Source organism: Parasteatoda tepidariorum, chromosome 4 (assembly GCF_982258835.1).
Source record: "Parasteatoda tepidariorum strain Cologne lab strain chromosome 4, Ptep-v5.0, whole genome shotgun sequence".
In the NCBI taxonomy this organism is placed as follows: domain Eukaryota; kingdom Metazoa; phylum Arthropoda; class Arachnida; order Araneae; family Theridiidae; genus Parasteatoda; species Parasteatoda tepidariorum.
Genome location: NC_141758.1, coordinates 33,304,843 through 33,433,055, shown reverse-complemented (window position 1 = coordinate 33,433,055; position 128,213 = coordinate 33,304,843). Strand labels below are relative to the sequence as shown.

The 128,213-nt window shown below is 29.5% G+C and overlaps 1 protein-coding gene and 2 long non-coding RNA genes across 5 annotated transcripts; 2 read left to right on the top strand and 1 right to left on the bottom strand.

Moving 5' to 3' along the window:
* Positions 1-22,349: 22,349 nt before the first annotated feature.
* LOC107440434 (dorsalin-1) lies at positions 22,350-46,953 on the top strand. The gene is made up of 5 exons (XM_071182116.2): positions 22,350-23,501; positions 30,644-30,811; positions 39,619-40,011; positions 41,727-41,935; positions 43,954-46,953. The coding sequence occupies exons 1-5, from the start codon at positions 23,156-23,158 to the stop codon at positions 44,185-44,187; spliced, it is 1,350 nt and encodes a 449-aa protein (XP_071038217.2). The 5' UTR covers positions 22,350-23,155; the 3' UTR covers positions 44,188-46,953.
* A 5,701-nt stretch (positions 46,954-52,654) lies between these two features.
* LOC147810871 (uncharacterized) lies at positions 52,655-84,885 on the bottom strand. Its single transcript, XR_015433002.1, has 3 exons — positions 84,399-84,885; positions 82,310-82,527; positions 52,655-53,446 (listed from the first exon to the last, which is right to left on the bottom strand). It is a non-coding gene; the product is annotated as an uncharacterized LOC147810871 (long non-coding RNA).
* Positions 84,886-87,358: 2,473 nt separating this feature from the next.
* Positions 87,359-114,029, top strand: LOC107439818 (uncharacterized). Of its 3 annotated transcripts, none has more exons than XR_011636967.2 (4): positions 87,359-87,676; positions 88,801-88,921; positions 91,077-91,874; positions 112,915-114,029. It is a non-coding gene; the product is annotated as an uncharacterized LOC107439818 (long non-coding RNA). The 3 variants fall into 3 exon arrangements; XR_011636966.2 differs by having other exon boundaries at positions 87,359-87,856; XR_011636968.2 differs by having other exon boundaries at positions 87,599-87,724.
* The last annotated feature ends 14,184 nt before the right edge of the window (positions 114,030-128,213 follow it).

Genomic DNA, 128,213 nt, shown 5'->3' with positions numbered 1-128,213 from the left:
GCAATATAGAACACACAAAAATAGTTTTATTTATATACACAGAGATGCCAACTTCCTCCGGACAGCGAATAAATATTTTCAAGTGGTAGTTTATTAATTTATCCGCCATATATATTTATTATTATTAATTTATCCGCCATATTATATTTATAATTTTATCCGCCACTATTCCTAAACAATTCGTAGACTTATATAATTCACCAAGCCTTTAACCTAAACGTTTTAAAAACGAGCGAAGTCTAACTAATATTTGCAAGTTTAGTTTGTAGTTATTTACCGGTGTGGCCATACCGGCAAGCCATGTAAAATTAGCGTGGCATTCAACGTGCTAATGATAAAAATAAAAAAATTTTTAATAAAAACAAATTCGTTTGAGAGGGCTCTCACGATTTGGAAAAAAATAAATGCGGTAGCTAAGGTTCTTCAAGACTACTGGAAATGTTTAAATTAACTTTCATTTGATAATTTTGTAATTAACCCCTAGGTATGTTTTCACAAATTTAAATACTTCTTTGAAATTAAAAATTTACAGGTAGCTTAAAACATTTAAATTTATCTCACTTTTGTCATCACTTTAAGAAAATTTCCTGACAGTGGGAACTTGGGTTTAACCAACACCTCCTAGAAAGAACAGGCCTCAGCACGGGTTACCATAAATATCCCTTAGTAGTCCAAACGTAATGACATATTTTGTATTTTCAACCACTGCGCAGCTTAGTACCCCTAACGTAATGACATTTTTCTTATTTTTCGTCTACTGCGCAGTTAACTTCGTCACTTCGGACTACTAAATTGATCCGTGCTGAGGCCTTTCTACTTCTAGGAGGTGTCGGTTTAACCCCTTGGGGACGGGTGATTCATAAAAGCATTCGTACAAAATTAGAATCAGGATGTAATTAAATAAAAAAAACGGTAGCTTAAATGTAGTCGTTGCTAATTTGACAGACTTACTTTGCTTTCACTTTAATTATTGTTAGCTTAGTCATCTATATAATCAATGTTCGTTCAAAGTATAACTAGATAATTTTATTTTGAACTAAAGTAATGGTGAATTAAATAAATCAAATAATTATAACCCCTCCCACAAATAAACTGCTAAAGAACTACTTTGGCTACCAGTTTTATCTTTTTACCCTGATTGATACGGTTTTTTGCTGGCGCGTATTTGTGACAATCGGCGCGAAAGGGTTAAATATTTATATTTATTTACATCCTGATTTTGATTTTGTACGAATGCTTTTCTGAATCACCCGTCCCCAAAGGATTAAACACCTTCACTGAAACTATAATGAGACTTAACACACAATTTTATTTAAAATAAAGTGTAAAAATGCTCAGTCGCAAACTGTAACAAAATTTTTAAAGCAGAAATGCTAATTGAAGATTCCAAAATCAGACTCCTTGCCCGGTTTTTCAGCAGCGATGCTATTTCATCAGATACATTCAATTAATTCTTCACTAATTTTAATCTTTCATTGATACCTTATAATTTAATATATAAATTAAAATTATAACAGTGGAAGCGATTGGTGCTGCAGTCTTTTCTCTAATTATTTATAACTCTGATTTCTTATTGGTGCTGCGGTTCAGCCAATGGCGTTGCAATTGCAGCAAATAGTTCAAAATTATTTTTTATTTTTTCTATATCATGATTATTTTTCTTTTAATTTTTCTTTCTGTTTTCAGAACTCATAATGAAAATTACTTCACGACTTTACAAATCAAGATGAAAAGGCAAAAAGGCCTTGACCAATAATATGACTATGACAAATCGATTGGTACATCACTAGACGGTTTAGAATTTTTGCGTTTATATCAGTCTGATATGTGTGAATGATAATAAAATTGAGAAGAAAAAAAAGGTTATGAGCAATATATTCACTATTTACAATACGTCTTGGATAGTATACCATCCGTTTAGGAAGAAAAAAAATAAGTAAATAAAAAGAACCGCCAATGGGCTGCGTGTAATATTTTCATTTAGGAATTCTTTGCTGAAGATATCATTAAACTTCGCCGAGTCATAATTTTCTACAAAAATTGCCATTCAAGGCATTATATTGCGCGAGTTTTTAAAGATTTAACTTTTCTCTTCATGTTCGATTCCTAACGTAGTACGGATCTTTAATATTTGATAGCAATATTTTATTCTGTACAATATCGAATTTATTTAACAAATGATGTGGTGCTGTGCACCATGCTGGTGATTCATAAGTGGCTATCGATCTCATGGTTTATACATAATTTCATACCTGCCAACTCGACTTGTCTTGAATTATGAGTTGGGCACCTGGCATCCCATCCATCATGTATTTTTCTATTTTGAATGGGTTCTTTTTGGTCAGCAGTCTATGTGGTAGCTGTTAGCAGGATTCAAGCACTGTGCTTGAGTAAATGAAAGCAATGAAAATTAAAAGAAGCAGCTTGCTTGAAACTTATGTGTGGCTTTGAATGTAGATTGAAGGTCAACGTGGGGACACGTTTGATAGAGTTGTCAATATTGTTATAGTTTAATCTGATGCTATGGATGTATCTGTGATTAATTTATTGAGGTTTTTATTTATTTTGATGATTGTGATATGAGGCGTCGAATGTAAAGTGAGCAGCTATTGGTCTGAATTTTATATCTTTTTTGTAGTTTACAAAGTTGAATATCTGGTTGAAGTTCACTGTATTGCATTTTATGGCCTGGTCAAATAAATCTGCATTTAACTTGTGGATATATTGTGATAAGGTCGGGATCTTGAGGTCATTGTGAATATTTGTATTTCTAATGAACCATCTGGCACGGGAGATTTTTCTGAGTATCTTGTTCTGGCATTAGTTGAGTTTTTTCATGAGATGTTCCGGTATGGTTGTCCAGGCAGGTGAGGCATATGTGAGAATTGGTTTGATCATTAATGAATATAGCAACTTTCTCAGTTTTAATGTAACAAATAATTTTCATTTTTAGCTTCTTTCGGGAATAATAAAATATCTTTAACTACAAATTTTTTTTAGTGAATACAACTTATATATTAAATCTCTTTGTCCTAGTTAATAAACTCGTGTGTTGCCAAAGTTACTTCAAAACGAGGAGCAAGTTCAGCTTCTCCGATCTTTACTACTTACAGACCTGCCAACTTTTAATCCTTTCCATTATCATTTTCCCCAGTGGTATTAAAATGGAATTAAAACTTCAATTTTAAGCAGACAAATACGTTGTATTTCATTTGAATAAAATTAAGTTGACAACCACATATCTGCCAACTTTTAATCCTTTCCATTATCATTTTTCCCAGTGGTATTGAAATGGAATTAAAACTTCAATTTTAAGCAAACAAATACGTTGTATTTGAGAAACCTTAAGTTGACAACCATGAACTTGAACTGGAGTAGTGTACAGAGTGCCTGTCCGCGAAGCGGACAATTAACTCTTTCATCTGTGGTGATGCCCGTGGGCGCCTATAATGTTGTCGATGGAGATGACAACCATGATAGCATATCTGCCAACTTTTAATCCCTTCCATTATCATTTTTCCCAGTGGTATTAAAATGGAATTAAAACTTCAATTTTAAGCAAACAAATACGTTGTATTTGAGAAAACTTAAGTTGACAACCATGATAGTAACGCATATTAATATATGTGCTTAATTTTTGTAAGAATAGTGGTGATAAAAATCATTTAAAAATTCAGTTTATAAAAGAAAAAAAAAGTATATATTTACTACCACTTTAAATATAAAAATAAAATCTTCCGGAAAATCCGGAAGAGTTGGCAAGTACGCAACCATGACTACTAACTAACTAATCAACTTTTTTCAGAGTACCTATCCATGTATGGATATCTGCTCTTTCATCTAAATTGGATAATATGTGGTGGAAGGGAAGGGAGGTGCTGCGTTAACATTAAGTTAAATCTCAGAATGAACAATAATTGATAAAATCAAGTCTGAGTCATACATAATAATAAGTCGCAAGTTGATACATAATATAGGGAACAAATTGAAGATAAAGATAAAGAAAGAATATTTACACTATTTACAAATTTACAAAAGGGGGAAGACTCCCTGTGCACTCTCTCGCCTCCCACCGGTATAACCGGGCTTCATTGGTGCAGAGAACACAGTTTGTCTAGGGCAGTGGGGATAGTCATTGATTATCCGAAATGCTTAGAGAGAACACAGTCGCTTAAGAAAAAAGCGGTTATCGGGCTGAAATTTTTATTGTCATCTATGAAATCAATGTCTAATAACTTATTGAATTTACATGTTGAACAATTTTTGGCACCTTTAAAAAAGGATGCATTGAGTTTAAAAAGGTACTCGTCTATTTTGTCGATTTTGAGGTCATTATAGAGGGTGTTATTTCTGACAAACCAGGGAGCCCCAGTGATTCGTCTTAGGGTTTTGTGTTCGAAGACTCTGAGTCTCTTTCTTTGTGTACGCAACCATGAGAGTAACGCATATCAAAATATAAGCTTAATTTTTGTAAGAATAGTGGTGAACAAAATCATTTAAAAATTAAATTTATAAAAGAAAAAATAGTATATATTTACTACCACTTTAAATATGAAAATAAAATCTCCCGCAAAATCCGGGAGAGTTGGCAGGTATGTACTTAGAAACAAGTCATAGTGATCTTCACTTCACCACCATGCCGTCTACTCCGGAAAGTCATCTTTTCAACTACTTCAGTCTTTTTTAACCTAAAGAAAGTACACCAGGCGCCCACGGGCAGTATCACAGATGAAGGAGTGGAGTGTCCGCTTCGCCGACAGGTACTCCGTAATCACACTCAGTCTAAGTCCGTGAATAAATAGAACATAACATATTTACTTGTAAAATATTTCTTGTACTTTTCTATACATACAATTATTTGTTACTTTTTCACTACCTTTACATGTGCCATTGTTGCATTTTATGTAATCTGTCTTTTGTTTTTGCTTAAGTTCTCGCTACAGGATGAATTAGAAAAAGGCCTTAGGAGCCCAGCTAGACCAGACTGTGAATAAATTAACAGCAATGAATTGTTTATTGCTATGAATAAGACAAGAATCTCCTTAATTTAATGTTTTGAATTGGTAGCATATGTAAATTTGTAATCAAATTCTTACTTAATTTTTTTTCTTGATTTAATAAATTAGATTTACGATGCTTTTGATCACCACTTCATCATAAAGAATTCATATAAATAACTAAAATAAGTATATAATAATATAAGTCTAATATATATAAGTCTTAACAACATTTTTTTTTAGAAATATTGTTCGCAAAATTAAAACGGCTTTTGCTTACACTTATAAATTCAACTGTTACATCGTTGCTACTTCAACAATTCTTAATCAGAAAGCGTAAAAACATGGCAGTTATGTATTTTCAGGAATGCCACAGAAGACTAAAACATAAAAAGTGGTAGAAACTCATTCATTTTTATTTATTTAAAATCTCGATAATTATTCAATTGTTACTACCATAAGGACTTACATTTCAAATTATTTTTATTTAAAGCAAAACTACTCCTTGCATTTTCGGAAGACGGATCTCATTGTTAGATAACCCACCCCTGCTCAATCGTCGCCCGCGTTTTAGTATAAGCCTAATCTTGTTGTATATATACTTCCATTGTTTCTCACTCCTTTGTGCGTATCTTTCGAGTTACCTTGTATATAGCCGTTTTTAATGCCTCTTATTGTTCAACCGGATTTATTTTAATTGCTCATTTCATGTTAAATATACCGTCATTAACCCCTTTGGATGCTTATACACACGACACTTCCGGTGCGGTTTTTTTGGTCTCTAGGATTATACGTCCCTTCATTTTCTATTATTCAGATTCATTTTTATTCCATTTTTATGGTCCTTAATTATTCGACTCATAATACCGACGAATTGGTTAGTGTCGCCATCAGCGGCAGACACCGAGATCCTGCAATCATCGTGAATCCTTGATCTTTTTTCTCGAATAAGGTTGCGTTGTGACAGAGCTCGGATCAACAATGACGATTAGTCGTTCTCCTCGTCGATAAGAGATGCTGATGGGGATCCCACATACTTGAGAGACCTCACTACTGCAGAATTCGAGAATTTCTTTGCAATTGATTTTGAGGAGTCCTACGAGTTGAAAATTCAGAAATGCAAAATTTGAGAGATGATGACGATATCAGTCCTAAATATCTGATCAACGTTGATAAGATTAACGGGACTGTTAGTATTATTTCTGAGATTCTGATAAGCCGTAAAGAGTGTACAAGTTTGGAGAATCCAGACAGCAAGATTGAGGCTAATCATCAGCCTGAATCTGACTCTGAGCATTCAGAAATATCCACTACTAAGAAGAGGTGGAAGAAATAGAAAAAAATCTAATGCCAATACAGAATCAACTGATCCCATCGATTCTCAGCCTACTTCTTCCTCCCAGCCTGAAACGTCTCCTAAAATCGAGGCTACTCCTTCACCGACACTGATGGAGATTCCTACAGATGAGGCCGCTCATGAGCAGGTAACTCCCAAACCTAGAAAAAAACTTGAAAGTAATTTTCACAGGTTTAACTGCTGTCTTCAAGTCTGAAGATCTGGGAGATTCCTTGCGAAAGAGAAACTTCAGCCCTACAAAAATAGTCTAATTCAGGAGAAGAAACAGCAAGTCACAGGAACTACCATCCTACATGAATCTGCCATCGCTGGTAAACTGATAAAAATATGCTAGAAAAAGTTGCTTATTTTTATCTCTTTTAGTAAAGTTTTGAATTTTATTACTTACCACAGTTTGCGTTTTTAGTCACCCGTTGTTCGTATTACCACAGGTCCTGTTTTAGGTATCTATTACCACAGTACTATAGTACTACAATATTTGTATATTAGTAATACCTTTTACTACAATTCATTAAGCATTACCAACTTCAAAAATAGTTTTAGCGATTTTTCCCCTCCCCTTCAAGCAAGCGGCCAATGACATGTAAGCAGTGGCGTATCTAGGGTATGGCAAGTATGGCGAATGCCATGGGCGCATTATTTCGAAAAGGCGCAAAACCAATCAACATCGACGATTATTTTTCATTAAAAATTTCACTAATTTTTTTTTCAAGTTATGGCAGAATTAAAAAAAAAGCATACAACATTTAACCTTTCCTCGTTGGCTCGAAAAGAAGACATCGAGATCTTTTGAGGAACTCTTTTTTGTAACTGGGGGAGTGAAGTATGAAAGGGAACCGCTAATAATAAAAACAAAGTAGGTGACGAGCGTTAAACAATTTTAGTCTCCCACTGTTTTAATTTTTTTTCATAACTTCGTTTGAAAACTCATAGACCACCTTAGTTAGGGATAATAGCAGGGCCAAGGTTTCCAGCTCTTTTGCATAACTCGAAAAGCGCGAGAAATCTCCTTCGGTTGTTATATTATATTCAACATTAAAAAAAATGGGGGAAATAAGAAAAAAAAAACATTCCACATACCAACTCTTTTTAAACGACGTCTGTGTGATAACAATTCATACACGTTTCTGCCTTCATTCACTAGACACTTTCTTTCATTATAGTACTTTCAAGTTAAGCAACAGAGGATTCGCAATAAATAAAAAATTTTAATGTTCATGAATACATTCACGATAAATACTAAAGTAAATCAGTAATAAAAAGTAGCTTTTTCTTTTCTACTATTATATTTACGACGATTTCGGCAAAAGCCAAATTTTAATTATAATATCGTAATTTAGAGAATAATGCAGAGTTTTTAATAATTACAACTCTTACTCTCTTTACTAACTTTTTGATATACTCCAATAAAAATATTTTTAATATCAGAGAATTTCCTAAGCAATTAACATTTAATGTCCATCAAAATCCTTTGACAAAAAGACTTTTAACCCAGGGGTCTGTCCAGACATTTTGTGAAAGATCCGTTTTTCGTGAAATTATGAAAAAATTACTCACATTCTTTCAACCAGGGTCCGCTTTTATGAATTTGTGCAAAAAGGATCCGTTATTGCAAAAAAAAAACTTTTTAAAGGAGTTTTTAAATTGTAAAGACATATAAGATTATGCTCAACACTGTAAAATTATAATTAAAAAAATTAAATTTTAAAAAATAAGCAACAATTGCTGCTTCTGTGCTTCTGAATTAGAGATGCAACATACAAACATTTGGTATTTAGCCTATACTGCTAAACGCAGAATATTAATTTTGGACGAATAATGGAAGAATCGTCTGCCGAAGACAAAACTTAATTCGTTTACATCCATCTTTCTTGTTTTCTGCCTTGGAAAGGGTTTATTCTATTAATTAAATTATAATGAAGATAAACAAATTTGTGAAGGTTCCGATTAAAAGAAAAATCATTTTGTGAAGGGTCCATTTTTAAGTTAAAATATTTTGTGAAGGGTCCGTTTTTATGAAAAGATATTTTGTGAAAGGTCCGTTAACGGACCCAAATTTCTCCTAAACAGACCCCTGTAACCCCATAGTTAATTTTATAACTGTCGTTGAACAGCCGACCCAATTCCGCAGCCTTGTAATTTTGAACCCAATCCAGAAGACAAGGGAACTCCTGTATCGAGTAATGGGAGAAATTTTTCTTCGTGGAGGGCTTTTTGGTGGAGCTAACGCGCATTTGCGTTACATGGAGAGGAAGACCACGAGAACCTCCTGCGGTTAGCCTAACGGCAAGGGGACTCTAACCCATGATCCGTCTACAATTGATAATATTTCACATCAGCACTGTGGTTGGTGCAAGCCGGATGCGGAATTCGTATCAACTGGGATTCGAACCCGGTTTCCCTCATTGGAAGGCGAACGCTCTATCCCCTGAGCCATCGCGGCTCCCATGTTTAAATTAAAAGGAATTAAATTTTTTTCCCCTCTAAAATGTAGCTTCTCATTGCTTCACGATATGTCAAAGCTGTACTATAAAAAATTTAAGCTATCGCTGATAAAATGTAAAGACAAAATGTAAGCTCATTATTCATTACAGTAAAATTACAGGGAATTTAATTTTTTTCTTTTTTTAGCGTATTATGAATTTCATTTTTTCTACTAAAAACGAAGAATGAAGCACAAACTTAATGTAAAATTAATAGAGTAAAACGAAAAGAAAATATTTTTTCCATGTATAAACGATGATAAAATAAACAGTTTAATAATGTTCATTTAAAAGGGTTATTCACATGTAAGAGTTATAAATATTTAAATTCCGAATCTTATAAACAAAGAAGACATTATTTATAAGACTTTATTGAAACTGTAACTCAGAGTCAAACTATAATATTGCACAAATGAAAAAAAAACACTAAAATAGCCACAAAAAATCATGGTTATATATAAAAATAAAATAATTTACTAAATAACATAATTTAGATTACAAAAGTATAGATTATGTACTAGCATTAAGAATGTATATTGTAGAATTGTGTTGAATGTGTATTGTAGTACTATGTATGATGTTATAACTCTTGAGAAATATATTGATATAAGTCACTGCCTTTTTCCTCGGCAATACATAACGTATTTATTTAAAATCGTGTCCTTTTTTATAATAAGAACAGAAAACAAATCCTAAAAATAATATTTATTGATTTCGTTTATTTAAACTAGTTTACTTAGACATTCATTTAATTTTAAAATAATTTACTTGGAAAAAATGCTTTTCTACTTAGGTTATTTGATATTATTTATGTATTTGAAAATGCTATCTGTAAAATTAAATTATAGTAATATAAGCTGAATCTTTAAATTTAAAATACTTATCTATATGAAAAAAATTAGTAGTACAACAGACTAAAAAAATGAAAGGCGAACGAAAGAAACTTTGGAAGTTCTAAAGGAGAGCCATCCATTTCTGGGGAGGAAATGGATGGAACCCCTTCAGGCAGAAAAACCAGATGACCAGAGGGATGACTTGAGAGATGTGAAAACCATGGGGTGTCCCAGTCTAGCTTAGACTAATTATTCTGTAGTGAAATGCTTGTAAATCTTCAATTTTATCAGGGGTTAAAATCTCTTTGAAAAACGTTTTCGGAATCTGCTGAATAGATTTCAAATAGAACCCCTTCTATAAATTAGCGTAAATCCTTCCACAACAGGAGATTTTTGCCACCCATGGTGGGATAAAGTGTGAAATACTGAAAATAGGAGGTTCCTCTGCCTCGCTCAACAAATAATTTAAACCAATGAAGCGATTTAATAATGAATACACCCCACTATTTTGAAAAATAAAGGACAGGCGTTATAAGTAGTTAGGCGCTCATACAAAAAATGCTGCTCGTTTTAGTTAATGTTTCAAAATTTAGGACAAGAAAATCAAATATTTGAAGCCTTTAAATTTTTATAATCTATTTTGATGCAGCTTCTGGGCTTTTATAGTTGATTCATTGATTTAAGAGAACAACGTGTACTACAGGGATTTTCTTTGATTGTAAGTAATCATTTCCTAAATATTTAAACTAATGCATTATACTTTCCCCTATATCTTTCATTTTATTTCAGATTATAATTTTCTTCCTTTAAAAAAAAAAAAAAAAAAAAAGAGATTAAAGAATTTTTTTTAAATTTTATAAGTCTTTTACAATACATATCACTTACATTATATTTATATCACTACATATTATATTACTTGAAAAAAATTGTTATACTGTTTTTAAAACAATACAGTATTTTTCCTTGTAAAATTACCTTTTCTACAATATAACATTTTTCCTTGTTAAATTACCTTTTTTTAAAACGATGTAAAAAATGTATACCTTACAATTTAATTTTTTTAGGATTATAAATAAAATAATAAATATTTACGAAAAGTTATTTTTTAACAAACGACCTTTATAATTCTGGGAAACTTTTTTAAATTCTATAGGAAAGCTCTCGAGTTACTTCTCATATTGCGTCTACCCCCAATACTTAGGGGTACAGAAATCCAAATCAGTAGAAAAAATGGCATGTTTATTCAGAAAAAGTACGTTTTAGTGTCTGATTTCGTAACTTGAAATATTGTCCCTGCATTTATTAATTAGCATATTTTAAGTCACCTCCTTGAACCATTGACATGAGAAGAACGTGAAGATCTGATTATTATATCAAAAGTTATCAGGGTAGTCCGTTTATTTATTTTATTTTTTTGCGCACTGAACGTCTTAAAACTTATAATTCAAATCTGTTTAATTTTTTTTCTGCTTTTTCTCTAATTTGTTCCATTCTGATGCGAAGAGAATTTTTCATAATTTGTTTTTTTTTTTGGTCTACTTCTTAACTTTTTGCCTTTTTTTTCCAATTATTTCTAGATATTCTTAAACTAAGACGACAACTTCCTCTAATTTATTTCTCATTAAAGAATGTATTATTGTCGCTATTTTGTCTAGAGTTCTGTATTTAATTATATTTATATTTTTTCTTATTATCGGTTATTATATAATGTTTGTACAACTTAATTATATTAAGAGCATCGGTTTTTTGTAAATAAAAAACTAACCAAATTATAAAATTTGATTGTAGCTATTTTATTTGTAATTGTCATAACAAATCGCAATTATTTACACTGTGATCTTTAATGAATTTATTATATCACGATGATTTTATTGTTTTGGTATTATCAAAGCATGATTATGTTTAAAAACAATCAATTTCATTCAGTTTAAATTTGGGAAATAATGGGTAATAATCCGGTTATGTTATAGTTCTTCTTTAACCCAGAGACATTTCTTGCGTGTGAGTATTTTTGTTGCCTAATTATATTTGTTGCTTAATTAAACAAATTGTTAGAATTTTTATTGACAGTTGAAGAAGCGCAAGAGAATCTTCCTTAAATATGATAAAGGAGACTTTTTTTATTCCTAACTAATGCTAATTTCGAACACACGTGAATGCATCACAATTAAAAAGAGATAATTTTATTGTCATAGTTAATTTCTATTTATTTATTAATCTATTAAAAAAATGCAATGCAATCTTTTTGGAAAATTTTATAACCGTTGTTGAACAGCCGATCGAATTGTTTGAATTTCGACTGCTAATGTTCAACTTCGCAGCCTTGTAATTTTGAACCCAATTCAGAAGACAAGGGAACTCCTGTATCGAGCATTTTGGAGAAATTTGCCTTTTGCGGAGGAATTTTTTGATTTAACTAATTTGCATTTGCGTTACATGGAGAAGAGGATCACGAAAGCTTCCCGCGCTTAGTCTGACGGCAAGGGTAACCAATGATCCGTCAAGGAGGATATTTTACGTCAGCACTGTGGTAGGTGCAAGCCGGAAATCGTGTCGAGCAATCATTGCAGGGAATCGAACCCGGCTCACCTCGTTGGAAGGCGAATGCTCTATCCCCTGAGCCACCACGGCTCTTTTTGCAATATTGCCAAAAAGGCTTAAATACTTCAAACAATGCTTTTATTTAAGAGATTATGAATATTTTAGGAAGGGCGCAAGTATGAGATTTGCCATAGGCGCTTCTTTCCATAGATACGCCTCTGCATGTAAGTGCTAAGAATGAAATAGAATACTTGAAATAATTTAAACATTACTTTCTAAAACATCAGAAGCATAGGTCCAGCTTTTAATTTAACCCCTATTTAATTTGTTAATTTTGAATCTCTTGACATCTCGTATGAAAAATTTATACCTACATGCTTGTTCGATCTTATTCAATTGTCCGGTTGCAGAGGAAAGTAACGCCTACTTTTTAATGAAAACCTTGTTTTGCACAGGGAACAGTTTACAAATGCAATAAATGTTCCCGCATTAATTGCAGCAGCAACTGGACTATTCCACTATTTTCTGTATTAAAACTTCATTATGTTATTATATTAATGCCGTGAGGGAATTTATACACTTTTGTTTGAGACTAAGCATACAAACCTTTATAATCTTTAAATACCTATAATACATAACTTATAAGAGATGTAAGAGATTTAGTGTTGTAATATTATTCATTTAGTATTGTAAGAGAGTGAGATTAAACAGCACAATTCCTTTTTAAAAAAGCAGAAAATAAAGGGGGTATCTTTGTTAGATTTGGGGAAATAACACTTGATAATGTTTAGAAGTTCTATGATTTCCTCAAAATTCCCAAAAGCAATAAAAGGAGGTGATTTGCGATTTTAAGTGTTGCTGAAAAATTCTTTTTACGTTAACTGCATTATCCTGAGTTGGATTAAAATTGTTCTTCCATACGCAGTTAGGAAATTTAAGAATTTTAGTGCGTACTCAAACTTAATTTCATCTATAATTTGTTTATGATCCTGTAGAAATCCTTCACGCCCCTCAAATATCCATAATCATACTACCGCCACTTCCGCCCCTTCAAAAGTGGTGTTTAGTGTCGACTGGGTATAATGGATACCACGTTGAGAACTTTTGTTTTCACCGGATGTCACATAAAAAATATGAAATTCTTTTTAAATTGCTGCAATTTCTAAAATTTTAACAATCTTCACTGTGTTACTATTATTAGATTTTATAGATGAATTTATTATTTTTGCGCGCCCTTTTTTATCATAAACTGTTTACTATCCCAAATTGCCATGAATCTTAAGTAGGCGTTACTTCTCCTCAATCATCTAAAGGCATCCAATTTGATACCCTACGGAAAGTAACGCCGACTTATACGAACAGCATTAATTCAAAGTAACTGCTCGCATAGTGAAAAGAATCACCTTTTTCTAAAATCTAAGTTTACAAAGTATAAAAAGATAACATTTCAAAAAACTGACAATTTTAATATGATTTCCTGATAGTTTTTGATTAATGCATTAACCCCTTGGAGACGGGTGATTCATAAAAGCATTCGTGCAAAATCAGGATGTAAATAAATGAAAAATATAAGCTTAATTTATCTATTTCATTAGCTCGCATTTTACTTACATAGTTTTTTGATGAAATTGGAATATTAGATATTGAATATATTTTATTGATTAGATATTAATTAATTATATTTCTGGATTATTGATTAAATGTTTAAAAAACGACAAGTTTCAAAAAACCTAACAGGTAAAAAAATAGTCCCCACTCTCCGATCCCCTGTGATCATTCCTTGGAACTCTAGGGTTTTGCGGAACACTTTTTGGCAACCACTATCCAAGTGTACACTTTGTTAAAATGTTGTAACGTATTGTTATTAAAAAAATATGCAGATATTAAATTTATCTATTTTTTTTCCACTAGCAAGTCTTTTAATAAAATCGGAATGTTAGATATTTAATATACTTACATTTTATTGATTAGATATCAATTAAATATATTGCAAGATTATTGATTAAATATTTTAAAAAAATGACAAGTTCTAAAGAACCTAACAGGTAAAGAAAAAAGCTCTAAGAACCCTTGCGACCTTTTCTCGGAACCCTAGAGTTTTGCAGAACACTTTCTCGTAACTACTGTCCCCGAGTGCACTTTGTTAAAATGCTGAGCAACAAATAAATGCTGTTTAGAGATCAATATTAGTTGTTTCACTTCACCAATTCGAACTCTTCCGCTGATATTGTGATATCTAAACAAACAGTCTAGCATGTAAACAAATTACATCTAAACAAACATTTTATACAGTCATGATTGCTGAACTTATTATTGATCAGCACATAACCGGAAATTGGCACTTACTCACTCCCTAAAGTGGAATACACTCTGATAAACAAAAATATGTAATGATTTCTATTTTAAAATATGTTACGTTTTACTAATTATGTTACATTACTTGGAATCTGGGCTATGTTTTACGATGAATTCTACTTGTAGCGGTCAGATAACTATTAAAAATTACTTTGTCATGAAGCATGGATTTCTAGTAGACATTTAAGAGAGCGCTATATCACGGGAGAAACTTTTCAACCCAAATTCTCTCTCACCTACATAACAGGGCTCGAAAAATCACCCGTCCGCCCGTCCTCGGCGGTCAAAAGCTCTCCGCGGACAACGAATTTCACGAATCCGACGTCCTCGCGGACGGCCATTTTCCCGTCTTGACTATTATCATTTAAATTATTTCATAAAAGAAATAAATTATTTCATAAAAGAAATACTAGGTTACTATTAGTAACCTAGTATTTCTTTTTTACTGTATAATGTAATCCTAATATGTATTTGTATTCCTAGTAACTACTAATTCATTGTGCAATTTATATAAATGTTTGTAATAAATAAGAGAAAAATGTATTTTTATTTATTTTGAAGCTACAGGTTAGTTTCAACAGAGGACGGGTACATTGTTGGACAAGCCGTCCTCGGGGACGCCTAAAATTTCTGAGGTTTTTCGAGCCCTGCTACATAAGTAATTTAAAGTATAGGAAAAGTTACTTCAGACAAACCTTAGAATAAGTCGTAAAGTTTCCAATACTCTGAAAAGGAATCTTCAAATTACCAAACTGAAAACAAGGTATGGGGGGATAAATTAAGATTGTGCAATGGGGAAGTTCTCTTCCAATAATTTGGTTGCATTTTAATGTTTTTGAATTTTTTTTTCGGCTCTAGGTTTCTCTGAGCTCACTTTTTCTATGTTTTAAAGTTTAAATTAGTAACGCTATGAAAAATATAAACATGAAGTTAAGATTAACACGTTCAAGCCGGGATGACCCACCGGTGGGTCACGCTAGATTGTCTCATCTTGGCAGCGCACCGGAGAAAAAACTGGTAACAATAAATTTCATTTTATAGTTTTTTTCCGGGAATAATAAAAATCCATAACTACCAATTGTTTTTAACGGAAGCAAATTTTATATTGAATTGCTTCTTCGCCGTGATATATTTCCATCAATCTGGAAAATGGCAAAGGCCCTCACATACCTGCCAACTTTTAATCCCTTCCATTATGATTTTTCCCAGTGGTATTAAAATGGAATAAAAATTTCAATTTTAAGCAAAAAAATACGTTATATTTGAAAGAGCTTAAGCTGCCTACCATGATAGTAACACATATTAATATATATGCTTAATTTTTTTAAGAATAGTGGTGATCAAAATCATTTAAAAATTTAGTTTATAAAAGAAAAAGATAGCATATATTTATTACCACTTTAAATATAAAAATAAAATTTTACGCCAAATGCGTAAAAGTTGGCAGGTATGCCCTCAGAACTGACCAAGTAATTGGCTTTGCATGTACTAACGCTGACAAGGCTGAAGCTTTTGCCACACATATGGCTAAACAATTCTCCCTTAATGATGACTATGATATCGGCACACATAATATTGTCAATACCACTGTCTCGGACTTCCTAGTCTCTAATTCCCAAGTCACCCCTATTGAACCCACCAATAATTATGAAGTACAAAATATTATCAAGAAACTAAAATCAAAGAAGGCACCAGGTGATGACAATATTAAGAATAAAATGGTTAAACTTTTACCAAATACTTACATCTCCACCTTAACAGATATTTACAATGCCTGTCTGCACTTAAATTATTTTCCCACAAACTGGAAGAATGCTTCCATTATTCTGATTCCCAAAGCAAACAAAAACCTAACCTTACCCGAGAGCTTTAGACCAACCAGCCTACTGTGTATTTTTGGTAAAATTCTAGAACGTATACTGTATAACAGAATAAAGCCTTTTCTAGGCTGTCTGCCTAATGAGCAGTACGGTTTCAGAAAAAACTTAGATACCACCAAACAACTCCTTCGAATCATTGACTTCATTGGTAAGGGCCTGCACAACAAACAGACAACTGCATTTCTCATGCTTGACATCAGCAAAGCATTCGATCGAGTTTGGCATGCTGGTATCGTGTACAAACTAATTAATTTAAACTTTCCCTGTGGCATTGTAAAAATAATACATAACTACTTATCAAACCGTACTTTTAATATTAAACTAAATAGTGTTGTTTCATCCAAGAGAAAAATAAATGCGGGTGTTCCCCAAGGGAGCATTCTAGGACCGATACTGTTCATTATTTATACCCACGATTTCCCCATATTTCACAACGACCACAACAGTATCACGGCGTTTTACGCTGACGATACTGGAATCTTGCAGAAATCTCTCAAACCAGATAATGCACTTCAAAAACTACAGAACAAGTTATATGATGTGGAAGACTGGTGCCTAAATTGGAAGTTCAAACTAAATGCTAGTAAATCGCAACTTTTAATAATACAAAAGAATAGAAAGTCCTATAAATACCAACTAGTTCTCTTTAACAGCACTATACCCATAGTTGATAAAGCTATATATTTAGGCTTAACCATTAATAAAAAACTGACCTGGTCTGACCATGTAAATAACATTAAAAATAAAGTATATGCAGCAACCAACAAACTTCAAACACTTTTTCTTAACCGACACCTTAGTTTAAAACTGAAAAAACTCCTGTATACCTCGATGATACGTCCTATTATGACGTACGCCTCAGCTGCCTGGTGTAACGCCTCCGAAAAAGACCTCAAAAAACTTATCGTACTCCAAAACAACATCTTGAGAAAACTCACGGGAGCCACATGGTTTATCCGCAACAATGCCATTCATAGAGATCTTAATATTGACCGCTTTGACCATCATTTCAACAAATTAAATAGAAACTTCTTTATTAAAGCCGCCACCTGCAATACCGCAAATTTTAATGATATTTTCGACTGCATAAATCTCAAAGAGGATGCAAAAATTCAACCCATTGCACACTTCTACACTTCTGATATCATACTAACATTTAACAACACAAACACTCACTGACGGCCGGGTCGCTACTTAACAGAGCCACATTTACTTACACATATACACACATCCTCACAATCCTTTAACTCACCCCCTCTTGTATGTATTTCCAAACTGTAAATATTCATTAGTGTTCATTTTCCCATTGTACTTTAATTTTACCTTTTTCATGTACATTTTTATTACTTATAATATTGTCATTGCCTAATAATGGCAAAGTGCCATTTTTCTTTTCTCAAGAACTCCATTTGCTCCCCAAACTTTAATTTTGTCATGTATGTCTCTAAGTTAACTTCAAGATGAATGGGAAAAGGGCCGTAAGGCCTCAGACGCCCAGTTCCACTACAAGGAACGAACGAACGAACGAACGAACGAACGAACGAACCGTGATATATTTCCTTACAGTGAATTGTTATTGATGAGGATAGATTAACTCCTCCCGAATATTATCTAATATTGAAATAGTTCTTTCACCAGTATTTTCACTTTTCCCGGCTTGAACGTGTTAAATAATTAGGAAATACTAAATTTTCAAAAATAAGTTTAGTGTTTCTACCACTTTTTCCAATTTTAGTACCCTATGACATCCCTACTGGCATGATCACCCTTCTCGGTCCACAACATCATACATAATTCGTTTTATTTTTTAAACTCGGGAGGTCCAAGATTCATGGACGTGATCTCCGATACGGTACTCTCATATTTGTATTGTACGTATTCTCTCGGAGTATGCGCGCCTGGGGAAGCTTTACGTTTAGCGTGCCAGTTCGTTCCGGTTAAATTTTGATGCAATAAGCGACTAAGAATGTAAGAAGTGGTAGAAACTCAAATTTTTTTTTTTAATTTAATCTATTTAATTATTCAGTCGTATCAATCTATTACAATAACCTTCTTGCTTGCTTGTAGGTGGTGTGCTCCCCAATAATAGTGGAATAATACTGTGCTACCCTAATTTAAATGACTTCAGTGTTTTTACTAATGTTTCAAAATAATATATATATATATATATATATATATATATATATATATATATATATATATATATATATATATATATATATATATATATATATATATATGTGTGTGTGTGTGTGTGTGTGTGCTTGTTTGTTTTTCAAAGTATAACTAAATAGTTTTATTTTGAACAAAGTAGTGGTGAATTAAATAAATCAAACAATTATAACTCCGCCCACAAACAAACTGCTAAAGAATTACTTTGATTACCAGTTTTATCTTTTTACCCTGGTTGATACGGTTTTTTGCTGGCACGTATTTGTGACAGTCGGCGCGAAAGGGTTAAGTACTAAGGTGGCCTCGTCGGTATATAGTTGTAGTTTTCCTTTACTTCCTATAATAAACTAAAAACAATGCTAGGGAGGGATGTTAATTTTAATATATATTTTTATTAGTCACATCATTATGTCACCCGTACTCTATCCATATCGCACGGATGACAAAATATGCAAATCTTAATAAGATTAAAATTAGCAAACTTTTTTCGCATATTTGTTCAGTTTACTGTTCAAAGAAAATGAATATTTATGTAATTGCAGTAAGATTGTTGCACAATGTTTTAAATATAAATAATTTGAAATGTAAATCATAGTAGTAGTTACTATGAAATAAATTATACATAAATGAAATGAATTTAGTATGAACAACTTTTAATATATTTTAGTCATCTATGCCTATGGTATCCCTGATATCCAAGCTCGTTATATGAGTTTGAGTTTTATTCATTTTGTTTATCTATGGCATACCTGCCAACTCTTCCGGATTTTCCGGAAGATTTTATTTTCATATTTAAAGTGGTAGTAATTATATACTATTTTTTTCTTTTATAAACTTAATTTTTAAATGATTTTGATCACCACTATTCTTACAAAAATTAAGCACATATACTAATATGCGTTACTATCATGGTTGTCGATTTAAGTATTCTCAAATTCAACGTATTTGTTTGCTTAAAATTGAAGTTTTAATTCCATTTTAATACCACTGGGAAAATGATAATGGAAGAGATTAAAAGTTGGCAGGTATGCTATGGTGTATAAAAATTGTTGTATAAAAATTAAAAATTTTCCTAGATTTTTCCGTCATATATAAGTTTCAGAGAGCGATGATCATTTCTTAACTACTTGCTTATCTATGATTGTGTTCAAATTATTTGTAAATCAGAACTGCTATATAAAAAAAATAAAAAAAAACAATTTCCCTCTCACTTCATATATTTGAGAAAAATTATTTAAAGAATTATAATTGCTGCTTAAAAGAGTAAGATATATAAACAAATATGGATTTACTGAAATAGCAACAAGAACCCAAATTTATTATCGTCAAATAAACTCTTTTTCTTGCTTTAAGTGGGTTCATCTATAAACAAAAACAAATCTACTCAAAACGTTTTGCAACAATTTTAATATTTTATCTGAGAGACCACCGGCGTCTATGCATTATCTTAATTACTTTAACACGGAACCATTTACCGGTCAAAAGATACCAAAGATAGTTGGCACTTTGTTCGCCCCCTCACTAATAATTTAAGGCTGATATGAGAGAGTTCCACTCAGGCACGTGGTATAATGCAGAATTTTATTAGTTTTTAAAAATAAAGATAACTGAGAACAACATATTCAACAGCAGGGGTAAAACCAAATAAATCTTAGAGACATTTATGTTGGCGTTAATTTCTACGTGTTCATTTGATAATGCTGAAAAGTTATAAGTATAAGCCAATTATTACTGTTTTTGTAAAAGATTTTAGATTTATAAATTTGTTAAAGAAATTTTTGCTTTTTATATGTGGTTTAATATAAAACTGATTTTAAATAATATTGACAAAGTCTCCAGCTCTTGAGGAATTTGCAAAACATTCCTTATCGTTGTAATCAAATAAAGCAGAATTTTTTTTTAAAATAGAATTTTCGTAAAACTTTTATTAAAACTTAAGAATGTTACCCCTCATCAATCTAATGTATAGATATTAGATATTTTTGCGTCACTAATTTCAATCAGATTCTCTCTACAAGCAACAGTTTCAATGAAATTAAATAAAATTACCCCAGCCAGGGTTTTATTATTTTTTTAAACTCACTAGAGTGAATCTTTAGTGTCACCACTTCTCAACTACGTAGAGAGTGGTACCACGAAGACGATATGTTAAGGCCATATGCATTTTGAAAATAGCAGACAAATTCTTAGATATGTATACAAACCTAAACTACTATTAAACATAAACTAATATCACTAACACGAGACGTAAAATATCCTAAACGTTAGACGGATCATGAGCTAGAATCATCTTACCGTCGGGTTAAGCGTGGAAGGTTTTCGTGGTTTTCCTCTCCATGAAACGCAAATGGGGCTTTAATAGTATCAAAAAGTCCTCCACTAAGGCTAGTCTGCTTCGATGCTTTATCCAAGAGCTCCCTTTTCTTCTGGGTTGAGTTCAAAATTACAAGACTACTGAGATGACCATTGATAGTTGTAAACTCTGAATTGGGTCGACTGTATAAAATAAAATAAAATATGAATGCTTACTAATCAATACTTTTTATAAACCTGCACAGACAGACAGAAAAAAAAAACTTAACCGAAAATACCGTTTCGATAAAAATCTGTAGCTATCAAAACAAAACTAATTTGAGATATGAAATCCCCTCAGCAGTATTAGGTAAGATCAAGTACTTGTACAAATGCAGCAAAAATATTGTTACCCGATATAATCTGCACATTGCCTACTATGCACTCGTTACAGTATAAATAAACAGAGGAGCAACAAAAATCCTTTCGTAATAATAAATGAGCATAAAGTTATAAAAATATTTGATACTTAAAAATCAAGTTAATACAATAAAAAAATCAATTAATGAGAATTTAAAAAAAAAAAGAAAAGGTGATTACATATATGCTTTTCTTTATTTAAATAGGAGCTTAAAAAGTATTTAAATTAAATTTAAATAAGAGTCGGGATGACTCAGAGGAGATAGGGCGTTCACCTCAAGTGACCCAAGTTCAAATCCCAGTGGTGGTTGGTTGATACAAACTCTTCTCCCAGCTTAAACCATTGTGAATACGTAAAATATCCTCAGTGGTAGACGGATCATTGGTTAGAATTCCCTTGCCACTGGGTGAACCGAGGGTGGTTTTCGTGGTTTTTTCTCTCTATGAAACGAAAATGCGGGTTAGTTCCATCGAAGGCTAGTTTCTAACAATGCTTTATTCAGGAATTCCTTTGTCTTCTGAGCTGGGTCCAAAATTGCTTCAGTATTGATCATTGATAGTCGTAAACTGAGAATTGGCTCGGCTGTTCATTGTAGGTTATAAAGTAAAACAATAATTAAATAAAATTTTATCTATAATTAAGAGATAGCCGCACACGGCTTCTGACCAGTTTAGTCACCAATGTCATACACAATATAATTAAGGTGAATTTAATCGTTCAAGAAGAGTTCAGCTAACTCATGATTTTAATGAAATGTATTTTCAGTTATTCATTTCCGATGTTTAAATAAAATAAAAAAAACGCCTTTAGAATTTCACAAGAACCACATATGGCTTTTGAGCAGTTTATGGGCCACCACATTGTCATACATAATGTATTTAAAGTGATTTTTACCCGTTCATTACCTACCTAGCTATCCTTTCAAAATGACGCAACAAAACAAAAAAAAAACGATACTAAAACATTTCAGCAAACAAAAACAAAGAAGTGAGCGCCTATTTATCTCTTCAACCTCTTTGTTCTTCGTGTAGCATCTGTCCTGTCTTCGGCCGTCTATTAACTTAAACAACACTTACGCAAAAACGTCTCGCGATAAGGACTTGGAAGGGAAAAAATGTAAAAGACACGAGCGTTATGCAGAAGACCCTCTATATATAAAACACCACTGTGCAAAACGGGACCTCACTTAAGTGTCTCTATATTTGACTGAGGTCTTGGCATTCTTTGATGCTACGTCTCACCTTCAAGGTGGCCGTACAACGCTTCCATTGAGTGTCAAGAAATCCACTATACCGTTCAAAATTTGGCGATAAAAATCTTTGCACATGGATTACTAAAATAAAGTAAAATTTATAGATCATTGATTCAACGTGAAAAACTTAACATGCGTAGAATCCATTTCAAAAGCTGAAAGAATATTTGCCGACCAAGAATTTTGATATATAGAAATCAACGAAGTAATTAAAACACATAAAAGATATGAAATCAACTGAAACTCTAAGGATTATTTCTGATTTTGGAGGAAATGTTTAATGAAAGCGTATTGGACTAAAAAGTGACAGCCGTTTAAAGGATCAGTGTGTTGTGAAAGTTACAACCGGAAATTAAACCAAAGAAATTTGCTTTACAATTACAATTAGTTTATCTATTTACATTAATCTATTAAATCAGGTTTTCTTTAAAAAAAAATTTATTTCATTGCTTTGTCGGTTAAAAATTGAAAGTACTCAGAACTTGAAACTAATAAAACCGGCGTAACAATCACTTCAAAATAGATACTGCTGCAAATTGCTTTTTTATTAATTAATACAAGAGGCCTGTAACATGGCCTTTAACCATGTCAGGTCGACTTTTTTTGTGATAAGCATCCTCTTTATTTGCCTGATAGATGGATACGCCATCCAGACTGATATCACCGATTACCAAGACTCTAATAATTCTACAACAGAATATCATGGAATAAGTGATCCTCTTCTGTTTTTGGATAGTTTCGTTGTAGGAGATGTTTCTGCTCTCAAGAAAGCCTTAATTGAGAAAAGAGAGAAAAAAATTGTGAAGAGGAGCATTACTCATTCACATGTACCTCAGTACATGCTAGATGTGTACAATCGTTTGACAAATAAAGGGCTACAGTTGAAATTCGATACAGCAAGGAGTTTCTGGAGTTCTCGTAAGTGCATTTTACTAACATTGCTCGAAATTATTCAGTTAACTATAGCTATAGATCCTTTTTATAAACAATTATTTATTGAAAAGTTTGACTGTTTAACACGTTTAATGCCATGGGGATCACCGGTGACCGGCACTGAGTTTGTTCGTAGCCCCACGGGGGCCACCGGTGAAGTCAAGATTATTAGAAACAAATAATTCGAGTAAATTTTTAGTGCTTTTGATTTTTTTATATTATTATCGTTACTAAAATGGTTTGAAGAAATTAATGTAATAATTAATGGAACACTTTTCTTTCTTTATTTAATACAAATTGGGTACCTAGGCCACGCAGCGGCCCCTACCCCATATTTCATGAAAATCATGCAGTGAATAAAACATTTTGTTTTTGTGACATTGTGGTAACACTTACAAGAATATGAACATAATTTGAAGTATATACTGACTTGAACGGTGATTTACATAAATTGCCGTGAAAATATGTAAACAGCCATGATTTGATAAATATGCATACAATCTTAATTTAATTTTACATTATTTGCGATAGAAATATGAAGACGAGCATTAAAAATTGATGAACGCATATGTACACAAAATCTTGATTCAAAAATTGAAAATAGCCATAATTTGATAAATATACATGAAATACAATCTTAATTTATAATATTACATTATTTGCGATAGAAATATGAAAATGCATTAAAGATTGATGAAAGCATATGTACACAAAAGAACATTTCTGTGGTAACCATAAAAAAATCAAGCCGTTTGCTTGAGAAATAATAAAACAACATACCTGCCAACTCTTCCGGATTTTCCGGAAGATTTTATTTTCATATTTAAAGTGGTAGCAATACTCAGGTTATTCCAATTAACTTTTTGAATTATAATGATAATTATAAATGAGTTTGACCACCACTACATATAAATAATTACAATAAATATATAAAAGCATAATAATTCTTGCGCAACCGAATTTCAACGGGATCAAAATATAAATTTACTTTTGAGTCAGATTGTTTTTCGTTTATTGTTTCACAACCACTCTGAAAATCCATTTTCGGAAAGAGTTAAAGTTGGCAGGTATGAAAAATTCAATATGACAAATTGACGTTTTTATATAACATTAGTAATATTGGTTGGTAATATAGAACACACAAAAATAGTTTTATTTATATACACATTGATGCCAACTTGCTCTGGACAGCGAATAAATATTTTTAAGTGGTAGTTTATTAACTGTGATTCTTGGTTTAATAAATTCAATTTAGTAGATTTATTTTATCCACCACTATTTCTCAACAAATCGTAAGCTTATATAACTCACCACTATATTCAGATATGTCATATTAAACCTTTTAAAAAAACTAGCAAATTCTGTCAAAGTTGGAAATTTAGTTCGTAGTTGTTACCGTTTGGCCAGACGGGCAAGCCATGAAAATTTAGTGTGGCATTCAACTTGTTAACGTTGTCATTCAGGATTTTTAATTCAGTTTCAAATAATTCTGCTGCTTAGTTATTGTTCTAGAATATAAATAGTGTTTTCTTTGCATCAAAACCGAAATAATTGTGTATTTTTATAACATAGGTGTTACAATTCAAAATCATATCCTTATTAGATATCAACTTGTACGGTCGATGAGGAAAATATTTCTTAGCATTGACAATATTTATGGTTAATGTATAACATCAGATTCTTTAGAGTTTCAAGTAAATCTATTTTAGCACCATGACAAACAAACAAGTTAAATATATAATAAAATCTAATAATTGAAAAAAGTATACCTTTAAGTCTTGACAAACTAACTTAATTTTATAAAATGTTTGATATTTCAATAATTATTTTAAAACAGCTTTGTAAATTCTTTTTTCCAGCAACCGTACATATTTCCAATTAAACATATTTTTTAACTATTTATGTTTAGGCACAAAAAGTAATCGATATGTGACAAAAAAATAAAGCCATAAGAAAAAAAGTATTGGGTTATTTTTCTTCTTGTAGTAAAAGTTTTTGTTTATGGGTTGGTGTACTGATCAAGAGATGTCGAATTGGTGTGTATCTGAATTTCGTAGGCGTGGTTGTTTGTTTAATAAAAACTTAGACCATACTTTCTAATCTTTTTCTATAGTTCAACAGTTTCTTCGAAAAATGTGTAAGTTATTATTCCACACTACAATTGAAGCAGTAGTACATATTTGTTTATACAAAGTGAATAATTTTTTTTCTTACGTATCACTCTATTTCTAAATGCATATTTCATATAAACTTTTATTTTGATGACGAAGAAGCAAGAAATTTTATCGGTGCAGGGTTGGAAAATAATTTTTATTGAAATGAAAAGTTTTGCTTTCAATACATTTGAATTCCACATAAAATTGTAAGACAGGGATAGCCTGTTTGGTAGGACGTTGAGCTCGTGATTGTGAGTTCGAAGCCCGCCTGGCAAAGAATCACCGTGTATTAAATGGTGACTGGTGCACGTTAAATCTGTTGCGGTCACAAAAACCAAGTTCGCATAACAAATTAATACATCTGAGAACACTGAATTGGAAAATCGATCGTTCTCTGGTTCAGGTCAAAATTACTATCTGTGGCTGAATGAATGGCTCCTCCCAATCGCAAATCTATGACGAGAAATTAAAAACTAATTATATTTGAAAACGCAAAACTAAATTGAGTTAATGCATGAAAACTTAATTAACAAATAAAATGATTATTATTTATGAAACAGATCTAGAGTAAGGAAGTTAACTGTATGCACAACTTACAATATTTTCAGAACTATTGAATGATATTAATTTGAATCACTGCTATATATATATATATATATATATATATATATATATATATATATATATATATATATATATATATATATATGCCACGGGCGACTAGAAATATAAAAAGCAGCAGAACTCATTATTTTGTTTATTTATTACCTTTTAAATTATTCAATCATAAATACCACTATGACTTTCATTTCAAATTATTCACATTTAATGCAGAATCATTAGTCGTAAATTGACAAAAATTCAATTAGTGGTAAATTGACAAAAAATAAGCCAGGTAATCTTTTACCCAAAATTTGAATTTTACTAGTTACCACTTTTTGTAACTTTAAGTCGCCTTTGGCAACCTTCACCGAGTTGCAATTTTCCGCAGTTAATGTTATATAATTACCGATTATCTTGCCGTTATAAATATGTTTATTTTATTTATGTAGTGGTAAATTTTAAATAAAATTTATAATTCTAAGCAATTTAAAGCTTAGCTCTGGACAGTTCTTTATACCTGCCAACTTTCCCGGATTTTGCAGGAGATTTTATTTTTATATTTAAAGTGGTAGTAAATATATACTTTTTTTACTTTCATAAATTTAATTTTTAAATGATTTTGATCACCACTATTCTTACAAAAATTAAGCTTATATATTAATATGCGTTAGTATCGTGGTTGTCAATTTAATTTTTTTCAAATACAACGTATTTGTTTGCTTAAAATTGAAGTTTTAATTCCAATTTAATACCACTGGGAAAAATGATAATGGAAGGGATTAAAAGTTGGCAGGTCTGGTTCTTACTGAAATTTCATATTTAAAGGTTCTATTTCAGAGATGCCAACTGCTCCGGACAAGCCAAAAAAAAAAAAAAAAAAAGCGGTAAATAACTACTAAGTAAATTTTGCAAATATTTCGACTATTTTTGCTTACTTTATAAAAGGTATTGTATGACTAAGGTACTGTATGCATGACTAAGGCATACCTGCCAACTTTTAATCCCTTCCATTATCATTTTTTCCAGTGGTATTAAAATGGAATTAAAACTTCAATTTTAAGCTAACGAATACGATGTATTTGAGAAAACTTAAGTTAACCATAATAGTAACGCATATTAATATATGTGCTTAATTTTTGTAAGAATAGTGGTGATCAATATCATTTGAAAATTAATATTATAACTGAAAAAATAGTATATAATTACTACCAATTTAAATATTAAAATAAAATCTTCCGGAAAATCCGGAAGAGTTGGCAGGTATGCTAAGGTTTAGTAAAGTGGTAAATTATATAAGCCAACGAATTATTTAGAAATAGTGGTGGATAAAAATCTACTACATTGAATTTATTAAACCAAGAATTGCAATTGATAAACTACCACTTTAAAATATATATTTGCGTTCCGAAGCAAGTTGGCATCTGTGCTATTTGCAAGAATATAGAATTGAAAATTATAATAACAATAATTTTTATTTAAAATATTTAAGAGCAATTTTTTAAAAATTTTTTTATTAGCATTCAAACGGTTAAATCTTAGAACTGATTGACTTACATAAAAGGCAGTTGATATATATGTTATATAATGAAGAAAGAAAGAAAAGAGTGGTACCTAGTAAATTTATGTAATTGCTGCTTATTTGTAGGAAAATTAAACTATGACTACCAACACTTTTTTTAACAAAAGAGATGCCAACTGCTCCGGATTCAACAAAATACATTAATAAACGGTAGAAAACTACAAACTAAAATTTGCAAATTTTCGATTAATTTCTCGAGTTTTTGTTTAGACTCAATACTGCTGAACTGCAAAAAAGTGGCGTATCATACAAGTATTTGGATTATTTAGAAGTAGTCATAAGTAAAAATCCTATAAATCAAACTTACTAAGCCAATAATCATACATTAAATGACTACCACTAGAAACTAACTATCCGCTGTCCGGAGGAAGTTAGCATCTCTGTAACAGTTATAAGCATACCTGCCAACTTTTAATCCCTTCCATTTTCATTTTTCCCAGTAGTATTAAATTTGAAATTAAAGCTTCAATTATAAGCAAACAAATACGTCGTATTTGAGAAAACTTAAGTTCCATACTCGCCAACTCTTCCGGATTTTCCCGAAGATTTTATTTTCATATTTAAAGTGGTAGTAATTATAAACTATTTTTTCTTTTATAATCCAAATTTTTAAATGATATTGTTCACCACTATTCTTACAAAAATTAAACACATATATTAATATGCGTTACTATCATGGTTGTCAACTTAAGTTTTCTCAAATACAACGTATTTGTTTGCTTAAAATTGAAGTTTCAATTCCATTTTAGTACCACTGGGAAAAATGATAATGGAAGGGATTAAAAGTTGGCAGGTATGAAGTTGTGAGGACAAGCTTTCTTGTAATATAATGCAATAATCTAATTTTACATCACTTAACTCTTTCGTGCCGACTGTCGCAAATACGTGCCAGCATAAAACCGTATCAACCAGGGTAAAAAGATAAAACTGGTAATCAAAGTATTTCTTTAGCAGTTTATTTGAGGGCGGAGTTATAATTGTTCGATTTATTTAATTCACCATTACTTTGTTCAAAATAAAACTATTTAGTTATACTTTGAATTAACATTGATTATATATATGATTAAACTAACAATATTTAAAGTAAAAGCAAAGTAAGTCTGTAAAATTAGCAACGACTGCATTTAAGTTACCGTATTTTATTTAATTACATCCTGATTCTGATTTTGTACGAATGCTTTTCTGAATCACCCGTCCCCAAGGGGTTAAAACATATTTATTTACAACACTACATATATTTTGGTGAATACGATTGTTTTTCAAGAAAAATTTCATAACACAATAACTTATTGATTACCTGTCTTTATCTTTTTAAAACAAGTTTTTGAAAATATTGGCCTGAATGGGTTTTATAGTACATTAAGATTATTACCCCTAAAAACATTATCTTAAATTATGAAAATTCCTTAGTTGTTGGAGGGTATGCAAACACATTACGTAAATAAAACACATTTACGTGGAAAAAGTGTTAGCTCATATTTATGCATACCAATTGGATATTTCTTTCTGTTATCTACCACTTTAGCTTTGAACAAGTCCAAATGATACAATATTTCAACCAACCAACTATATTTTCTTTCTTTTGGAAATATGAAATTTGTACGTTGAAGTACAGTTTGAAAATGAAGGGTTAAGTTGTTCGCTTTTAGTAATTGCATATTGTACTTCCACAATTATTTCGTGTTTTTGATGCTGAATATTAATGAGTTAATAATCGAATTTTAATCATTATTTTCACAGCTGTCGCCTTTAACAGGCGATGAAGACCTTTTTTTTCCTCGTGGTAGCAAAAATTGTGTTTTAATGTAGGAATACCAACTAGCTCCACTTTGAGGACAAATTTTATTTTTGGTTATTAAATTTATGATTTAATCAATAAATCGCGGTTTAATAATACTAATTTAAAATTAGATTGATCAGCGAAACTTTAAATAATTTGAATGTTTGTTAAAAATGCCATTTGTTAATACAATAAATCAAAATTCTTAAGTCTCTACCACTTTATAAATTTTTTGCTGAAAGCGAAGCTGCTGGCATCGCTGTAAATGGTGAAATCTTATTTTTAAACTTTCAGAAATGTAAAAAAAATGATAATGTAAAAGAAAAGCATCCGGGATAATGATTTCATTATTTGAATCGGCGAGGGTGCTCGACTAGACTCCTCTCGTGCAGGAAACTTTTCCATTATTTTTATAATTTTATACGTTCCAACAAAAGAGCATAAGAAATTTTCACACTTATCTATGTTTAAACCCTTGAGGACGGGTGATTCAGAAAAGCATTCGTACAAAATCAGAATCAGGATGTAATTAAATAAAAAAACGGTAATTTAAATGTAGTCGTTGCTAACTTGACAAACTTACTTTGCTTTTACTTTAATTACTGTTAGTTTAATCATATATATAATCAATGTTAATTCGAAGTATAACTAAATAGTTTTATTTTGAACAAAGAAATGGTGAATTAAATAAATCAAACAATTATAACTCTGCCCACAAATAAACTGCTAAAGAATTACTTTGATTACCAGTTTTATCTTTTTACCCTGGTTGATACGGTTTTATGCTGGCACGTATTTGTGACAGTCGGCGCGAAAGGGTTAATACATACTGAGTTTGTTCAATACTTTTTTTTATACATATAATAACATTTGCAATAATTTCTTCCCAAAAACATTACTAATAGGCACTCCCAAGGTTAACTATAGGCGTAAGTAGTACAAATGATTAATCATTTTAATTTTTCTTATGTTTATTTTATGCCCATAACCTTTTTCAATTTCTTCTTAGGATTGCCTTTCGATGAGAAGCCATATAAAGAACAATTTCACTACAATTCGCATACACATTCTCATCAATTGGTATTTGATCTTCTTCATTTTCCAGACTCGGAAGCTATTCTCTTCGGCCAGTTGAGGATACAGATATCTTCTCTGCAGAACTTTATAACGAACAGCAGTAAGTACTTTTCCCTCCCTATATACTATATTTTTTAACAAAAACAATTCCCCAACGAAAGGCGACGTTAAATAAAAAAAAATTCTTTTACTTTTCCCATGTACATTTATTTTATAACTGGCGTTGAGCAACCAACCCAATTCTTAGTTTACGACTATCACTGTTCAATTCCGTATCCTTGTAGTTCTAAACCCAATCCAGAGCAGCTCGATCAAGCGTTGGGACAAACTAGCCTTCGTGAAGGACTTATTGATGGGACTAATCCGCATTTGCGTTATATGAAGAGGAAAACCACAAATACCTCTCACGGTTATCCAGACGACAAGGAGATTCTAACCCATAATTCATCTACTCCGAGGATTTTTTACGTCAGCAGAGTGGTCGGTGCGAACCGGGTGCGAAGTTCCTATCGACCAGCCATCGCTGGTATTCAGACCTGGATCACCTCATCGGGAGGTGAATGCTCTATCCTCTGAGCCACCGTGACTTTTCTCACGTGTATCGACCCATAAATAGTTCATATCACACACGCACGACATTCTAATTTTACGTAACATTATTTACAAGTTGATTGCAGAATTAGTGAGGCACAACAATGAGTGACAGAGATTGATTTTGGCTTTGAAGACAAAAGTTAACACAGCATAAAAAATATATAATATTCCATTTGGACAAGATTTGACTAAAAAAACTACCCTACCTTCAAGCTCCCAACGAATCACCTTCTATTTCTCGTGTCGTTGATATTTCCTGGCTGGTGTGTTCAAAAGATTAAAGCAATCTTTTTCTTATGTCCGGAATCATATTTGTATCTTAATTTGAGCACCATATGGTAGCACTGACTGTTTTTCATGTGTTTAGAGATTATTTTCAACTAGAACAACTCATCAAACATGTACGCTAAAAATTAACTTAAAAATTAAAAATGAGTGCATATATTACATATACACTTAGTTTTATGTAATTTTCTTGAATAAAAAAATTGGCACTTTTCTTCAAAATTATGCGAAATAACTACAAACAAAATTTGTAAATATAGATAGATTTTGCTAGTTTATAAAAGGTTTAGCATGACATAACTGAAAAAAGTGGTGAATTATATATACCAATGAATTGTTTAAAAATAGCGGTGGATAAAAATCTACTGAATTGAATTTATTAAACCAAAAATCACAATAATTAAGTAAATTTTGAATAAATTTTCTGCAATTCCATAAAAGAGTGTAAATTTTATATTTCTGTATCATATGTTATACGCTGTCAGCCAGCTGTTTTTCACGGCCTATGTGAAAGGTCAGTGTCAGCAAGCGGTGGCAGACGCAGCCTAAATGTAATTTCAGTGTCAGCCACCGGTGGTTGACGTAGCCTAAATGTAATTTCAGTGTCAGCCACCGGTGGCAGATGCGGCCTAAATGTAATTTCAGTGTCAGCCACCGGTGGTTGACGCGGCCTAAATGGAAAGTACAGTGTCAGCCACCGATGGCTGACGTGGCGCTCAACGTGTTAAACTTACAAAAGTTCCTTCAATTCCTCTGACTCTTCATTAGGGGTCAAAAGAGAGTTAGTAACTTTTTTTTTAGCTTTAAGAAGAGAAACATTGTGAGAAGCCAAACTGAAATATTTATGTATCGGTAATGTTTTTTTAAATTAAATTATAGTGGTATAATACGAAAATTTTTTTTAATTTGCATACACTTATTATTTTTATTCATAAACTTATTTTTGCATGGGTATAAATGATGCCATTTATAAAAACTTCAAGCGTGTACTGAAGGACTAATTGATATGCAACTGTATATAAAATAAACACTACACATTTGCTGTTTCTTAAATTCGTGTATGGATCGTTTTTATTTTATATATATATAATTTATTGATTGATTAATTTATTTGCATTTAGTGGTAGTCAAAATCAAATTACATTAAATTTATAAATCCGAAATTTAAAAACAAATGTCGAAAAAGCATTATCAATTTTAACATAAAAATGAAATACTTGTAAGAACAATCCTGAATTTTTTGACAGCTATTCAGCATAAGATTATTAACACGTTCGCGCCGGGAAAAGTGAAAATATTGGTAGAAGAACTATTTCAATATTAGATAATATTCGGGAGGAGTTAATCTATTCTCAACAATTCACTGTAAGGAAATTTATCACGGTTCGTTCGTTCGTTGTAGTGGAACTGAGCGTCTGAGGCCTTACGGCCCTTTTCCCATTCATCTTGAAGTTAAACTTAGAAACATACATGACAAAATTAAAGTTTGGGGAGTGAATGGAGTTCTTGAGAAAAGAAAAATGGCACTTTGCCATTATTAGGCAATGACAAAATTATAAGTAATAAAAATGTACATGAAAAAGGTAAAATTAAAGTACAATGGAAAAATAAACACAAATGAATATTTACAGTTTGGAAATACATACAAAAGGGGGGCGAGTTAAAGGATTGTGAGGATGTGTGTATATGTGTAAGTATATGTGGCTCTGTTAAGTAGAGACCCGGCCGTCAGTGAGTGTTTGTGTTATTAAATGTTAGTATGATATCAGAAGTGTAGAAGTGTGCAATGGGTCGAATTTTTGCATCCTCTTTGAGATTTATGCAGTCGAAAATATCATTAAAATTTGCGGTATTGCAGGTGGCGGCTTTAATAAAGAAGTTTCTATTTAATTTGTTGAAATGATGGTCAAAGCGGTCAATGTTAAGATCTCAATGAATGGCGTTGTTGCGGATAAACCATCTGGCTCCCGTGAGTTTTCTCAAGATGTTGTTTTGAAGTACGATAAGTTTTTTGAGGTCTTTTTCGGAGGCGTTACACCAAGCAGGTGAGGCGTACGTCATGATAGGACGTATCATCGAGGTATACAGGAGTTTTTTCAGTTTTAAACTAAGGTGTCGGTTATGAAAAAGTGTTTGAAGTTTGTTGGTTGCTGCATATACTTTATTTTTAATGTTATTTACATCAGACCAGGTCAGTTTTTTATTAATGGTTAAGCCTAAATATATAGCTTTATCAACAATGGGTATAGTGTTGTTGAAGAGAACTAGTTGGTATTTATTAGAGTAGGACTTTCTATTCTTTTGTATTATTAAAAATTGCGATTTACTAGCATTTGGTTTGAACTTCCAATTTAGGCACCAGTCTTCAACATCATTTGACTTGTTCTGTAGTTTTTGAAGTGCATTATCTGGTTTGAGAGATTTCTGCAAGATTCCAGTATCGTCAGCGTAAAACGCCGTGTTACTGTTGTGGTCGTCGTGAAATATGGGGAAATCGTGGGTATAAATAATGAACAGTATCGGTCCTAGAATGCTCCCTTGGGGAACACCCGCATTTATTTTTCTCCTGGATGAAACAACACTATTTAGTTTAATATTAAAAGTACGGTTTGATAAGTAGTTATGTATTATTTTTACAATGTCATAGGGAAAGTTTAAATTAATTAGTTTGTGCACGATACCAGCATGCTAAACTCGATCGAATGCTTTGCTGATGTCAAGCATGAGAAATGCAGTTGTCTGTTTGTTGTGCAGGCCCTTACCAATGAAGTCAATGATTCGAAGGAGTTGTTTGGTGGTATCTAAGGTTTTCATAGTCATCATTAAGGGAGAATTGTTTAGCCATATGTGTGGCAAAAGCTTCTGCCTTGCTTAGTACATGCAAAGCCATTATCTGTCTTAATTGGTTTGCTAATTACTTGGTCAGTTCTGAGGGCCTTTGCCATTTTCCAGATTGAATTGTTTTCAGTTGTTGGATTTTTGATCTTTTCATTCCACTGTAATTTTTTATACTTTCTAGTTTCTTTGTGAATGATTTTATTTAGTTCAAGCATTTCAGTTTTATAATTCGGATCGCAGGTTCGTTTGAATTTTTTCCTACACCAATTTCTGGTTTTTACTAGGTTTCTAATTTCCTGAGGCAGTTTAAGAAAATTAATTTTGTATTCTTTTTCTATGGAAGCTTCCTCGTATGCGCCAGAGATGAATTTTTTTATCCTATACATTTGATTGTTGATGTCATTTGGGGTTTTTAAGTCTAGATTGGGGGGGGGGGGCGGTTTGGTGGTTAGAATATTTTGAAAAAGGTCCCAGTTTGTGGTTTTAATCATCTTGGGCGTGTGAATTGCAGATATGCCAACATTTAAGAGAACAGGTCTATGGTCTGAGGTTAATTCATTAATAACCGAGCTGCTCATTGGTATTTTAATATTAGTGATAGCAAAGTCTAGAATGTCTGGAATTTGAGAACTATTATTGGGGTAGAATGTGGGTTCGAGTGGGGCTATGACAGTGAGGTTGTATTTATTTATGAGCTTTTTAAGATTAATGCCATTAACATTGGTACGGTTGCAGCCCCAGATGGAGTGCTTAGAATTAATGTCCCCTAAAATAATTGTATCCTGATTGCTAATAAAAAGGTCTTTCAACTGCGTCTCGGTGATAGTATGCTTGGGTGGGTTGTAGACTTTCGTGATATTGATGCTACTATTGCCATATTGTAAGGTGATAGTAATATATTCTATGCCGCCGCTGGCATCTTTTGTAACCTCGTGATGTGAGAGACTGTTCTTAATAATAATTGCGACTCCGCCACCTCGATATAGTTTATCTACTCTATAGGTGGTGGAAATTTATCACGGCGACGAAGCAATTCAATATAAAAATTGCATCCGTTAAAAACGATTGGTAGTTATGGATTTATATTATTCCTTGCATAAACTGATGAGATCATAATTTGAAGGTCAAAATTCCATACGTTTTTGTATCTTATTTTGGAACTTAAAATATCCTTTGCATCAATTAACAGCATATGGACAATTAGACTCTCGAATTTAGGGCTGAAAACAGTATGAAAAAGAAGAGAGACTGGTAGAAAACCCAAGCACTTTTAGCTGGTTTTTGTAATAATAAAACTTTTATTAATCTTAATCCTTTCACGCTATTTAACGAGTGAGACTCGTTATGCATTTATTACCAATAAATAGAAAGTTCTGACTAAAATATTTTGCTATTAGTCTATTTAGGAAAAAAATAATGCACTGATAACTACCACATCTTATAAATGACAAGCATTTAGTGAAGATGTCAGGTTATATTTAGTAACTATTTAACAAAAGAAAAAATTTTTTTAATCAAAAACTTACTACTAGTTTTTTAATTTGTTAGCTTCATCTCAGTTCGGAATTTAAATAAATCGGATGCAAAGGATTAATTATACAAATATATAAGCTGAGTTAGAGGCATTTTCAGAGTCGCTACAATCAGATATAAGAAGTGAAAAAGTGGTATGTAGTTATAGATTCATTAGAAGGTAAATTAACAATTATTTGCCTTGTTTAATTTTTCACTACCCAATTTAAAAGAAAAATCAGGCAAGCATTCTCCAGAGATGCCACCTTCCTCCGGACAGCAAATATATATTTTAAAGTGATAGTTTATCAATTGTGATTCTTGGTTTAATAAAATCAATTTAGTAGATTTTTATCCACCACTATTTCTAAATAAATCGTAGGCTTATACAATTCAACCTTTTTATATACTTAGGCCATCTAATCATGGTTAAAATTAAAATTGTTTGTACTATTTAAAACCATAAAATGTTTTTAATGCTCAATATCATTTTTTCTAATCATTTACCTAATGCAAATAATGTATAATTCTCTAATCAAGTCAGTATATGATGTGTATTTCGCTAATCATGGTTGTATAAAATGACTAAAATCAAATTGTTTGTAATTATTAACCCCTTGGGGACGGGTGATTCAGAAAAGCATTCGTACAAAATCAGAGTCAAGTTGTGATTAAATAAAAAGCGGTAACTTAAATGTTGTCGCTGCTAATTTGATAGACTTACTTTGCTTTTACTTTCATTATTGTTAGTTTAATCATATATAGAACTAATATTAATTCAAAGTATAGCTAAATAGTTTTATTTTGAACAAAGTAATGGTGAATTAAATAAATCAAACAATTATAACTCCGCCCACAAATAAACTGCTAAAGAACTACTTTGGTTACCAGTTTTATCTTTTTACCCTGATTGATACGGTTTTATGCTGGCACGTATTTGTGACAGTCGGCGCGAAAGGGTTAAATGTTTTTAATTCTTCAAGCAAGTGAGCTTGGTCTTTTTAACTAGCTACTATAATGTTGCAAAATACAAAATGTTTGTAAATCAACTTGTTTATATTTCATGAGCTGACCTACCAACTCTTCCGGATTTTCCGGAAGATTTTATTTTCATATTTAAAGTGGTAGCTATATTCAGGTTATTCCAATTAACTTTTTGAATTATAATGATAATTATAAATGAGTTTTACCACCACTACATATAAATAATAACAATAAATATATAAAAGCATAATAATCCTAGGGCAAGCTAATTTCAACGGGATCAAAATATAAATATATTTTTGAATCAGATTGTATTTCGTTTATTGCTTTACAACAACTCTGAAAATCCATACTCGGAAAGAGTGAAAGTTGGCAGGTATGATGTATGGGATAGGGGTCGCTGAGCAGCCCAGATACCCAATTTTTGTTTAATAAAAGAAAAGAAAGTACTTAGGTCATGCTATAACTTTTAAAAAGCAAGCAAAAATAGTCATATATTTGCAAAATTTACTTTGTAGTTTTTTTCCACTTTTTTATTTATTTTGGCGTGGCCGGAGCAGTTGGCATCTCTGATTCTCAATACTTATGTGGATTGTTTAAAGCAATAATGTGAAAACCATTTATCACAAATTACTAACGAGGAACAACTAAGCTGCAGAGTATATTTTGATGATAAACTCTAATTTCTTGCTTATATTACTTTGTGTTTCATATAATCTTTAAAATAAGATTGCCTATATGCCTAAGATTTTCGTCATTTCCAATGTTCCAATAAGGATTACAAGAAAATTAAAACGTAAGCAAAAATTTAATTCTGTCGCATTGAACATACCCACATTGATGCGACAACTTTAATTCCCCTCGAAATTTCGCATTTTACGTCGACTGAGCACTTCATTTAAATTCAAAGGGGAAAAAAATTAATTCGAAATAATAAAAAAAAATAGTAACTTAACGATTAAGTATTCTCTCCTTCAAACATTTATAATTGATTTATTAAACTTACCACTGAATTTTTATAATGAAGATTAATAAGTATACTTACAGTCGATAATTGATCATGATCATTGAGATAAAAAGTTCTATTACTATACGATTGCTCCTGCATTTTTTGCAGTGGTGAATGGGGAATAATAATTCATAAGTAGGCTTAATATTTGGGGTGTACTCGTTCTTAAGCTTTAAAGTTGTTCGGAGTCAGAAGTGGGCCAATATTGCTTGATTCTGGTTAGGTAGGAGCTGTTAGGTCGCTACGTTAAAAACCTGGAAATATATTCTTGATAATTATTTAGACAAATATTTCTAATTATGTGAACATATTTGAATGAATATTATGACCAATATTTAAATTATAACTTAACCGCTTCCGTGATTATCCCGAGTTAACTCGGGTATGTATATATTGCAAATATCCCGAGAAAATTCGGGCGTTGTTCTCGTTGTCGTCGTGACGTTTTTTCTCGTCCGGAAGCAAAAAGAAAAAAAAAATGCTGTGATTGGAAGTTTGCCAAGTTTTGTTTGGAGGTTTTATTGTTGATTTGTGGGACTGTACTCATTTTTGAGCGATTGTATCGATGGTTGCTGAATTTATGTAGAAAAAAAAAGAGTAAAAAAAAATGGCGTATCTTTTCACTGACGTTTGGTTTTGTTTAAACACAGCTATTTACTAGTTTTGTTTAAACACAACTATTTACTAGTTTTGTTTAAACACAACTATTTACTGAAAAGAATATTATTAAGAACTATTCATCCAAATTAACTTAGGTAAAATTTAAAATGAAGACAAGCATTCAACTATGAATAAAAACAATACAGGAGATGTTCAAAATAGTAATTAGTAAGCTTTTTTGGCAATTTTATATATAAAAAAAATATCCACACTAGTCCCCTTTTTATCTATATTTCTCATAATTTATTTCGACAATCCTGAAAATGTTAGACAAGTCGGAGTTTAGCTACCAAAAGAAGATCAGACTCGTTATTGGATTTTGAGACAATAAGCTACAAACTGTTCTGTAAACACAATCTTTTTAAGTAATGGACGTATTCTTTATGTTTTATTCGTAGAACAATTTAGTGCTATTTTTTGTATATATTTATATTCCGTCAAAAGAAAGAAGAACAAATAAAAAAATAGAATATCCCTTCCTCCCCAAACAAAAGAACAGTTTATTCTTCGTAGCTACAACTCTTGATTAGCCATCAAAATATGTTAAAATGTTTAGAATTTTCGCTAAAAATCCATTGTTCATAAGTCAATATTTTCAACTGAGTTTAAAATTCAGACCAATTTTATCAAGTACATCTAATTGGAAACCATGGATTCTTTAGGATTGCCATATTTATATAAAAATCAAAAATACAGTAGTATTAAAAAAGGAAAGAAACATTTAACTTCCAGCTCTCATTTCGGTCGATGCAAGCTTTGCTTAAAGGAAAATATCAAAAAAAGCAATATCTTTCAATAAAAATAGCATAAAAGTTTCAAGCATAATCTTTTAAATCGTGCCAACAGTTTTGCTATGTAAAATCTTCCAAAACATTTTCTGCTAAAAGAAGGATTGTTTTCATAGCGTTAGTTTAGAAGAGCTCTTGTTATTTTGTCCTGTACCTGAACAAATTTCGATATTGATCTATGAGATTTAAACAATTAATGTTTACAAAAATTGTAATACTCGTTTTTTTTCTTTACAGATATATTCAACATCGAGTTCTACAAATTTTCAGAGATCTCCAGCCGTCTATTAACAACAAAATCGATAAACTTAAAAGAGGAATTACTACTTACAGTAAATGTTACAGAATTTCTCATAGAATCTTTGAAAAACAAGGAGAAGATGCTTCTTGAACTTGTGGTTCCACAAGAAATTTCACCTTTTCTTGATCTTGATGCCTTTTCAACGTATGGGCCACAGTTGCTTGTGTTATCTAAAACACTGACGAAGTCAACAGATGAAGATGATAAAATATTCACCAGAATGAAAAGATCTTTGGAAGAATTCAGAAGAAATTTTAACAATCAAACTGTTTTTCAAAATACTGAAAATGTGAAAGAATTCAATGCATTAGTGCGAAACAAAAGCAAAGGTTAACATCTTTATAAGTTATTCTTTAAGGAAAATATTAGAATGTTATTAACTTAAGAGTTATGTGTAAAACAGCCTGGTAATAAATTTCATTTTCAAAAGCTTATAAAAGTAAAAATTTTGACATTTTTTCATCAGTATCTGCGAATTTACAATATAGAAAAGGTTTATTATTAAGTATGATAACTAAATAACTTGAATTTTTGAATGAAGTAATGTCGAGTAAAGTTCTGAATAAAGTAATGTCGTTCCGGTGCATTAAATATTCGTTAGTCTTAAAAACCAATTTATTTTTTTAGATCTATTTCGATTCATTTTGATCCTGCATTAAAAGGTTGTTGCTAACGAGGGTGAATACATTATTATTGATTAAAAATAAAATCCTTCTCCCTATGTATATATCTATATATATATATATATATATATATATATATATATATATATATATATATATATATATATATATATATATATATATATATATATATATATATACATATAATTATAAACTAGGGATTCGAATGTTCCTAGGAGCATCTATTTAAATACTACTTTTAAGGAAATGGACAGAATTAAAATAACATGTAGTAATATTTATTTATCCAAAAAACAAATCGATAAACTCTTTCAAAATTTGATAAAAAACAAAGGATACCGAACTAAAGTAATAAAATTTTATATAAAATCATGGAATTAATCGTATATTTTTGGGGATATATTTACTAAACATTTTCTTCGTTAATTTATATAATTTTCCCATGTGCAAATCCATTTCGGGCAAATCCGTGGTCAAAATTATTTAATAAAAAATTCCTTTACTAAAAAATTTCCTTTGTTAATTTATATGATTTTTCCATGTTCAAATCCATTTTGAGCCAATTCGTGGCTAAAATTATCTACTAAAAATGATTTCTTTGTTAATTTTTATAATTTTTCCATTTGCAAGTCCATTTCGGGCAAATCCGTGGATGAAATTATTTACTAAAAATTCATTTATTAATTTTTACAATTTTTCCATGTGCAAATTCATTTCGGGCAAATCCGTGGCTAAAATTATTTACTAAAAATTTCTGTATTGATTTTTCCATGTGCAAATCCATTTTGGGCAAATACGTGGCTAAAATTATTTCAAAACAGGCAATTTATGTTTCTCTCTTCCATTTTATATTTTTTCTTAAATAAATATTTATTTTCTAATATTATTTATGGTCAACTTTTTAAATTATCCAGTATAATATTACCTTGCGCACATCCATTTCGGGCCCATCCTTGGTAACTAACAAATCAATGCACAGCATAACAAATTACTTCAGCAATGCTGTAAGAACGGCACTTTGGATTCCTCTAGTTGCACTCAATTTGCGCTTTTGTTTTCATATTTTGTAATCTGGCAATCTCGTTGCGAAAATATTTTTAAGTCATTCTTGGAAAATTTCCCGTCCATGTAAGTTCATCTGATTTCGATACTCGCTTTATAGTTTTTTTGTTTTTGTTTTTGCTTTATACTGTTTTTTCTTTTATTATATTTTCTGTTTTTACGTGTTATTTTTACTTATTGTGTTCTATTTTATTTGTTGTAATTTTTGTAAAAAAAAATTTCATCCTTTTTTTTTTTTTTTTAATCAGTTATTTGTTATTTTTTTCATTATATATATATATATATATATATATATATAACATAAATTAATATAAAATAATTATTGTTGTTCCATAAAGGTTCTTTCGAAGAGCATTATCGAAAAAGGAGGAGTGAAGACGAAGATGAGGAATCTGAAGAGCAAAGCAATTATATAGTTGAAGAACTAGGGAGGATCAGAAAAGGGAAGCTCAAGAGGAAAAAGAATCCTTGCAGAAGGAAACCCCTTCACGTCAACTTTGCAGCAATTAACTATGATCAATGGATTATAGCGCCACCAAGCTACGAGGTTAGTAACAGTCTCTGCTTATTACTTTTTTAACAAGCACGTGTGAGGAAAAAATTGCTCCACGCTGCACTCACACAAAACTTATACAGAAATATTTAAACAAATAATTATTTGACAGCATTATAATTTAACCTATTAACTCTTAACTTAAAAGCCCGAGATAATTGTTTAGTTAAGACTAACCCTTTGACGCAGATGGGACACAGGTGTACTTTTTAAATATATTTTCTCTAACGCTCTAATTACAAATAAAAATATATTTTGGTACTTTTTAATTAAAACAACAGTATAATAGTCACTAAATAACATATTAGATTATCGTAATTACATTTGATTAAAAAAAATCTGTTAGATTATCAAAATTATATTTGTGTTGAAAAAATTCTGTTAGATTATCAAAATTATATTTGTACTGAAAAATCTACGCAAAAAAAGTTTGAATATTGCTTTTTTTATTATTCATATTCAAAAATTTATCGATAATTCATTTCTAAAATTAGAGAAATTTCAATGATGAATAACTGTTTCTCTTAGATCTAAATAACTCCAAATAAGCGCGAATTTTTTAAAAAAAATCATAGATTGCTTTAAAGTGAGCCGTGTTTGAAAGATTTTACCTTAAACGCGGGAAAAAAACATCGGTGTTTCATGATGTACTTCGTAGCCTTAAATTATTAAAAAGCTAAATATAATATTTTTTTTTAAATTTATGTTAAAACTATTAATTTAGGTCAAAATAGACCTAAATTAATACTAAATAATAAAAAAGCATGAAGAAAAAACATTTAAATAAAAACTTTGTGTCAAAAACGAGCAGACTATTTCATAAACTTTTGCAAAATAATAAAGAATATTAAAAACCCTATTTATTTTATACTTTATCATTCCATATCAAGACATCCGTACTCGCCATAAGTGTGAATAAGATACATAACCATTACATGATCTGGTATGTACGGAATCTTCAATCGAAATTATTTGTAACACTAGAAAATACCTAATTTTCCATAAAGGCTTAACACTTTTTTCCATAAAAATACGTCATAGCAAAATGTTGTAATTCTGCAACATTAGTTTTAAATGAGTTAAACTCATATCTCCAACTACTACGGAATTAACGTATTTTTAAAAATTATTTTTCTTAATGGCAGTCTCGATAATGCATAATAATTTGTACTAAATTGAAAGAGTTTTGCCCCCCAGCCCCACATATAAATAATTTAAACTAATACATTAATAATCAGAACAGGATTGATTCCTAAGCTGTGATGAGTGCTTTATATGTTTTGTAATTTTTTTTAATTTTGTTCAACACCCCTTAAAAATATATTTCATTAAAACATCAAATGTTAGAAGTATCGATTGAATTCCGTTATTTCTTTGCAGCTCAACACAACATTATCCAATAAATTTCTTGTTGTTGTTGTTGTCGTCGTAGGCCATTAAGGCAAGGGGTGTGATTGTTCTTGTTTTCCAGTGGCGCCATCTATGGCCAAGAATTCGACATCTGTCACACTCATACGTCATACCCGTTTATAGACCCATTCATGCATCCACAGATCGTGATTTTGATCTGAACCAGAGAACGATCGATCTCCAATTCAGAATCCCCAAAAGGTATAAATTTTAATGGGAACATGGAGGACTTAGTGACTCAACAAATTTAACTTGCACCAGTCACTATTTACTATACGGGGAGTCTTCGGTCAACTGGATTCAAACTACCGTCCTCACGAACGTGAGTCCAGCACCCTGCCAACCAGGCAATCCCGGCCCCAATAAATTTCTTGATATATTAATATTCTTTTGTATCACGTGAATTATTTTAAAATGCTGAATTCATTACTCGTTTCAAGCTGAATATAAAATTAACTAAACAAATATCATGATATATTAATATTCTTTTACATCTATGAATTATTTTAAAAAATACTGTATTCTTTTTTGCAGTGCAAATTTCTTGATTAGTATTTTAGATGATAGATAGATATGTCTCTTTATTATCCTTTTTCTTCCAGGCTTTTGAATGTACAGGAAAATGCTCATTTCCTATGAGTGCGCACTTGGCACCCACGAAACACGCCATCATCCAAACCTTGATGCACAGTCTTGAGCCAAAACAAGTGTCCAGAGCGGCTTGTGTCCCTTCCAAATTAACACCCATTTCGATTCTTTATGTGGATGATGACGGTGTGGTCACCTACAAATATGATTACGAAGATATGGTTGTAGCTGAATGTGGGTGCAGATAATGAATTGAAAGATAAAAAGGGGTTAAGACACTTGATTTTATCAAAAAAATTGTTACTCCTTCGCTAGTTTTTTAAAAAATGTAAACACTTCTGTTTTAAAAGTAGACTAAATCTATTTAATATGATAATTGGATACCTGCAAGTAACGTCATTGTAGGTAAACCGCCTTTTGTTGATTCAGAAACCAATCAGGTTCGATGCACACGTGTAACGTCGCTTATACGTATCCAATTAAATCACATGGTTAGCCATAATCACTTCACTTCTTCTCTATTTGCAATGTTTAATTATTGAAAATGTTTAATTACTCTGGGGAACAATTTTTTTTTCTGTAGTACGAGATTTTTTAACAAATGCTTAGCTTATTGCTAATCTGAAATCTTTTTCCCCCTACGAGCCATAATTTTTAAGCAATTTAACAACAATATAGTCCGAACCAGGATTATTTTTAAATCCACTCTACTGAGGGAAGAAAGCGATAACACATTTCAGTATCAGTTTATGATACGATACGCTAAGATCATATGTTATTTTCAAAGGGGCAGATTTATTTGCATATAATCCTCTTTAAAAACATTCATACATAAAATAAACTAAACCAAAAATATAATTGTGAAAAAAGTCTTTCGGAAGAAAACTAATTTCGGATTTGAAATCCTCCCTACCGAATTAGTTTAAATGAAACTTAATATATGTTATTTAAGCTACTCTAACCTATACAGAGAGTACACTTGCTTTATACATTTAGAATCCTTGCAAAAATGAAGAGTTGTTGCTGTAGTTTATTTACGTCTGCACAAGGGGTTATTGGCGACGGTGACAACCTGCGCTGTGCAAGACGAGCACTTTACGGTTTAACGAGGACCAATACCGCACATCCTCGGTCCCTAAGCAGACTGAACCAAGTGGTCACTGACCGCAGCCAGTGATGCTGACCATAACTAAACGATCAGTCCACTGCGAGACAGCAAAAATGAAGAATAATGAGCAAAAAAATAAACAGATTATCCTATATAACTTTTGCTCTAATGATAAGATTTTCAGGTTCTAGGACTTAATCTTGGATATGACCTCAAATATGCAAATTAATTAGCGCAGACGATATTTTAGGTTACAAAATCAGTCACAAAAACGTACTTTTTCTGAATAAACGGAAATTCTTTTTTGACGTATTGGGATTTCTGACTTTTGAAATATAGGGAGTAGCCGTAATCTGGGAAATATGGTTCCATAGTTTAGTAAGGAGTTTGGACCCCTTTATGGCATTTTTTTTTTTTTTTTGCGTATTTCACTAAAACTCGAGAACTTTATACGCGAATTTAAAGCTTTTTGTACTCAGTTGTAAATTTTTATATATAAAGATTATCCCATACAAAATATAACTTTTAGTAAATTAGTTATTTAATGATAGTAAAAAAATTTGAATTGTAAGGTAAACAATTTTTTATATCATTTTAATGAATGCAATTTTTAATTGGCAAAATTTGAGTGAAATTGGTCGAATAGTTCCTGAGAAATCAAATTTTTTCAAATAATGTTCAGGTGAGGAAAAAACTAAACCGATATCAAAATGCTTTAAAAATACAAAATCTGGGAAAAAGGAAAAAAGTTGCAATAGTTTTAAACGCATTAAGTTCAGTCTAGCAATGAAACAGGTTTTCCCGTTTTTAAACTCCTTCTCCTGAAAAGCGATTCGTCAGAACGTTTTGGTTTCTTTCTGAATTAGATATTAAATTTGCGTTCCCTAATGTGTTCACTTTCTTATAAAAACAAGCACAACCCTCATTTTATTACAGAATATAAAAATTGAAACGAATTGTTTCACATAGCCACCCTTCTGTTTATTGTTTTATATTAAACCCAAACGGTCTGATAAGAACTTGTGACAAAAATAGTTTTAAAAAATTATGACTAACTTCAAGAACTCTTGGTCAAAAAACTTTCTAGCACTTGCAAGGGATAAAAAAAATATTTGTTAATCCAATTAATGCGATACAAGTAATTAATTTCAAATAATTATAACGCAACATCATCCATAAGTCGAATTGCTAAAAAAAATACAAGTGTCTTAACTCCTTAAGGCATTGTTTTTATTTATTAAATTTATTTAGAGAGATTTTGTAGAATACTTTAAAAAAAAAAAAGATTTCCAAATTTTTCAAAATGGCCTCTGCTGATCAACTTTTTTTAGAAAAAATCATATTTGCTCGGAAATCATTATATAATTATACAACGTTTAAACGTATATTTTATTTCCTACAAATAAAGTTTATTCTCTCAATAAAAGATTAAGCAATTTTTCTACCTTACAACATACATTTAAATTAGAAATATTCTCAATCTATAAAATTTAAAGTCTGAGTAGGAAATTACAATTGAGACACTGCAATTGCGTATTGTGTTTGTAATTACAATGGAAGGACTTGGGGCAATAAGTCACACATTGGCTGTTCCTTATATGGTTTTCAAATAGGTACTTTACCGTTTCTAGCATTTCTACTAGCACAATACAGAGAAACATCATACTGCCTACTATGAAATCATGGTGTATTCCACCAAAAACGCTTAACCAAACAATTTTAAAATGTGATTTATCATTATACAGCCCCAAGGCCTCTAAATGTAAAGAGAAATAAATAGTGGCACCAAATTTGAGATAATCTGTAATGTTTATATATGCCATTTGTAAATTCAAAACCCATATGTAATTAATGCTAATATGTAAATGCTATATGTATTTAATAAAAAAGTTTCGTAACAGCAAAAGCTAGAGTGATTTCTATTTGACATTACTCAATAAATTATAAAATGATTGCGACTATTGCATTCAATATTAGTGTAAGAAATGGTATGAAAATTTAAACATTTACTACAAATGTAGTTGTATGTTTTCTAGACTTAGTAGTTTATACTTGAGACTCAATTGTGTATTTTACTAAGAATTCAGAGAACCAATGTTAAGAGATGGGGGATATCATACACTCTTGTCTGCAAAATCATTAATGGCAAATTTATTCAATTTAAATTTAAAAAAGTTGTTTTCTTTTACTTCTTTTATAATGAAAAGTACTTCATTAAAACATGTTGGCAACAAAATTTAATAATTTATAATTAAGAAATTTTTTCCCAACAACACAATGACAATTTGAAATCAAAATAAGTTAAAAAAAATAATAATAATAATTCAAAAAATAATTTGAAGGTAGTTTACTGTGCTGTTAACTTTGGTTGCAACAGCACACCTTTAATAAATCTAAAAAAGTAATTATTATATTTAAATAATCATAGATAAACTTTAAAGATTAAAAAATTTAGGTAATAGGATTTTTAAGCTTCATAAAAAAAATTAAATGGTTCAAAGACAAACAGATGTACCTATTCTTCTCTATGTATAGAGAATTATATAACAATGGACAATTATATAACAAACTTTTTTCATACACTAACAGTTTATAAAATTTTATATAAAAAAGATCCCAGCCAGAATATAAACTCAAGGTTTATACCTAATATTAATTTCTGGAAAAATTAGTTATTATTTTCTTTCCTTTTCCTCTAGACTAGAACAACAAGTCTTACTAACAAAATATTTCAGTTAAAAAAAATAGTACAAATTTTTTTAAAGAATTAAAAATTAACAGTCGAATGCATCAAAATCAATGCAAAAATATGATCATTTTAATATACTCACTGGTCATGTTATGAAATATTAAGATTACATCCAACCATATATAATTTCATAACATATGAATGCACTTACAAATCAGACCCTTAAGAGTTAAAATAATTCACAATAATTTAAAAATCTTAAAAATAATACTGCAAATCATTAACCACATAAAAAACATTAAAAGGAAAGAAAAAAAACTTGCCTCTAGTTTAAAAAGTAAATCAAAATTCTCTAAATAATAATTGTATCTCAAAAAAATTATCCAAACATTACAATGAATAAATTTTTTAAAGTTTCAATAAAAGCTTTTTTCTAACCTAGAATTACCACAGCAAATGACCAACAACAGATTTAATTTCACAGAAATGATCAAAAGACACATGTGTGTTGAAAACTCAAATTTAAGGAAAGAGTTTTGTATAAAAATCTACTATTTTTCTTAATTTTTTTTTCTAAGTAAAAAAAAAAAATCCTAAAATTTCAACTTTTTCAGGATTTCAACAAATGTTTTCATTTAATTTACATTTTGCTGTAGTTATTTAAGCAGATTTTAAATCTCTGAGTTTTCCATTTTTCCAGATTTTCTCAGACTCAAATGATCTGACAACCAATTTTTTATGAATTTTAAAAAAAACACAATAATACAAACACTTACTATTTTTAACATTTTATTTAAACTAAACAGTTTTAACCATAAAAATCTAGTACATACAATTAAACATAAAATGAAATAATATGAATAAAATGAATAATTTATAGCAAGAATTTAAATAAAATAAGACAGTTACTTCTCTATCAATCTCTTGAAAGAAAATGCAATAACTTTTTCGCTATTATTTCAACAATAAAAAATAAATAAATAAGAATGCAAGGCATATAAGTGATTTTGTATATCACAATGAGTACCCATGAAATTCAGCCAAGGAGATGAACAAACCAGTTAAACTATACATATGTTGTCTCTGCAAAACAGAAAAGACTGTACAAACATTAACTAACTCTGCAGTAGGGTGTGCTAATTATATCAGTGGTCAATTCCAATTCTGCTCACACTGACCACAGAGTTGACATAAAATATCCTCACATGTAGATAGATAAGATAGATGATGGGTTTGAATCCTCTTGTCATAAAGCTAACAGGGGGAGGTTTTCGTTGTTTTCCTCTCCATGTAATGCAAATGTTGGTTAGTTCCATTAAAATGTTAACCATGAAGGCTAGTTTATCCCAATGCTTGATCTAAGTGTTCCCTTGTCTTCTGGATTGGGTTCAAAATTACAAGGCTACGAAGTTGAGCATTGAGAGTCGTAAACTCAGAATTGGGTTGATTGTTCAACACTGGTAATAAAATAAAATAAGAAATTATCAGTGGCACTAGAGGGCAAATTTAGAAAATTTTGTTTTTGGCTAATTATAACTTTTCTTACAGCAATCTTTTTTTTATTTTATTTCTATACAATTTAATTTTAAACATATTTTTTTAAATAATTTTTCCATATTTTTTAAAACAATTTAAGGACAGTTGATACCAAAAATGTAAAACGTTATTTACAAAGCATCACATTTATTAAAATAAAGTAATTTAGGGAATATAGTATAAAATATTCATAATAACTCCGTATTTATTTTTAAAAAAATAAAGACGATATTTTAATCACTTTATCATATTTAGTCACCCTGTGGCCACCAGTGCAACCATTTCACAAAATAAAATCAGTCAAGCTTTTTTCTAAGTAAAAGAAAAATTAAGAACAAAATCATTTTTCACAATTAACAGTTTCAAATATATTAATAGTAAAAAATGTCAAAACAATGAAAATTTAAAAAATATGCATGACATTAAAGTAAAAAGATAATAACTTTCACCTATAAAAATTTCAAACAAAAACATTTTTAGCTATTGAAAATGGCACATTGAAAAGTAAGAAGAAAGATTTCGAATGAATGAAATGCATTTACTAGCTATAACATAGTTCACAATCAAAAAACAATAATAAATTACTATAAAAACTGTTCTAATCTTACAAGCTATATTATTAATAACAGAAGGAACATGACAGTATTTTTTGGAGATATTATACAATGGTAGAATGCATTTATTTTATTATGTTTGCAACTAAAATTACGCTAAGTTTTCACAATAACAAAATTCTGATAAACAACTTGCAAGAAGAGTCTTCAAAAGTGTTTCATAAGTAAAAATACACATGATTAACTTAAGTAGATGATTTGAATAAGTAGTTGGAATTTAATTGAAATTTTTAAATCAAAGGATTGATATTGAAATAAGAAGATTTGAAAAGAAATTATAATCACATTAAATGAAGATTTCGAAAATATAAAACTGAATTTATTATTATTTGTAACAAGTACTTTATTTACATCGCATTAAAACTGCTCAACGGGCTGTTAGTAACGGTCAGAGGGAGATCCCTGAGGAATTACAATTTTGATCCTCAATGGAAGGGATAGCTTCCCTACTTTGGTAACCCGTGCCTGGTAGAACTGTATAATGAGATTATACTACTTGATTAAGGTACAACAGCATAATGAGAACAAATAATGCACACCCTGGGTGCCTTTTCAGACTGATCAAAGTGGTCACTTACTGACCACTTCCAGTAATGCTTAACTTCAGTAATCGACTGGCAATAATGTTTTACAATCAATCTACTGTGAGATAAATGCATTATTAAATACTTTAAAAAATGAAGCTAAATTTTAGAAATTTATTTTCAAATCAGTTAGGTTTTAAAAATTTCTTAAATTCCTTCTAGACAACTATTTAATAAATTTCCAAGTAAGAGAAGATAAATAAATTTCTACAAAATAGATTTTATAAAACCAAGTTTCGGGTAGTAATACAGATTTTGTTATAAAACAATAAATAATTTAAAATAAGATACAAAATTTCATAATGTTTTTAAAACAATAAGCATATAAAACAAATCTGAATATGTTTAGTTGAATACGAAAATACTTTTCAAAAAACAAATTTCATTTGTTTGAAAAGGTAACAGGGACAAAATTAACAGTTGCCACCAACCACAGGTCAACTAAATATAATCAATGGTGATTGAAATATTTTCTGACAGTCATCAGCCCATTGCCACGATTTTTTTTTTCACATTTGATTTATAAAATTTTCCTTCATTTTAGAAATGAAGCTATATTTTGATAAATTATTATTTTGATTACTATATTTTAATAAATGCTTTAAAAGAAATGTTTTACCGTATTAAGATTAATAATCTTTTGCAATCATAAAAATTTTTTAAAAAAAGTGGCCATTAGTCAGTAGCAAAATACTCCAATTTCACCCTATAGGGTAACAAATTTCTGTTAAATCTGGTAAAATATAGTTTTTGGCACTCAAAAGTTAAAATTTGCTTACGGTATTTTTTTAAATACAAGTTGAAAGCCTGCTTCAAATGCAGGCTTTTGTGTGCATTTTATGAATAAATTACCCATTGATTTATTACTTGTTAATAAACAACAATGATACAACAAGTTAAAAGTCTCTGAAATTCATACAAATAAGAGATTTTAGATTCTTGAAATACATAGTACTAATTCAAAACAACTAAGGCGTGTTTTAAAAAACATTATTTTTATAGAACAAGAGTTTGATTGGGTTACAATTGTATTACTTTTCTTGTGTTTGCATTTATCTCAAGAATCAGATTATTTTTTTCAGATACAGGTTCACTTAAAACATTTCTGGGGAAAAAAAATTTAAAGGCAAATATAATACTGCTTTATAAGTTGACTGCATTTCAATTTAAACACTAAAATAACTTACGAAATCTTGTTAAAATTTTAACTTTAAGTTCGTGTTGCCATAAACCATTCTTGTAAGAGTAAATAATAAATTAAATGAAATTCATAACACTCAATAATAAAGATTTTTTATTCTAACATAACTTTAAACAACTCAACAACAAAAAAATTCATAACATGAAACATAAAAAATTAACGTCAGGACTGTATGTCCTTGTGTTTTTCTTTTGTATGAATAGGGGTATGTCTAGTTAAATGATGCTTAAGTGAAAAACTTTTGTTGCATATGTTACAACAATACAGTTTTACTTTAGTATGAATAAGAATATGATTATTTAAATGATGTTTGAGAGCAAAAGTCCTATTACATTGGCTACAAGAATAAGGTTTTTCATTTGTGAGAGTAAGATAGTGATGTGTTAAATTTCTTTTTTGAGTAAAACTTTTACTGCATACGATACACGAATAAGGTTTTTCCCCTTTATGAATCATAATGTGTGCATTTCAATTAGTTTTAAGTGAAAAACTTCTCTGACATATACCACAAGTGAAAGGTTTTTCTTTAGTATGGACGAAAGTATTTGAAATTAAATGGTGTTTTTCAGTAAAACTCATGGAGCACATACTACAAGAATAAATCTTTTCTTTACTATGAGCAAGATTGTGGGCTTTTAACTGATGCTTTTGTGTAAATCTTTTATTACAGACACTACAAGAATAAGGTTTATCGGTTGTATGAACAAAACTATGTGATTTTAAGCCATTTTTAAAAGAAAAACGCTTATTACATAGGCTACAGGAATAAGGTTTGAAATTCGTATGAACAACAAAGTGTCGATTTAAAGTACTTTTCAGATAAAAACTTTTGAAACATATATTACAGGAATAAGATTTTTCTTTAGTTAAAATTAAGCTAAGTGAACGATTTGGATTTAGAGACATTTTTACACAAACTGCATCTATTTCTACATATTTAAAAAAATATATAATTTCTGAAAACTAATTTGTTCTTGAATACAATAAATTTTTCTGTATATATTTAATATAATTTTCTTATTGTGCGCTAAAAAATAAAAGCTGTTAAAATTTTTAATAGAAAAACAAAAACTTAATTGCACAGATAAAAATTTCAGATTCAAGTACAATTTTTAAATTCTTAAGCATTAAAACAGAACTTAGTCATTAACTTGTTAGCATTAAAACACTATTCAGTTTTTTTCTTCTATTTCTTACTGAAGACTTCTTCTATTTCTTACTGTGTCGGTGGATTTTAAATATTAAAACCCTGAAAATATAAAGTTGCTGCATCGACAGAAATTTTTTGGCCTTTTTAATAACATTCTTCTGAATAATAATTCCTCACAGAATTGCACATAAAATTGAGTAAAAAACATCACAAATACAATGAACACACATCAACTAAAGGGCCTTGTTTGTTATCGACGTCTTATCCAACATCCCTTGAAGTAAACATGCATTAGTTTATTTATACATTAAATTTCAGATTCTATGCAGAATTGAAACTTCTGAATCAATTGTGCGAGTTATATTTTTGAATGATGCGAAACAATCTGTTTGATGGCAGTGTCATAATTCTTCACATTTTGAATCATTTTTCTTCACACGGTCTTTAAAATAAAATATTACTGATTGTATGAACAAACAAGCCACCTGCTCTTTATAATTTCCTTTATTAATCTAATGAAAAAGGCTGGAGAAGAAATCAGTCGTAGAAAAAAGGACCATTATTATTGATCTACATTCTTGATTTAAACCCAAATAGAAGACAAGAATGGGAAGTCTGGATAATTCTGAAAAGAAAGAAAGAAAATATAAGTAAGTTTGTCTCAAGACATATTAGAATTTTTAATCATTTAGCTTCTGATACTCCAAGGTTGTTTAAAAAAACCCAGATAAGTCTCAAAACAAAATATCTCTTCCTTAAAATAAACGTAAAAGTAATTTATAAAATATAGTTTTTAGACACCAAAAACTAAAGGCTAACTTGATGATTTAAAAACTTCATTTACTTCAACAAATTATGTAAGGGGTCTTCCCCTCTTTTAATTTTAATTAGTTTGACTAATTTTTATCTTTTCATTTTAAATGATCTAATTTTTTGAAACATATGATTTTTATATTGTCAAATAAATCTTTCTACTTCAGTTTCTTAGGATTATTCATTTAATAAAGGTTTACTTGTTTATATATATATATATATATATATATGAAATAACGGTGGATCCACACCGATATTTTTTAGTTAATTAGAAGTCAAAGCAGCATGATTAAGGAGTCCAGTTTCGGCATAATCTTTTATTTTACTAAACAATGGTGAAATAGCAGTTTCACACCTCTCCAGCCGGAGAGGGAGAGTTTCAGTCAGATCTGACTGAGTTTAATTTGTAAGCATGAAATACCAAAAAGCCACGCAATAAACATTGTTCCTGCGTTTCATAGGATGATTAAAAGTTGTGAAGAGGCCAGTCATTTGCCTTCCTTGTGTATTCTTACGCCTCACCAAAATTATTTATTACTCATAGCAAATCGTTTAATCTTTCCTTATATGGAAGTGAAAGATCTTAAAATAACTTCTCTTTTGAAATATAAATCTAATTATTATTCATTGGTATGTTTTCAACCTTGAAGTCCCAAAATAGAATTTCTACACTTATCCTTTACCAAAGATATTTTATGAAAACGAAAGAGTTTTAATGCTTTTATTAATACAAAAGTATTTATAATTTTTGTATTGCATCCCCCCCCCCCAAAAAAAAAGTTTTTTTGGTAAGCCAAAAAAAAAAAAAAAAATTTTGAACACTACGAATTTTTAAAATTTATGTTGGTATGACTGTCCTCTTTCCTACTATAAATAACATTTTTCCAAAATGTGAAAAAAATTATTTACAGCAACAACAATAAAACATAATAATACAACTTATGTGTTTAGTGAACTAAACAGAAAGAAAAAATTAAACATTTTTTATAACTATTCTAATAAACTTTTCAAAAATTTTTCACACAAAAATATACACAATTTTTATGCAAAACGACCTGGACAACAAGCGTCATTTATGGTTAATGGGGTTATTTACTAGATGAAATTCTGTATTCCCCGTTGAAATGGAGGAAAACAGAATTTCATGAAGCACTGTGAAATTGAGAGATCCAGAATGGACACAAACAAAAATAGTTGATAATTTTTTTTTTCACTGTGTTGAGAGAAAAAAAAGTTCCAAGTTTCCTCGCCAAACATCTCCACACGCGATTCGGATCTCTCAAAAATATAGGGATTACTTCTTCCGTTGAAGAAAGCAAAAAAAAATAATTCTTTTGGACACTAATTCATGATTTAATTTTGACATTTGTAGGTTGTGATTTTTCCTAAGCTTTGATTCATGTACTATTTCAAAATTTTGTTTTCTTACATTTTATTTTTATTTTATTTTGTAATCAGTTTCTTGGTCATTCTTTCTTTTTTCTATTTTTTCTTTTCTTTTTGTTACCCTTCACCTTATTTTTTTTTTCAATGTTTAATTTTACTGAAACATCAAACCTTTTATTTTTTCAATGTTTACTTTTACTGAAACATCTTTAACTTTTTCGATGCTTACTTTTACTGAAACATCTTGCCTTTTATTTTTTCGATGTTTACTTTTACTGAAACATCAAACCTTTTATTTTTTCAACAATTTTTAACCTTAACATTTTGAGAAGTTTGCTGTCTAATGTGCAAAGATAAGTTGTCATTGTTTGAATTAGCAGAGGTGATCAATCTCTTACCAAATTAAGTAACAACTGGCCCGACACAATCAATAGACAAAGAAAAACTTTTGCAAGTTTACAACCCTCCTAAAGCATATGGTAAATCAGTATCAAGTATAAAAACTTAACTGAGTTAAAAATTTCGCCTATCGTAATAAGGGAAACTCACAAATTTTGTTAAGTGTTAACTTTCCTTTTGTTTGGGTAACATTTAAGTTTTCACATTTTTTAATAGGAATATTTAGTTTTGACCAAGTCCTAAAAAGTAAGAATTGTACAATTTTTTTTTTTTTTTTTTTTTTTTTGTATTTATTTTTAGTGTATTCAGTTACTAATACATTTCTATTTGTGTTTTATCATTTTCCAATCTATTTGTATTAGCTATACATTTCTTGATTTAATTTTTAATTTCTACTACACCGCAATTGCATTCAAAATAAGAATATTTTAATGACATTTTTATCTTCACCCTAAACACCACAGTAAAACAAAAATATGCATTCAACTAATCAATAAATCATAGAAACTGTAACACATAAAACAATATATATGAAAATAATTTCTCGAAAATGTTTTATGCCAATCAAAACCAATTCACTAAAAATAAACATTTCTCAAGAAAAAAAAAATTTTCAACATTAAATACGACCAGTGTATAAAAAATAATAGTTTCAATTAAAACATCAAGTATGAAAAAAAATTTAAAATCATAATCTAATTAATCAATAAAAATCAAAGAAATAAATGTTTTTTTAAAAAAATATTTAAAGGATGCGCAGCTGGATAAAGTTCTAATTAATCCAAAATATCTCTTGACAACCACAACATCAAATTAAAGTTGATAGAAGAAAAATATTATTATTATTTTTTTTTCGTGAAAATGATTCATAAATTAACACCGAGAGTGAAGGAGAAATTGAAGCTTATTTTTCTTCGAGTTCTGAGAAGGAGGGAGGGAATGTTGAACATCTAAGTAGACCATCGTAAACCATTCCGGGGTATGAGAACATTTCACCGACGATAAAATCCAGAGCAGCACTGGCATAGCTAAACTTTCCGTAGGTCACTTGTAAAGGGATGGGATTTCTTCAGAACGGAATTAGGCGATTTTTTCCCAGTCACTCGGATGGGAACCTTCGGCGATTCTCTTTTTCACCCCCGTTGGGTGATGGGATGAGAAATTGCCATAGCCGGCTTCTAAAGAACTGCGTAGCACTGCCAGGCCTAAGATTCAAATTTATAAACACTAGTTTTCTTTTACAGGTTTTCTCCGCAAAGCAAAAATCCTGCGAGGCTTGAAATAACGGTGGATCCACACCGATATTTTTTAGTTAATTAGAAGTCAAAACAGCATGTTTAAGGAGTCCAGTTTCGGCATAATCTTTTATTTTACTAAACAATGGTGAAATAGCAGTTTCACCCCTCTCCAGCCGGAGAGGGAGAGTTTCAGTCAGATCTGACTGAGTTTAATTTGTAAGCATGAAATACCAAAAAGCCAGGCAGAAAACATTGCTCCTGCGTTTTATAGGAAGATTAAAAGTTGTGAAGAGGCTAGTCATTTGCCTTCCTTGTGTATTCTTACACCTCATCAAAATTATTTATTACTCATAGCAAATCGTTTAATCTTTCCTTATATGGAAGTGAAAGATCTTAAAATAACTTCCCTTTTGAAATATAAATCTAATTATTATTCATTGGTATGTTTTCAACCTTGAAGTCCCAAAATAGAATTTCTAATCTTATCCTTTACCAAAGATATTATATGAAAACGAAAGAGTTTTAATGCTTTTATTAATACAAAAGTATTTATAATTTTTGTATTACATATATATATGTATGCAGGGTTTGCCACTCAAATCAGATTTCAAATTTCCCTGATTTTTCCAGGTTTTCCAGATAAAAACTTTAAAATTTCCAGGTTTCTGTTTCTTTTTCCTTATTAAGTGTAGCATGTGTACAAGAAAAGTGCCTATATTATAAAATATTTCATTCAAAATGTTATTTTTTTAACATATTATCTTGAAAAAAATAATTTATTTTGACAATTTGGGAAAATTTTTTATTTATTTTTTAATGTTTTGGTACAAAATTTTGAATCAAAATTCATATATTGATCAACAAAAGAGTAAAATTAAATGCATATTAATATATAGTTAGTTCTCAAAAAAAACTTTTTCTTTTAAATTAAAAATGTTATAAAATGTTAGAAATAGAAAAAATTAGCATTAATGCAACAATTTGTCGACAAACATTGCTGTTAGCGATTGTAAAAAAAAAAAAAAAAAAAAAAATTTGTGATTGGGTGGTTTGCTGAGAAAAAATAATTCACAGATTTCTTTGAATTGGAATACAAAAGCTTTCAGAAAAAAAAAACAATATAAAATCTATTATTATCAAATTATAACCAACTAATTTTTGGAAAATTTTACAAAGTTAAAAATACAAAAACATTTTGTCAAAAAATTACCACGAAAGCATCGAACAAATTTGAGTCGTATATAGATTCAGCCCAAGGCCAGAATTCAAAAACAGAAGCTAATATCCTAATCCCTTCCTCCACCTCCACCACAATCTTTCCTAAATTGCACAGTCCCATAGCAGTCAAAGTTTTCTACATTCGTTTAGCAACCATGGGAGAATTTTATGTGGCATTCTAGTTTAAGAGAGCTGCAAAGGGGCAAATTTTGATGCAAGCAAAGTATCGCTAAGTTGATGATATTTGTACTGTTGGGAGATACATTACCGTCTAACGAAAGTGGGTATAATGGATGAAATAATTTAAATTAAGAAAGTTAGTAAATAATTTAAATTATTGAAATTCAAAAAATTATCAAAGAAAAAATTTCCAGCTTTTCTTTAAAATTCCATGATTTTTCCAGGTTTTTTCCAGTATAAAAAAATTCCTTGATAATTCTAGGTTTTCAAGGTTTTCCAGGTGGGTGGCCACCCTGATATATATAACATTGTTGCCGAATGGAAGGAATAAAACAGATCTTAGGCTGGGAAGGAGGATACAAAATTTATTTATTACATATTAGGACAGAGCAGTCATGAAAGTGTGTACAAAAAGTTGTGTTTCTTCATTATATGTTAGGGATAATCCTGCAAAGTAAAATCCGTAAAATGTTTTAATTTAGGAAAAGAGGGAAATCTTAGTAATTGTAATTGGTTTATCAAATAGGTCGAGTGGTTCCCACAGAGAGCAAAGGGAAAAATATCCTGCTTTTAACTAAATGCATGCTTGAGCCAAAAATAGATTTAAGAACAGGATGTGGCTTTTAAAAGTGTGAGAAAGTATTTCGTTTTGAATAATAAAATAAAAGAATAAGATATTCAGAAAAGAACTAACATAAAAACATTAATTGAAGGTTTTTATGTTACATAGAGAGAGATATATATATTTACATACACATATATACACTTAAATATATATATAACAAGGATTTCCTGCTTTTTATGTCTTTTCAACTAGGTCTTTTTTGTCCCGAAACAAAAAGTTCATTAAAAAAAAATCCTGGTATTTGCAGCATTCTTTAATACTATTTTCCTGCAATACCAACACTCCAAATAAGTTTAGAAAAGGTAAGCATTCCAGGAAAGGTAGTTTTACATTGATATGTTTTGATATATGATAACCATCGATGACTTGTTAATCAGAGGCAATTTCAATAGCAGAAATTATGAAATCTGTAATGGATATGAAAGCAAGTGACATGGATAAAATATGGAAGCAAGTGATGAGGTTGAAAACTATAAATCTTCAGATCTACCACCATCATTTAATTAAGCAGCAGTTATGATACAGTAGGGAACCGATTATCCGGAACGATTGGGACCATCGCTATTCCGGATAACTGATTTTTCCGGTTTTCTGAATTGCTACAAAAAGCCGTTTTTTTTATTGTTAAACCCAACTAAAAAAAATAATATTTGGAAATAATCTTAAAAAGGAGAAAAAACGAAGTAATACACTAATGATTATTTCCAAAATGATAGTAAGGTAAACATCTTTCCAAAAAGAAAGAAAAATCCTAAAATCTTATGAGGAAAAAAAATTTTTTTTTTTAAAAATGGCGGGAAAATTTATCGAATTTCGTTCCGGTTTTCTGATTTCCGGATAACGGGTTCTGTACTGTACATAGATTGAACATTTTCTTCCGAGAATGTGCTGAAGAAAAAAGAAAGAAATTGATGGCTAGAAATATTGAAAAATTTATAGTGTATCTATTTTAAGAAATACCTGACCTACTTTAAAGCCCAATAACACTTAAAGTGAAAGGGATAGATAATTTTATACAAGCAGTTAATAAGATTACTATTATACAAGTAGTATAATACACTGGTTATCATAAATTAAGGAAAATTCACAAAAATCGCGATAACTCAAGAAATTACACATGGAATTTTATGAAACTTACCCACAATATACAACACATAGTAAGGTATTAAACAACATAAAAAGAAATTATCAGACATTAATAGTAGTATAGAAATTAGCACATGTATAAAATAAACAAATTGGAAGTATCGGTTTGCAATAGAAAAAGTACCTTTAATATGGAATATGATTGCCTCTAGAAGCAATACAGCACAAACAGCGATGTGTGATGCTTTCAATTATGCGGTCTATCAGTTCAATAGGAAGTGAGAGCCATTGCTCTTGTAAAGCAGTTGCAAGCGTGGCAAGGGTCTGAGGGGGCGGATTGATGGCAGATACACGCCTCCCTAGAGCATCCCAAACGTGCTCGATAGGATTCAAGTCCGGGGATCGAGCTGGCCACTCCATGCGAGTAATTGTTTCCTGTTGAAGATAATCATCAACAATGCGAGCTCTGTGTGGTCTTGCATTATCGTCCTGTAACAGGAAGCAATCACCAATTGCCCCGGCATATGGGCGCACATAAGCATCAAGGATGTTGTCTCGATAAACCTGAGCATTCACGGTTCCCCTTGGAAAGACATGGAGGTATGTGCGCCCTCCTAAGGATATGCCTCCCCAAACACAGACACTGCCTCTTCCGTATGCATCTCTTTCACGGATGTTTGATGGATGATAACGGGTCCCAGGTTCTCTCCATATCAAATAACGTCTACTGTCACTTTCTAGACTAAACCTGGACTCATCCGTAAAGAGAACAGGCCTCCATTGATCTGACGTCCAGTGGACATGTTGTCGGGCCCACTGCAAACGGTCTCTCCTATGGCGTGATGTGAGCGGCACGCAAATGGCTGGTCGTCTCGCATACAGACCACCTTTGTGGAGCCTTCTGCGCACAGTTGACGTTGACACCAACCTTCCGGTGGCTGCAGCAAGAGAGGATCTAAGATGTGTCGGAGTAGCGGTTCTATTCCTGCGTGCACTTAATGTCAAATATCGGTCATCGGCACTGGTCGTAACAGTTGGCCGTCCTTGACTGAACCTCCTAGATGCCGAATCTGTGGTTTGAAATTGCCTCCAAAGTCTATGAACCACAGATGGACTCACATTTAGCCATCTGGCCACTTCTGATTGACTCTGCCCTGCCTCTAGTCTCCCGATGGCTCTCCATCGTAGTTCTTCAGGCAAATGATGCCTAGAGGTCATTATTACGAATTGGCTATCTCAGATTTTCAATGTCGCAATCACAGTAAAATTTGTGTGCTTTCTCTCAAACTTGGACTTTTATGCTCCAGGCAGATGACGTAAGCCGAGTGCAGCGCCACTAATTTGCATATTGCAATTTTACTCAGCTACTCTTAGTGGACAACATATGCAAATTTTGCACGGTTTGGCTTACTTTTGAAAGAGTTATCGCTATTTTTGTGATTTTTCCTTAATTTATGATAACCAGTGTAGTTATCGTATTACATAGTTGTTATTATATGCTAAAGAAAACTTATATTCACTCAATTCAATGTGAGTATTTGAGGGATGCATGAATAGAGGAAAATGGTCATCTGTGATAATTACAGTTTAATGACAGAAAAGATGACAGAAGACAGAAATCCTCAATGAATATCTCAAAAAATTCTAAAGAATATAATAACCACTCCCGATATACTTTACGACAACCGCTCCTGATAATACTAACAGTTACCAAAAATGCATACACTAGTGCAAAAGCAAGTTAAATAGTTTAGTTACAATTTTTGTATGAAATGCAAAATAATTACATGCACTTGATCTATCACAATATTAAAAATCAAAACAGTGTAGCACATACTCATGAAATAGATTATTGGTATAAAAAAAAAATTAAGAACTTATGGTTCACCAATGCAAACTCTTTCCTACTAAATCTTGTATGAACTTCTATGATTGAATAACGAAAACAAACAACTGCAATTGCTTCTTAACACATATATTATAACCTGTTCGGTGGAATGTATTTTGCCATTAATGCCGATTTCAAAGTTCGTATTCACGAATGCAACGACTTATAGGGGACGTTGTTATTTGAGAAGAATTTATGCTAGCAGAACAACAGGATCATCAGTTGCACTGGGGATTTCTTCAGTGTAGCCTGGTAGTGTTCCTTCTTTCGTATGCAAGTGAAAACAAAATGGAATATCTTTTTTTTAAAGAAGGAACACCCAAAACACATCGGAAAATATTTGTAATCTGTAATGCTGCTCTGAAACTAGCTAGAATTAGCAGAGTCTCTTAACGGTTTCGTTTTAAATGAAATATTTTCCTCGTACTGGAGAGATCTCCGAAGCCCAGACGTGCCAACCTAGCAAAATTAACATTCAGGAGTTTCCCTAACAAGAATTCAGGAGATTTCAGGAGGGGTAAAAAAAGGTGCATGGTATGCAACATTTGGCACTTCTAAGGAATTTTAGGTAAAAAATTTATTAAATATAAGAATGCAAGAAATTTTACACACTAATAGAGCAATAATTGTTTAAAAATATTAAATGGAAATAAAATAATTAAACACAGATTTAGCAACACAAAACTATATTAGGTAGATACTCTTTAAATAAATACCATTTCCTTAATAAAACATTATTCAAAAACCCTTGACACTGTAATAAAAATGCACAAAAACTTTTAAAAAATAAACAAATTGAATAACTATTTTATTTTAAAAAACCAATTCAATACTAATGTATAAAAATACTAAAGTCTGTACAATAAAGAACCAATTATCCGGGATGCTCGGGACCATCGCTATCCCGGATGTCTTAATTTCCCGGTTTCCTGGACCGACAAAAAAGTGTCGTTAATCGATGTTTTATCAAACCCAAATTACAAGGAAAAAATGTAAACACATTTTAAAGTAAGAGAAAAAAGAAAAACACTCCTAAATCTAAAAAGGAAAAAAATTGTAGAAAAACAAAATTTAAAAGAATAAAAAAATTTGCAAGTTTAGACAAGAAAAACAAGTTTAAAAAATAATTACGATTCCTAAATCAACTAATAAACAAAACCAATGATTAAATAACGCAATATATTTCATGGGGGGGGAGGGCGAAAATAAAAGGAAAACCTATTAATCTAAATAAAAACAACACTTGAAAATTATCGAACCGAAACAATAGTTAAAAAACGGCACTAGCATAAATATTAAAACCTAGAACAAGGCAAGATCAACGGACTTTAAAAAAAAACTAATGAAAAAATTTGGTAATACAAATAATTTTATTGAGTGCAAAATTTATCATGAAAAAAAAAAAAAAAAAACGTAGTGGAATCAGAAAAACGAAACTGCAATCTGCTTCATAAAATAATTGTATGCTTAAATTAATAAACAATTCTCCTTTTTTTTTTTTTATAAAAACGCGATTTTTAATTAAAGCAGGAGTGATTCCACATCAAGAAAAACTTGCGAATGATACCGCACTTCCAAGGAATCAGAATTTATTCAAAAGAAAAACATTTTATTTTTATTAATCGATGTCAAATAGATAAATATATTTTTCTCTTTCATCTTCTGTTCACTGATATGCATGTGCAATGCATTTTCCCCACCCCCTCGTAAATCAAACAGCAAACGAAATCATCATGCCACTCCTTTGAGTTTAACGACCTAAAAGAGAATGAAGATCTAAAATCTTCAACGTCGCGGAAGAAATGACGTTTCTCTGGGTAAACGGGAAAAAAATTCTTCCCTTCCTCACATTTTCCTCTACTCAACTTCAAGGATTAGTCCAGTTTCCGCTTTTTTTTTTTCATATCGTTTTAGTTCAAAATGGCGGGAGAACCGAGCAAATTTTTTTTCCGGATTATCTGGATACCAGATAAATGGTTCTCTACTGTATGCATGAAAAAAAGAGTTGCAGACTTAGCTCTCCGCAATTAAGTTTTGCTAAAGTCATTGGTACATGATTTGTTGAAATTGATCCATACTTCCGTTTCGACTTAAGACATCCTTGAAATTTTATTTTTTTTTTTTTAAATATACGAAGACTAAACGAATAATTGATATCACGTTGCTAGTTTACGAGCTTGTTGCCAACCGTGGAAAAATACGCATTAAAAACTATAAAAACAGCAAGATACAATATAAATTCCAACTATCGAGAGTACGAGTTTCCCCACTCCTGAACGGACGACACTCGATAACGACATGTGACGTCATTGCATTCAACTCTACACGAAAGAAGAGGAAGATTTCACCCGCCCCCAGTGTAAGGGGGCGGGTGAAATAGGAGTGTTAAGAGGTAACGTTGAAGAGGGGGGAAAATAAAGCATGTTCAGCTACGCTTCAGGCAGATGGTAGTTTGATAAGAGGGGATGGAATTCAAGCTGAAAGAAAAACTTACTTTCGCACTCGCGGAAAAATTAGGTAATTTTGAGTTTGCCCGTCGATCGCAGTAAAATTCGGGAGTTTTTCAAATCAATTCCGGAGGGCGGGAGAATAACTCAAAATTCGGGAGACTCCCGCAAAATGCGGGAGAGTTGGCACGTCTGGAAGCCAAAAAAAGAGGTTAAACCGGTTTTATTGAGTAGCGAACTCTGCTTCGTAAATGGTTGAATAAGTCATTATGAGTCTTTCTGCACTTCAAAACAGGTTTTTATATATATATATATATATATATATATATATATATATATATATATATATATATATATATATATATATATATATATATATATATATATATATATATATATACAGAGCAAAGATAAGGCTTGGAAGAGGCAAATATTTACATTTTGACTTTAAATACGGTCAATCTACTTTACCTTACTTACTATGTCCTACTAAGCTAAGTCGTTGTTGTTGTTGTTAATTTACGTCGCACTAGAGCTGCACAATGGGCAATTGGCGACGGTCTGGGAAACATCCCGGAGGATGATCCGAAGACATGCCATCACAATTTTGATCCTCTGCGGAGGGGATGGCACCCCCGCTTCGGTAGCCCGACGACCTGCGCGTGAAGTCAAGCACTTTACGGTAGCACAGTTTAACGAGGACCAATACCGCACACCCTCGGTCCCTACGCAGACTGATCTGTAGCCAGTGATGCTTGACTTCGGTGATCTGCTGGGAACCGTGTCTTAACGATCAGTCCACTGCGGGACCCTACTAAGCTAAGTTTCAAAATGAAAATTGCACTAGTTGTCCATTGGACTAATCAACATTATAATTACCAAACATCAGAATAAAACTTTTTTTTTAAATTCATACTTATAACTTGATAATGGTTAATATTTGAAACTTCAATTGTGAATTATTACTGTAACTTAAGATGATTATTTCGATAATCACGAAATATCGAAAGAAAACTTTTTTTTCTATTTATCTCATAAAGAACACATCACCCAAATTGAAAGTGCTGTCTTAATTAAAACGTGTTATCTGCCAATTTGAATAATTACCCGGATTGTTAGACAAAACAAAATTAAACTATTTTAGTTTTTCTGACAAAGTTTTATATCATGAAGTTATTAGCTATCATACATTTTCATAATTGTCCAAATGTTAACTTTCTAATATTTGGACAAATTTTAGAATGTTAACTTTTTAGCTTTATGACTTAATAGGAAGAGGGAGAATTATCGATGATTCAAGAAGTTAGGGCTTTACTATTGATAAAAACAAATGCATAGATGCAGTACCCTGCATCTATACATTTGTTTTTCTCAATAGTAAAGCCCTTCCGTAATACCCACAGGACCGTAACTACGCCGGGGCACCGCCCCGGGGCCCCGACGGTCAAGGGGGCCCCATATGAAGTGACCACATCATGTTTTTTCAAAATACAGTACTCTAATTATATATATGTAGGAAAGAAATTGTGTTAAGATAGAAGAGTTGCTGAAAATTTTCTTTTTTGTAATTACGTACCTGTTATGACATAAAGGAAAGGGTAAAAAATGGTAAAACACCTTTTCGCGAATTATTTCCGTTTCCCTTTCTCAAAGGAACAAACACGCTTTGCAGAGAAGGGGAAAGGCCACAGCTGCATGTAGTTGATTGTTAACACTTTCTGTATGTTGCACTTCTGGTTTACTTAGTTGTTTCCTCTACTATCTAGCGTCAGACCCAGTGGCGTGTCAACCAGGGGGAGGCAGAGGACCCCTCTAAAATTTAAGTGGTGGGCAAAGATGCGTTTCGCCTCTCCTGAAATTTAGACACTCACAAAAATAAAGTAAAATCGATAATTTAAAATATTTTTTTTTTTCAATTTTGAAGTTATTTTTAAAATAAGAAAACTTTATATTCCTCTAACATTTATGTGCTTTGCGTATTTTAATATATTTAGTTATTCGCCAAGACGAAGTCCATTAAAATAGGTAATTTTAGAGAAGGAAAAAAAAAAAGCTATTCTTTCTCAGCTTTGAAGTTATACATCAGGTAGGAAACTTTATTTTTTTATGGGAGATTAATGTGTTTTTTGACTTTTGTAAAAGTAAAGTGAAAGTGGAAAAAATATTTTATTTCCAATTTTCACTCTATTTTCTTCCGAAATGGTAATGAGGGGGCGAATTTCGCCCCTTTTGAAATTTCAAAGTGCTAAAAAATAATAGAAATTGGCAACTAAAAAAAATTTCCTCTTTGAATCTATTTTCAAAATAGAAAACTTTATTTTCTTCTGAAATGAAAGTGAGGGGGAAGGGGGAAATTTGATTCCCATCTTCTGAAATTTAGACATTAATAGAATAAAATCAAGTAAAGTAGGAAATTTTAGAAGAAAAAAATTGTTTTGTTTCATAACTTCGACGGTATTTTCCAAATAGAAAACTTCCTTTTCCTCTTAAATTATAGTAAGGGGATAGAAAACTTTATTTTCTTCTGATATAAAGTAAGGGGGGCTAAAATGTGTTTTGTATCTTCTGAAATTTAGACATTTTAAAATAATTAAGTCTAGTAAAATTGTTTGTGTTTTTTTTTTTTTTTTTTTAAAAAAAACTTTGAATTTATTTTCCAAAGAGAAAATTTTATTTTCCTCTTAAATTAATGTGAGGGGGCGAAGAATATACTTCGCCCCTTCTGAAATTCAGACATTCGCAGGAATAAAGTCAAGTAAAATTTATATTTAACTCTTATTTTCGACTTTAAAGCTATTTTCCAAATCGAAAACTTTATTTTCCTCTGAAATTTAATTGAGATGGAAGATAATGTGCGCCACACCTTTTGAAAATTTGACATTCGCTACAATAAAGTAAAATAGAATTGAGAATTTTAGAAAAAGAAACTACTTTTTTTCCAATTTACTAGCTATTTTCCAAATTGAAGTAGAAATCCCCTCCCCCCCTCCCCACAAGAAAAATACTTCGGTTTTGTTTCAATTTTTTTCTACACATTACGACTTTTAATTTATTGAAAAAATTTACAACTAAAACACGAAAAGAGAAGAGGAGCACATCATAAAAAAACATAACAAGTGTTTAGAAAACTAAAATAAGTACCACTGTTTTGCATCCTGAAAAATGCATCTTTTACACTGGGACTAATAGATATATTTTGAAGCATCTTTTGACTGTGGGTGGTATGAAGGTGTTAAAACCTTCATACCACCCACATTTATCTGACTCCTCAAAAAATAGCCATCTCCTTTTACACCATGGGAAAATGACCTTTTGCTTCTTTAAATTGCCTTAATCATTTTTATGACCCCGGGCTCTTTTGTGCTTTTATAAAATGTCATATATTACAGTATCATCTATATGTCCCTTAAGTTGTCCTAAACTTGCAATTATCTAGATGTTCTAGGAAAACAAATGTAAGCTTTTAAGGGATCCAAGGGGATGACTCTTGTTGACATTTACTTAGGTCATTTTGTCAAGAGATTTTTTCTGAGAGAAACGTAAAACGTTCCAGTTAAATTCCAGTTTTTAGCTCATTTAATTGCGTCATTTAAATTAACCATTTTTAAATCAGATATAAATGTTCTGTTAGCTTTTATTTTATTCAATTTTTGAAATTAAAATTTAACTTTAATTAAGAGTTATTGAAATTACTTGCAACTTCCTTTTTTTTAAACATAAATCGTGATATCAATAATTCCCATTCTTAATAAAAAAAATTTTTGGAAAACAGGAAAATCAAATGTAAATTTATTGATAAGGAGGTAAGTAAATGTTTGCATTAACTCATTTAAAACATTTAAATTTTATATTTATATACTGTTCGAATTTTTTTATAGGAATGGTAACATAAAAATTGCTTTTTTTATGTTCGTATATAAAATTTAATTTGTATAGTAAATACTTTAATTTATAATTTTACTGTTTATTGTGTGCATGGATTTTCTTCTTATTTTATATATTTCAAATTATTAAGTCCCTTAAATTTTTTAAATTGGAACTTCGAATTTTTAGGGTTTTTAACAACTTTGCTTTCTTTAAAAAGTGAAATGCAATCTTTATTTTATATTCAAAAAATCATATTTAATTTAATAAAAGAACGCATTTAATTTAATATAAAAAAGCTATGAACATCAGCTTAGAAATCCGTGGCAATTAAAATTCATTTCCATGACAAACCATTAAAAAGAATTTTTTTTAATTAGCGAATATGCTTTGACTTTTTTCTCATTTTTCTTTCATAAGAAAAACTATTACTCTTCGTCATAATTTTGTCACATATGATTACATGGCGTCATGAATACATAGGTCAAATATACAAGAACGATTTTCTAGGGACCTGTCCATATTGCAGTAAGGCAACTTTGTTTTTGTTAATCGATGTATATCGAGAAAAAATTTCTGAATATTTTTTCAGTTAGGACTTTTTAAAATGTGGGTACATGTGCCGATAGAAAAAAAAAAAGTCTATAATTTCCTTCAGTTTCCATAACGAGATCAAAAACTTTTAGATTTGAAACTAAAAAATAATTTTCATTTTTATAATGGTTTTGTCTTGAAAAGACCTTCCTAACGATATAGTAACCGGATTCAACACGTTTATAAAATTGGTATTTTATGATTAGCATTATATTTAGAGGAAAAGGAGGCTACTGTGGACATGGGGGACAGGAGTAACAACATGAATAGCTATTTTCCCCCTAGTCATATTTCCTCGGTTAGATGTCGTAAATTGGTAACATTTACGTACAGTGAACCAAAAAAGTACCACCCAGAATAACTTTTGATTTAATGATCGGATCTTCACGTTCTAGGACTCCATCTTAATAATTCGAGGGTGTGACATCAAATATGCAAATTAATTAGTGCACTATATTTTATTTTAAGTTACGCAATCAGACACAAAAACATACTTTCTCTGAAACATAACTTTTGTTCAACAGATTCGATTTTCTAACCCCCGTAATAAGGGAGGATGTAATCTGGGGAATATGGTCCCAATAGTTGGGTCGGGTGAGCTATCCAAAGTTTGGACCCCCAAATGTTAATATTTTTTTTTTTGTATTTCACTACAGATCGAGAGCTTTTTAAGGGAATTGAAAAAATTTTGCACACGATTATAAAATTCTGTTATCTTAAGATAATTCCATGCAAAAAATAACTTTTAGTAAATATTTATTATTTTTTATTTAAGAATAGTCTGATGTTGATCATTTACGTCAAGTGCTGCACAATAGGCTATTGGCGACGGTCTGGGAAACATCCCTTGAGGTTTGATCCTTTGTAGAGGGGATGGCACCCCCGCTTTCGTAGCCCGGTGGCCTGCACTCGAAGTCGAGCACTTTATCGTAAAACAGTCTAACGAGGACCAACCGCACACCCTCGGTCCCTACGCAGACTGACCCAAGTGGTCACCTACCCGCACACTGTCGGCAGCCAGTGATGCTTGACTTCGGTGATCTGATAGGAACCGTGTCTTAACGATCAGTCCCCTTTGGGACAATAATAGTCTGAAAACTTTTGAATCGTAAGGCATATAGTTTTTTTTTTTTTCGTATCATTTTAAAGTACATAATTCCACATGGAAAATACAAATTTGAGCGAAACTGGTTGAATAGTACATTAGTTCCTGAGAAATCGAGTTTTACAAGTACGACTTTTTTAAAATTTAATTTCTCAGGATTAATCGATTTCGCTTGAACTTTGCATTTTGTCATGTTTAAAACTTACGATGTTTTGTAATCCAATTTATATGCGGACAAATAACTTGTTTTCATAAATATATTCACTAACATAATACATAAATAGCTAAAATGACGGTTAGAGATGGAGTACTGAAAGTTTTTGAAAGGGCCCCCGTAAAAAATGATTGGGTGAAGTTACGGCACTGAATACCCATATTCCCTAGCCTTCCGTAATACCATTTAGAAATCCATGTCAATGAATTAAAAAATTTATATGTCGATATTTTGGTGATTCAAGTCGATATATCAGTGAGGTAAAAGAAAATTCGCGATCGCCACGCTCGAATACGCCATAGATAAGACCGGTCTTCTTCCTCCCCCTTCCACCTCCTCTTCTCAGTTGTATAGGAATGTACTACCATATTTTCTCCTTTATTATTATGAAGAAAGGAGATTCAGGAGGATTCTTCTCCTTTATTATTATGAAGAAAGGAGATTCAGGAGGATTCACAAGATGTTTGAAAATGGACTAACGACTAAATATAGCAAACATAAAAGATAAAAACAGCAAACAAAAGCAATCACTTAAAAAGGGATTTTATTTATTTATTTTTTTTTTTGGAAAAAGAGTAATTAACTCATCATCAAAATTTTAGTCATAATTGCTGTTATTTATGCTATAAAATGCAAAATTGTTATCAAATGAAAAACAATTATCTAAACAGTTACTGATTGTCATGTAATTTTTCACACTAAAATAGAAATTTTTGAATGTTAAGGAGTTACTATATATTTCTACTTCACTGTTATTGATATGTTTCAGAGGGCTCTACTTAGATTAGACTATAATATGAACATAATGATTCGGTCCATAGTTAAAGTTTTTTTTCTCCAATATAATTTAAAAAGTAATATTACTGATATATTTACTATAAATCACATAACAGTATTTATTAAAAGAAATGAAATACTAATGTAAATTCTCAGTAGTTTTAATTTGCTAAACCAGGTAGTTTTTCAAGTAATAATTGTCTCTTATGTGAACTGAGGAAAAATATAATTTCCAGCTTTATTTTTTCAATTGGTAATCTTTATTTTCACTAAATGTTAAGTATCAATGTAATCATTTATATAATAATAGATTAGTATGCAATTGTATGTCAACACATTATTTTTTACCTTAAACTGTCTGGAATTCATTATTAAAGGGTTGTGCTTGCGTAAAATTTACTATCGTGGAAATTCAGCTTTTTTGCCTTTTGGCTAATCTCATCCCTGTCATATACTTTGTGTGTATAATATGCGTGAGCATAATTTTTAATGAAACAAGTTTTTCTTTTTTTTTTTGTAGATACATCGATATATACGATTTTAAAATGGCCTATGAGGGCAGGTAAAAAATTTGCCCTGAGTTTCGCCTGACAATTTGCCTGACAAGAGCATGCTGTGTGTCATAATCTTAAACAATGGGGAGAAAGCAATGTTCAGCACATTTGCATATGTTTACCATGTCAATGTGATCATTGGAGACGATCGACACATAAAACTGTGCGAACATGCTGAACATTTTTTACAGCAGAGTGTTCTCCGTTGTTCACGAAGATCTCGAATTTTGTAAAATGTGTTAAATAGTTTCAGCTGTAGGTCATCACCAGGATGAAATGTGGAACCACCACTTCACACTTGAAACAACAAGAACTTTGATAAAATAAGGGAACTCCTCATAACAACAATCAAATAAGACCAAAATCCAGCAGGAAAGTTTATTTCAATGGCGTTTCTTTTACTTGAAGGGTATGGTGCACATAGAATTTCTGCAGAAAGGCATGATAACCAACTCAGTTTCGTATTGCTAAAAGTTGAGCGAGCTCTGTACATATATCAAAAAGAAGTGATAAAAATTGAGTATCAGTGTGATTTTGTTGCACGATAACTCAACACCTCACATGGCTGCCAAACCAGTGGCGTGCCAGCCGGGGGGGCAGAGGGGGCAGTCGCCCCCTCTGAAATTTTAGTGAGGGGGCAAACAATATATTTCGCCCCTCCTGAAATTTAAACATTCGAGAAAATAAAATCAAGTAAAATTCCGAGTAGAAAATAGTCAAAAAGTAAAATTTTAGAAAAAAGTAACTTTTTAGTTGAACTTTGTAGCTATTTTCCAAGTAAAAAACCTAATTTTCCTCTGAAATTAAAGTAAGAGGTTATAATAAATATGAAGGCAAGAAATAAATTTAGGTAAAATTGGTAATTTTAGGAAAAAACAATTTTTTTTTTCAATTTTGAAGCTATTTTTCAAAAGAAAACCTTATTGTCTTCTGAAATTTAATAAAAGGGCCTATATTGTGTTTCGCCCCTTCTGAAATTTAGACATTCACAAAAATAAAGTCAATGTAAATTAGTAAACTTAAAGGAAGAAAAAAACTTTTTTCAACTTTGAAGCGATTTTCTAAGAAGAAAACTTTATTTAATTCTGAAATTTAAATGAAGGGTGAGTAATGTACTTCGCCCCTCTTGAAATTTTGCCATTCGTGATAATAATGTCAAGTTAAATTGATAACTTTAGAAAAAAATAACCATTTCTTTTTCAACTTTAAGGTTATTTTCGAAATCAAAAATTACTTATTTTACTGTGAATTTAAATTGAGGGGGCGAATAACGTGCTTCGCCCCTTCTGAAATTTAGCCATTCTTGAAAACATAGTTAAGTTCAATTGGTAATTTCAGAAAAAAAATGTAAGAAAAAAAACACTATTTTCTTTTGAAATTCAATTGAGGGGGCGAATAGTGTGCTTCGCCCCTTCTAAAATTTAGCCATTCGTGAAAATAAAATTAAGTTGGTAATTTGGAAGAAAAAAAAAGAACTTTAAAAAAAAAAAATATTTTTTTTATCTTAAATTTAATTGAAGAGGCGAATAGTGTACTTAGCCTTTTATAAAATTTAGATATTCGTGAGAATGAAGTCAAGTTCAATTGGTAACTTTAGAAAAAAAGATCCATTTCTTTTTCTACTTTAAAGCTATTTTCGAAATTAAAAACTTTATTTTACTGTGAATTGAAACTGAGGGGGCGAATAATGTGCTTCACCCCTTCTGAAATTTTGTCATTCGTGAAAATAAAGTTAAGTTGGCAATTTTAGAAAGAAAAAAAAGAACCCTTTTTCAACTTTAGTTGTCTTTTTTTTTTTTGTTTTTTTTTAAAGCACTATTTTCTTCTGAAGTTTAATTGAGTGATATTTAGACATTAGACCCCTTTTTATATTTAGACATTCATGAAAATGAAGTCAATTTAAATTGATAACTTTAGGAAAAAAGCACTATTTTTTCCCCTTTAAAGCTATTTTCTAAGTAAAAAACTTTATTCACCTCTGAAATTTAATTGAAGGGTGAAAAATGTGCTTCGCCCCTTCTGAAATTTAGCCATTCGTGAAAATAATGTCAAGTTAAATTGATAACTTTAGAAAAAAATCCCTATTTTTTTTCTACTTTAAAGTTATTTTCGAAATCAAAAACTTTATTTTACTGGGAATGTAAATTAAGGGAGCGAAAAATGTGCTTCGCCCCTTCTGAAATTTAGCCTTTCGTGAAAATAAAGTTAAATTGGTAATTTTAGAAAAAAAAATTTCAACTTTAAAGTTTTTTTTTTAAACATTTTTTTCCTCTGAAATTTAATTAAGGGGGCGAATAGTGTTCTTAGCCACTTCTGAAATTCGGAAATTCGTGAGAATGAAGTCAAGTTAAATTGGTAACTTTTGAAAAAAAGTACTGTTTTTTTTTCTACTTTAAAGCTATTTTTAAAATTAAAACTTTTATTTTCCTCTGAAATTTAATTGAAAGGCGAATAATTTGCTTTGCCCTTATTGAAATTTAAACATTCGTGAAAATAAAATTAAATTAAATTGGTAATTTCAGAAAAAAAAAGTCTAAAAAACTTTCTAAAGACAAAGACTTTTTTTTCACGTATAACTTTCTATATAATTGAAAGAAAATCTCATCCCAACTTCATCTCTTTTGCCCTTCCCTGGCGGAAAGAGTAATAAAATGCAACCTTCACTGATAAAAATTGGTTTCAAAGCCACCCCTGACTTTCAACAATTTCCTTTCCACCCACTTTGGCATATAATTCTGGTGGCCAAACCCCCCACAAAGACAGTTATTTGACTCCACAAAAACAGCCACCTCATGTTACACACTGTGGGTAAAAGTACTTCGCTTCTTAAATTTTCATTTTTATGGCCTTTTGCTCCTTTGTCCTCTTTTTAAAATGTCAGATATCCACAGAAACATATCTTATTTGGATATCTCTTCGTAAATCGTCTCAAACAAGCAATTATATCTAGATTTTCTGAGAAAACAGGTGTTTTAAGCTTTTAAGGGATCTAAACTGGGAAGGACTTGTTGACATTTTCTCTGGTCTGGTCTTTTTGTGATGAGACATTTCTTAGACTTACGTAAATAAACGCTCTCTGTTAAATTTTTTTTTAGCTCTTTTAATTACAAGTTAAGTTATCAATTTCAAAAGAAAGCATATTTTTTTATTTTGTTTAATTGTTTTAAATTATTTGGTTGTTTTTTTGTTGTTGTTATTGCCGTTATTTTTTTACATTAGTTTGATAAATTAAATAACAAGGAAACGTAAAATAGATATCGAAGGAGGTAAGCAAATGTTTTCATTTCATTAAATTATTTAATGCTTTAATAATTATGCATTTATGCACTATTTGAATTGTTTCAGATAGTTGTTCGTATATCAAATACATTTAAATAGTACATTAGTTCATGATTTTACCGTTTGTTGTTGGTGTAGGGATTAGTTTATGTTACGAATTTAATTTTTTTTAATTGTTAAATAATATTTTGAATTCTTTTTACTTTTAAAAACTTTGTTTTTATTCGAAAATGAAATTCAACCTTTAATTTTTTAAGAAAATCCTAGTCAATAAAAAAATAATAAAGTATCTTGAAATAAAAATTATTTTCGTATTTTTGATTATTCTTTCAACTTTTAGGAGGTACATTTTAATATCGGTTCCTTAAGATCATCAATGTCTTTATTTTATTGAAATTAATTTTCTTCTGCTCTTTTGGCACAAAAGTGATATTCATTGCAGATTAATATACTAAAAATAAATAAATAAAAATGACCGAAAAACTATTGATTCTAAAAACAGGAAAATAACACGATTGAGAATGCATCATATCAGCTCTGAAAGCTGTTTTTCTTTTTCCTTTTTCTAATTTTTTAATATTACTATTTTATTTACATCTTATATGATAACTATTATTATATTATGTATATCATATGATTACGTAGAGCAGAACTCTAACACCAAATCTGTTATACATTTACTCTCTCTCTCATGTGAAATAAACCAATTAAAAAAAAAACATTATACACCAACAATAATTTGTATAAATAAGGATAATTCGTTTAAATAATGATAATTTTTATTTTAATACAAACAAATTAACTACCATTTTTATTTTTAGCAATAAAAATGTTAAAAAATTATTCTTTAAAAAAGGTTCATCAAAAATTTTCATAATATTTTATTATTCTCAGTAATAAAAACTTTAATTAAACAAAAAACTTATTTTTAAGAATGGGGCAATATTGGAGGGTAAAACACATTCCGTAATATTGGAGGGGAAAAAATTATCCGCGTAATTTTTGTAGTCTTTTTTTTTTTTAATCATAATTTCATAGGATGCTAAAATTGTGTTAATTAACTTTGTGAAAGCTTTTTTCATGAATATTTCCTCTGAATTTAAAGTATTAATTTTCAAAAATTTTAATGCTGAAATTATAAATGCTGTTGATGGAGATTAAAAAATTAATGCGATCAATACTATTGTAATTCATCATTTCTTAAAAATGTGAATATTTCTCTTTATCAATTGAATATTTTTATTTTCCGTTTTAAACATGACAATTACGACTTAAATCCAGATAAATTAAACTGGAACAATATGAGAAAAATACTACACATAAAACTACTTAAATTTCATTTATTTTTCCGCATTTTGTTTTATATTATATGTTATATATGTATTATGTGTTACATATGTTATATATATGTTATTGTGTTAATAAATATTGTGTTAACATATATATGTTATTGTGTTAAAAATAAAATAAACAAAAATATATTTTTGCTTATTTTATTTTTCTCTTTAAAAATCCGAAGCAAATAAAATTCATTGTCAAGACAAGCCATTAAAAAGAATTTTTTATTTAGGAAAAAAGCTGTATAACCTTTTTCTTTGGTATTATATTTGCTTTGGTATTATATTTGCTTTGGAATTTCAAATAAATAAATAGTTCCCTGTCATGATTGTTTACTCATATATGACGTCGCGAATATATATATTTACATGCCTTTCTGATCAGAAGTTTCAATTGGCAAATTATTCAAAAAAGAATCTTCTTTAAAATATAGCCATATTTTTAGGTCCCTGTACACACTGGAGTAACGTAACTTTATTTTTAGCTCGATGTTAATTATATAACTGCTGAATATTTTTTTTATAGTGGCTTTTTAAAAGAAGAGCATATGTGATACATAAAACCGTAAAATTCCATTCAATTTCTATAAAACGTGTTGAAAATTTTTAATTTGAAATCAGTAAGTAATTTCATTTTTTATAACTATATATGAAACAGATTCAAGAAGTTTTATGAAATTGACACTTCATGACTTGCATTATAATTAGCTTGTTGACTAGGGATACTTTATTTAAGACTTTTTATGATTACTTTATTTATTTAATTTTAAGTTATGAGCTTCCATTTCCCATAAGTGATATATGCGCCAGTTTTATAAACTTAATTTATACAACAATACAGATATTTACTAAAATTGTCTGAAAAATTAAGTTTAAAAATAATAATAAAGTAATAACTTAGTTAATTAAATTAGCTCCAACTGTTATTATTCTTTTTTTAATTTTACAATATCATTTAATCTAATGCGTCATATGGTAACCGTATTATATATAGACAGAGCTATACTTTCTTCCAAGTTTACATTTTATATTAAATTAATTTTTTGATTTTATAAAACCATCGAAATACAATTTTCAGTGTCTGACCTGTTAATTCCATCATACCTGTCTTTCTGTATACCGGATAATAATAATAATCTGAATCAAATTATTTTGGTTTTATTTGATGGCCTGTAGCCTTAATAGCTTTGTTTAAAAAAAATTTCTTTGATAGACAATATCAATGAAACTTTGGCGTTAAGATTGTTGTTGTTATAAGATTGTTGTTTCATCAATTAACATAAATAACGCACGTCGCATGTCATTTTTATCATCAGTTGTCAAATTCATTTTATCCAATTTTAAAAGTTCTGTAACTAATTTGTTTTTCGTTTAGTTTGCGTAACATAATGAAACTATAACCCATAGTTCAATTAAAAATTAACTTCAGAAATTTTTTTAGAATTTTGAAATTTATGTACAAAAAAAAGTTATTTCTTATAAAATAATTTCAGAAAGCTAAAAATATGCAAAAATGAATATAGAAGTATGCACCAAAGAAAAAAATGGGATAATTTATTTTAAGATTTCGTCTGAAAGAGAAAAAAGAAGTCCCTGGGCAAAGTAGAAATCGAGAGCCATCACCGATTTTATAGTTAATACATTCAATGTCAATTTCTCTTCTACTAATCTCCTAAAACGAAAATCTTTGCTTAAGTTCCAATTGTTCATGCGATTTCCTGACAATTTTGAGGAATCTCAACTGAAATTATTAATTGTAGCATTTAGAAGAAGCAAACACATATTCATCGTCGACATTGACACCCAAATCTTAAAAAAAAGTTTAAAACATTGCTCAATTTTAGAAAGAATTATCAAAATAATTGAATATCCATTTAGTAGTAAATTGTATTTAGTTTTTTTTGCATCACATTATTTTTACTAGAAAAGCGATAAAAAAAGATAAAAGAAAGCTATTGTCTTTTCATATTCTAATTGGTCAGTTAAATGTGAAAATTTACTGAACATGTACAGAAACGGCTAAACCGTGCAAACACAAATTATTATTTTGTTCAAATTTAAAAGTTATTTCGTTACTTGAGTGGTGAGGTTTAGCACTTTCTTGTAATATCTCGCATGCTCACGCACTTTTAATTTTTGATTCTGTGTAGTGCAGGTAATAATTATTTATGTACGTGAACTAAAAAGAGGCTAAAGTTTTCTATTTTGTAGGAAAATCAAACAATGTATTGAGCGTAAATAAATAAATAAACAAAGCGAGCACTCTTAGATCAAACAATCGCATTTTCATAGGACTCAATTCGGATAGTTCGGGAACCTGACTTTAAATATGCGAAATAATTAGTGTAAGGGTAGACGATTTTAAGAGTCAAGAAATTTCCCCCACGAAAACGTACTTGCTTTGAATAAACTTTTTCAATCAACGTATGCAGATTCTTGACCCTTAAAATAATGGGATAGCTGTAATCTGGAAGGAAAAAAAACAGTTCGACAATTTAGTCAGAGCAGTTAGAGCCTTCTTATGTTTGCGATTTGAATATTTTTGTTATACACAGGGCTGACGATTCTAAGGTTGTTCAGCGATGATCAGTAATCTTTTAATTTATTCCTTTTTTTTTGTGCGTCAGACATAGTTTAATGCATTTTTTGCAGGTATACCTGGCTCAGTAATTACGATTTTTGTCTGACATTATTTACTTTCTATATTTAGTCATGTATTATTGAAATGCTTTTTCCGAACATTTTAATTTTCAAACTTCGTAGTTTACTTTGATTATTTGTCAGTTATTTTTAAAAATAATTTTTTTTCGGATTTTTATTTTCTCTATAATAATTTCTATTCCTCTGTCCTTGTTATTTTTCAAACATTTTTAAGCTAAATGGGAATTTTTGTGATTAATTTTGTGACCAGTAACTCTTTATTCTCATTAATAAAATAATAAGTCTTTATAAAAACTATGCTATAATACAAAAATTTTTTAATAAGTACAGCAAATTTTTCAGATTTAGTCTTTGTTTAGTTGTAATAGTTTTTTTAAATTTCATTTTTATCGGATTTTTGCTTTTACGCTTATGTTAATGATATTTTTGTTAATTGTTTTCTCTATATTTTGTTAGAACATTTTAAATTCTTTAAATATATTTCATTCAATTTATACTTGAAAATTTCTAAATATTTTAAAAGTATATAACATAATTTCCCAATATCATTTGGTTTTTCGAAAGATTCTTTTAAATTTCCATTAGTTTTTTTCGTTCTACAATTTTGTTTCGAATAGCTATAATTCAAAAAATAATATTGCATTGTTAAGTTAAAAAAGCACGTAGCCTCTAATATACAATAAAATTTTTGGTTATAATTTAATAATGTGTTTAGATTATACTTCTGTAAATAAGAAACATATTTAAATATGGCGAGCTGGAAATTAATTCTTTCATTTGTTTTTTTTTTCATCCCTAGTCCTTTATCATGAAAACTTAATATGATAAAGTTAATTCTACTTCATTAAATTACTGCATATTTATATGTTTAAAATTGTATTTTTTTTCTTTGTATACATTTTAAGCTTTACCTTGGAATTAACCAGAAAAATCAGAAGACTTGTTAAAATTCAAAGTCATTTTAAAATAAGATTTAATTTTAGAAATCAATCTCTTTTACTCCTTCATTTATTTTAATGTTTTTATACCTTGTGCTTATCATTAAAATTATGATAAAGTTAGTTTTCCATTTTTTTGTAAACTGAAAATTTATATTCAGGATTAAATTCAAATCTATGCTAGAATTAAAATTTAAATAACAAGTTATTTTTAATTCAATATGTTTTTGAGGAGCGAAAAACCATTCTATGTCATTATGATTAAAATGTATCGACAAAATGTATTGCTCAGCATTAACAAGTTTAAAGGAGTAAAATTACAAAATTCATTAATTAAATTTTTTACATTTTAATACACATTTTTTCTTTTTAATTAGTTTCGGATTGATAAATCATTTTTTGTTAACTAAATTGGTGTGGATGTAATAGTTAAATCATCGTCGTCATGAACAACGGAAATAGTTTAGATAATTACAATTAGACAAATTACAATATTAAAATAATACAACTAACTTTAAAATATTAAATCAAGCAAAGCTTATGACTTTGCATTGGCTCGCCCCCCCAGTCAAAAAAAAGTTGGCACGCCACTGTGCCAAACATATGAACTGAGACAGCGATTTAAATGAAAAGTATGGCAACAACCTCCATATAGTTCAGACTTATTAAAATGTGATTTTCATGTTTAAAGTAGTTGAAGGACGACAATTCAGATGTAATGTTGCTAACGTTCCACAGATATTTCCTAAACTATTCCTAATTTATCCTAAAAATCTAACAAAGACTAAGGAATGTATAGGAAACTTATGAAATGATGTATAAACATAAAATAATTTTTTTAAATTCATATGTGTTAAGTTGGAAGAAGGAAAACGAAACTTAGTGTTTTAGTTCTGCGCTTTACAAGATTCTGGCTGTTAAAACAATCGGCTTTGCTAACTAAAAAACTGTGTGTTTAGATTGGAATTCTTAAAATGGTTTTATTTCAAATAAGAATTTCAATAAGAATTCAAATAAGAATACTATTTGATTCTTTGTATCTTAAAAATTAACTTTTGCTTTGTTTCTAAAATATTCAATGCAGTTTTGCAAAGAATAAATTATACATCCCACAAATACCTGTTGTGAAATATTCATTTTAATTAGTGAATTTTTATATTCGATTTCAATAAAAGTTATAAGAGAATGAGCACTTTTGGCAGCCACTATATTAAAAAAATCATCTGAAAGGATTTTACTCCCAACAAGCAGGCTTCATGATTTTTTTGATTCTTTTAAAAAAAATCAGATTTTTTTGATTTTCATTCTAATACTTTGTAAGAACTATAATTTATGCTTAAAAATACTTTATAAATGTTTAATCAAAATTAAATTAATATTAAAACAATATTTTAGAAGCTTTAACTTACTAATATAATTTTTCATTATAATACATAGCTTCAAATGCATAGTAACCATTTTGAAACCATTGCATAATTGAAATTTGAAGACTAGATGAAATAGAGAATTTAATGAAAGGGGTCTGTCTAGGTTTTTCTGAGAGGTACTTATTTTGTGAAAATTTAGACACAATTTGTGAAAATTAAAAATAATATTAAAAAATCAACACAAAAATATGGATTTATTCGTTTATTACGAAACACAAAAATAAAATTTAAATTCCTAAAGTTGAATTTGTGAAGGTACCCTAAGCAGTAGTAAATTTGGCTTGGACAGACTTTTTAACTATTAAATTAAAGTTTCAATTAGCAAACCATAATTTTAATTTAAAATTGTGTATTTTTTTCTCATGATTTCTAATAATGACAAAATAAATGTAACAGATTGTGTTTATAAATGTAGTCATTCATCAAAAAATAAATAAATATTTAATCTATATATTTTTATATTAAAATATTCATTTTTAATCCTATATCAAAACTGATCAGCTAAAAAATATTTTAAAAAAATCTATGTACTCATTGGAATTTTTTTTCACAAAAATTCTTTATAGAAAATCTGATAATGTCAAAGATACTGTAAACATATTATGAGAAAAAATACCAGTTAATAAGTCTACTGCCTCAAATAGACTTTGAAAGGGTGAAATGACACTATATCAGGAAAAAAATATCTGAGCTCATTAGCCTTTTTTTTTCTATCTTTGGTATATTAGGGTAATTTCTTTTTAATGTAACCTCAAGCTTTAGGAATATACATTTTCCACCAATAAAATATAATGTAAATTTTAATTCCATGCTGTTTCACTCAAAAGGTAGAATTGTAATTAAGATTATTTGCATTTTTTTCCCTTCAAAATTCATGTCTATTAATTACCCTCTACAGCTATGCAAGTCTATATTAAGACAGCATTAAATCAAAAGATTTTAAAAATGTAATTTCAAATGTGTTGGAATTTAACACACACCAAGAAAGAAAGTAATTTCGTTAACTAAAATTAACTAACACAGCAATTTATTTAAAATAAATTTTAAAACTAAGAAAAGAAAATAATAAAAGTATCAATAATTTAAAACACTGTGTTTTAACTTATAAAATCAATACATATATTTAAAAAAATCAGTTGATTTAAATCAATGATTTTTTAAAAAAAAATCAGTTGATTTAAATCATGATTTAAATCGTGATTTAAATCAACGAACCCTGACAACAAGTAAATGTAAAATTATATTTTTAGATTATTATTTATTAGATTATTATATTATATTTAGATTTTATAGTGAAAAGTTTGAACAAAAGAATTTATTAATTAAAATAAAGTGTAAAACTATATTTGGGTCAAAATTCTCTAAATGTAAAGTAAGGAGTGAAAAAAAAAATGTGGGAAGATAATTTTTGTTTAATTTCAGAATATTTAGACAATGGTTATTAAGATATATATTTACCAGAAATCTTTCAGATCCCTGCCCATTATCAATCAACAGGAATTTATTTCCGCCTGTCGTTCTTTGCCACTCTTCTGGGAGATTAATATCATCCACAGAATGTGGCAAAGCAGGCATCGTTGAATGACGGGATCTATACATTTTTTTTTGAAAGTGAGGAAAATCTGGGAATTGCGGCAGCAGCCTCCAGGGACAACGCATGCTTACCCACAGCTTCACTATGAAAATTAAAGTAAAAAATAACAATCAATTATTAAGTATAAAAAATATTATGCTCTTATAATATAGCAGCTGCAAGCATGCTTACAAATGAGAAAAATATTTATTTTACTAAGATAAATAATATTTTTTGCCCTATAAGAATTGTTCCTTTCCCAAAGAAAAACATCTCCTTTTAGTAAGGGAAATTGAAACTATTCTTATTTATATGGGAATATACAATATATTAATGACTATGTTTGTACTCTGTTTATATATTTTTTTAAATATAAATCTACTCGCTTACTTCAATTATAATTAAATTTGCCTAATTGATAAATTGAAGAAAAAAGAAATTCAATATTGATGTTAAAGCATTCACATTCATTATATTCAACAAGATGTGTGGAACAGGGCCTCATTTAACCTCTGAGGATAGAGGAAGTTCTGTCTCGTTTCCTCATTTTGCGTTTGGGAAGTTTTCTTAAATTCTATGCACATTAATATTAAACTTACTAATACAACAAATATTAATTCCAAAAGTGGCTCTAAAGCATTAAAATTTTACCCCTCCCCTATCATGACATATTCAATATAGTAAATGGTAAAAAAAAATTATTGAAAAAGCAATTTAATTGTTACTAATGTCTGGCATTATTAACATGCAAATAAATTAAATATTTGAATTTTAAAGAGTGGAATCAGAAATTTCTTAAAAGTCATCTTTAAACTGTTTAATTGTATTATATCCATTACTTTCATTACTATATGGTTGAGACATCAGATTTAACATCTTACAATATGCAGTTCATAGAATTTATTAAATTTATGTATTAATAAATTCCTATAGATTTACTATATATCTATTCATGATTTAACAGGATATCTTTCTGTCAATAGACCATCAGTAAGCTGGTAAGTTTATCTATCAAAGTGAGTTTATAAAATCAAATTAATTCGAACATTCTTAAGTAAGTCTATTTATTTAAAAGCGTTTTTGTCCACAATAATCTAATAAAATTTGATTCAGTATTATCATTTGTCTTTAGTGCTCCCACAAAAAAGAAAAAAAAAATCTTGTGTATTATTTGGGTTTGTTTATTAGCTATCAATGTGTATATTGACAAAAGCTAGATAGATCTGAAAGTGATATGGGAAAAAAAAGTTAATTTACTACAGAGTATAGGGAAAGACAGTATAGCTTGAACTTGGCTAAAATATTTTATTACTATGAAAATATCTTTTTTTTTTTCCTTCTCCCCATTAACATGTAGTTAATTCACAGTTCTACTCTTAATAATAATTTGAATTTATTTGCATTTTTTCAGTGGTAAAAAAAAAGATTATTTACATATATATATATATATATATATATATATATATATATATATATATATATATATATATATATTTTGCAGAAGTCAAGTTACAAGCCTTAATAATGTTACATAAAAAGTTCTTAAATAATTTAATTGCATCTGGTTTAAAAAGATAAATTTTATTTACAAATTTCAAGAATTAAGCTTACCTAATTTTATTCACTTAAAATTTGTTAGAAATAAACTCATTAGATAAGCAAATCAAGAGCCCATTACATAAACTCATCAAGCATATTTTCTTCTGAATTTGCTGACTATTAATTAAGTAGCTAATTTATTGTTAATAAAATATAAGCATAGTTAATAAAAAATAGATCATAAAATATTAATCATAGTTAATAAAAAATATTTAAGTTTCATTCAATTAGAATTGAAAGAATATTTAATTTTTTTTTTAATTTAAAATTTGTCAAAATATAAATTCTAAACTTCTTTTTTTAGTTAATTTAACACAAACATGAACTTAAAATTTAATTTCATTATAAAAGACATTTCATTAAATTAAAACTTACTCGTACAAACGTTTAACTGGTGTTGTAATTCTCTCAGCATCTTGTTGCTCCATCTCTTCTGAAAAATTCATACACTTTATCTTTTCTGAATCATCTTCATGGTTGTGCTCTCCTTCCTTTAAAAATTATCGTATCATCTTTAATGCGGAGCCTAGGGGGCCTCAAATGTCGGCATCGCCAGTATTAAGTGTCATTCTTTGTTCGTTTTAGTGTGTATGTGAAATTTTCATTCACTAAGATTTTGCCTCCTCTTTGGGCATTTAAAGAATAAAAATCTGCCATTGCGGCACGTGGACCTCGACAATTGTGAAAATGATTTGCGGTTGTCGTACGATGTGCTATGTTAATTTCAGTCGCCAAATTACGATGCTAATACCATTGCAATATTCACAAACATGCCAAAGTATTATGTTAACCTCTTTGGCTGTTTATACTGAAGAGACACAACATTCATGGCTTATTTGCAAACGCGCCAAAGAATAGGTAGTGTATAGCGTGAGGATGCCTGTGAATCCTCAGGAAACAGGATGACCCTTCGAGGCATGTTTTCAAGCATGCGCAGTATACTAATCAAAATGAGTAACGCCTCCTCCCTGTCCTTCATACAGACGTCTACAGAACAGAAAATGGCGCGCTCATTTCCAGAATCAAAGCTCATTTCAAATCAAAGCTTATCAAGAAATAATAAAAGATTATTAAAAGGGTATGTAATTATATTTTATTCGAAGTATTGATTTTCTGCCTTTTCATTAGAAATATGTATTTCCTTAATTGTTGAATGATCATCTTTTTCAATTAATTAATGAACGTTGAATAAATAAAAAGCTTTGCAAGAATCAATGTTCAGTTTCTTTCCTATTTTCTTTATTTGATGTTAAATGTACAATGTAATGACTGGTGATTGAGACGTTAAAATGCAGAAAATTGCGAACAGAAATCCGAATAAATTATTTATAGTTTGTAAGTGCAAATATATTTATACAATCCTTAGTATTTAACGATCATTCAATGTAAAGAAAAGGCAGCATTTCATGTATTGAATAAAATATATTTACTGCTCATAATAAGATATCTTTTGTTCACTCGTTTTTCATTGACTCAAGAGTCTTCACATGATTATTTAATTAAAAATACAAAAGAAATATTTCATAATCATAACAAAATGTGACCCAAGCATACACGTGATACAATTGGTGTGACTAATATAAAGCATGTTTCCTTAATTAGACTAAGCAATAATGTAAAATTTGAGGCACTTATTTATTGAGTGTAGGTAAATTTTCCGTCATATTTTAGGGAGGTATGAGTTCATGACAAAGTAATGAATTTAAAAAGTTTGGGCCAATATTTTTAACTTCAATGCGAAATAGAATAGACTTGATTAAAATCATCGACAAAATAAGGAAATTTTTGCATTAAATTGACTAACATAATTCGAATTAATTAACACATAATTTTTGCATTCTTTTCCCAAACTCAATGTATTTAATTACAAATTTACACAAATCATTTTAAAAATTTCTTATATTTCAATAACGCATCTGTAGATGGCACCACCACTATCTAAACTTTTTTTTAACTGATGCTTCCCTTCCCTTCACCAACCTTTTGAGAAAGGATACGCATGAACGAAAAACTTACAAAATAGGCTGTTTACTCGGTAGCTGGTAGCAATAAATTATGAAAGATAAGATGATTGAGAGGATCCTAAATATTTCAGATTAGAGTTAAAAAAATTAAACTTATAAGCATTCAAAAATGAAAAGTATTTAGGTGCACCTAAAAAAAGCAATCACAGGACGTAGCATAAATAATTTATGTAGTTTCATTATAAATATGTTTTGTGATAAAAATTGTTTAAGATTTTTGCCCTATTGTTCAAGTAAACAGCTGAGTTTGAAAATTGAAATGAAATACATGAACAGTAAGAATAATTAATAAGTTCGAAAATAGGTACAACAGTTACAGTTGAAATATCAATATTAAGTTTTATTGTGATAATAATGTTGTTCGACTAACACATTTATTCTTTAAACTAGATTGTATTTAATAATTATTTGCATTTTTTTCCCACGTTTTATTCATTAAAATTGATTAATTCTTACACAGTTGAAAATTCAAATGTAACGTAATCTTTAAAAAAAAAAAATTTCCAATACAAATTTTACAATTTGTTTTCAACTTCAGAAATTCCATTTCCATCCATCTGTACACATGCCACATTTATATCAAAAATAATTTTTCCATTAAGTTTTGTTTTACTGATCACAAAAAAAAATTCCTATTGTCCATATTTTCTTGCTTCTCAGTTACATTCATTATTTTAAAGTTTTGATGTGAAAAAATTCAAAATTGATATACTTTTCTAACAGGTATTTTTGTAATGGAAGTGTTTACATCCTGGCTTAATATTATTGATTATTAATATATTAAGAATTAATATTATTTGATTATGTTTCAGACTTAGGTGCGCCCCCCCCCACAGCAAAAATTATAAATGCACTCAATCTTAGACTAAACACAATTTTTTGAAAAATATTATATGAGACAAGAACACTGTGAAGAGATAATCGGGAATTTATAGTCATTCATTTTATTTTTAATTTATAATCATTCATTTTATTCTAATTTATAAAAATTTATAGGTTTTAATTTAAATTATTTTTATATGAATTAGCAAAGAATTAATAATCGCGATGGAAAGGCGAAATTTAAAAAAGTACATTGTTACTGAGTAACAACATTGAATTCATCTATAGTAGAGTGAATGAAGGGCTACGTTCTGAATGAAGGGCTACGTTCCAAGTATTTGAATAGATTAGATATAATTTTAATGTAAACATAAGTGTTTTACACACAGCTCTTTTCATCAGTCACTAAGTGATAAATTTCTATTACACTCATGTCCATAAATTAAGGATAATGAAGTTCAGGCACAGAAAGAGACAGAAATCAAACAAAGACTTAAAAAAGAATAACCCTATAGTATCTTTAACTTTCCCCAACTTGACAATAATTAGTAACAGGTGTGCCTCTCAAAATCCCCTAACGATGCCTTTTGTTCGCTAGGAGGGTGGATGTCTAGGAATGAGTTTGGAGTGTAATCAAAGCATGACGTAGCAATGTGTCAGACCAATCAACAATTTGTAGTAGGCCGCCTGCGCGCGCAGGAAAGATTCCCCTTCCCCCCTCTTTTTTCTAGGAAGCGAGAACTGTACGTGAACACGCTGTTAGTCGTGAGCGGTGGACCCACCGGCGATTTCAGAGGCCGCCAAAACGTAAATTGCTTTAATTTTTTTTTAAATTCTTCCTTAATAATTGCCTAGGTAATTCAAAATTTTAATGATTAATAATGTTTTTCTAAATTTGATCTCACAAGTAATGGAAAACCCGATAGTTAATTAGTTTGTTTTTTTCCCCCACGTGCACATATTTATTTTTAATTCCCTCCACTCCAGGTATTATTAAATTATTTTTGCCTTATATATCTTTTGTATAATCATGTGTATCTTAATAATTTATCTGCTGATTTTATTTTGAAAAAGTAAATGATTAATGTAACGAAAGTCATATAAAGAAGTAGTGTTGAAAATCAACTCGGGGTATATTTTAATTGTAGCGTTGATGATTTTACATTGATTTTTAAAATGATTTATGATTACTAATTTAATTGTCTCCGAATCTGGTTCTAAAATGATATTTTATTCAAATAAACTTTAGTCAATTAATTTTTAAAAGATAATTAATTGCATAATAATTTAATTTAGCAAAAGTGTATTTTTCTCAAGAGCTTAAAATAAAATTTATTTTTGCACAACGCAATTTAAATAAGATATAATAATTAACAAAATTTAAGATTTAATAATGTTTTTAATGATAATGTTAGATTTAATAATGTTGAACAGCCGTCTCAATTTTGCATTTACGACTACTAATGTTCAACTCCGTAGCCTTTGTAATTTACCTATTAATTATAAAAAAAAAACTCCTGGATCAGTAACCCCAGAGGTATAATTTGTTTTGGGAACATGGATGACTTTGTGACTCGACATATTTAGCGTACGTACACGGGGAGTCTTCCGCCGGCAGGAACCCACGAACTCTTGGACATTGGTCCAGTGCCCTACCAACCAGGCTAACCCTGCTGCCTTCCCTACACTCACTTTTATTAACACAATATTCTTGATTAATTGGAACGGATAAAAAAAATACTTTGTCTAAAATGCATTTAAAGATTATTAGTTAAATTGTTTCTGCGTCAATTAGTCATAATGTAATTCAAGGTAGGGGTAAATCGTAGTTGCCGCAATTTTACTTCAAAAAAATTTTTTTTTTATAATCATTCGGGATAATCTGTCTCGTAATTTCTACATGCTTACTAATAAATCTTTTTTCTATTTAGAAAACTAGTGTATACTTGGTTTAGTGAAAAAGTTGTGTGGAAAATTTATCTGAAATTATATACGATGTATCGTCAGGCCGTTCTGCAAATTCTCCCTAAATGGCATTTTTGGAACAACAGAGTAAGTAGATTTCTACTGTTAAGTAATTTAGGATCTTTGTACTAGTAAACCTAGTAACGATAAGGAAACTGCTCAAGATTGACCTAACTTAAAGAACAGAAAAGAGAGGGGGGGGGGAATTACCGGCCCAACATAAAGGTGCTCTATCAACGCCTTCTATAACTGAAAGCCTCCACACGGTGTTTTCATCGTGTGATAAGAGTCTATGAGGTAATTCCTTGAGGTTTAAATTAGTATGAAAATTCTAAGTAGAAAAATAGATGTTTGCTTGGCTGGGTGGACAGCATGATAGAGAAGTGAAGATCACTATGTCTTGTTTTCGGGAAGTAGAGATCGGAGCAGCTGAACTAGCTCCTCATTCTGTAGTAGTTCTTGCAGTTCTTAGAATATCTGCAGGAATCTGTTTGCTGTATCGGTAACACTCCTGTGCTGCCTCTGCTTCTGAGGTGGTTTTCTCCTTGGCCTGGCACTACAGCCTGAAAAACAGGCCGGGTGTTCTCCATTACAGTTAATGCAGGTGGCCGGAAGACTTCTGGGTTTGGTGCATTGAAATGAGAAGTGAGCTCCAGCACGCTTCATGCATGCAGGATCGTTTTGACAGTTTTTTTGGGTATGGCCAAATTTTCGGCACCGGTCGCATTGCATTTAATAGCGACCTTCTCTAAATCGCTCAATCTGTACTGTAGTAGAGAGGATTTCCTTGATGTTTATGGATTCTCTATTCTCAGGATTATCTGTAAGTAGGATCAGGAAAAGGGGGAGGGGCTTATATCCTTCGCCACGCCTCTTCTTGTACTGATCAACTCTGATTGACCGATGGCTGCTAGTTCCTCTTCCAAGATCGAAATCTTAGAATCTTCTGACAGTCTTTTTATGAGGAGTTTGAGTTTTCTGCAATTTTTTTTGTAGATTTTGTTTCTGTTCTGTGGTCTCATCTGTTGATGGTGCTACAGGTTCCGTGAAGTTGTTAGTAGATGGGATGTCCGTACTCTCTGTAGATTGAGAAGGAGGAATTTTCTTCTTTGGGGGCTCGGATTCCGGTTGTTCCGTGGAATTCTCAGCACTAACATCAGGTGTGGGTGATGGCTCAGGCTGCTCTGATGTGGGTGAATGGTACTGTCTCTGTTTAAACAGTAGTCTTTTCAGGTTCAGGAGGCTCAGTGGTTGTATGAGTCTCTGCAGCAGGCACTTCCTCTATCATCTGAATGGCTGGAAGTGGAATATTCAGGGAGTCTTCTTCAACATCTCTTCTGCGATGAACTTTCTTTCATAAAGGCGTTCGAGGAGAAAGGTCGAGTACGATTCTTGGTGACCTTTGGCAATCTCTTTGTGAGCTCTCAATCTTTATCAAAAGTAGTCCCCATATGAAGACAGCAGGCATACAACCTCCTCTGATTTTCTCTAATCTTTGCGAAATCGAATTCAGTTTCCCGGTGGGTGCGGAAAGTCTTCCCTCCGCGGCCGAATCGGTGAGTAGACATGGCAGTGCAGAGCTTGGTTATAAAACAACCGTACTCAGCGACATCCAATGTTCGAATGAATACAAACCAAGTAGAGAAAGAACCAATTAATATGAAATCTATTAAAAATTGGAAAGTGGTAGCAAATATATGTCTAAAAATTTGTTTAATTTATGAATATAATTGGTTTGCTTTATTTACTTGTCAACCGCTATAGATTCAGTTCTCAAATATATATAATAAATTTCTCTTAAGTATTTTTAAAATAGAATTTGGGTTCATGCGCACAAGTGGTTGGCTTTTTAAGTACTCTGCGCAGACTTCTTATAAGAAACCGTGTGGAGGCTCTATTCAGTGTTATAGTGTTTTCTTCAATGTAACGGCGCTTTCTGCATTGTAATGGCGTTTTATAAATGGAGTTAATATAATTGAACTTTGAAATATAATGGCGCATAAAGGAAGAATTCATACTCGTAATTCATAATTTAATTACTATAATAACGAAATATAAACATTTATAGACTTAAAATAAGGTTATACAAATCTTAACTTTTTCTGAAGGTGTAACTTTGGTTTAAATTTTACAGCTATTTTAATGCGATAAATCTTCCTCGGATAATTCAGGGCAAAAAATATCATTAAACTTTTCATTGACAAGTATTACCAGGTCTTACTTATAATTTTATTCTATATAGGTATGTTTTTCTCATGTTCAACGTAAGAACATTCAGAAGATCTTAGAAGTTATAAAGGAAAACAACAGAGCCCAAAAATTCTGCGGTATTCTCATAAAGGCTAAAGAAGTCACTCAAGAATCTGATTGTATCTCTCTTCACCCTCCCGTAGAAATTTCCCTGAATAAAGATGAGTTAGAAGCTCATTCAATTATCTGTGAGCTAAAAGAAATCATTCATAAAGATAAGCCTGAATATATTCTAATTGATACGATCTTAAAAGCGCTTAGAGATAGCTCTTCTAATGAAACACGTCAGCAGCTTATTTCACTTCTTTTTAGTATTGATACGGTTAATTTCTTGAATCCCAAGAGCCAGAGTTCAAAAGAATACTTGAAATATTTCGTAAGTGATGTTGAATGCTTTTTTAGAAATGCAAATGAGATAAATCCTGATAGGATTTTAGATACCCAAGGAGCTTTAAAAATGGTTGAAAATAGATTATTTAATGATACACCCCAAGATATGTCAAATGTTGTATATTCGTCTTCAATCTCTTATTTGCATTCAATACTGTCCGGTGTAATTTTTGATGAAGGTAATCACTCCGATGATCATAATAGAGAAATCGAAGCTTTAATGTCTGATGCTGTTTCACTAATTTCAACTAGGTTGTTACTACTTCACAGTGCCTCAAAATCTATTATAGAGAAATGTTTATTGGCACGAAGATCTTCACTTGCTATTGACGGACATGATTTTGATTGCGAAGAGTTTTATTTGGAGCAGTTTAGAGATTGCTACTATTTTTTGGACGAGGTAAATATGAACTTTTTTGTAATATTTCTTTAAAAACTGACAATGTTCTTGAACACTGATATTTCGTGTACCCAGTGGCGTGCCAGCCGGGGGGGCAGAAGGGGCAGTCGCCCCCTCTGAAATTTTAGTGAGGGGGCAAACAATATATTTCGCCCCTCCTGAAATTTAAACAATTCGAGAAAATAAAATCAAGTAAAATTCCGAGTAAAAAATAGTCAAAAAATAAAATTTTAGAAAAAAGTAACTTTTTAGTTGAACTTTGTAGCTATTTTCCAAGTAAAAAACCTAATTTTCCTCTGAAATTAAAGTAAGAGGTTATAATAAATATGAAGGCAAGAAATAAATTTAGGTAAAATTGGTAATTTTAGGAAAAAACAATTTTTTTTTTCAATTTTGAAGCTATTTTTCAAATAGAAAACCTTATTGTCTTCTGAAATTTAATAAAAGGGCCTATATTGCGTTTCGCCCCTTCTGAAATTTAGACATTCACAAAAATAAAGTCTATTTAAATTAGTAAACTTAAAGGAAGAAAAAAACTTTTTTCAACTTTGAAGCGATTTTCTAAGAGAAAAACTTTATTTAATTCTGAAATTTAAATGAAGGGTGTGTAATGTACTTCGCCCCTCTTGAAATTTTGCCATTCGTGATAATAATGTCAAGTTAAATTGATAACTTTAGAAAAAAATAACCATTTCTTTTTCAACTTTAAGGTTATTTTCGAAATCAAAAATTACTTATTTTACTGTGAATTTAAATTGAGGGGGCGAATAACGTGCTTCTCCCCTTCTGAAATTTAGCCATTCTTGAAAACATAGTTAAGTTCAATTGGTAATTTCAGAAGACGAAAAAGAACTTTTTCTCAACTTTGAAGTTCTTATAAAAAATATGTAAGAAAAAAAACACTATTTTCTTTCGAAATTCAATTGAGGGGGCGAATAGTGTGCTTCGCCCCTTCTAAAATTAAGCCATTCGTTAAAATAAAATTAAGTTGGTAATTTGGAAGAAAAAAAAGAACTAAAAAAAAAAAAAAAAAACATTTCTTTTTGTCTTAAATTTAATTGAAGAGGCGAATAGTGTACTTAGCCCATTATAAAATTTAGATATTCGTGAGAATGAAGTCAAGTTCAATTGGTAACTTTAGAAAAAAAGATACATTTCTTTTTCTACTTTAAAGCTGTTTTCGAAATTAAAAACTTTATTTTACTGTGAATTGAAATTGAGGGGGCGAATAATGTGCTTCACCCCTTCTGAAATTTTGCCATTCGTGAAAATAAAGTTAAGTTAAATTTGCAATTTTAGAAAGAAAAAAAAGAACCCTTTTTAATTTTTAGTTGTTTTTTTTTTTTTTAAAGCACTATTTTCTTCTGAAGTTTAATTGAGTGATATTTAGACATTAGACCCTTTTTGATATTTAGACATTCATGAGAATGAAGTCAAGTTAAATTGATAACTTTAGGAAAAAAGCACTATTTTTTCCCCTTTAAAGTTATTTTCTAAGTAAAAAACTTTATTTACCTCTGAAATTTAATTGAGGGGTGAAAAATGTGCTTCGCCCCTTCTGAAATTTAGCCATTCGTGAAAATAATGTCAAGTTAAATTGATAACTTTAGAAAAAAAGCCCTATTTTTTTTTCTGCTTTAAAGTTATTTTCGAAATCAAAAAATTTATTTTACTGGGAATTTAAATTAAGGGAGCGAAAAATGTGCTTCGCCCCTTCTGAAATTTAGCCTTTCGTGAAAATAAAGTTAAATTGGTAATTTTAGAAGAAAAAAAAATTCAACTTTAAATATTTTTTTTTTAAATTTTTTTCCTCTAAAATTTAATTGAGGGAGCGAATAGTGTTCTTAGCCACTTCTGAAATTCGGAAATTCGTGAGAATGAAGTCAAGTTAAATTGGTAACTTTTGAAAAAAAGTACTGTTTTTTTTTCTACTTTAAAGCTATTTTTGAAATTAAAACTTTTATTTTCCTCTGAAATTTGATTGAAAGGCGAATAATTTGCTTTGCCCTTATTGAAATTTAAACATTCGTGAAAATAAAATTAAGTTAAATTGGTAATTTCAGAAAAAAAAATTGTCTAAAAAACTTTCTTAAGACAAAGACTTTTTTTTCACGTATAACTTTCTATATAATTAAAAGAAAATCTCATCCCAACTTCATCTCTTTTGCCCTTCCCTGGCGGAAAGAGTAATAAAATGCAACCTTCACTGATAAAAATTGGTTTCAAAGCCACCCCTGACTTTCAACAATTTCCTTTCCACCCACTTTGGCATATAATTCTGGTGGCCAAACCCCCCACAAAGACAGTTATTTGACTCCTCAAAAACAGCCACCTCATGTTACACACTGTGGGTAAAAGTACTTTGCTTCTTAAATTTTCATTTTTATGGCCTTTTGCTCCTTTGTCCTCTTTTTAAAATGTCAGATATCCACAGAAACATATCTTATTTGGATATCTCTTCGTAAATCGTCTCAAACAAGCAATTATCTAGATTTTCTGAGAAAACAGGTGTTTTAAGCTTTTAAGGGATCTAAACTAGGGAGGACTTGTTGATATTTTCTCTGGTCTGGTCTTTTTGTGATGAGACATTTCTTAGACTAACTTAAATAAACGCTCTCTGTTAAAAAAAATTTTTAGCTCTTTTAATTACATAATTTAAGTTATCAATTTCAAAAGAAAGCATATTTTTTTATTTTGTTTAATTGTTTTAAATTATTTGATTGTTTTTTTGTTGTTGTTGTTGTTGTCGTTATTTTTTTTTACATCAATTTGATAAATTAAATAACAAGGAAACGTAAAATAGATATCAAAGGAGGTAAGCAAATGTTTTCATTTCATTAAATTATTTAATGCTTTAATAATTATGCATTTATGTATTATTTGAATTGTTTCAGATAGTTGTTCGTATATCAAATACATTTAAATAGTACATTAGTTCATGATTTTACAGCTTGTTGTTGGTGTATGGATTAGTTTATGTTACGAATTTAATTTTTTTTAATTGTTAAATAATATTTTGAATTCTTTTTACTTTTAAAAACTTTGTTTTTATTCGAAAATGAAATTCAACCTTTAATTTTTTAAGAAAATCCTAGTCAATAAAAAAATAATAAATAAAATACCTTGAAATAAAAAATTTGTTTTCGTATTTTCGATTATTCTTTCAACTTTTAGGAGGTACATTTTAATATCGGTTCCTTAAGATCATCAATGTCTTTATTTTATTGAAATTAAATTTCTTCTGCTCTTTTGGCACAAAAGTGATATTCATTGCAGATTAATATACTAAAAATAAATAAATAAAAATGACCGAAAAACTATTGATTCTAAAAACAGGAAAATAACACGATTGAGAATGCATCATATCAGCTCTGAAAGGTGTTTTTCTTTTTCCTTTTTCTAATTTTTTAAATTTACTATTTTATTTTTATCTTATATGATAACTATTATTATATTATGTATATCATATGATTACGTAGAGCAGAACTCTAACACCAAATCTGTTATACATTTACTCTCTCTCATGTGAAATAAACCAATTAAAAATAAAACATTATACACCAACAATAATTTGTATAAATAAGGATAATTCGCTTAAATAATGATAATTTTTATTTTAATACAAACAAATTAACTACCATTTTTATTTTTAACAATGAAAATGTTGAAAAATTATTTTTTAAGAAAGGTTTATTAAAAATTTTCATAATATTTTATTATTCTCAGTAATAAAAACTTTAATTAAACAAAAAACTTATTTTTAAGAATGGGGCAATATTGGAGTGTAAAACACATTCCGTAACATGGGAGTCAAAAAATTTATCCGCGTAATTTTTGTAGTCTTTTTTTTTTTAATCATGATTTCATAGGATGCTAAAATTGTGTTAATTAACTTTGTGAAAGCTTTTTTCATGAATATTTCTTCCGAATTTAAAGTATTAATTTTCAAAAATTTTAATGCTGAAATTATAAATGCTGTTGATGGAGATTAAAAAATTAATGCGATCAATACTATTGTAATTCATCATTTCTTAAAAATGTGAATATTTCTCTTTATCAATTGAATATTTTTATTTTCCGTTTTAAACATGACAATTACGACTTAAATCCAGATAAATTAAACTGGAACAATATGAGAAAAATACTACACATAAAACTACTTAAATTTCATTTATTTTTCCGCATTTTGTGTTATATTATATGTTATATACGTATTATGTGTTATATATGTATTATGTGTTATATATGTTATATATATGTTATTGTGTTATATTTTTGTTTATTTTATTTTTCTCTTTAAAAATCCGAAGCAAATAAAATTCATTGTCAAGACAAGCCATTAAAAAGAATTTTTTATTTAGGAAAAAAGCTGTATAACCTTTTTCTTTGGTATTATATTTGCTTTGGAATTTCAAATAAATAAATAGTTCCCTGTCATGATTGTTTACTCATATATGACATCGCGAATATTTGCATGCCTTTCTGATCAGAAGTTTCAATAGGCAAATTATTCAAAAAAGAATCTTCTTTAAAATATAGCCATATTTTTAGGTCCCTGTACACACTGGAGTAACGTAACTTTATTTTTAGCTCGATGTTAATTATATAACTGCTGAATATTTTTTTATAGTGGCTTTTTAAAAGGAGAGCAAATGTGATACATAAAACCGTAAAATTCCATCCAATTTCTATAAAACGTGTTGAAAATTTTTAATTTGAAATCAATAAGTAATTTCATTTTTTATAACTATATATTTAAACAGATTCAAGAAGTTTTATGAAATTGACATTTCATGACTTGCATTATAATTAGCTTGTTGACTAGGGATACTTTATTTAAGACTTTTTATGATTACTTTATTTATTTAATTTTAAGTTATGAGGTTCCATTGCCCATAAGTGATATATGCGCCAGTTTTATAAACTTAATTTATACAACAATACAGATATTTACTAAAATTGTCTGAAAAATTAAGTTTGAAAATAATAATAAAGTAATAACTTAGTTAATTAAATTAGCTCCAACTGTTATTATTCTTTTTTTAATTTCACAATATCATTTAATCTAATACATCATATGGTAACCATATTAAATATAGACAGAGCTATACTTTCTTCAAAGTTTGCATTTCATATTAAATCCATTTTTGATTTTATAAAACCTTCGAAATACAATTTTCAGTGTCTGACCTGTTAATTCCATCATACCTGTCTTTCTGTATACCGGATAATAATAATAGTCTGAATCAAAATATTTTGGTTTTATTTGATGGCCTGTAGCCTTAATAGCTTTGTTTAAAAAAAATTTCTTTGATAGACAATATCAATGAAACTTTGGCGTTAAGATTGTTGTTGTTATAAGATTGTTGTTTCATCAATTAACATAAATAACGCACGTCGCATGTCGTTTTTATCATCAGTTCTCAAATTCATTTTATCCAATTTTAAAAGTTCTATAACTAATTTGTTTTTCGTTTAGTTTGCGTAACATAATAAAACTATAACCTATAGTTCAATTAAAAATTAACTTCAGAAATTTTTTTAGAATTTTGAAATTTATGTACAAAAAAAAAGTTATTTCTTATAAAATAATTTCAGAAAGCTAAAAATATGCAAAAATGAATGTAGAAGTATGCACCAAAGAAAAAAATGGGATAATTTATTTTAAGATTTCGTCTGAAAGAGAAAAAAGAAGTCCCTGGGCAAAGTAGAAATTGGGAGCCATCACCGATTTTATAGTTAATACATTCAATGTCAATTTCTCTTCTACTAATCAATTTTCAGGATCTCTTAAAACGAAAATCTTCGCTTAAGTTCCAATTGTTCATGCGATTTCCTGACAATTTTGAGAAATCTCAACTAAAATTATTAATTGTAGCATTTAGAAGAAGCAAACACATATTCATCGTCGACATTGACACCCAAATCTTAAAAAAAAGTTTAAAACATTACTCAATTTTATAAAGAATTATTAAAATAATTGAATATCCATTTAGTAGTAAATTATATTTAGGTTTTTTTGCATCACATTATTTTTACTAGAAAAGCGATAAAAACAAAGATAAAAGAAAGCTATTGTCTTTTCATATTCTAATTGGTCAGCCAAATGTGAAAATTTAAGGAACATGTACAGAAACGGCTAAACCGTGCAAACACAAATTATTATTTTGTTCAAATTTAGAAGTTATTTCGTTACTTGAGTGGTGAGGTTTAGCACTTTCTTGTAATATCTCGCATGCTCACGCACTTTTAATTTTTGATTCTGTGCAGTGCAGGTAATAATTATTTATGTACGTGAACTAGCAAGAGGCTAAAGTTTTCTATTTTGTAGCAAAATCAAACAATGTATTGAGCGTAAATAAATAAATAAACAAAGCGAGCACTCTTAGATCAAACAATCGCATTTTCATAGGACTCAATTCGGATAGTTCGGGAATCTGACTTTAAATATGCGAAATAATTAGTGTAAGGGTAGACGATTTTAAGAGTCAAGAAATTTCCCCCACGAAAACGTACTTGCTTTGAATAAACTTTTTCAATCAACGCATGCAGATTCTTGACCCTTAAAATAATGGGATAGCTGTAATCTGGAAGGAAAAAAAAACAGTTCGACAATTTAGTCAGAGCAGTTAGAGCCTTCTTATGTTTGCGATTTGAATATTTTTGTTATACACAGAGCTGACGATTCTAAGGTTATTCAGTGATGGTCAGTAATCTTTTAATTTATTCCTTTTTTTTGTGCGTCAGACATAGTTTAATGCATTTTTTGCAGGTATACCTGGCTCAGTAATTACGATTTTTGTCTGACATTATTTACTTTCTATATTTAGTCATGTATTATTGAAATGCTTTTTCCGAACATTTTAATTTTCAAACTTCGTAGTTTACTTTGATTATTTGTCAGTTATTTTAAAAAAAAAAAAATTTCGGATTTTTATTTTCTCTATAATAATTTCTATTCCTCTGTCCTTGTTATTTTTCAAACATTTTTAAGCTAAATGGGAATTTTTGTGATTAATTTTGTGACCAGTAACTCTTTATTCTCATTAATAAAATAATAAGTCTTAATAAAAACTATGTTATAATACAAGAAATTTTTAATAAGTACAGCAAATTTTTCAGATTTAGTCTTTGTTTAGTTGTAATATTTTTTTTAGATTTCATTTTTATCGGATTTTTGCCTTTACGCTTATGTTAATGATATTTTTGTTAATTGCTTTTCTATATTTTGTTAGAACATTGTAAATTCTTTAAATATATTTCATTCAATTTATACTTGAAAATTTTTAAATATTTAAAAAGTATATAACATAATTTCCCAATATCATTTGGTTTTTCGAAAGATTCTTTTAAATTTCCATTAGTCTTTTTCGCTCTACAATTTTGTTTCGAATAGCTATAATTCAAAAAATAATATTGCATTGTTAAGTTAAAAAAGCACGTAGCCTCTAATATACAATAAAATTTTTGGTTATAATTTTATAATGTGTTTAGATTATACCTCTGTAAATAAGAAACATATTTAAATATGGCGAGCTGGAAATTAATTCCTTCATTTGTTTTAATTTTTTCATCCCTAGTCCTTTATCAGGAAAACTTAATATGATAAAGTTAATTTTACTTCATTAAATTACTGCACATTTATATGTTTAAAATCGTATTTTTTTTTCTTTGTATACATTTTAAGCTTTACCTTGGAATTAACCAGAAAAATCAGAAGACTTGTTACAATTCAAAGTCATTTTAAAATAAGATTTAATTTTAGAAATCAATCTCTTTTACTCCTTCATTTATTTTAATGTTTTTATACCTTGTGCTTATAATTAAAATTATGATAAAGTTAATTTTCCATTTTTTTTTGTCCATTTTTTTATATTCATGATTAAATTCAAATCTATGCTAGAATCAAAATTTAAATAACAAGTTATTTTTAATTCAATATGTTTTTGAGGAGCGAAAAACCATTCTATGTCATTATGATTAAAATGTATCGACAAAATGTATTGCTCAGCATTAACAAATTTAAAGGAGTAAAATTACAAAATTCATTAATTAAATTTTTTACATTTTAATACACTTTTTTTCTTTTTAATTAGTTTCGGATTGATAAATCATTTTTTGTTAACTAAATTGGTGTGGATGTAATAGTTAAATCATCGTCTTCATAAACAACGGAAATAGTTTAGATAATTACAATTAGACAAATTACAATATTAAAATAATACAACTAACTTTAAAATATTAAATCAAGCAAACTTATGACTTTGCATTGGCTCGCCCCCCCAGTCAAAAAAAAGTTGGCACGCCACTGCGTGTACCGTTTACAGGGGTTAGTCAAGCCTCTGTGAAGCCCCTCGGCAGGGCCGTAACTACGCCGGGGCACCGCCCCGGGGCCCCGACGGTCAAGGGGGCCCCATATGAAGAGACTTTTTTTATTCAAAATAAAGTACTCTAATTATATATTTGTAGGAAAGAAATTGTGTTAAGATAGAGTTGATGAAAATTGTCTTTTTTGTAATTGCGTACCCACTATAACATAAAGGGAAGGGTGAAAAACGGTAAAACACCTTTTCACAAAATATTTCCCTTTCTTAAAAGAACAAACACGCTTTGCAGAGAAGGGGAAAGGCCACAGCTGCATGTAGTTGATTGCGTCAGATCCAGTGGCGTGCCAACCAGGGGGAGGCAGAGGGCCCCTCTAAAATTTAGATAACGGGGCAAACGATGCGTTTCGTCCCTCCTGAAATTTAGACACTCACAAAAATAAAGTCAAGTAAAATCAGTAATTTAAAAAGAAAAAAAAATTTTTCAATTTTGAAGCTATTTTTGAAATAGAAAACTTTATATTCCTCTAACATTTATGTGCCTTGCCTCTTTTGATATTTAGTTATTCGCCAAGACGAAGTCTAGTAAAGTAGGTAATTTTAGAGGGAAAAAAAAAAGCTATTCTTTTTCAGCTTTGAAGATATACATCAAGTTATTCTGTTATAGGCGATTAATATGTTTTTTGACTTTTGGAAAAGTAAAGTAAAAGTAGAAAAAGTATTTTATTTCCAATTTTTACTCTATTTACTTCCGAAATAGTAATGAGGGGCAGGGGGCGAACATAGTGTTTCGCCCCTTCTGAAATTTCAAAGTGCTCAAAAATAATAAAAATTGGTAACTAAAGAAAAAAATGTCATCTTTGAATCTATTTTCCAAATAGAAAGCTTTATTTTCTTCTGAAATAAAAGTGAGGGGGTGAAAAATTTGCTTCTCATCTTCTGAAATTTAGACATTAATAGAATAAAATCAAGTAAAGTTGAAAATTTTAAAGGAAAAAAATTGCTTTGTTTCATAACTTCGACGATATTTTCCAAATAGAAAACTTCATTTTCCTCTTAAATTATAGTAAGGGGATAGAAATATAAAATTATAGTAAGGGGATAGATTTCTTCTGATATAAAGTAAGGGGGGCTAAAATGTTTTTAGTATCTTCAGAAATTTAGACATTTAAAATAATAAAATCCAGTAAAACTGTTAAAAAAAAAAAAAAAAAAACTTTGAAGCTATTTTTAAAAAAGAAAATTTTATTTTCTTCTTAAAGTGAGGGGGTGAAGAATATACTTCACCCCTTCTGAATATCAGACATTCACAAGAATAAAGTCGAGTAAAAATTATATTTAACTCTTATTTTCGACTTTAAAGCTATTTTCCAAATCGAAAACTTTAGCCTCCCCTTCTGAAAATTTGAAATTCGCTACAATAAAGTAAAACAGAATTGAGAATTTCAGAAAAAGAAACTACTTTTTTCCCAATTTAATAGCTATTTTTCAAATTGAAATAGAAATCCCCCCCCCCCCCCAAGAAAAATGCTTCGGTTTTGTTTCAATTTTTTACTACATATTACAACTAATTTATTAAAAAAAATTAAAACAAAAACACGAAAAGAGAAGAAGAGCACATCATAAAAAAACATAACAAGTGTTTAGAAAACTAAAATAAGCACCACTGTTTTGCATCCTGAAAAATGCATTCTACACTGAGACTAATAGATATATTTGAAAGCATCTTTTGACTGTGGGTGGTATGAAGTTGTTAAAACCTTCATATCCCCCACAGAGTTGACCCACAGTTATCTGACTCCTCAAAAAATAGCCATCTCCTTTTACACCATGGGAAAATGACCTTTTCCTTCTTTAAATTGCCTAAATCATTTTTATGACCCTGGGCTCTTTTGTGCTTTTATGAAATGTCATATATTTACAGTACCATCTATATGTCCCTTAAGTTGTCTGAAACTAGCAATTATCTACATGTTCTAGGAAAACGGATGTAAGCTTTTAAGGGATCCAAGGGGATGACTCTCGTTAACATTTACTTAGGTCATTTTGTCAAGAGATTTTTTCTGAGGCAAACGTAAAACGTTGCAGTTAAATTCCAGTTTTTAACTCATTTAATTGCGTCATTTAAATTAACAATTTTTAATTCAGATATAAATTCTGTTACCTTCTGTTTTGTTCAATTTTTGAAATTGAAATTTAACATTAATAATTAAGAGTTTTTAAAATTATTTGCAACTTCATTTTTTCAAACATAAATCGTGATATCAATAATTCCCATTCTTAATAAAAATTTTCTTTGGAAAACAAGAAAACCAAATGTAAATTTATTTATAAGGAGGTAAGTAAATGTTTGCATTAACTCATTTAATACATTTAAATTTTGTATTTATATACTGTTAGAATTCTTTTATAAGAATGGTAGCATAAAAATTGCTTTTCTTTATGTTCGTATTTAAAATTTAATTTGCATAGTACTTTAATTGATAATTTTATTGTTTATTGTGTGCATGAATTTTGTTCTTATTTTATATTTTTTAAATTATTAAGACCTTTAAATTTTTTAAATTGGAACTTCGAATTTTTAGGGTTTTCAACAACCTTGTTTTCATTAAAAAATGAAATGCAATCTTTATTTTATCTAAAAAAAATCATATTTAATTTAATAAAAAAAACGCATTTAATTTAATAAAAAAGCTATGAACATCAGCTTAGAAATCCGTAGCAATTAAAATTCATAACCAAGAGAAACCATTAAAAAGAATTTTTTTTTTTAATTAGCAAATATGCTTTGACTTTTTCTCATTTTTCTTTCATTAAAAAAAATATATATATTGCCCTTCGTCACAAATTTGCCACATATCGTTGGTTCAAAACTAAAACGACACTTCTGCACTATCTTCTCATGTTATTTGAATGAGAAGTGAGTGCAGAAGTGTCGTTTTAGTTTTGAACCATCGATATGATTACAAGGCGTCATGAATACATAGGCCAAATATTCAAGAACGAATTCTTTTCAAAATATAGCTATATTTTCCAGGGACCTGTCCATATTGGAGTAAAGCAACTTTGTTTTTTGTTAATCGATGTATATAGAGAAAGAATTTCTGTATATTTTTTCAATTAGGACTTTTTAAAATGTGGATATATATGCCGATAGAAAAAAAAGTCTATAATTCCTTCAGTTTCCATAACGCGATCAAAAACTTTTAGATTTGAAACTAAAAAATAATTTTTATTATTATAATGGTTTTGTCTTGAAAAGACCTTTCTAACGGTATAGTAACCGGATTCAACAGGTTTATAAAATTGGTATTTTATGATTAGCATTATATTTAGAGGAAAAGGAAGCTACTGTGGACATGCGAGACAAGAGGAGACAACATGAATAGCTTCCCCCTCCCCCCCTAGTCATATTTCCTCGGTGAGATGCCGTAAATTGGTAACATTTATGTGCAGTGAACAAAAAACGTACCACCCTGAATAACTTTTGATTTAATGATCGGATCTTCACGTTCTAGGACTCCATCTTAATAATTCGAGGGTGTGACTTCAAATATGCAAATTAATTAGTGCACGATATTTTATTTTAAGTTACGCAATCAGACACAAAAACATACATTCCCTGAATAAATATAACTTTTGTTCAACAGATTCGATTTTCTAACCCCCGTAATATAGGAGGTAGCTGTAATCTGGGAAATATGGTCCCAATAGTTGGGTCGGGTGGGCTATCCAAAGTTTGGACCCCCAAGTGTTAAGGGAATTGAACAATTTTTGCACACTATTATAAAATTCTTTTATCTAAAGATAATTCCATGCAAAAAATAACTTTTAGTAAATATTTATTATTTTTTTATTTAATAATAGTCTGATGTTGTTGATCATTTACGTCGCACTAGTGCTACACAATAGGCTATTGGCGACGGTCTGGGAAACATCCCTTGAGGTTTGATCCTCTGCAGAGAGGATGGCACCCCCGGTTCGGTAGCCCGGCGACCTGCACGCGAAGTCGAGCACTTAATGGTAGAACAGTTTAACGAGGACCAATACCGCACACCCTCGGTCCCTACGCAGACTGATCCAAGTGGTCATTCACCCGCACACTGACAGCAGCCAGTGATGCTTGACTTTGGTGATCTGCTGGGAGCCGAGTCTTAACGATCAGTCCACTACGGACAATAATAGTCTGAAAAATTTTGAATCGTAAGGCATTTTTTTTTTATCATTTTAAAGTATCTAATTCCACATGGAAAATACAAAATTTGAGCGAAATTGGTTGATTAGTTCTTGAGAAATTGAGTTTTATAAGTACGACTTTTTTAAAATTTAATTTCTCAGGATTAATCGATTTCGCTGAAATTTTGTATTTTGCCATGTGGAAAACTTACAATGTTTTGTTATCCAATTTATATGCGAACAAATAACTTGTTTTCATAAACATATTCTCTAACATAATACATAAATAGCGAAAATGACGATTAGAGATGGAGTACTGAAAGTTTTTGAAAGGACCTCCGCCAAAACTTTTTGCCCCAGGGCCCCGAGGGGTGAAGTTACGGCACTGCCCCTCGGTACATATTTTGCCTCTCTATACAGCATTTTAGTCTTTGTTCACCAGGAGTTGGCCTTCATTACGTGGTACGCGACGATACTATTTTGCTATTTTTGAGAGAAGGATGTGAACAATCCTGAAAAAAGTTGTTAATTTGGCGATCGTATGACAAAATATTTATTTCGCAATCTTTATGTACATTTTTTTAAACATTTCATAAATCTGATGATCTCTTTTGAGAGAATAGTTTGTCCTTTTTAAAACATTTTGCTGGGCACACAGCCGTTTTTAAATTTAAAATATATTTAATAAGATAGACGAAAGGTATAATAGCAGATGATAAAGCGAAGTAAGTGACTTAAAAAGAATTCACTGTTAGTGTTTGGCGTGCATTAACGGTTGTCTCAATTTTAAGCACGGGTATGTTTTTCCCTCTTACTCACGCTGTGAAATGAACTGTATTTTTCTCCACTAAAATCTGTTATCAATTTTTAAACTTCTGTAAAAATAAAGCAAAGCGGAGTTCCATGTTATCGTTTATTCAAAACCAAGAAGCGAAAGCTACAGAAAATGAAATTGTTGCGCTAATGGGATAATAAATTGAAATATCAATGCGAACCTCTGATTGGATGAAAACAAACTGAAATAGAGGGGGGGGGGGAGTTGAGAATCGAATCAATGATTCAATGTACTGTTTGCTTCTCTTAGCATTAATTGAATCATTAAGCCAAATGAATCGATTCTTTTGAGCTGTATCCTATCTCTTAACTTTAATATTGACTCAAAGAGTTAATTTTTGTGTCGATTTTTTATACTTTAACATGGCAGTATTTAAATGATTCTTTAAGCTGGTTGTTTGACTCATTTGAGCAATTTTATATCTTTTAACATTGAAAAAACTGTTTTGTGACGCGATTCTTTTCAGTATTATCTTATCCTCTAACACTAATGGGTTCTTATGGGGATTAAGAAGAGAGGCAAGTCATTTTTAGAAAAAAATTGTTGAATATTCAATTCACATCTTAATGTTTTCAATTATAAATATAAGTGTATAACCAGTAATTATGTTACACAGCAATTGATTGACAGTTACCAGTAATTATGTTTCAATATTTACTGGTCATTCCATGTCAGTTCATCCAGCCATGGCACCCACCGTCGCAGATTTTGATAAAAATTTGTACACTTATAGAGTTTTTTGTGCTGATTTCAAAAATATCAATTATATTTAAATCGGTTAATGGGTTTAAAAGTTATAAGAATTTATATTTTTGCCAAAATGGCTCATTTGCCGCCATTTTGATTCATACATCAAAGGGTATTAATGATTGTAACTGACCTTATATTTGTCATAGAACAATATATATTTTTTTTTCAAAATAAAGTAATCTGTCATACAAACACTTTTTTTTGCAAATAAGTATCTTACTTATTTAGTAAATGGGTCTGTTTTGCAGTTTTTTGATCAACGGAGTTGAGTAACTTCAGGAGATTATTTCTGGCAACTCGCCCCCTTCAATTTCAAAAATATTTTATTCAAAGATAGTTGAAAACAGGGGTGAAAGCGAGACGGAAAAGAGGAAAGGCTGGTAGTAAAACCATTTCAGTTATAGCTAGTTTTGGGGAGGAGTTTACTTATTCTTTTTTAAATTTTTCAACAATATCTGCTTTATCTTGGAAAAGAAGCAGTTTTATATATATGCCAGAATTATAAAAGAAATCTTGATTGTTACAGATATTTCATTTTTTTCGAAAAAAATGCTGGAATGAAATGTTTTACGTACCAGGTTTTTCTCTTTTCCGTCTTGCTATATAAAGGCTTTCACCCATGGTTGAAAGTGCAAACTAACATTGGATATAAAAAATTTTATGGGCGATTCACTCACTTTTTAAAAAAAAATATTTTTCTTGGAAATTATTATGCATTAAAAGTACTGGCAGTTAGATAATTTATAGTCCTTATGTAACTAGGGTATAATAAAATTATATAAAAAAACGTGGATGATAGAAAAATATGTAAAATAAAGTAATCATTTATTAAATTATTTTTTCTTCTTCCTTTGAGTCCCCCCCCCCCCTCAAAAAAGAAAGGAAGAAAGGAAAAAAATTGAGACTGAACAAGACAAACACAATTTCTGGCCAGGAATTGCTGAAATTTGCAATTTAGCTCTGTATGTTTTAGCCTGATATACACTTATGACATGAAGGGAGACTTTCTTGGTCTTATTGGAAGGAGAATCAAATAAGTCACAATTTTTTTATATAGGGTGACCTGGGATAATTCCTGATCAAAAAATGCAAACATCTATTTTGTGAAAAAACTATTCAAGATAGAATTTCAATATTTACTGGAAGTTTGAGACTATATGAGATGAGTCCTATGCTACCTTCTTTTGTTTGAAAATCTAATTAGAATTTAAAAGATTTTAAATTTTTAGTGATCAGGAATTGATCATTTCTGGGGTAATTCCTGATCACTTGTGGGGAAAATTACTGATCACCAGTTTTTATAGTAAAGGGGTTGTTTAAAAATAATTATACAATGGTAATTAACAAATAAGACATCAAGGTCAAACAAATAAACCAAAGAGATGTTTAAGCAGCTAATAAAACGATTTATTTAAAAGCAAAGAAGGGAGACTTAGATTAACACTTTAAATTTTCCAAAAATCTTTGCATCGTGCCATACATTTTAGGCAGGGGTGAAAGCGAGACGGAAAAGAGGAAAGGCTGGTAGTAAAACCATTTCAGTTATAGCTAATTTTGGGGAGGAGTTTACTTATTCTTTTTTTAAATGTTTCAACAATATCTACTATATTTTGGAAAAGAAGCAGTTTTATATATATGCCAGAATTATAAAAGAAATCTTGATAGTTATATATACATTTCATTTTTTTTTTTTCGAAAAAAATGCTGGAATGAAATGTTTTACGTACCAAGTTTTTCTCTTTTCCGTCTTGCTATATAAGGGCTTTCACCCATGATTTTAGGCAAGCAGCCAACTCATTCTCATGTTCTGTTGGATTATAAGAAAGAGTTCCCACATAAGTTACTTTTGCTGAATTTTTTAACTTCATTAAGTGAGAGTGTAAAGTTAAGTAAGGTATGTCAACAGCTCTGACAGCAGCTCTCACACTGAAATTTCATTTTCAATCATTAAAAGAAATTCTCTAATTTTGCTTTCTAGAAGCTTAGTATCTTTTTTAGTCTTATAATTTCTCACCATATTCATATTAGGCAAATTTATAAACTTAAAAATTATTCTAACAATGTACACACATAAAATTAAGATAGAAGCAAGGTAAGGCAAATCAGAACACATTTGTCTTGTATACAGTTGAAAACAAATTTTGTGATTGCCTTTGAAATATATTTTAATGGTTGTTCCACTTAATAAATATGAACTGCCATTTAAGAAAAGACAATTAGCTATTTTTAATACTATTCATAAAAAGAAAAGACAATGATTAGGAATTACCCCAGTGATCAATAGCTACCCCATGGGGGCAACATTTGATATAGTTTCCTGTAATTAATTATAATGCTTACAGTAGATGTGAAACAATTAAACAAAAGCTTACACTATTTTTATATCAAAGAAAAAGAAAGTAACTCAAAGTATTTATTATTAAGAGAAGGAGGGGATCTTTGCAGAAATGTGCACATTTTGAAACCCATCTTTAAAATGGAAAATACAGAAAGCAGTTTAAAAGAAACTTATTTTGTTAGATTAAACAAGAAACTATAATTAAGTAAATGTAGTTATACTTTAGTAAAATGTACAAGCATTCTTGTCTATGTCTCAAATTTAAAAAAAAAAAATTTAAAATAAAACTTAGGTGATCATTATTTACCCCAGAAACAGAGTGATCGTGAATTTCCCCGGGTCACCCTATATATTTCATACTGATACAATACATACTCCTTATGTATGAGGCATATAGTTGAACTTTCTTTAAAATCTAAATTGCTCCTAAATGAAATAAGTTATATATTCTCTGAAGAAAGTTCTAAAATCTTCTATGAGTTTAAACTGCACTTAAAATCTTTCAAAGTTAATCCAATACTATATACATACCAGCCAACTTTTACGCATTTGGCGTAAAATTTTATTTCTGTATTTAAAGTGGTAGTAAAATGTATGCTTTCTATATTTTCCTTGCATTTATAAACTTAATTCATAATCTTTTTGATCCACTACTATTTTAAAAAAAATTAATCCTATATATTAATATGTAATACTGTTTTGTAAGTCCGCATAAGCTTGTTAAAAATACAGCGTAAGTTTCTGCCTAAAATTGTAATTTAAATTCCATTTTACTACCACTGGGGAAAATCATCCTCGAAAGGATTAAAAGTTGGCAGGTATGTATATAATACTTGAGTTTTCATAATAAAACTCGTTTTTAAATATCAAATTGATACATTTGAAAACTTATTTATTTCTGTTCTGTTCTAAATAAATGTAAGAAATACAATTTTACTGATTTGAAAGAAAATAAATTTTACATGACACTCAATTCTGATTGAAACAAACAGAAATGTTCTGGCAGATGATACGTTCTGATTAGTCAAATTTTTTTTTGGGAAGGTAGGGATGGAATGTGTCAATAGTTTTCAGTATTTTTTTTTTTCTATTCAGAAGTTTTTTTTTAAAAAAATTGGATGTTTATAATATTAATAAAAGTTTTTGAGAATAAAAAGGGCCTGCAGGTATTAGTGATGAAATAAGAGCATGCAAATTATCTTATAGTTAGTGATATAAAATCATTTCATTTCAATATAATTATAATAAATAGTTTAACTTTATCAGTGTTTCAAATGAAATTTTTTAGGAGTATCTCATTACCATAACAATCATTGTGACAAATAAAGGGATAAAATTAACTTCAAGTATTCATAATTTGGTCTTCAATTACATTTTAGAATCAAACAAAATGTTTGAATTAAATTAAAGTGTACAATGATTTTCTCCTTCCATAAGGATCAAAGTTAGTTCAATTAAAAAAAATTTTGAATGGGTGCTTTTTATTATTTGGTATCGCCCTCTACTCTTTCAGAGAAACTTTTATTTATATTTTTTTAGATTCTGATCCCTCTCATTTACCAAAGCTATATGATTCTGGATAAATTTATTTGCAAAAAAGGTGAAATTTTGTTCATTCCAAAATTTTGTCCTTTCGTTTCTTTTTTGAGGGCTCAAAGAAAGAAAAAAAAATCATTTAATAAATGATTGCTTTATTTTACACATTTTTCTACCATTCACATTTTTTTATATAATTTTATTATACTCTAGTTATAATTAAGGACTATAAATCATCAAACTACCAGTACTTTTAACGCATAATGATTCATAAGAAAAATATATTTTTTTAAAAAGTGAGTAAACCGCCCATCAAAATTTTTATATCAGATGTTAGTTTGCACTTTCAACTATCTTTGAATGAAATATTTTGGAAATTGAAGGGGGCGAGTTGCCAGAAATAATCTCCTGAAGTTACTCAACTCCATTGATCAAAAAGCTGCAAAACAGACCCATTTACTTAAGTAGGTAAGATACTTATTTGCAAAAAAAGTGTTTAAATGGCAGATTACTTTATTCTGAACGAAATTAAAAAAAAATTATTGCTCTATGACAAATATAAGGTAACAATCATTAATAGCCTTTGATGTATGAATCAAAATGGCAGCAAATGTGCCATTTTGGCAAAAATACAAATGCTTATAACTTTTAAACCCCTTCACTGATTTAAATATAATTGATATTTTTGAAATCAGCAAAAAAAATTCTATAAGTGTACAAATTTTCATCAAAATCTGAGATGGTGGGTGCCATTTTTGTAAAATCCTGTATGATTTGACATGGAATGACCCAGAAAATATATATATATATTTAAATTTTTTTAAGGGGTGGGATGAGGCAACTTTTAAAATCTCTTTATGTAGGAGATCAGTTAAATGTCATATAATTGTTTTTCTGTACTGTAGTTTGTCATTTGAAAATAAAGTTCAAATTGACAAATAAATTATGATAAATTTTCATAGCTTCGTAAATTAGTAAAAAAAAAATTTATTTTAATAAAAAGAAATGTGTCGGTATGTGGTTTTATCAATGCATTTTTGTTGTCTTAAAGCGAAATTTTAATTGGGTTGTGCAGGTACGGAATTTCCCCACCAGTCTTGGAGAAATGGGTGCCCCGGACTAATATGGATCGATTAAAAAGAATTGGTTGTTCGGATTTTGAATCTATTATTTTTAATTACGCTTATTTTGATTATTAAAAAGGTTTTTTTATCAAATTGAAAACAACAATTGAATATATATATATAAATATATATATATACCCCGTGGCAGAATTACGAATTATGGCTACATTGTCGCAGAACGTTATACAGAGTTTTTGCGGAAAGATTTTTCATTTGGGAAAGGAGAAATTTTAGTTTTCTTTTCTGCATAATTTGTTGAAAAAAAATTTTTTTTCTGCAGAATTTTTTTTCAAAGATGTTTTTTGGTGAATCAAAGAGGAAAAAATAATCATGATTTTTCTATTCTCATTTGAGATTTGTAAAAAAAAAAAAAAAATATCTGTAGAGAGTGGCTTCTGCTAGAAAATTTCAAAATAATAATCTAAAATAAAAATTTTAGAAATCGGAAAGTTTAACAGATAGTTTATGCTAAAAATAATGTTCTTTCTTTCTTTTTTTTTTTTTTTTTTCCTGTTAAGAACTCTATATTTTGCATACACTTATTTGAGTATCTCTTTTTTAAAGAGTCCTATTTGTGTGATTCGTAATCTTTATTTTGGGGGGTTACTGCACAGAGTTAACGAATTTTAATTTATGAGCGAATTTTAATTTATTATAGTTTAATCTATTTACGAATTGTAATTTGTGTAATGACTTACAAAATTCGAAAAAGGAAATAATTAGTGCATTTTTCCTCCTATAAAATGCGAGATTATCACGTATAATATTAGAACTAAAAAAAATATGACTTTTACAATTAAAAATTTTTATGCATTTTTATTCTATACTTTCTTCTGTAAACATAACGTTTCTGTTGCTTAAAATTAGTAATTGTTACAATTAAAAGTAGCTTAAAGCTAATTATTAGTGCTAGGGAAGTTTATCGCAGAAACATATATATAGGACACAGAATATATATATATATATATATATAAATATATCAATTAAGCAACTACAAAATAATTTTGTAATTACCCCCATAGACAGAGCTAACAATAATTATGCAATCTTCTGTCAAAAATTCTATGTTGAACATCTAAATACGGAGTTAAAAAAAAGTAAAAGTTTTAAACTTCGTAATTTAAATAATAATATTGTCATTAAAATTTTTTTAGCTTTATATAAGAGATTAAAAATTAAAACTAGCAATATAAAATTTCTTTACTTAAATATCAGTCCTAAATTTCATAAAATTACTATAAATTTCAGAACAGTCACATGTGGTTCTAATACTTGCCTAATTAAACTTGGCACCTTTTTCTTTAACTACTTAAATACTCATGACGAATGGCTATGGACATGCGCAATATCACTCCCACTGGACATGTGCAATATCAAGTTCCATCTACAGCAGGAAAATCCTCATACATTTGAGGGTGAATGTGTAAAGGCATTGATGATTGATTATATTTAAAACTAAACACCCCCTATAATGCCCCTACATTACCTGAACACCAATTTCTTATCTTCAATACATAAAATTTTTTCACATTCCTAATGCTTATAAGGTGTCAAAGCCTTTGTAAGTATTCGCGATAGTAACGCTCGATTACGCCATCTGGAGAGAGAACCGGTTCCATGTTTTTACCCTTCCCTCTCCTCCTCTTTTCAATTATGTAGGAATGTGTGTACTACGTTTTGTTTCTTTTTCTTATTATTTTTCGTATTTAATCATTCGAAGTATTTTTTCAAATTTCTATTTCTCTTTCTTTTAAAATCACATTTTTTATAGCCATAAAATCTTGAGAAATTAATTTTTGACATGCTCAAATTGCGACAAAATTATTTATTTCCTCGAAATAAGTTTTTCAGTTCTTAACTTAAATATTTTTCACAAAATTTCAAAACACCACTCCAACGAAGAAAATCTGTAATTTTGACTGTCGTTATTTTTAGACTATATTTTGTTTCTTTTTAGGTGCCTTTTTATTATATGTCAAGAAAAGAGAGACTACTGCAGCACTTGAAAGACACTAAGAGTAGTAATAATGCCTGGGAGTTTTGTGCATTGCTTAACTCTATAAATAAACTTAAATCGAATAAGTATACTCTTAGCAATGTTTTAATTATGCATCGTCTAAAAGACATAATTCCGACTGAAATACTTAATTCGGTTACCGATACGAATACAAAATCTTTAAAAAGTGATTTAATTATGAATCGTCTGAAAGACATAATTCATACTGAAGAACCTGAATATAACATAAATAAATTTATCTTGATGTCCCTAAAGAATAGAAGTCATGACTTAAGAGAAGTGAGTGAGTTTATATCTCGATCTCTTTTGGACATTGATCATTTTGACTGTGGAAAACAGAATTCAGAAGAATATTTAATGCATTTCATACAAGAATTCGAACGTCTTATTAATTTGTATGGTTCTAGTCTTAATAATTTTTACGGTTATAATTTGCGTGACAGAGACTTTAAAGCTTTAGAAGAAGTTGCTTTTACTTTATTGCATATTGCAAAGAGCTGTACAGCAGACCTTCTAAGAGCATTACGACATAAATACCAATTGCATTTCTTCGACGAAGAGAAGAAAAAAATTGGATTTTTGATGGCAGAGGCTATTACACCTATTGAAAATCATTTACATAGAACCAGTGGTATTCTAACGCCCTGTAAGATAAAAAGTTTTTTGTTGTTACGAAGATCCTCCCTTCAGTATCTCAGAGATTTTTTTGAGTCATTTCCTGTTGATGAAACTCCATTAAAACTTTTTGATATGAACAGGATAGATTTGTGCATCGAGGTATTGGATAGGGATATTGATAATATGTGTAAAAATGCTGAATTTTGGGCTGAAATGGAACATGAGGAAGATGAGGATGGTAACATCAGCGATTACGAGGAACACGATGACCTCGAAGAGGATGGCGCATCTACAATGCCTGAATCACATGTGTGGTGGGCTAAGTGTTCTCAAACACTAAATCGTATAGGGATTAATTAATTTCTTAATCAACTTTGTTATTTCTCTTGAGCTGTAATATGACATTCTAATAAAAAAAATTTCTGTATGTAACAATACTCTGGATATTGAACTTTGTTGTTGTTGTTGTTATGAATATAAGGCTGCCATTGGCAACTAAATCGTCTATTTTAAAGCAATATCAACTAGGGCGACTATTTTAGCAGAAATATAAGTAAAAACAACTAATTTACAATGAGTTGCGTAAAACCGGTGACTTTTTTTTAGCCAATTAGCGACTAAAATGAAGAATAGCTTCCCCACAGTTTCTCCCTTTCCCCACTTTTTTTTTTTTTTTTGCCGCGCTTTCGTTTTATCCAAACTTTATTCTTCCTCAGTCAAAAGCAAGACAGACATGTGTTACCAATCAGACTAATGGAATTGTATTGCTCCTCCTGCTTCAGGAAGCTAATGTAATATCTCTTAGGATTGCGCTTTTTTCCCCTCTTTTAATGCAAAATTAAAACAAATTGTCTGTAAATACACAAAATGTGTAGTTAATTTTTTTAGAGCGATTTAGAATAGAAAAAAAAGGCACATGGTGAGATATGTATATGTGGGTGATTCTCACGAAATATGACAATTCACTAATACTTTAATTCTAAAAGAACTTTTTTTTAAAAAAAATATTAATAAATAGCATTGCTGTTAGCATTTTAAAATGACTTTGCTCTAGCATCGACTGATAGTTAAAAAATTTAATTGAACTTCAAAATTTCATGTTTTTGTTATGTCCCAAACAATGTCTCCAATAATAACTAGCTTCAAAACTTCCCATAAAATTTTCAATATCTAATTTTTTTTATCTCAACCGGTGTAAGCATTTCTAGAATATACGCTGACGGTATTATTTACAAAAGCTTATTTCACCCTACAATAAGTTTAATTTATTGCGCACAAGCTGCAAGTAAATAGAACTCATAAGATAAGTTCAAAATGAAGATAAAACAAAGGTAAATTACAAGCAAATGAAAAAAAGGGGAAAAAGAAAAATAATAGTAATAAAAATAACAAACAACTGGGGAAAGAAAAAGAATTAATTTAAAAAAAAGGATAGTTTCTGTAAAAAATCCGGAAAATAAAAGATATAATCTTTTCATCAGCCCACACGATTATATCCGCAAAAAAAGTGCTTTCTAATATTGTATCAATATAGCCAAAGCAAAATAATAGTGTGAGGAGCACTCAAAAAATTTTTTACAAAAATTACGACAAATAAAATTAAACACAAAAAGTAAAAATAACACGTAAAAACAGCAAATAAAATATAAAAAAAAAGAGCAGAATAAAACAAAATCTATAAAGCTAGTAGCGAAATAAAATGAACTTGAGTTGAGTATTAGTAAGTCCTACAAACACTCTGCTTTCCGCAGAAAGATAATCACTCGACCAAACGGACGTCACGGCGAACTTTGACATCACTGGTCTAGGAATAGTTTTTACTCTACATCCGCGCCCTCAACCAATGTTTCCTTATTGCAGCTGAACATAATTTGTTCTTTTTTTGATTGATTTTTATAAGTTGTAATGATTAATAATAATTGATAACATTCAGTCTCTTTACCAGAAAAATCTGAAATTCGCAAATTTTCTGACACATTTTTTTTTTTTTAAAAGATTTATAATTAGGAAATTTTGAAATCAAGAAAAGAAAACTTATACGTTCTTAAAATTTAATTCTTTACATCATTCTGAAATTCAAATATTTGAAATAAAATGAAACACAATTTATGTACGTACAAAAAATAAATAAGTATAAGAAAGAACATTTTAGTAAAAATTCCAAGCTAGTCAAAACATTAATTTCATATAAAGCGCAAAAAATTGGAAAATGATAATAATTGCTGAGATATAGTCTCATTATTGCCTGTTAGTGCTCAAGTAGTTTGCTAGTAAAGCGTTTTCTTGGTTTTCATTTGTGTGTAATGGAAATTCTAAATATTTTCATTCAAAAAGTCTTTCAAAATATGATTTTACTCCTCTATTTCAATTACAAGGTACTTTGATATCTGATGAACAATAATAGCATTACATTTAGCTGTAATGCTATTATTGTTCGAAAATCTAAAAGACTTTTTCGTGGTTTTCCATTGCATTTAACGCAACAATTGTTTTGTCTAAATTTTAAATAATATATTATAGGTTATTACAAAAGCTTTTATAAACATGATTTTACTCTGATATTTAAATTGCAAGTTACTTTGATTTCTGGGTCGTGTTGAAAAATAAAAATATAAGAAAAGTATTTCACTACATCCACTAAGATGACAAATTGTCTGTCGAGGTTTTAAAAAAAACTAATGGTTAAATAGATAATTCATCGCGATAATGAACATTTAGCTAGAATGCTTTTATTGTCACTGATCTAAAAAAATACTTTTTCGTGGTTTTCCCTTGCATTTAACGCAACATTTGATTTGTCTGAATTTTAAATAATATATAGGTTATTACAAAAGCTTTCATAAACATGATTTTGCTCTGATTTTTAAATTGCAAATTACTTTGATTTCTGGGTCGTGTTGAAAGTTAAATATGTAAGAAAAGTATTTCACAACATGCACTAATATGACAAATTTTCTGTCAAGGTAATAAAAAAACTAATGGTTAAAAAGATAATTCATCGCGATAATGAACATTTAGCTTGAATGTTATTATTGCCAATAATCTAAAATACTTTTTCGTGGCTTTCCTTTGCATTTAACGCAATATTTGATTTGTCTGAATTTTAAATAATATATAGGTTATTACAAAAGCTTTCATAAACATGATTTTGCTCTGATTTTTAAATTGCAAATTACTTTGATTTCTGGGTCGTGTTGAAAGTTAAATATGTAAGAAAAGTATTTCACAACATGCACTAATATGACAAATTGTCTGTCAAGGTAATAAAAAAACTAATGGTTAAAAAGATAATTCATCGCGATAATGAACATTTAGCTTGAATGTTATTATTGCCAATAATCTAAAATACTTTTTCGTGGCTTTCCTTTGCATTTAACGCAATATTTGATTTGTCTGAATTTTAAATAATATATAGGTTATTACAAAAGCTTTCATAAACATGATTTTGCTCTGATTTTTAAATTGCAAATTACTTTGATTTCTGGGTCGTGTTGAAAGTTAAATATGTAAGAAAAGTATTTCACAACATGCACTAATATGGCAAATTGTCTGTCAAGGTAATAAAAAAACTAATGGTTAAAAAGATAATTCATCGCGATAATGAACATTTAGCTTGAATGTTATTATTGCCAATAATCTAAAATACTTTTTCGTGGTTTTCCCTTGCATTTAACGCAACATTTGATTTGTCTGAATTTTAAATAATATATAGGTTATTACAAAAGCTTTCATAAACATGATTTTGCTCTGATTTTTAAATTGCAAATTACTTTGATTTCTGGGTCGTGTTGAAAGTTAAATATGTAAGAAAAGTATTTCACAACATGCACTAATATGACAAATTGTCTGTCAAGGTAATAAAAAAACTAATGGTTAAAAAGATAATTCATCGCGATAATGAACATTTAGCTTGAATGTTATTATTGCCAATAATCTAAAATACTTTTTCGTGGTTTTCCCTTGCATTTAACGCAACATTTGATTTGTCTGAAATTTAAATAATATATAGGTTATTACAAAAGCTTTCATAAACATGATTTTGCTCTGATTTTTAAATTGCAAATTACTTTGATTTCTGGGTCGTGTTGAAAGTTAAATATGTAAGAAAAGTATTTCACAACATGCACTAATATGACAAATTGTCTGTCAAGGTAATAAAAAAACTAATGGTTAAAAAGATAATTCATCGCGATAATGAACATTTAGCTTGAATGTTATTATTGCCAATAATCTAAAATACTTTTTCGTGGTTTTCCCTTGCATTTAACGCAACATTTGATTTGTCTGAATTTTAAATAATATATAGGTTATTACAAAAGCTTTCATAAACATGATTTTGCTCTGATTTTTAAATTGCAAATTACTTTGATTTCTGGGTCGTGTTGAAAGTTAAATATGTAAGAAAAGTATTTCACAACATGCACTAATATGACAAATTGTCTGTCAAGGTAATAAAAAAACTAATGGTTAAAAAGATAATTCATCGCGATAATGAACATTTAGCTTGAATGTTATTATTGCCAATAATCTAAAATACTTTTTCGTGGTTTTCCCTTGCATTTAACGCAACATTTGATTTGTCTGAATTTTAAATAATATATAGGTTATTACAAAAGCTTTCATAAACATGATTTTGCTCTGATTTTTAAATTGCAAATTACTTTGATTTCTGGGTCGTGTTGAAAGTTAAATATGTAAGAAAAGTATTTCACAACATGCACTAATATGACAAATTGTCTGTCAAGGTAATAAAAAAACTAATGGTTAAAAAGATAATTCATCGCGATAATGAACATTTAGCTTGAATGTTATTATTGCCAATAATCTAAAATACTTTTTCGTGGTTTTCCCTTGCATTTAACGCAACATTTGATTTGTCTAAATTTTATATAATATATTATAGGTTACAACAAAAGCTTTCATAAACATGATTTTGCTCTGATTTTTAAATTGCAAATTACTTTGATTTCTGGGTCGTGTTGAAAGTTAAATATGTAAGAAAAGTATTTCACAACATGCACTAATATGACAAATTGTCTGTCAAGGTAATAAAAAAACTAATGGTTAAAAAGATAATTCATCGCGATAATGAACATTTAGCTTGAATGTTATTATTGCCAATAATCTAAAATACTTTTTCTTGGTTTTCCCTTGCATTTAACGCAACATTTGATTTGTCTGAATTTTAAATAATATATAGGTTATTACAAAAGCTTTCATAAACATGATTTTGCTCTGATTTTTAAATTGCAAATTACTTTGATTTCTGGGTCGTGTTGAAAGTTAAATATGTAAGAAAAGTATTTCACAACATGCACTAATATGACAAATTGTCTGTCAAGGTAATAAAAAAACTAATGGTTAAAAAGATAATTCATCGCGATAATGAACATTTAGCTTGAATGTTATTATTGCCAATAATCTAAAATACTTTTTCGTGGTTTTCCCTTGCATTTAACGCAACATTTGATTTGTCTGAATTTTAAATAATATATAGGTTATTACAAAAGCTTTCATAAACATGATTTTGCTCTGATTTTTAAATTGCAAATTACTTTGATTTCTGGGTCGTGTTGAAAGTTAAATATGTAAGAAAAGTAATTCACAACATGCACTAATATGACAAATTGTCTGTCAAGGTAATAAAAAAACTAATGGTTAAAAAGATAATTCATCGCGATAATGAACATTTAGCTTGAATGTTATTATTGCCAATAATCTAAAATACTTTTTCGTGGCTTTCCTTTGCATTTAACGCAATATTTGATTTGTCTGAATTTTAAATAATATATAGGTTATTACAAAAGCTTTCATAAACATGATTTTGCTCTGATTTTTAAATTGCAAATTACTTTGATTTCTGGGTCGTGTTGAAAGTTAAATATGTAAGAAAAGTATTTCACAACATGCACTAATATGACAAATTGTCTGTCAAGGTAATAAAAAAACTAATGGTTAAAAAGATAATTCATCGCGATAATGAACATTTAGCTTGAATGTTATTATTGCCAATAATCTAAAATACTTTTTCGTGGTTTTCCCTTGCATTTAACGCAACATTTGATTTGTCTGAATTTTAAATAATATATAGGTTATTACAAAAGCTTTCATAAACATGATTTTGCTCTGATTTTTAAATTGCAAATTACTTTGATTTCTGGGTCGTGTTGAAAGTTAAATATGTAAGAAAAGTATTTCACAACATGCACTAATATGACAAATTGTCTGTCAAGGTAATAAAAAAACTAATGGTTAAAAAGATAATTCATCGCGATAATGAGCATTTAGCTTGAATGTTATTATTGCCAATAATCTAAAATACTTTTTCGTGGTTTTCCCTTGCATTTAACGCAACATTTGATTTGTCTGAATTTTAAATAATATATAGGTTATTACAAAAGCTTTCATAAACATGATTTTGCTCTGATTTTTAAATTGCAAATTACTTTGATTTCTGGGTCGTGTTGAAAGTTAAATATGTAAGAAAAGTATTTCACAACATGCACTAATATGACAAATTGTCTGTCAAGGTAATAAAAAAACTAATGGTTAAAAAGATAATTCATCGCGATAATGAACATTTAGCTTGAATGTTATTATTACCAATAATCTAAAATACTTTTTCGTGGTTTTCCTTTGCATTTAACGCAACATTTGATTTGTCTAAATTTTATATAATATATTATAGGTTACAACAAAAGCATTCATAAACATGATTTTGCTCTGATTTTTAAATTGCAAATTACTTTGATTTCTGGGTCGTGTTGAAAGTTAAATATGTAAGAAAAGTATTTCACAACATGCACTAATATGACAAATTGTCTGTCAAGGTAATAAAAAAACTAATGGTTAAAAAGATAATTCATCGCGATAATGAACATTTAGCTTGAATGTTATTATTGCCAATAATCTAAAATACTTTTTCGTGGTTTTCCTTTGCATTTAACGCAACATTTGATTTGTCTAAATTTTATATAATATATTATAGGTTACAACAAAAGCATTCATAAACATGATTTTGCTCTGATTTTTAAATTGCAAATTACTTTGATTTCTGGGTCGTGTTGAAAGTTAAATATGTAAGAAAAGTATTTCACAACATGCACTAATATGACAAATTGTCTGTCAAGGTAATAAAAAAACTAATGGTTAAAAAGATTATTCATCGCGATAATGAACATTTAGCTTGAATGTTATTATTGCCAATAATCTAAAATACTTTTTCGTGGTTTTCCCTTGCATTTAACGCAACATTTGATTTGTCTGAATTTTAAATAATATATAGGTTATTACAAAAGCTTTCATAAACATGATTTTGCTCTGATTTTTAAATTGCAAATTACTTTGATTTCTGGGTCGTGTTGAAAGTTAAATATGTAAGAAAAGTATTTCACAACATGCACTAATATGACAAATTGTCTGTCAAGGTAATAAAAAAACTAATGGTTAAAAAGATAATTCATCGCGATAATGAACATTTAGCTTGAATGTTATTATTGCCAATAATCTAAAATACTTTTTCGTGGTTTTCCCTTGCATTTAACGCAACATTTGATTTGTCTGAATTTTAAATAATATATAGGTTATTACAAAAGCTTTCATAAACATGATTTTGCTCTGATTTTTAAATTGCAAATTACTTTGATTTCTGGGTCGTGTTGAAAGTTAAATATGTAAGAAAAGTATTTCACAACATGCACTAATATGACAAATTGTCTGTCAAGGTAATAAAAAAACTAATGGTTAAAAAGATAATTCATCGCGATAATGAACATTTAGCTTGAATGTTATTATTGCCAATAATCTAAAATACTTTTTCGTGGCTTTCCCTTGCATTTAACGCAATATTTGATTTGTCTGAATTTTAAATAATATATAGGTTATTACAAAAGCTTTCATAAACATGATTTTGCTCTGATTTTTAAATTGCAAATTACTTTGATTTCTGGGTCGTGTTGAAAGTTAAATATGTAAGAAAAGTATTTCACAACATGCACTAATATGGCAAATTGTCTGTCAAGGTAATAAAAAAACTAATGGTTAAAAAGATAATTCATCGCGATAATGAACATTTAGCTTGAATGTTATTATTGCCAATAATCTAAAATACTTTTTCGTGGTTTTCCCTTGCATTTAACGCAACATTTGATTTGTCTGAAATTTAAATAATATATAGGTTATTACAAAAGCTTTCATAAACATGATTTTGCTCTGATTTTTAAATTGCAAATTACTTTGATTTCTGGGTCGTGTTGAAAGTTAAATATGTAAGAAAAGTATTTCACAACATGCACTAATATGACAAATTGTCTGTCAAGGTAATAAAAAAACTAATGGTTAAAAAGATAATTCATCGCGATAATGAACATTTAGCTTGAATGTTATTATTGCCAATAATCTAAAATACTTTTTCGTGGTTTTCCCTTGCATTTAACGCAACATTTGATTTGTCTGAATTTTAAATAATATATAGGTTATTACAAAAGCTTTCATAAACATGATTTTGCTCTGATTCTTAAATTGCAAATTACTTTGATTTCTGGGTCGTGTTGAAAGTTAAATATGTAAGAAAAGTATTTCACAACATGCACTAATATGACAAATTGTCTGTCAAGGTAATAAAAAAACTAATGGTTAAAAAGATAATTCATCGCGATAATGAACATTTAGCTTGAATGTTATTATTGCCAATAATCTAAAATACTTTTTCGTGGTTTTCCCTTGCATTTAACGCAACATTTGATTTGTCTGAATTTTAAATAATATATAGGTTATTACAAAAGCTTTCATAAACATGATTTTGCTCTGATTTTTAAATTGCAAATTACTTTGATTTCTGGGTCGTGTTGAAAGTTAAATATGTAAGAAAAGTATTTCACAACATGCACTAATATGACAAATTGTCTGTCAAGGTAATAAAAAAACTAATGGTTAAAAAGATAATTCATCGCGATAATGAACATTTAGCTTGAATGTTATTATTGCCAATAATCTAAAATACTTTTTCGTGGCTTTCCTTTGCATTTAACGCAATATTTGATTTGTCTGAATTTTAAATAATATATAGGTTATTACAAAAGCTTTCATAAACATGATTTTGCTCTGATTTTTAAATTGCAAATTACTTTGATTTCTGGGTCGTGTTGAAAGTTAAATATGTAAGAAAAGTATTTCACAACATGCACTAATATGACAAATTGTCTGTCAAGGTAATAAAAAAGCTAATGGTTAAAAAGATAATTCATCGCGATAATGAACATTTAGCTTGAATGTTATTATTGCCAATAATCTAAAATACTTTTTCGTGGTTTTCCCTTGCATTTAACGCAACATTTGATTTGTCTGAATTTTAAATAATATATAGGTTATTACAAAAGCTTTCATAAACATGATTTTGCTCTGATTTTTAAATTGCAAATTACTTTGATTTCTGGGTCGTGTTGAAAGTTAAATATGTAAGAAAAGTATTTCACAACATGCACTAATATGACAAATTGTCTGTCAAGGTAATAAAAAAACTAATGGTTAAAAAGATAATTCATCACGATAATGAACATTTAGCTTGAATGTTATTATTGCCAATAATCTAAAATACTTTTTCGTGGTTTTCCCTTGCATTTAACGCAACATTTGATTTGTCTGAATTTTAAATAATATATAGGTTATTACAAAAGCTTTCATAAACATGATTTTGCTCTGATTTTTAAATTGCAAATTACTTTGATTTCTGGGTCGTGTTGAAAGTTAAATATGTAAGAAAAGTATTTCACAACATGCACTAATATGACAAATTGTCTGTCAAGGTAATAAAAAAACTAATGGTTAAAAAGATAATTCATCGCGATAATGAACATTTAGCTTGAATGTTATTATTGCCAATAATCTAAAATACTTTTTCGTGGTTTTCCCTTGCATTTAACGCAACATTTGATTTGTCTGAATTTTAAATAATATATAGGTTATTACAAAAGCTTTCATAAACATGATTTTGCTCTGATTTTTAAATCGCAAATTACTTTGATTTCTGGGTCGTGTTGAAAGTTAAATATGTAAGAAAAGTAATTCACAACATGCACTAATAAGACAAATTGTCTGTCAAGGTAATAAAAAAACTAATGGTTAAAAAGATAATTCATCGCGATAATGAACATTTAGCTTGAATGTTATTATTGCCAATAATCTAAAATACTTTTTCGCGGCTTTCCTTTGCATTTAACGCAATATTTGATTTGTCTGAATTTTAAATAATATATAGGTTATTACAAAAGCTTTCATAAACATGATTTTGCTCTGATTTTTAAATTGCAAATTACTTTGATTTCTGGGTCGTGTTGAAAGTTAAATATGTAAGAAAAGTATTTCACAACATGCACTAATATGACAAATTGTCTGTCAAGGTAATAAAAAAACTAATGGTTAAAAAGATAATTCATCGCGATAATGAACATTTAGCTTGAATGTTATTATTGCCAATAATCTAAAATACTTTTTCGTGGTTTTCCTTTGCATTTAACGCAATATTTGATTTGTCTGAAATTTAATTTAATTTTAAATAATATATAGGTTATTACAAAAGCTTTTATAAACATGATTTTGCTCTGATTTTTAAATTGCAAATTACTTTGATTTCTGGGTCGTGTTGAAAGTTAAATATGTAAGAAAAGTATTTCACAACATGCACTAATATGACAAATTGTCTGTCAAGGTAATAAAAAAACTAATGGTTAAAAAGATAATTCATCGCGATAATGAACATTTAGCTTGAATGTTATTATTGCCAATAATCTAAAATACTTTTTCGTGGTTTTCCCTTGCATTTAACGCAACATTTGATTTGTCTGAATTTTAAATAATATATAGGTTATTACAAAAGCTTTCATAAACATGATTTCGCTCTGATTTTTAAATTGCAAATTACTTTGATTTCTGGGTCGTGTTGAAAGTTAAATATGTAAGAAAAGTATTTCACAACATGCACTAATATGACAAATTGTCTGTCAAGGTAATAAAAAAACTAATGGTTAAAAAGATAATTCATCGCGATAATGAACATTTAGCTTGAATGTTATTATTGCCAATAATCTAAAATACTTTTTCGTGGTTTTCCCTTGCATTTAACGCAACATTTGATTTGTCTGAATTTTAAATAATATATAGGTTATTACAAAAGCTTTCATAAACATGATTTTGCTCTGATTTTTAAATTGCAAATTACTTTGATTTCTGGGTCGTGTTGAAAGTTAAATATGTAAGAAAAGTATTTCACAACATGCACTAATATGACAAATTGTCTGTCAAGGTAATAAAAAAACTAATGGTTAAAAAGATAATTCATCGCGATAATGAACATTTAGCTTGAATGTTATTATTGCCAATAATCTAAAATACTTTTTCGTGGCTTTCCTTTGCATTTAACGCAATATTTGATTTGTCTGAATTTTAAATAATATATAGGTTATTACAAAAGCTTTCATAAACATGATTTTGCTCTGATTTTTAAATTGCAAATTACTTTGATTTCTGGGTCGTGTTGAAAGTTAAATATGTAAGAAAAGTATTTCACAACATGCACTAATATGACAAATTGTCTGTCAAGGTAATAAAAAAGCTAATGGTTAAAAAGATAATTCATCGCGATAATGAACATTTAGCTTGAATGTTATTATTGCCAATAATCTAAAATACTTTTTCGTGGTTTTCCCTTGCATTTAACGCAACATTTGATTTGTCTGAATTTTAAATAATATATAGGTTATTACAAAAGCTTTCATAAACATGATTTTGCTCTGATTTTTAAATTGCAAATTACTTTGATTTCTGGGTCGTGTTGAAAGTTAAATATGTAAGAAAAGTATTTCACAACATGCACTAATATGACAAATTGTCTGTCAAGGTAATAAAAAAACTAATGGTTAAAAAGATAATTCATCACGATAATGAACATTTAGCTTGAATGTTATTATTGCCAATAATCTAAAATACTTTTTCGTGGTTTTCCCTTGCATTTAACGCAACATTTGATTTGTCTGAATTTTAAATAATATATAGGTTATTACAAAAGCTTTCATAAACATGATTTTGCTCTGATTTTTAAATTGCAAATTACTTTGATTTCTGGGTCGTGTTGAAAGTTAAATATGTAAGAAAAGTATTTCACAACATGCACTAATATGACAAATTGTCTGTCAAGGTAATAAAAAAACTAATGGTTAAAAAGATAATTCATCGCGATAATGAACATTTAGCTTGAATGTTATTATTGCCAATAATCTAAAATACTTTTTCGTGGTTTTCCCTTGCATTTAACGCAACATTTGATTTGTCTGAATTTTAAATAATATATAGGTTATTACAAAAGCTTTCATAAACATGATTTTGCTCTGATTTTTAAATCGCAAATTACTTTGATTTCTGGGTCGTGTTGAAAGTTAAATATGTAAGAAAAGTAATTCACAACATGCACTAATAAGACAAATTGTCTGTCAAGGTAATAAAAAAACTAATGGTTAAAAAGATAATTCATCGCGATAATGAACATTTAGCTTGAATGTTATTATTGCCAATAATCTAAAATACTTTTTCGCGGCTTTCCTTTGCATTTAACGCAATATTTGATTTGTCTGAATTTTAAATAATATATAGGTTATTACAAAAGCTTTCATAAACATGATTTTGCTCTGATTTTTAAATTGCAAATTACTTTTATTTCTGGGTCGTGTTGAAAGTTAAATATGTAAGAAAAGTATTTCACAACATGCACTAATATGACAAATTGTCTGTCAAGGTAATAAAAAAACTAATGGTTAAAAAGATAATTCATCGCGATAATGAACATTTAGCTTGAATGTTATTATTGCCAATAATCTAAAATACTTTTTCGTGGTTTTCCCTTGCATTTAACGCAACATTTGATTTGTCTGACTTTTAAATAATATATAGGTTATTACAAAAGCTTTCATAAACATGATTTTGCTCTGATTTTTAAATTGCAAATTACTTTGATTTCTGGGTCGTGTTGAAAGTTAAATATGTAAGAAAAGTATTTCACAACATGCACTAATATGACAAATTGTCTGTCAAGGTAATAAAAAAACTAATGGTTAAAAAGATAATTCATCGCGATAATGAACATTTAGCTTGAATGTTATTATTGCCAATAATCTAAAATACTTTTTCGTGGTTTTCCTTTGCATTTAACGCAACATTTGATTTGTCTAAATTTTATATAATATATTATAGGTTACAACAAAAGCTTTCATAAACATGATTTTGCTCTGATTTTTATATTGCAAATTACTTTGATTTCTGGGTCGTGTTGAAAGTTAAATATGTAAGAAAAGTATTTCACAACATGCACTAATATGACAAATTGTCTGTCAAGGTAATAAAAAAACTAATGGTTAAAAAGATAATTCATCGCGATAATGAACATTTAGCTTGAATGTTATTATTGCCAATAATCTAAAATACTTTTTCGTGGTTTTCCTTTGCATTTAACGCAACATTTGATTTGTCTGAATTTTATATAATATATTATAGGTTACAACAAAAGCTTTCATAAACATGATTTTGCTCTGATTTTTAAATTGCAAATTACTTTGATTTCTGGGTCGTGTTGAAAGTTAAATATGTAAGAAAAGTATTTCACAACATGCACTAATATGACAAATTGTCTGTCAAGGTAATAAAAAAACTAATGGTTAAAAAGATTATTCATCGCGATAATGAACATTTAGCTTGAATGTTATTATTGCCCATAATCTAAAATACTTTTTCGTGGTTTTCCCTTGCATTTAACGCAACATTTGATTTGTCTGAATTTTAAATAATATATAGGTTATTACAAAAGCTTTCATAAACATGATTTTGCTCTGATTTTTAAATTGCAAATTACTTTGATTTCTGGGTCGTGTTGAAAGTTAAATATGTAAGAAAAGTATTTCACAACATGCACTAATATGACAAATTGTCTGTCAAGGTAATAAAAAAACTAATGGTTAAAAAGATAATTCATCGCGATAATGAACATTTAGCTTGAATGTTATTATTGCCAATAATCTAAAATACTTTTTCGTGGTTTTCCCTTGCATTTAACGCAACATTTGATTTGTCTGAATTTTAAATAATATATAGGTTATTACAAAAGCTTTCATAAACATGATTTTGCTCTGATTTTTAAATTGCAAATTACTTTGATTTCTGGGTCGTGTTGAAAGTTAAATATGTAAGAAAAGTATTTCACAACATGCACTAATATGACAAATTGTCTGTCAAGGTAATAAAAAAACTAATGGTTAAAAAGATAATTCATCGCGATAATGAACATTTAGCTTGAATGTTATTATTGCCAATAATCTAAAATACTTTTTCGTGGCTTTCCTTTGCATTTAACGCAATATTTGATTTGTCTGAATTTTAAATAATATATAGGTTATTACAAAAGCTTTCATAAACATGATTTTGCTCTGATTTTTAAATTGCAAATTACTTTGATTTCTGGGTCGTGTTGAAAGTTAAATATGTAAGAAAAGTATTTCACAACATGCACTAATATGACAAATTGTCTGTCAAGGTAATAAAAAAACTAATGGTTAAAAAGATAATTCATCACGATAATGAAC

Bases quoted from the DNA above. Each gene is read 5' to 3' on its own strand.
- LOC107440434 (XM_071182116.2), top strand. From the start codon at position 23,156: ATGGCCTTTAACCATGTCAGGTCGACTTTTTTTGTGATAAGCATCCTC. The intron at 23,502-30,643 runs GTAAGTGCATTT...ATTTCTTCTTAG, and splicing joins AAGGAGTTTCTGGAGTTCTC to GATTGCCTTTCGATGAGAAG. The intron at 40,012-41,726 runs GTTAACATCTTT...TGTTCCATAAAG, and splicing joins AGTGCGAAACAAAAGCAAAG to GTTCTTTCGAAGAGCATTAT.